Source organism: Nuphar pumila, chromosome 9, assembly GCF_984573655.1.
Source record: "Nuphar pumila chromosome 9, dmNupPumi1.hap1.1, whole genome shotgun sequence".
In the NCBI taxonomy this organism is placed as follows: Eukaryota; Viridiplantae; Streptophyta; class Magnoliopsida; order Nymphaeales; family Nymphaeaceae; genus Nuphar; species Nuphar pumila.
This window is the reverse complement of record NC_143257.1, coordinates 112,117,756-112,261,934: the sequence shown is the minus strand read 5'-3', so window position 1 is coordinate 112,261,934 and position 144,179 is coordinate 112,117,756. Positions and strand designations below refer to the sequence as shown.

The 144,179-nt window shown below is 37.4% G+C and overlaps 1 protein-coding gene across 1 annotated transcript; it reads right to left on the bottom strand.

The window, feature by feature from the left end:
* Positions 1–23,821: 23,821 nt before the first annotated feature.
* Positions 23,822–122,154, bottom strand: LOC149828897 (uncharacterized). Its single transcript, XM_090017790.1, has 12 exons — positions 121,992–122,154; positions 121,542–121,878; positions 119,448–119,637; positions 119,309–119,358; positions 91,225–91,317; positions 91,020–91,108; positions 39,240–39,318; positions 38,907–38,989; positions 35,994–36,072; positions 35,173–35,902; positions 25,273–25,879; positions 23,822–24,491 (listed from the first exon to the last, which is right to left on the bottom strand). The coding sequence occupies exons 1-12, from the start codon at positions 122,021–122,023 to the stop codon at positions 24,350–24,352; spliced, it is 2,511 nt and encodes an 836-aa protein (XP_089873916.1). The 5' UTR covers positions 122,024–122,154; the 3' UTR covers positions 23,822–24,349.
* Between the last annotated feature and the right edge of the window lie 22,025 nt (positions 122,155–144,179).

The window sequence follows — 144,179 nt, the reverse complement described above, 5'->3', positions numbered from 1 at the left end:
TATTTGGTACTGTTAAGAATGTTTAAAGTTTTGTGATAAGATGCTAGTATAGATAAGAGTAAATTCCTTTTAGTGTATAGCAGTAATGATAATAGGGTTATATTAATGTCATTTTATTTGATATCAATTCTAAGAGGGTAGGATCGATCAGGATATGACCCTCAATAACATTCTTTATGTTGTAGATGTATCAACGTACGAGAGCCTCGACTTCGGTCACTGCCACTCTTGCTGACTGGCAGGGACAAAGAGACTTCATGATGAATGCCCTCCACACGTTGATCGAGACTATAGTTAATCATGTGCAGGTGCAGGCGGTGCCAACACCCACTTGTGTCCATCCTGTCGAGGTTGTTCTGAACCCCGACCATGTCACATATGAAAAATTCTTGAAGTTGGATCCACCAACTTTTTTTAGGAAGGCTGATACAGAGGTCGCAGAGAGATGGGTCGATGAGACTGAGCGGGTGTTCGATATCCTGCATATTTTTGAAGATCGAAAGACTGCATTTGGCATATACCGTCTGAAGGGCGATGCCAAAAAGTGGTGGGATACCCTGTGAAGGGTGAAGTACAGTAGAGAAGAGGTGATTCCCTAGGAGGTTTTCAGGGAAGAATTATTGGATACTTATTTTTCCTCCTATGCATGGGAGCAGATGCAACAAAAAAAAATTGAGTTGACATAGGGGAACATGATCCTGGTGGACTACACCACCAAGTTCAGGAGCTTGGAGCATTATTCCCCAAGCATGTTCGCTGACGACAAGGCGAGGGTGACTAAATATGTTTGTGGACTGAAGGATAGACTTCGAGTTCGTGTGATAATGAGTCGACCCACTACACTCAGCTATAGTGTCTATAATAGTCCTGAATGAGGAATGGGAGAGGTACAAAGGCGGACTGTAGAAGAATGACAGCAATGGAGGTAGCACTTTTGGAGGAGCAAGAAAGAACCCACCTGCAGGCGGTAAGGTGCAAGGTGGCAAGATGCAGAAGACCCAGCAGGGTCGGCCCCAGTAGAGACAATAGCAGGGGAAGGCTCCATTCGTATGTCAAAGGTGCAACAAGAGTCATCTGCAGGGCTCTTGTCCACTATTCAAGGGAGTTTGCTACCAGTGTCAGCAGCTCGGGCATATCGCTGCTCACTGTCTAAACAAGTCAACAACTTAGGGAGGACAGTAGCAGCCACAGCAGTAGCAGAGGCCTCAACAGCAGCAGGCACAATAAAAGATGAACAGCAGCAACAGAGGTTGATCTGATCAATGGTATCTTCTTAGTTGTCAATCATTATGCTTGTGTAATGTTTAAATCGGGTGCTACCCACAGTTTCATATCCACTTTGTTTGCAAGTTTGCTTGATTTAGTCCCATCGAGTCTTGAGAAAGACTCTTGATGTGATGTCTCCAATGGGTACATCTTCTTGCAGGAAGTACTTTTTTATCGTATGCATGGTGATCGAGGGGCATGAGTTGTCTGCTGATCTGGTCATCCTATATATGACTTTTTATGATGCCATTCTAGGCATGGACTGATTGTCCAGACATAATGCCACCCTCCAATATCAGGGAAAGAAAGTTCAATTAGAGCACCTCGATTTGTCCGCTTTGGTGTCTCTGATGACTAGACCGATGGGTGAAGTGAAGATAGTTTTGACACTTAAGATCTTCAAGTACCACAAGCAGGGGTGTATGGTGTTCTTGGCTAGTGTGTCTACAAAAGACAGACAAGAGACACCCTTGGAGTAGATTGATGTTATTCATGAGTTTTTGGATGTTTTCTTTGAGGACTTGCCAGGTCTACCACCTCACAAAGAGATTGAGTTTTCGATCGAGTTAGTGCTTGACACGACACTAGTTTCTCGAGCACCATACCACATGGCACCTGTAGAGCTAGTAGAGCTGAAGAAACAACTGCAGAAGCTTCTTGACAAGGTCTTTATCAGACCAAGTGTGTTCTCTTGGTGTGCAGAGGTCCTCTTTGTCAAAAAAAATGATGGTTCAATGCGACTTTGTATTGATTACCGCATGTTGAACCAAGTTACAGTGAAGAACAAGTACCCCTTGCCTAGGATCAATGACTTGTTCGATCAGCTGAGGAAGGCAAAGGTGTTCTCAAAGATAGACCTTCGTTCTGAGTACCATCAGTTGCAAATCAGGGTGGAAAATATTTTGAAAACTGCATTCAAGTCTATATACGGGCATTACGAATTCATGGTGATGTCTTTTGGACTCACCAATGCTCCTGCAACATTTATGGACCTCATGAATCAGGTCTCCAGTTTGTGGTTGGACTCTTTTGTCATTGTATTCATTGATGACATCCTTATATACTCGAAGAGCGTGGAGGTGCACTGAGAGCATCTACAGATTGTATTGCAGACATTAAGAGAACATCAAGTTTATGCTAAGTTTTTAAAGTGTAAGTTTTGGCTTGATAGAGTGATGTTTCTCAGCCACGTGATCTCTATGAAAGGCGTTGAGGTCAATCCAGCCAAGGTGGAGGTGGTATTGTCATGGGACCAGTCGAAGATGGTGACAGACAACAAGAGTTTCATGGGATTGGCAGGTTACTATTGTCGATTCATCCAAGACTTCTCACGTATCGTTGCCTCGATGGGTGAAGTTTTATTTGTCACCTCGGTGCGAGGAGAGCTTTCAGGAGTTGAAGAGGAGGTTGACCACACCCCAATTTTGACATTGCTTTCTGGGACAGGTGGATTCGTAGTGTATAATGATGCTTCGGGAACCAGACTGAGTTGTATTCTTATGCAGCATGAAAAGGTTATCGCGTACGCTTCTTGGCAACTGAAGGTGCACGAGAAGAGTTACCTCACACATGACTTGGAATTAGCAATAGTGGTGTTCACGCTGAAGATCTAGCGCCATTACTTCTATGGAGAGCAGTTTAAGGTTCTATTTGATCACAAAAGCCTCAAGTATATATTCACTAAACGTGATTTAAATTTGAGGCAGCATAGTTGGTTGGAGTTCTTAAAGGACTATGACTTCTTCATCTCCTACCATCCTAGTAAGGCGTATATGGTGGTAGATGCGCTTAGCAGAAAGGCATTAGTTATAACAGTCAGTCTGATAGGATGCATATGGGATCTGGTCGAGGAGTTTGTCAGATGACAACCGTTTTGAATAACTCGTGACGCATCCTTTGTGCAAGGATGCAGGCGCGACCAGAGATCATAGACTGGATTGATGAGCTCCAGTCTGTTGATCTAGATTTTGAGAAGTTATGCATAAGTACCCAGAAGCTAGATGCACAATTTTGTCATGAGTAGGATAGGATCATCAGGTTCGGAGACAGATGGTGGGTCCCGAAGGTACTGCGGGAGGAGTTAATGATTGAAGCCCATAGGTCTCGATATTCAGTTCACCTTGGTTCCACCAAGATGTTCAAGGATCTTCAGAATACTTATTGGTGGAATGAGATAAAGTGGGACACCACTGAGTTCATGTCCCGGTGTCTCACCTGTCAGTAGGTGAAAATCGAGCCCCAAAAACCTGGAGGACTTCTACAACCACAAAAGTTGGATCCTCAGTCGAATTCGGCTGGGTCTGTGCCCTACTAAGGCTTACCCAGCCAACACAGTTGGATGGGTCCAACCACATGCATATGCCCAGCCGAAACCCAGGGTTCGGATGGGCCTTGAAAAAAAATTGTTTTCACCACATGAGCTTACATGATATATGCTTTGTCAACCCATGATATGCTCTTGTACAAAATGTAAATATGTAAAGAGTTGAACCATGGACCATATGACACATCTCAGTATATGTATTTTTTTTTTGTTTTGCAGATTTCACATTCTCTTTGCAATGAATATTAATTCTAGCATACTTTGTGCATTGGACACCAACCTCATCAATCCCAGATTTAACATTCATTAAGCATTGAATAACCACTTTATAAAACACAAATTCATTATGCATTGGATGATAATCCTATATATCACCGATTTAGCAATTAATATGCATTGAATATCAACTTTATAAGTCATATATTCACAAAATAAGAACTTTATAAATCACCTTATAGCAAATCGGCGTATGGCAGTCATGGCCGATCTGTTTCAAAATTGTACCACGTGTGTATGTCATACCAGTCCAGATCAGCCCACACTATATGTGGCTGATCTGTGCAAACCTATCTACTTATTAAAGTAGACAAATCTGTATACAAATTCATCTATCCAACTTTTTTTTAGATTTTACTTTCATGAAATGAGAATCAATAACAAAATATCAAAGGAGAATGAATGGGATTCATACTTCATAGAATCCAATTTACATCTTCTTTTTCCCATTTGAGAAGAGAGAAGAGCCCATACCTTTTTCTTTTAAGATGTGAAAAGAACTCCACGTGCTTCTTCTCTCTCTCTCTCTCTCTCTCTCTCTCTCTCTCTCTCTCTCTCTCTCTCTCTCTTTCTTTTTTTATTGAGGAAGCCCTAGAAGTGATGCCCCTCTAGGGTTTTCTCATATGGTGGGCTGGAGATAGAGTCCCATTCTATCCCCAAATCACACTTTCTCTATTTTTTCTCAACCTCTTTTTGTTAACTTTTTCAAACCCCCTTTTACTGCTTTCTTTTTTCACTAATTTCTCTTATTTACCCGTTTTACTTACCTTTTTCTCTCCTCGTTCCATGGTTGATGTAGGTTCCCTCAGGATTAACAATAAGGTAAGTTTTGAAATTTAAAATTAATACCTATTAAATAATAAACTATTATTTATGAATTCTTTATTACTAAATAACCATCCAGAAGCTTTCAGAGGGTAACTAATCCCTCTGAGAGCCTTTTTAACTTTAATTTAACTTTAAATTTAATATAAAAATGAATTTATAGCTATATCATTATTGGGTGTGGGTTTGGATCTGGATCCAGATTTAAGATCCAAATGCATATCCAAACCCCAATCAGATTCTGGGCTGGATCAAATCCTAAATAATATGGGTCTTGGGCAGAGTCCAGATCCCTGTTAATTTGGATCAAAAGTATTGGATCCAACCCGATCCAAATCCAGACCCGGCCCGTCGAGGTGATCTCATTTAAAAAAAATGATTTTCGGGCTAATCATAGCTCGGATTGGGAAAAGTAAAATATCGTTGGACTCGGGATTTCGAGACGCATCCAATGACATATACTTTGATTTTTGTTTTCAAAATTCACCCAAATTTAACCTGAGTTTTTTAACCTAAATTTTACTCAAAATTTGCTTGAATTTAAAGGTCAAAAATAAAAACTTTTTTGCACCTTTTAATTGGCTCATTTAGACCTTGTCGATGAGACCTCTGTCGAATCCAAACTCAAAGAACATATGCCTATAATCGAGGTTTACCAGATTTTTCTTCTATACTTAGCCAATTTTTTAAAAACTCAAATTCAACTAAGTATGGGAATACATGATATTCCATCCCTACCCCCTTAAAAGAATTTCGTCCATGAAATTAGAATGTTTTGAATAAGTGTGGGTAGTGTTGACGCATATCTGCTTTCGGCCCTAGATGCACTCGTCCAGCCCGTGATGTTGCCAAGGCACTTTTACGAACATGATCGTCCTATTGCGAAGTGCCCTCTCCTGGTGGTCTACAATCTCTATCGGCCTCTCCTCTGTCGTCAAGTCAGGCCATACCTCAATCGCTTCATATTGGATCACATGTAAGGGGTCAAGCACGTACTTTCTTAACATCGAGATGTGGAAGGCGTTGTGGATCTGCGAGAACTAAGGAGGAAGTCCTATTCGGTACGTGGTCTCCCCAACTCGCTCTAGGATCTTAAAGGGTCCCATATACCAAGGACTCAACTTATCGTTCTTCTCTAACTGGAAGACACTCTTCATAGGTGAAATCTGTATGAACACGTGATTACCAATATCAAAGCTGAGCTACCTACGTTGTTGGTCAACATAGCTCTTCTGTCTACTCTGCGCTGTGACCAACTTCTATCAGATTAAACGCACCTGATCAACATAGTGTTGGATGACCTCTGGAGATTCTACCACTCTTAGTCCAACCTCATCTTAGCACACCGGGGATTGGCATGGTTTGTCATGCAGAGCTTTGTATGGGGCCATACCGATACTGGCATGGTAACTATTATTATATGAAAACTCTATAAGCTTTACATTTTTGTCTCAGACTTCTGCCCAATCCGAAGCACACACTCTTAACATGTCCTCGAGTGTCTGTATCGTACGCTCTAATTGTTCGTCAGTCTGTGAATGGAACGTTGTGCTAAACTTCAATGTAGTACCAAGGGTTTTCTATAACTGGCACTAGAATCGAGATGTAAAGCGAGGGTCTTAATCTAAAACTATCGATCATGGCACCCCATGAAGTCTGACTATCTCATCCATGTAAAGCTTAACTAAGCTCTCTAGGCTCTGACTGATCCTGATTCGCAGGAAATAGGCACTCTTCGTTAGTTTGTCCACTATCACTCAGATGACATCGTGTTGTCTACGGGTCCTTGTCAACCCTACGATTAAATCCATGGAAATATCATCCCACTTTCACTCTGAGATATCTAGTGGTTGTAGAAGTCCTCCAGGTTTTGGGGCTCGATTTTCACCTGCTGATAGGTGAGACACCGGGACATGAACTAAGTGGTGTCCCACTTTATCTCATTCCACCAATAAGTATTCTGAAGACCCTTGAACATCTTGGTGGAACCAAGGTGAACAGAATATCGAGACCTATGGGCTTCAATCATTAACTCCTCCCGCAGTACCTTCATGACCCACCATCTGTCTCCGAACCTGATGATCCTATCCTACTCATGACAAAATTGTTAATTTGCATATGCATATTGGCATAGTGGTTCACATGTGGGCATAAATTGACTCATGAAAGAAAATAAGTATTTGGCATGATCATGAGAACACATGCATGAAAAAATTGTTGTGTACACACATCCTTGTTGAGCATGTGGAAATGTGCATTTAGAAGGCATGTGAAAAGAATGCATAAGTGACATTTTCATTATGATTTTTGCCTTAGATGCATCAGTGGTCATGATGAATCACCATAGACCGTGTGAGCCTTGAGCAGGTGTTGCTCTATGTTTAATCTATGCATCGCAAAAATCAACTTAGTATTTTTAAACAAAATGCATGGTTTCATGTAATAACGGGTCGTGGACCTGTGATAAGTTTTGCACGTTGAATTGTGAAATGAATGTTGGCTTTTGCATGCTGAATTGCAAAACAAAGAATTGAAATAAATCATTAATTTAAATAAAAAAATAAACGAGAAAACAATGTAATTAATGTTTTCCTAGATGTCCCTGCTTTTGTGTGGGAATCGTAGGCTACGGTTTTGGGAAACTGTGAGGATACAAAAACTCGGTATGCATTTGTGCCCCTAAACCCAACTAAGTGGTTTACCTTCTGGTCTTGGTTTTAGAGAGATTTTTCCACTTTGTCGGGGGCAGTATATAGATACAATTGTAGTCATTGGTATACCAAGAAAGTGGCATTAGTGGATGTTGATTTTCCTAATGTCCCGACATTAGATGCTGAATTCTAATATTTCGATGAATGGTGTTGAATCCTAAAGTTGGTTGAAGGCCAAGTAGGAAACTCAGTATTAAAATACCAATTTATAGATGCACAATTTTGTCATGAGTAGGATAGGATCATCAGGTTCGGAGACAGATGGTGGGTCCCGAAGGTACTGCGGGAGGAGTTAATGATTGAAGCTCATAGGTCTCGATATTCAGTTCACCTTGGTTCCACCAAGATGTTCAAGGATCTTCAGAATACTTATTGGTGGAATGAGATAAAGTGGGACACCACTGAGTTCATGTCCCGGTGTCTCACCTGTCAGCAGGTGAAAATCGAGCCCCAAAAACCTGGAGTACTTCTACAACCACTAGATATCTCAGAGTGAAAGTGGGATGATATTTCCATGGATTTAATCGTAGGGTTGCCAAGGACCCGTAGACAACACGATGTCATCTGAGTGATAGTGGACAGAATAACGAAGAGTGCCTACTTCCTGCGAATCAGGATCAGTCAGAGCCTAGAGAGCTTAGTTAAGCTTTACATGGATGAGATAGTCAGACTTCATGGGGTGCCATGATCGATAGTTTTAGATTAAGACCCTCGCTTTACATCTCGATTCTGGTGCCAGTTATAGAAAACCCTTGGTACTACATTGAAGTTTAGCACAGCGTTCCATTCACAGACTAACAAACAATTAGAGTGTACGATACAGACACTCGAGGACATGTTAAGAGTGTGTGCTTTGGATTGGGCAGAAGTCTGAGACAAGAACGTAAAGCTTATAGAGTTTTCGTATAATAATAGTTACCATGCCAGTATCGGTATGGCCCCATACAAAGCTCTGCATGACAAACCATGCCAATCCTCGGTGTGCTAAGATGAGGTTGGACTAAGAGTGGTAGAATCTCCAGAGGTCATCCAACACTATGTTGATCAGGTGCGTTTAATCTGATAGAAGTTGGTCACAGCGCAGAGTAGACAGAAGAGCTATGCTGACCAGCAACGTAGGTAGCTCAGCTTTGATATTGGTAATCACGTGTTCATACAGATTTCACCTATGAAGAGTGTCTTCCAGTTTGAGAAGAACGATAAGTTGAGTCCTTGGTATATGGGACCCTTTAAGATCCTAGAGCGAGTTGGGGAGACCACGTACCGAATAGGACTTCCTCCTTAGTTCTCGCAAATCCACAATGCCTTCCACATCTCGATGTTAAGAAAGTACGTGCTTGACCCTGTGATCATCGCAAAATTTTTCCTCTCGTAATGTTCTCTCTCTTCCTTCTCTTTTCCTTTCCAACCTCTTATTTTCCTCCTTTTTGAAGGGAGAAAAGATAAAAGAATGGAAAGAAAGAGAGAAGAGAAAAGAAAGAAGAGACGAGAAGAGGAACTTTTTTTTGCGGGTCTCACTTGACCTTAATTTTGAAAAATTTTGAAATAACTCGCCTCCGTTTTTGAAATATTTGCGGGAAAACTGGGAGACGGGATCCGCTCATCGGTACGAGGTTCGACCGTTCCTGGCGCCTTTACCAGGGGTAATCGAACCAAGGGTCGAATTTATGCCTTTTGCTTTAAGAAATTATCTAAGTATTTATCCTAAGTCTAAAATGCACAATGAATCATGCTTGTGCAAATGCAAAGATGTATGCTCTTTTTGAAAATGTTTTGAAGAAATCCCAAGTGAATCTGATAAAGTGAAGAAATGATTCCTAACTTAGAATTTGAAGTTCTAAGTTTTTGGAATAATCAGAGCTTAGGAAAATGAATTTGGATCTTTGAGAGAAATGATCTTGAAACTGAAAGAAAGAAAATCTCAAAGTCATAAATGGACTTTGAGTTTGGAAGTTTGAACTTGGATGAATATTTGAAATGGAATTGAATTCTAACTTTGAAGTTTTGAAGTTAGAAGGAAATGTGGGGGATCTAAAGGTATTGAGGAATGGGATTTGGAACAGTTGGAATTTCAAGATGAAATCCGAATCCAAATTCTGGATTCTGAATAGAGTTTTGAGTTGATTTTTGGATTTAGGATCTGAAATAGGAATTTTGGTTTGAAATGAAAAAAATAGGACTGGCTTTGAGAATTGGAATTTAAAGTGGAATTTGGATTTGAAATTTTGTATGGAATTGGATTCAAGATTTGGAATCCAAGATGGTATTTGGATCTGAAATCTGAGATCCGAGATAGGGTTGGACTCTGGATCCTAAAATGGAATTGGATCTGAAGTTTGAGATCCAAAGTAGAATTGGATTCTGGATCCTAAACTGGACTCGGATCTTATATCCAAGATCCGAGGTGAATGGGGTTCTAGATCCTAAAGAATGGATTTTGGATCTGAAGTCTGAGATCCAAAGTAGAGTTGGATTCTGGATCCTAAGAATTGGAATTTGGATCTGAATCTGAGATCCAATGGTAGAATGGGATCTGAGTCATAAATGGATTTTGGATCTGAAGTCTGAGATCCAAAGTAGAGTTGGATTCTGGACCCTAAGAGTTGGATCTGGGATCTGAATCTGAGATCTCATGATAAAATGAGGGTCTGGATCCTAAATGAAGTTTGGATCTGTGATTGGAGATCCAAAGTAGAATAAGGATTTGGATCCTAAATGGAATTTGGATCTGTGATTGGGGATCCAAAGTGAAATAAGGGTTTGGACCCTAAATGGAATTTGGATCTGTGACGGGAGATCCAAAGTGGAATGGAGTCCTATACTTGGAAATCTGGATCCAAGTTGAGACTAGGATTTGTTTTTGAATTTGGGTTTTGAGAAGTCCAAAATAGGACTTTTAAAGATGGATCTGGGTTTTGAAAACCCAGATTTAACTTAGGAAGGTTTGGATTTTGAGATTTCAAAGTCAATCTCAACTTTGGTTTAAAACTTGAAGAAAACTTGATTTTGAATCAGAGGATGAATCAGAAATTTCAAAGTTAAATTGAACTTTGGATTTTGAATTGAGTTGGAATTTTGGAATTTCAAAATTGATTTGAGAATTTGAATTTGTAAATGAACTTCAAAGTCAATTTGGACTTTGAATTTAGAGCTTGAATTTGGAATGAATCAAGAATATAAAGATTGAATTTTGAAATTTCAAAGTCAAATTGGACTTTGAACTTGAATTTTGAATCTTTGAAATGAGATAGAATTGGATTTGGATGAGATTTAAGAAGAAGAATCACTTGGATATTTGAAAAGGAAGTTTTGAAAATATGATGCAATTCTATCCTATATGATGAATGAATTTAAGTTTTGAAATTAGATTTTGAAAATTGTATTTTATTCTTTACATGAATTGAAATAAGATTGAAGATATAATACATCCTTGACTATGGTCATTGAATGTATTATATAATAATCTATATTTAAACTCAGGTGAAGAATGAAACATATTTTGTGCTTTTATAGAGTTTAAAATGGAATTAACTCTCAATATACCCTGACTATGGCCATTGGTATATATATTGAATTGATTCTAAGTTAAACTCTGATAAAAGGTGAAATATTTGAAGAATATGATGATTTTTGGAAAAAGGATCCAGTGTGGATCCAGTGTTATTTCATAAAAGATAAGAATACTAAGTCTTGTTTACACCCCGACTATGGCCGTTGGTGTAAATCATCAACTTAGAATTAACTTACCTTTTATGAAATGGTGCACGTGCCATTCGTGTTTCACCATTGTGAGAATTTGAGAAATAAAGGAAAAAAATGCATGAACAACAAGTAATTCAATGATATTTACAATGCTCATACTTTCTATCTAAACAGGAAACGTAGAGTTTTCCATTAAGGTCTATCTTATCACATCATTAATTGGAAATTGAAATCTCATTTCAAGAAGAAAGATAGCCTTTTTCATATATTTCCTGCAAAACGTAAGTTAATACAAGGCAATAGGAAAGAAATATCATATTGAAAACTAATCATACATATGTGTATTTCTAAGAGCTAAAAGGAAAATATATGCATCTCAGAATGTATCGATAGCATTCTAAGTTGATGGCAAATTAAATGAGATAAGGCACATATAGAATGTCACACTAATGGAAAAGCATTCATTGTAATTGGGAGTGAATGCATGCTAAACTCGTGGAAGCCCTACCTGCAGAAAAACATATATTAGTATGTATCAAATATTAAGCCCAAATACATGCAGTTCTAAAAAAAAATCAGATACATCAAGCATCTACATGTTCGCTGATGGATCAGAGTTTTACAATAAACTCTGTTTAATATCATAGCAGGATGCTATATGTAGGTGTTGTGAAAAAGATGACATGCTATGTGCAAGATAAAAGTGCAGAAATACATATATGGCAGGGTACAGGCATGGTGAAACAATGCAGGAGAACATGGGAAACAGAAACACTTATACACAGAAAATTATGTCATGCAATAGGTATATTTCATGCAGGACATGCATGTATCGGGTGGCAGATAGCAGTATATAATGCATTCTAAACTCCATTTAGACATATGCCATGCAACAGATGTAGATGGGGTGCTTCATATTTTGTGAGTGAGATGTACCTATGACCATAGGTTTTTACAGGGAATGACTTTATAAAATACAGGAGAATGATACTCCATAATGTAAAGGAAGAGGTAAAAACGATGCATATTACAGTGCATGTGGATTACTAAGTTTACTAAACACAGTTGAAAGAACACAGATTTACTTACCCTTGTGTCATGCCCTGTCACCTGCTGATAAAAACCAAATTGTATAGACAGAATAGCAAATGAGAATGGCATTTCCTATAGCAAATGTTATGATCAAGGCCATGAACAATGTACTTCCTCGGGTGCTCTGCTGTAACAGTGATGATTATGAGATGCAGAGGTGATTAGTAAGATAGTCTGCTGAGGAAGATGCTGGGATGTTGTATGGGCTTCACCTTTTGCCTTTACAGTCCCACAATATCCACTAAGGACAACAATCGTATGAAACTTTCCTGATTCTGAGGTGAACTCTCCAGACAAACATCGAATGTTGGTATAAAATGAATGCTTATTCTGCAGAAATATGGAACACACCACGACCTTGCAGACATTCTGGTTTCTCACGATGAGCCAGAATTTTTATATCTTGTGCATAGACGATATAGGAGATATGGAGTTCTCCCATAATCCTTCAGAAGGCCTTAGAAAACCATTGGGTCTACAAATGATTGCATCTGTTTATCAAATGAGATGACCAGATCGATGATATGGAGCCATAGGGTGCTCACCTCAACTGTCCCACCATTGACTTGATATCTGTCAGCAAGAAGGGGGCATCACATTCTTCTTCATGTAGTTTGAAAGCATATCTACCATAGACCGTGCTCATGCTTTCCTGGCACTGAAACTTAATAATCTTACTTTATCAGTGAGAGGCTACAAAGGATCATTGACGCCATCAAGATCATCCCAAGTGATCTTATAGACAAGAGCTAATATGAATTTTGATTCATTATTTCAAGAAATAATGTTCTACTCTTGAAGCAATAGGAGAAACTGATTCATCAATGGTCCAGAAGTGTTGATTAAGATGTATCTTGCATTCTTATTATTCACCAGAGATCACAAAGGAAGCAGCAGAGACTGCAGCCAGACTTCTTTGAAGTTCGATCTACTTGTGGAAGCTCCCAGGCTTTTCAGTTTTGCAAAGAATATGTTGATCCTGACGCTGTCAAAATATTCTGAAGATGATGATCAAACCATACTTTCAGAAAAAATGAAAATGTGTATTCCAATTGGCTCTCTTTTGACAAAATAAGGAAGAGCATCCTATTCCATCTCTGTGCCTTTGACTTCTACACGCTTGGGTCTTTCCAGTTCAACTCCATTGTCAAGTATAGGATATAGGATAGACAATCAATGGAACCAAACTGCACTGCTTCCAGTGAATTAAGACAGCTCGCCGACTGTGTGCTAGTCTCCCTATTACAAGAAGATTATTGATGCAGTCAAGAAACTTGTTCACCAAAGAATCCAAAATGATCCTTGTATATGCCTCTCCATCCATTGACATATCATTCATCATGAACATCTTCCAAGTGTAACTCCATAAAATTTCAACTACCGAACCAACCAGAGCATCTTCTGAATAAACACACAATACCACTACTGAAGTGATAGCTTTTACAGATATAATAATCTGAAGTAGGGTTATAGATGAAAAAGTTGCCAATCTCTGTTGACTAGAGCCTCCAGGCTTCCCCATTGCAGAACCAGGCAAGGGCTCATCTTGTAGCATATTGTAGGACCATAATATGATAGATTCCGATTTTGCTAAAGAAACAAACTCTACAGTTCCATTGCATACGTTGGTTCTGTTGGAATGCTGTGTGATAGGCCATCATGTTGCAGGAACTAAACCAGACATTCCAGAATTATGACAAAAATTGCAAGTCCACTTCGTTCCTCCAAAGAATGGCAACATACATCATGAGGGGAATTCCACTATGTTCCACAAGATTATTTGTCTTATTTCTTTTATTTTCCAGCACTATCTAATGCACGCAGGCAGTTTGATCATTTTCCATATGCCGAACACACAGATAATGAACAACGTATGCTATGATTGAAGCTTAAAAGTAGAGATAAAAGGGAAATAACATAAGAAAGGAGGAGAGATATAACCAAACCCAAAAAAAAAAAGGGGATGAATATAAATTATTCATGGCTGGGCAGAAGATCAAAACTATTGCAACTATCAGAATCAAACAGAAATTTCAAAGATCGATAGATAAACAGAGAATCGATCCTCGATACCTAAACTGATTGCTAAAAGATAATTGAAAATCAGATACGGAAGAGAAATCGTGAATCAAGGGACCTCAGAAATTAAAAAAAAATGTTGGAACATAACTGTTCCATTTCGATTTTGCTTATCTGTAACTCGATTTACTATATGTAAATCGCGTCCACAGATGATGCGTTGATGGAATTAAAATAAGGAAAATCACAAGAAAACTGGAAGAACAGGAGGAAGAGGGGTGTTTACCGTGTTCTAAAGGAGATCTTGAAGAAGAGGGAGAAACCTTCCCTCTGCTCGACGGTGGGGATTTACACCACTTACCTTGCAAAAACTCTGGAGGAGGGAAAAAAAAAGAGGGAAGAGCTCTCTATAACTCGTGGCGGATTCTTCAAGATCGCGACCCCTTATTTGCAGCAATTTTGGAGAAGAGAGGAAGTTGTGAAGAAGAGGATGGGGAAGAAATTTAATGAAGAAACGCGATGATGGACGTATGAAGAGGAAAAACGAAGATGCAGAAGCTTGATCAAGAAGGAGAAGAGGCTTATGTCGAGGTAAAGAAGTGATTGAGAGGAGAAGGATGCCGGGGTGAAGATGGATCGAGAAGAGGAAGAAGAGAGGTCATGGTGGGGTGATAACGGATTGATGCGTGAAGAAAAGAAGGGTGCGGGGGTGAGAGGCGATCCCTTACCCCTTTCTCGATACCTGCTTATATTGAAGGAGGAGAACCATCGAGAAGGGGGGTTCGTTCCGGATGGAAGGTGGAGATGAAGGATGAAGGTTGTTGGGGATCGGATGGCTGAAGAGGAGGGCTTCCAGCGTGAACGAGAGGGGGCGATTAGGGTTTACTTGTGAAAACTTTTTGGTTTTTCCAAAAAGAGGCTCCCTTAACAAAATTTTCATAAAAAAAAAGGTTAAAATGATTTTTTTAGCAAAATCGATTTTAAAGGGTTTAAACTCATTCATTTTTCTTTGAAGTTCTCCATTTTTTGGTTTTTGTTTTATTTTTCTATATTTTTTTTGTATTTTTTAGAATAAAATCCTAAAGTTTGTGAGAAAACAAAGGTTAAAACTAAATTTTTTGGTGTTTTTGCAAAAATATTTACAAAAGAGAATTTTTTCTGAGAATTTTAAAAAGCCATTTTGGGAAAACTTCTTCAGAAATGAGTTAGGATCCGGGTTTTGGGGAAATATGGATTTAAAGCACCGGATTTGAACCTGAAAACGATTTTGAATGGATCAATATGGTTTTTTAATCCAGAAAGTCTGAAGAATTTGCTTTGATTTCTCAGAAATATGGAGTTAGGGGCAAAAGAGTCATTTTTACAAAACTTTGAAAAATTTGGGGTGTTCACAGACCCCTTACATGTGATCCAATATGAAGCGATTGAGGTATGGCCTGACTTGACGACAGAGGAGAGGCCGATAGAGATTGTAGACCACCAGGAGAGGGCACTTCGCAATAGGACGATCATGTTCGTAAAAGTGCCTTGGCAACATCACGGGCTGGACGAGTGCATCTAGGGTCGAAAGCGGATATGCGTCAACACTACCCACACTTATTCAAAACATTCTAATTTCATGGACGAAATTCTTTTAAGGGGGTAGGGATGGAATATCATGTATTCCCATACTTAGTTGAATTTGAGTTTTTAAAAAATTGGCTAAGTATAGAAGAAAAATCTGGTAAACCTCGATTATAGGCATATGTTCTTTGAGTTTGGAATCGACAGAGGTCTCATCGACAAGGTCTAAATGAGCCAATTAAAAGGTGCAAAAAAGTTTTTATTTTTGACCTTTAAATTCAAGCAAATTTTGAGTAAAATTTAGGTTAAAAAACTCAGGTTAAATTTGGGTGAATTTTGAAAACAAAAATCAAAGTATATGTCATTGGATGCGTCTCAGAATCCCAAGTCCAACGATATTTTACTTTTCCCAATCCGAGCTACAATTAGCCCGAAATTCATTTTTTTTAAATGGGATCACCTCGACAGGCCGGGTCTGGATTTGGATCGGGCTGGATCCAATACTTTTGATCCAAATTAACAGGGATCTGGACTCTGCCCAAGACCCATATTATTTAGGAGTTGATCCAGCCCAGAATCTGATTGGGGTTTGGATATGCATTTGGATCTTAAATCTAGATCCAGATCCAAACCCACACCCAATAATGATATAGCTATAAATTCATTTTTATATTAAATTAAAGTTAAAAAGGCTCCCAGAGGGATAAGTTACCCTCTGAAAGCTTATGGATGGTTATTTAGTTATAAATAATTCATAAATAATAGTTTATTATTTAATAGGTATTAATTTTAAATTTCAAAACTTACCATATGGTTAATCTTGAGGGAACCTACATCAACCATGGAACGAGGAGAGAAAAAGGTAAGTAAAACGGGTAAATAAGAGAAATTAGTGAAAAAAGAAAGCAGTAAAAGGGGGTTTGAAAAAGTTAACAAAAAGAGGTTGAGAAAAAATAGGGAAAGTGTGATTTGGGGATAAATGGGACTCTATCTCCAGCCCACCATATGAGAAAACCCTAGAGGGGCATCACTTCTAGGGCTTCCTCAATAAAAAAAGAAAGAAAGAGAGAGAGAGAGAAAGAGAGAGAGAGAGAGAAGAAGCACGTGGAGTTCTTTTCACATCTTAAAAGAAAAAGGTATGGGCTCTTCTCTCTTCTCAAATGGGAAAAAGAAGATGTAAATTGGATTCTATGAAGTATGAATCCCATTCATTCTCCTTTGATATTTTGTTATTGATTCTCATTTCATGAAAGTAAAATCTAAAAAAAAGTTGGATAGATGAATTTGTATACAGATTTGTCTACTTTAATAAGTAGATAGGTTTGCATACACACGTGGTACAATTTTGAAACAGATCGGCCATAACTGCCATACGCAGATTTGCTATAAGGTGATTTATAAAGTTCTTATTTTGTGAATATATGACTTATAAAGTTGATATTCAATGCATATTAATTGCTAAATCGGTGATATATAGGATTATCATCCAATGCATAATGAATTTGTGTTTTATAAAGTGGTTATTCAATGCTTAATGAATGTTAAATCTGGGATTGATGAGGTTGGTGTCCAATGCACAAAGTATGCTAGAATTAATATTCATTGCAAAGAGAATGTGAAATCTGCAAAACAAAAAAAAAATACATATACTGAGATGTGTCATATGGTCCATGGTTCAACTCTTTACATATTTACATTTTGTACAAGAGCATATCATGGGTTGACAAAGCATATATTATGTAAGCTCATGTGGTGAAAACAATTTTTTTTCAAGGCCCAGCCGAACCCTGGGTTTCGGCTGGGCATATGCATGTGGTTGGACCCAGCCAACTGTGTTGGCTGGGTAAGCCTTAGTAGGGCACAGACCCAACCGAATTCGACTGAGCCAATAGCCTGCTAGCAATATATATATATATATATATATATATATATATATATATATATATATATATATATATATATATATATATATATATATATATATATATATATATATATATATGTGTGTGTGTGTGTGTGTGTGTGTGTGTGTGTGTGTGTGTGTTATATTTATTTATTTTGGCAAACAATGGCCCTATCAAACCCAGCCAAATTGAGGTTTGGCTGGAAAGATATGGGGGCCTATTAGGTCCAGCCAAACTGGGTTCGGCTGGGCTGAACATGGTCAGTCAGGTCGAGCCAACCGACCTAAGTAGGCTGGGTCGAGCCATTTTCAAAAACAAAACAAAAAAATTTGTTTTGTTGTGCTGGTTGGCAGCCAAACCGGGTTTGGTTGGTCGAGCCCTGCCAGGCCAGGCCGGCTCAACTGATCTGGGTTCAGTCAGACCGGCAGTCAGCCTAGAAAGTAAAATATAAAACATATTTTCCAAGAAAAAAAATGAAATAGAAATAAAAAAAATTGGGTCATTTGGATAGTTGGCAGGCAACCTAACAGAACTGAGTTCTGCCAGGTCTTGCTAGGCCCAGCAGGACCGAACTCAACTGGCCAAGTCTACCAGGCCTACTGGGATATATATATATATATATATATATATATATATATATATATATATATATATATATATATATATATATATATAAAAGAAGTAAATATAAAGGATTTTTCATGGTAGAGCATTTTGCAAGCCCAACTGAACTGGGTTCAGCGGAGCAACTCGAGAACTTGTCAGGCCTAGCAGAACCATGTTTTGTTGGAGAATTACAGGGTTTGTCAGGCCCAGCCGAACCAAGTTCAGCTAGATCGGGCATTGTTGGCTGGCTGGAGGATTGTACCCTGTCAAAGAAAAAAAAATAAGACAAAAACAAAATGGTTTATTGGACAGGCATTCAACTTATAAAGTAGAAAAAAAAACATATATATAAAACTAGAGATCTTTCACAAGTGTTAAACCTAACGGTGGTGTGGATTCATGGTTACTACATGTTAGAATTGACGCTCTAAATTTCCAGAATTTTTTCCTATTATGAATGATTAGGCTTTGCTCATGCTAAGTTGTTGTTCTACAGGCTTATGGTTGATTAAGTATACATGCTCATTGTTTCTAATGTGACTTTACTTACACATGCATTTTGTGGGTTTGTGCAACTCCTGAAATAGTGGTTAATTTGCATATGCATATTCTCATAGTGATTCGCATGTGGGCATAAATTGACTCATGAAAGAAAATATGTATTTGGCATGATCATGAGAACACATGCATGGAAAAAAAAATTTACACACATCCTTGTTGAGCATGTGCAAATGTGCATTTAGAAGGCATGTGAAAAGAATGCATAAATGGCATCTTCATTATGATTTTTACTTTAGATACATTGGTGGTCATAATAGATCATTGTAGGTCGTGTGGGCCTTGTGCATATGTTGCTACATGTTTAGTCTATGCATCGCAAAAATCAACTTAGTGTTTTTAAACAAATTGCATTGTTTCGTGTAATAACGGGTCGTGAACCCGTGATAAGTTTCGCATGTTGAATTGTGAAACGAATGTTGGCTTTTGCATGCTGAATTGCAAAACAAAGAATTAAAATAAATTATTAATTTAAATGAAAAAATAAACGAGAAAATAATGTAATTGATGTTTTCCTTGATGTCCCTGCTTTAGTGTGAGAATCCTAAACTATAGTTTTGAGGAACCGTGAGGATACTAAAACTTCATGTGCATTTGTGCCCCTAAACCTAATTAGGTAGTTTACCTTCCAACCATGATTTTAGGGAGATTCTGCTACTTTGCCTCGGGGTGGTGTGTAGACACAGTTGTGGTCATTGGTATACCAAGAAAGTGGCATTAGTGGATGTTGATTTTTCTAATGTCCCAACATTAGATGCTGAATTCTAATGTTTTGATGAATGGGGCTTAATCCTGAAGTCGGTTGTGGGCCAAGTAGGAAACCTAGTTATAAAATATCAATTTGTGTGTTAAGCTACAATTGGGGATCCAATTTGAACTCGGGAATTGCTTACCCGTTTTGAGTATTCGCGGGTTACGATAATAGAAAGAGAAACAAAATTGTGTGCCTTAAATAGGGACATGCATATAAAAAGAAAACTCTGATAATAAGTTAATAAGTTATTCATGCATGTGCATTGAATCCATGCATTTTATTGTTTTGCATTAGATCATGCAACTTTATTATTTTTCTGAAATATGATATTTCTGATTACATAATTATTATTCTTAGAATGCATAAATAATTCAATTGAAGCATGAGATAGTGGTTACATCTCTCTAATATATTGTGTGGATCCCATTTATATTTTTTTTCTTATTTGAGTTGATAAAGGGATTCGTATGCAGGATCTCACATTCTGACACCCTACTTCTTGTGTTTTTCACAGTTGTTGAGACTCAGTGATGGGGCTTGCTACTCCAGAGTGCTACGAGGGCTATATGACTACTAGACAATATTCAGTTTAGACAGAGGAGCTCTACTTTAGAAACTTGTTCTTATTATTGCTATTGTTATTATTATTCATTTTCATGTCTCTTGACATTTCATATTTTGTTGAATAAAATTAGATTATTTTTAGTAATGGTAATGTAAGATCCCTTGTGGTTGTGAATATGATTACGACTGTAAGGCTTCAGATCTCTCAGAATGTTTCCACAATTATTTTTAGAAAAAAAAATTGCTACTTTTTAATGGGTCAAACTTGGGGTCGTTACATATGTTCTTGAATAGGATCATCAGAGCTAGCAAGAGTCCATATTCTTCTTTGGTTCTATTGGTGAAGAATGATGGACCTTGACGGTTTTGTATAGATTATTGGGCCCTTAATTAGATCATGATTAAGGACAAGTACCTGACCTGATAATCGATGAGTTGCTGGATGAATTGCATGGGGTGCATTACTTCTCGAAGTTTGATCTTCGATCTGGCTACCACCAGATCTGCATGTCCCCAAACGATGTGCATAAAACCATGCTCTAGACTCACGACGGTCACTACAGGTTCTTGGTGATGTCTTTGTCTCACGAATGCACCAACAACCTTTCAGTGAATGATGTATTATGGTCCTACCTAGGATGGTTCATATTAGTCTTCTTTGACGACATCCTGATCTACAATACTTCATGGAAAGACCATATGTGCCACCTGCGGATTGCCCTGGAGACCCTCATTGAGCATCGGTTATATGATAAGCAGACCAAGTGCAGCTTTGGTCAAACCCATGTCTATTACTTGGGACATGTTATCGTGTGTCAGGGTGTAGAGATGGACCTCGAGAGAGTCAAGGTGATGCAGAGTTGGTCAGTGCCCCTGTCGATCAAGGGACTACGAAGATTTCTCGACCTTACCAGGTACTATCGAAAGTTTGTTCAAGAGTATGCTCAGATCACCCACCCCCTGATGGCCCTCTTAAAGAAGGGTGGCCTTTCACTGGAGCCAGAAAGCTGTTATGGCCTTCAAGTCTCTGAAGGAGGCCATGACACAGGCTCCTGTCTTAGCCCTACTGGACTTCACGCAAACTTTTGTGGTTGACACTGATGCATCTAGGCTCGGTATAAGGGTGGTCCTCATGCAGCAGGAACACCCCCTTGCTTATTTTAGCAAGGTCATCACAGCTGGGAAGCAGAGCTTATCCATGTACGAGAAGGAGTTCATGGTCGACATCTTAGCCATGGACAAGTAGTGACCATATATGATTGGTCGGTACTTTATAGTCTAGACAGACCATAGGAGTTTCAAGTACATTCTTAAGATATGAGTGAGCACTTCTACCTAGCAAAAGTGGACCTCGAAGTGCCTAGGGTATGACTTTGAGAGTCAGCACTGCAAGAGGGTCAACAATTAGGTGGTTGATGCCCTCTCGCGATGGGGACACGAGAACGTGTTGACATGTCTTAATATGACTGCAATCACCTTCCCCTTCCTGGATGACTTCTAATAGGTGTATATGGTGTGTCATTTTCTCTCTATCTAGAGGCGCATATCCAAAGAGGTGAGGCTCCTAGACTCGAGATTCAGGAGAATTTGGTGATGCATCATAGGTGGATAGTAGCTCCTTCTGAGTCTGATTTGACCACTCTTCTCATAGAAAAATACCATGTGACTCCTATAGTGGGCCATGAGGGAGCCCAATAGACCTATCAGTGTTTGAGTAGGCAGTTTTTGTGGAGGGGTATAAAGAAGCAAGTTCAACAGTTTATGGGGCTGTGTGATGTGTGCCAGAGGGTCAAGTATGAGACTGCCTCCTCTGCCGGATTATTGCAGCCTCTTCAAGTGTCGAACCATGTTTGGGAGGATATATCCGTGGACTTCATCAATGGGCTCTCGTTTGTGTAAGAAAAGTACATAGTCATGGTTGTGGTGGATCGTCTATCCAAGTACGTGCACTCCCTAGTCATATCTCACTCGTACACTGCCCATCCATTGGAGAGTTGTTTGTATGTGAGGTATTCCGCCTGCACTGGATGCCCCATATGATTGTCAATGATAAAGACCTGGTATTCATCAATACCTTCTGGATGGAGTTTTTTTTATTGTAGCGTACCAAGTTGGCCATAAGCACTGCTTATCATCCCCAGACAGATGGACAGGTTGAGGTAATGAATCGGTGCTTGGAGGACTACCTCCGCGTCTTCGTATGTGAGAGACCTAAGTCATGGGTGAAGCTCCTCTTATGGGCAGAGTGGTCCTACAACACAACCTACTACTCATTCATTCAGGCGACCTCGTTCCAGGCTATGTACGGGCGACCCTCTCTGACTACGTGGGTAGAGTTGTGTGAGGGAACACAGTTGAGTCAACCTTGCTAGAGAGAAACCACCTCTTACTCTTGTTACGTAAGAATATGGTTGTCGCACAGAAGCGGATGAAGAGGACATATAACCAGAGGCAAAGACCGCGATATTTCCAGGTGGGTGACCTTGTGCTCCTTAAGTTGCCACCTCACTAGCAAGGGACAGTACGACAGGTACAACAACACAAGTTGGCACTCCGCTTCTTTGGGTCTTTCCCTGTCTTGGAGAGGATTGGGATAGTAAACTATCGCTTGGACATCCCGACAAGAGCTCAAGTTCATCATGTGTTCCATATCTCTCACTTTAAGTCGTACAAGAGGGAGCCGCCTGACGAGAGTCTAGTTCTACCGGACCTAGGTGACACCTCGCCTCAACCGTTAAGAGTTCTTAGGAAGAGAAAGCAAAGAAAGAATGATTGCTTAGTCACTAAGGTCTTAGTTCAGTGGACCGAGAGTGGCATTGACAAAGCAACCTGAGAAGAAGAACGAATAGTCGCTCAGTATTTGGAGTTTTTGCCTTAAAGACAAGGTGTGTTTGAGAGGGGTGGATTGTTACAGACCAGCACACACCTCAAGTCCGTCGAGTCAAATCCAGATCCACCTCAGATTTTCCCATCTGGAGTTTAGTCCAGTTGTGGATTGCGCAAAAGAGAAAGTCTCCCAGGACTCTTTCAGAGTGGGATGCCCCCTAGAGAATCTCACTTCCACCCGGACTCTCACTTACATTAGGACTCTGGTGGGATGCCCCCTAAAATCCCACCCAGGGAGGGGCTCTGAATTCACAGCATACTAATTTCTCATTCTTTTGTTCTATAAAAAGAAATGTATAACCATTCTATTTTTTAATAAAATTTATCGAGTTGTTCCTCTAAATTTCATTCATGGTTCATATGTGTGATTGTTCTGCAAGACAAAGATGTTCTCTCACCCGATCACCGCCAGCCAGTCCATAACGTATTTCTCCATTCCAACCATGCCATCATCATCCGTCTCGTTTTTCGAACCCACAAGGTGAGACTTTTTCCTCTCTCCTTGTGTTTTCTCCCCTGGTCATGTCCCAGCCGATTCTAGAGCGTGACAGCTGTTATCCTTTTTTGTCTACCACGTATTGTGATGAAAATGACAATGAAACCCCTTTTACTGTAATCGCATTTGAAGACGTGAAAATGAATGTTTTCATGTTGGCAAAAAAAGCCCAAGCCCATGGCATTGTTGATCTTGCAGTGATCAGAAACAGCATGGATTTTGCGTGAATCAATAATTCTTCACATCATGGTTCAAATGAGGAATGAAGCAAAGTAATTTAAGCAAATGGAATTAATTCATAATCATTCTTTGTCAACATGGGGCCAGTTTAAGAAGTACTGGTTATTCATCTGTCTGCATTTACAGATCAAGAAAGGTGGAGGCAACTCAGATCGCCATTTGATCCTGTTTTCCATGAAAATGTCAGCCGTGTTTTGGAACCATAGCATGTTAAGCCTGAATTTCCACATCAAATAACTAACAGAGTTGGTATTCCTTTCTTTTTGTCCTTTATTAATTTCCTTGGCTTTAAGATCAGTGACCTGGACATATTGCAAGCTAGGAGAGCTAAGATGAATGGAAAAATATATTGAAACAACAGAAGCCCAGCCATGCGCAGGCCTATCTTTAGATGACCCACTTAATATACAAACAAGAGGCAGCTATGAATCATTCAGCCAGCATCTGAGACCTTGAACAGCACCCACTGCTAAGAAACTGCATTTCGTTGCTCAAGTTCACAAGTGCAATTGCCCCTTTCAATATCATTTGAGATGGCCTTTCTCAATCTGAAGACATCATCAGTCACTTTTTTGCTAGCTTCTGTTTCTGAGGAATGAACCGGACCCTTTGCTTGCCAAATTCGAAAGTCACATTCCTTCCATCATCCAGAGATACTGAAAGAGCCGATGTTCCATGAACAGTGTCAATCACCACTCCTCTGTGCCTGCATGTGCAAGCATGAATTATCAGAGAGCATGTTGGTCGGAGAAAAAATGTACATCCACAGTTGAATGGGTTAGGTTGGAGTGTTCTCCTTGACTCAAAAGATATGTTGGAAAGAACTTGATCAGACTTGGCCTCGTTGGTTGGTTACCCATTCCCAGCTCCAATTTTTTTTTATTTAAATGGTATCATGATGATCTAGCAAAATTAACACGCAGTGTGTAGAGCAGACAAATTATATGATTCCAAGAAGATGCTTTCGTTCAAATGTCCATGTGCATGTGCCAAATCTGCTAGCACAAGCCATGATACATAAAAAGCAATACATAATCTATGATGAAATTGAACAATTTGAAATATATGAAAAACCATAGCTAAAGGTTGAAAAAAATATAGTAGAAAAAGTTGTCATCCAGAAAAGTATGATACAGCAGCATTGGTAATGGTATTCTGATAGAAAAAAGACAAAAATGTAATGGAAAATGTACAGGAAGCAGGAATCTGCTAACATTGAGCACGAGAAAAGCATAAAGATATGGAGATCCTAATGACAGTTTCCAGTAGTTTCTAAAAAATTTTAGAACCATATATTAAAAAAAGAGGGGGCATCCGTTGAATAAATGTTCAATGGTAGCCCACAATATCTGAAGGAAACAAAAGATTAGATGATGTCAATTGTTACAGTAAAATTTTGCCAGGAAGTCTATAGGTAGCATGCGCAACATTCAAGTGCATGACTAATGAAAGACAAGAAACCAAGCAGGGGCTCCAAGTAATCTTACCAGGAATTCTCCAATGCTTGATGAACTTCAACTCTTTTTCCTATTGCACCCTTGCCCAACTTCATAAGTATCCTGGCATCCATTTCTTGGTCCACTGGATTATCTTGACATGAGAATACATTACTATTCTGTTCCTCTGTTGCCACTCCTTTCTCCACCATAGGCGATGGTCTTTTCCTCTTTGATCTCTGGCCTTTAATGAAGTTCTTTGCATCTTCTTCGCCCTGAGAAACCCAAGAATTACGGTTTTCAAGAGAAAGGGTTTTGAATTTCACCTTCAGCAAAGGTTTTGTTGAAGTCACAAGAGCAGGAGATGACACATTCTCATTGTTTCCGCCAGTACCTGTACTTGTGTGTTTCCTCAATAAAACTGTCTCATTCCTTGAGGTAGTGCCAGATTCAACTGCCATTGAGCTTTCCACAGTATTCCTTTCCTCGTATTTGATTTTATCCATTAGCTTGGATTCAGACTCTTCTATAGCTGTTTCTCGATCCACTTTGTGGTTAGATGGGTCAAAATCAGATTCGGCCTTACATTTGAACAAGCTGCTTTCTTTGTTTCTCTGTATCAACCTTTTTGACGGAGATGTAGCATCAAACCTAGAACCTGCTCAAGTTAAAGCATTGACAGATTTCAATGTCTTTTCTAGAACTACATATAGATAATGTACAAGAACCTCCTTCATAATCAGTAAAGACCTCAAGCAACCAGAAAATAGAAATTTTTGAGGCAGGCATTAGCAGTAAGATTGTATGGATAAATTTAATTTTGTAATTTAAGAATCAAATACATTATGTCAAATCCTGAGGCAATCATCTAGAGATGAGTACCCTGCTTATCTTCAAGCCTGACCACTGGACCATGTAATTCAGATGGATAGGTGACCCATGAATTAGGTATTTGCTGGCTAGTACCTTCACTTCCTGGCCATGGACAGTTAGGATCATATTCAGCTATACAGCTCATCGCACCCCAGTACATAGCACGACAACCTCAATCCCAAATTTTTTGACATGTGCCTAATCTAGCATAGACTACAACTCTGCAACATATCCAACAAACTGAAAAGATGAAAAACACCCGCAGGCACAAAAAGGTAGCATCCAAGATAAAGTGAAACACCAATTGAGATATTAGGCATGCATGGAAAAAAAGGAAAGTGTGTGTGTGTGTGCGCGCACGTGCGCGCTAACAGATTTAGGCATGAACAATGATGGAAAAGGGTTCTTTTGGAGTTCTCTTTATGAAATCTGACTGTACAGATGTTATCTACGTGCATTCTTTTATAGGAATCAACTCTTGGATTGTCCGATTATGACACGCAGAAAGGTTTTTATAAGGACTGAAAATCAACAACCAAAATTTTATAAATATTCAAGGGTCAAAAAGTCATATTTTTTTGTCAGAAAAACACGATCCCAGTGTTGATTCCTAGCAAATGGACCATGTCAAACACATTTGCAGTCAGATTTGCGAAAAAATAGACTGGACGTTCCCTGTCCAGTGATTATTAGCACCTTTGCCCTAGTCTATGTGTGTGTGTGTCTTCTTAAATGCAAATCCTTGAATGACAATTCTAATCCATTATAACGAGTACATGGTTCGCAAACTCCATGACTCGACTGAGTCATATCATATTGGCCTCTAACCAAGTCAAAAAATAGGATGACTCGGTTAAGGACCAAATTTCGGCCAAGTCAGCCAAGTCTCATCTCCCCTTTTTGAATTTGAGAGAGAGAGAGAGAGAGAGAGAGAGATTATAATATTTATAGATAATTATGAGATTGAGAGGTTAAATATTAAATACAAATCGAAGAAATTACACTTGACTGGGCATGAGAGACGGTGCCTAGATTTTCCATTTGAAATTGGCTTAGTTAGTCCTAATTAGAAATTAAAGTCTTCGGGAAAGCATGAACCACATGCAGCCCAATAATTAAGTCAACAAATTCATACTAATATTATGGTGTATCATTAAAAAAGTAATTAAAATATAATATACTAATTGAGTGTGAGAGACCATAATACATTTAACTATATGTATATTTATATATAATATATACATACATATAAGAAATCTAAATTTCCAATAAATTAAAATCATTTTTTATATATAATATATATATATTTTTTTATTATTATTAATAAATTAAATTAAAATTTGTGAACCCTCCAGAGTCACCGAGTCAAGCATGGCCGATCCTACACCAAGTCCCCATAATGCCAACCATTATTTAGTAAATACTAAATAATACTTCCAAGTTAAGAATTCAAATTAAATATAATCAATGACAATTTTTAAAAGAAAATTCACAAGAGAAACTACAAGATGAAGGATCAAGATCATCAAAAGAATGGATGATGATAGGGAGACAATGTTGGTCATGTCCAACACAGGTTTGACCTATGTCACATAGGTGCAGGTGCGGATGCGACACTTTAAAAAAAACTTGGGTGTGGGGGTGCGGGGAGGGTATATACATAAGATTTAACAGTTTTAAGTTAACACTAATGAAATAAAAACAATTATCATATCATCAATTCATCATGCATAAATTCATGTAATAAATCAAATTAATAATATACAATTGTTATTCCTTATCAATAAAAAATAACACCACATCGGTGCGGATATATATATATATATATATATGTGTGTGTGTGTGTGTGTGTGTGTGTACATTTATGTATTTATATGTATAATATAGATAAAACTAGACTTGGTTAGGGTTAACTGAATCTACTTTTGGACAAAAATGGACATCAGTGTGGTTGACATCACCTAACACAAAGGAAGTAGTGTTCAAGTATTGCACCCGCATGGGTGCGGGTGCAACGCAGGTACAGTGCCCTGTTAGAAAAGCCCGTGTTACATAGGGTTTGACTATGTCCATAAAGATTATCATGTCTCTAGTATCATCATGACTGGGGATGCACATGCTAAGCGTCTATGTGACACACACACACACACACACACACATATATATATATATATATATATAGAGAGAGAGAGAGAGAGAGATATAGATAGATAGATAGATATATATATATATATATATATATATATATATATATATATATATATATAAAAGCAGCACCTGAACAGTTTATGTCCTCACCATCCTAAATGCTTCTGTGTTATTTGCTTAATCCTAACCTGTAGATGTGTCCATCATTGCTTATTCACTAAAAACATGCTTTGGACCGGCTCTATTTGATGAGAAACCTTGATTTCTATTTCGCCAATTGGTGCAATATGAGCCATCAATTTTCAATCGCTTTAAATCCGCCTCTAAACATAAACGATGCCTAATCTCATACATGTTTTCTACCAAGCTATAGAGAAATACATCTACGAGTTTGGATTAAGCAAGCCATTGAAAAACTTTGTGCCTTTGAAGCTGTTTAGGATAGTTTAGCATACATCTCTCTCTGTGTATATATAGGGTAAATATTGGCTACTAATGAAGGTGAGGAACTAATGAGTAGAAATCACTTTTTTCTTCAAAAATTTTCAATTTTTTGTAGATCAAATGTTACGGATGTGATCTACATGGTTTGTTTAGTAGGAAACTGTAATGAAAAGAGGCGGAAGCACCAATAGAGCAAATGTCACTCTTAAAGAGTGACCACTAAAGCCAAGAACACAAACACCAAATGTGCACACACAAAAACTCTCAAATATGGAAATGACTTAAAGTCATAAGTTGGATATTATTGAAGAAGAGAAGAGAGAGGGGTATAAACCCATACATTTAAGAGGGGAAGACCTCCTCTATTTATAGAGGAGGGAAGCACTAAAGGAACCACAAAGGGGGGGCTCCCTTGTAGTCGTTGGGAGCCCCAACGGTCAGAAATCTGACCGTTGGGGCCCCAACGACTACAAGTGTGGGGCCCCCTTGTGGTCATTTCAAAAAGGAAAAATAAAGGAAAAAGGGAAAAAGAGAAAAAATAAAAAAGAGAAAAATACATAAGAGGTTTTACAAGAATACCCCTATCGGGTATTTATCTAAATGAGAAATAATATATATATACATATATGTATATACATATACTTATATATATATACATATATATATATATATATATTTTAACACGCCCCCTCAAACTTTACGGGGAGAAGACCGAAAGTTTGCTAAGGAGGAACATAAATCGTGGAGTTGGAAGCGCTTTGGTGAAGAAGTCAGCCAGCTGATATTCTGAAGTAACATATGGTAACGAAATAGTCCCTCTGAGATATTCGTCTCGAACATAATGGCAATCCATCTCGATATGCTTTGTCCGTTCATGAAAGGTGTGATTGCTGGCAATGTATATCGCACTTTTGTTGTCACAGCAGAGCTTGGTAGGAGTGGAAATGAGAACGCCCATGTCGGCAAGGAGACTTCTGAGCCATACGATTTTCATAGTTGTCATTGTCATAGCCCGATACTCAGCTTCAGTAGATAATAAGGAGACTTTCTGCTGCTTCTTACATCTCCACGAGATGAGAGATTCTCCTAAAAAAATACAAAGACCCGTAATTGAGATACGATCATTGGGATTGCCTCCCCAGTCAGCATCAGTAAAAGCAGTCAATTCAAGAGATGAGGAAGAGGATAAGAAGAGTCCCTTTAAGATGGTATTTTTTATATATCGCACAATTCTCATTAAGGCCGCCATATGAACTGTGGTAGGTGCGTGCTGAAACTGGCTTGCTGCATGAACCGCATGAGCTATGTCAGGACGGGTGATGGATAGATAAGTGAGGGATCCAATTAATTGACGGTAGGGAGTTGGATCTTCAAGAAGAACACCATCTTCAAGTCTAAGTTTTGCATTGATAACTTCTGGAGTCTCAACTTTCTTTTCGTCAGATATTCCTGATTTGATACAAATTTCAGCAGCTAACTTCATCTGAGATAAGATGTATCCACGTTCGGAATAAGCCACTTCAATACCTAAGAAATATCGTAAATAACCAAGGTCAGACATATCAAAGGTATCTTTTAGCATAGACTTAACATCATTTACTCCCTTTTTGTCATTCCCAGTGATGATCATATCATCAACATACAACAGAAGCATAATAATGGAGTCACCTGTTCTCTTCACAAAAAGAGCAGTGTCAGTATAACAAGAAGAAAAGCCTAAATTTATTAATACGTTACTAAACCTATCATACCAAGCTTTAGGTGCTTGCTTAAGACCATATAAAGCCTTTTTTAATTTCAAAATTTTTCCATTTAAATCCATACCTGGAGGTGGTTCCATATACACTTCTTCATTTAAATTACCATTCAAAAAGGCATTTTTAACATCAAGTTGAAAAATTGGCCATTTTTTAACTGCGGCTATAGCAATAAGAGCTCGAACACTAGTCATTCGAGCAACGGGGGCAAAGGTTTCATCATAATCTACCCCATACTCTTGGGCATATCCTTTGGCTACCAACCTAGCCTTATATCTTTCCAATGAACCATCACTCTTAGTTTTCACTTTAAAAACCCATCTACATCCAATGGGTTTCTTGCCATTGGGAGGATCAATGATTTCCCAAGTTTGTGCCTTTTTGAGGGCATTAAGTTTAAGTTGCATAGCATCATTCCAATGAGCATATTGCTTAGCATCATTGTAATGAGATGGTTCATGAAAAGAGTGAAGAGCAAGAAGACATGCTCGAAAATTAGGCGAAAAAGAATCATAAGAAACAAACCTATTTGGTATTTTAGAAATTCGATTTGACCTTCTTTGAGAAGTCTCTTCGATAGACTCATTTTGGGAAAATCTTTCAAGGGCACAAGGAGGATTCCTTTCATTCCTTCTAGAGTAGACTTGTATTTGTCTTGAACCATTTTCTTCTAAGTTTTGATCATCGCTTGGATGTTCAACAAGATCTTCACCAAGGAATTCATTAGGATCAATATGATCATCTTTAGGCAATAAGTCAAATAAGAATGAATAATCGATATTTTCATTTGGTTGGGGCGAAAAACCACTTTCCTCTTCAAGGAATGTGACATCTTTAGAAATATAAAGCTTGTTTTTAAGTATGTCAAAACATCGATATCCTTTTTGTTTTTCGTCATATCCCAAAAAAATGCATTCAATAGCCCTAGGGGAGAGTTTATCATTCTTGTGGGTTAAAACAAAGCATTTGCATCCAAAAATTCTTAGTCTTTTATAATCGGGAGACATGTTGTAAAGTTTTTCAAAAGGAGAAAGATTTTCAAGGAGGACGAAGGAGTTCTATTGATAAGATACGCAGAGGTTAGAACCGCCTCGGCCCAGAAAGATTTTGGAATGTTTCTTGAGATCAATAACGTTCTTGTAATCTCTATTATGTGCCTATGCTTTCTTTCCGCAAGGTCATTTTGTTGTGGAGTGTTGGGGCAAGAACGTTGGTGAAGAATTCCATTTTCTTTCAAATAGGTTTGAAAATCATTGGACATATATTCGCCTCCCGAATCGGATCTAAGAATAGATAGATTTCTCAAAAAATGGTTTTTGACCATTGCATGAAATTCTTTAAAGAAGGAAAAAACTTCGGATTTACGACTTAGGAAGTAAATCCATGTGAATCGAGTAAAATCATCAATAAATACCACGTAATACGAAAAACCACCTTTAGACAAAATAGGGGAAGGTCCCCACACATCGGAATGAATAAGTTCAAATGGCCGAGTGGTAAAGTAACTTCTTTGAGGAAATGGAATAGCTTTAGATTTCCCAAAAATGCAATCTTTACAAGTCATGTGATTGTCTTTACAAGTATTGTTCAAAAACGGAAAAAGAGACATTTTTACAAAATTTGGATGGCCAAGTCTCTCATGCCATATTCCAATACTTTTGTCCTTTACAAGATTACATGATGGCTTAGATGGAAGAGTCAAAAAATCCATAAAATAGAGGTCACCCCTTTTATGGCCTTGCCCAATCAGCTTCCCTGACTGGAGATCCTGCACGGTGCAATCCTTGGGTGAGAAAGAGACTTGGCATCCATGATCGGTAATTTGAGATACGGAAAAAAGGTTTAAATTTATTTTAGGAACGATTCTTACTTTAGGAACAAAAAAGTTTTTAAAATTAAGAGATCCAATACTTTCAATTTTTAATGATGTACCATCGGCGGTTGAAACACAAGAAGATATAGGTTCGGAAAAAACGTTTGAAAGAGAATTTTTATGAGATGTCATATGAAAAGAAGCACCGGAATCTAGAATCCACATACCTGGAGGAGATGAAGAGTAGGCAATGGCGGCCCCGGATGTTGAAGGAGAAGCCTTGAGTAGATGTTGGAGAGATTCGGAGATGTGATTTAGAGTTTCTTTGATATCTCCTTCTTTTGTGCAATCTTCCTTCTTTGGAGAATCTTCTCCAACGGCGGCAACTTTTCCTTTAAGCTTTGGGCAAACCGGTCTTATGTGCCCCGGTTCATTACAATAATGGCATATAATCCCCTTTCTAGGTCCATAGTTATTTTTGTTAAAGTGGGGAGGTCTATATGCTTTAACATTAGATCCGGGCCTAGTAACGGCCAAAACATCATCACTCTTAATGCTCAAACCAAGCCGAGTTTCTTCTTGACATATCTCGACAAGGGCGTCTTCAATAGGTAGGGCTTTGCTTCTATGGAGAAGAGATGCCCTTGTTCAAATTTCGGGCGAAGACCATGAAGGAATTGAAAAAAGTGCTCCTTTTCAATTTGTTCCCTTCTTAGCTCAATATCTTGAGGAGCAACCCACTTAGGCTCAAGAAGAGCAAGCTCATCCCAAAGGGGGGTTAGAGAGCTAAAATAGTCCCGGGCACTCATGTCCATTTGTTTGGTAGAACGGATTTTCTCTTGACAAAAAAATTGCCGAGCAAGATCCTTTTGGGTATACATACCCTTAAGGAAAAACCAAGCCTCATTGGCCCTTCTAAATTTGGCAATATTAGCACAATTTTTAAGATCTACATTGTTCATGAACCATGCCAAAATTTTGGCATGGTTACTTTCCCAATCCTCAATTTTGGATTGATGTTCATTAATGGCTTTGATGCGCTCATCGCCATCTAAAGCCTTCTCAATCTCGTTTTCCATTTTGGTGAGAACAAGAGAGGGTTCGGGAGTAGTTCCCATAACAAAACCCCAAAGTTTCTTACCTCTTAGGTGATTTTCCATCGCGGAGGCCCACATGAGGTAGTTGGACCCATTTAGCTTAAAAGAAAGCTCCACTTTAGAGTCACGTTCCATCGGCACCAACTATTCTTCTCTTCTTCAAAAAACTTTGAGAGGCACGCGTTCCAAGATGATAAAAGAGAAGCCCAATCACCAACCGAGCTTTGATACCATGTAATGAAAAGAGGCGGAAGCACCAATAGAGCAAATGTCACTCTTAAGAGTGACCACTAAAGCCAAGAACACAAACACCAAATGTGCACACACAAAAACTCTCAAATATGGAAATGACTTAAAGTCATAAGTTGGATATTATTGAAGAAGAGAAGAGAGAGGGGTATAAACCCATACATTTAAGAGGGGAAGACCTCCTCTATTTATAGAGGAGGGAAGCACTAAAGGAACCACAAGGGGGGGGCTCCCTTGTAGTCGTTGGGAGCCCCAACGGTCAGAAATCTGACCGTTGGGGCCCCAACGACTACAAGTGTGGGGCCCCCTTGTGGTCATTTCAAAAAGGAAAAATAAAGGAAAAAAGAAAAGGAAAAAGGGAAAAAGAGAAAAAATAAAAAAGAGAAAAATACATAAGAGGTTTTACAAGAATACCCCTATCGGGTATTTATCTAAATGAGAAATAATATATATATATACATATATGTATATACATATACTTATATATATATATACGGATGTATATATATATAAGTATATATATATATATATATTTTAACAGAAACATGTTTTGAATCATGTGATTATGACAAGTAATTAGGTTTTTAAAGGGGTCCAAAAATCAATGGTCCACAATGTGCCAAAATTTCATAACTCAAAAGATCATATTTTTACATCAAAAAAACATGATCCAAGGCTTGATCCTTAGCAAACAAACCATGTTGAACACATCAATGTGGTTAGATTGAGTCGATACAACTTGCACCTATGATCTCTAGCTCATTAGTTCTTTACCTTCATTAGTAGCAAATATTTTCTCATACACACACACATATATATATAACATAATATATATACATAGAGTTGCAAAAATTGACTATACCTATAATTCAGTTGGGATCTCACAATCCAAGATGTTTTGACTTATATATATATATATATATATATATATATATATATATATATATATATATATATATATATATATAGTTGCTACAATCGACTACACCTACAAGTTAGTTGGGATCTCAACATTCAAGGTATTTTGACTCAACTTAACCTCGCATACATACATACATATGTGTGTGTGCATGCATGTGTGTGTGCGCGCATGTGTGTGTCAGGTTAGGTTGCCCAAGATGACAACCAGGGACAAAATTACAGAAGCACAAACGAAGGCCGAAAGACCCACAAGTTTGTTTTGGTCATCTCTACTATGTTTATGTCAGAACATTCATCTTGGCATGCATATGAAGTATAAAAATATGCCCATGTTTTCTCTTTCATAGTTGATGTTCACAGTTAACAACAAATAAGCTTGTTGGATTATCATATCATTAAACAAAATAAAGAGGAAGAAGCACCCTTTGAAAGTTTAAGACTATGAGAACTAGAATTTTGATGCACTTGTTTATGTCACAAAATTATCATAAAACCTCCTATTTACAGCAATAGCAAAATAAAAATAAAAAGTCAAGGTCTAAGTTGAGAAAACAAAACAAAATAAGAAAAGGATAAAAAAGAGAAGTTAAAGCAATTATCTCGAAGTTAGAGAAAGTACTAGTGAAATAATACAGAATAGCATATATACCAAGGGAAGCTGTAGAATCTTCTCCTCTGTGACAACTTGAGGTCTCCAATTTTGGAACTTCAACTAAATTTTTGTTTCTTGAACCGAGATGTATGACCAATTTTTTTCCTTTTCCAGTTTCTGTCTTGCCAACAAGCTTTTGGTTAACTTCTTCGTAAGCCAAACCATTTGATCTAGCATGCCTAATTTTGATGGCTTTGGGGCCCTTGTCATCACAATTTACTATATTTTCTTGAATAAAAGTTTTGTTTGTGACCAGTTGATTAGTAGGATAGTTTCCTGCATTAAAGGCAGGACTAGTACCAGGAGGTAGAAAAACTTCTGTCCCTTCTGTTCTCTCAGAACTCATATCCTCGGCCTTTTCATACATCATGCCATTCTCCAGTGATTGTCCTCCAGATAACAGTTCAGAGTTTTCATTCATATAAGCTGTTCCGTTGGACTGCAACTGTGTATCTTTCTTCTTTGTATACTTCTTGTATGTTTTAAAGTTCTTTGTGCCTTTCTTTCCTTGCTCCTTCAAATTAGATAACCCCTTAAAAGAAAACGTCAATGGTTTCCCATCATTCTTTGGCATAGTTATATGGCATTCTTCATCATCAGAATACGGTGAAACTGAAACCATGTCCTGGGTCAGTCCTGTTGCTGCCCTCAGACTAGAAATTTGAGCATGATCGACCATATCTCTCCTCAACCAAAGCTCTTGAACAGCATCATCGAGGTCTTTGACCTGATGATCATAAAGAATTATCTCCTATAAGCACAACTGAAGTTGCAAAAGAGACATGCAATGCAACAACAAGAGATTTGGCTCCACATACTCGGTAACAGCTCCCCCGGCATGCTGCACATTTATAATATAGGTTACTATCTGCTTGGAACTGCTGGTACTTCTCATCACTGCAGGACTTTGCATTAGTGAGATGTCAAGAAATTAACCAGCAAATCAAATTCCAGGAAAGAAAGGGTGAACAACTCCATACAAAAGAAGTTCTGCAAGTTGAACTCCTCTGCAGGAAACAAATAGCAAAACACAACCAATACACCTATTTAGGTGATTATTCTATAAAACATACACCAGTCCAGAGTTTCAGAAATTACCATAATTAATGATAAATGGCAAAGATCACCAATGATACACATCACATATTTTATAATTTTAACCACCAAAAATATCTCAACAAAACCAACTAAAACATCACTAAAGCACCAGTCAGAAACACATGGAAAGATGTATGGTAGGCAAGTTTCAGTAGGAAGTGCTCTTCACATAATATGTGTCGTAGTAAGCCAAAATAATGGTTTTCCATCAAAAGCATGAGATTCAGTCTACTTGAATAGAAAAACAATACAAGCTGGATATTTTTTGTATAGGCTATCACTAGGCACTTGAGTTGGTAGGCCCTAGCAGTTTGCATTCGAAAATCAGTTGGACTGTCTGGGGGTTTTCAAAACTAAATCCTCCAGTAAGGCATGGAAAGATTGGGAATTCAGGCTCGTCTGGAAATCCCAGTCAGTCAGAGTTGCAAACCGATAATCCCCAATCCCATTAGGCTGGATTCAGCTACGCTAGGCATAAACCAAGTCCACCACAGGCCCCTACATCTGCCTGGCATTTCTAATGATGCATCCAACTATCATCAGAGTGCACTTGATGTGGAGCAGTTTATCTCCAGAAGCCCACTACTCCAACCTAGGACAAGGCATCATTTTAACAGAATCTGAGTACAGCATTATAGTTCCACACAAACAGATTCGGACAAATGCCCATTTAGCCGATGACGACATCCAAATGTGATAAAGAAGTCACCTTGGTTTAATTAAAATACTGGGAAAAGAATGACAAAAATTCTTTGATGTTAACTTGTTAAGATTCCAGCTAGCAAATGGGAGCATGTGTTGTGTACATAAATTTGGTGCAAACTTAACAAAAATGTGAGGTTTTCCAGTTATATATTTGTCAAAATATGAATACATAATCCAATAACAAATTATAAAAACGAGTAGAGGAGACATGCTAACCCGGCTTATTAAATGCCCTTTTGGAATTACTAGTGTCTGCATGTTTTACAATTATTTCCCTTTCTATAATGCCATAAAATCTCTGATATATATATATATATATTTAAAATTTTTAATAAATCTCATCTATTATAATTTAACCTAATCTAAATGTAATCTATATAATTGTAAATATAACATAAAATCTATGTACTTAATCTATCTAATATGTTTGTATATTCCATCTACTCTAAAGCTGCCACATGCATTATATTCTTAGCATATTTTCTTCTCTTTCCCTCCCCTCTAACCTTTCATTGAACTTTGAAAGAGAGAGGTGTCATGTGGACTTATCATTTTTGTTCCCCAGTCAGGTTCAAACCTGAGATCCCTCGACTAGGAGGGTTAATTAAAACAATATTTTTGTGTGGTGCGTGTGCACATAGAGAGAAAGAGAGGGAGGGAGAGGGTCCATTAAGGCACATGGCTTTTCACGGTCATTAACAAGTTTGCCAACTTTTTTGCCTTTGAAAAAATTAGAAATACCATTCAGTTATGATTAACTGACAAACCAAGGGCGTTTTGTTAACTTAATGCAATAAAAGATTCCTTTCACTCCTGAGATACAAATAATAAATGGCTTAACTCTTTACAAACTTAAACAAATGTCGCATATGTAACTAGCATGGTGATTTCAAATTTGCCAGAGCAAAAATTGTGGTGAATTAGCAACACCTATTACATGCATTCATGTGTGCACTCACGTAGTTATGAACATAAGTAAATCAAGCAATTAAAGTTTGATAAGTGTTAGCATCCATGGCATCTAATACATGCAATGATGTGTTAGCATCTAAACCATCTAATAGATGTGATAAAATCATAATACATTTAGTCATAAATGCCTATAACACATTTCAAATTGCACCCATGTGTCCCTCTATGCTGTTCTTAATATTAAACTACACAAGAATGGCATGTCCTTGTGACAAATATTCCGGGAAAAGCTTCACCAACAACTCATAAGTTACCTAGAAAAAGTACTTGAGGCAAGAGAGGAGAGTGGGAATTAAGATATTTAAATAGTTTTATAGAAGTCAAGACAAACAATGTTAGACAGATCAAATGACAGCATACATGATGAAATAATCTCTTCTACAAGTAATAAATGCAGACAACCTGTTTGAGAGCTTCAGATGATTTAATTAAAATATGCAGTTTAAAGAAACACAAGTTTTGATGGACAAGCCTCCCATTTCAATCATATGGTCATCAAAATCATGGTAAATACAAACAGAGAGGCTCTACAACAAATAAACTGTACTAAATTTTGCAATATCTAAAGCACAATCACCAATATCAAAGTTTTTGCAATTTCGAAATGAGGCGATTTATTAGAAGAATTTCAAAATATTCATTTTCTTGGCAAAGACTCGGAATATCTTGGAAATTATAAAAGGAAAAACGGAAAAAGAAAAAGAAAAAAGGGCATAATCATGTTTTTTTGTAATAGTATAAATAAGTAGAAGATCCTCAACTTGGAAAACATAAAGATTTTGGATAATAACAATACACTGAAATTCATTACCATGTTCATAAACCGGAACAAAGTACCTTTAGTATTGCTTCATGAAAATCTCATAGGAGATATTTGTCAATATGATCTAAATCTAAAATAATGCAACCGCGAGAATTTCTTAATTGGGTGAACGTATAACAGGATATTCACAAACCTGATGTCATCACACCGGCAATGCACCCAACGCTGACAAACATCACAACATACCATGGGCGTTGATTCAGAATCTCTGTAAACCTGCAAAATAAGTCCAACCAATTTTTCAGGAAAACACAACCATGGAAAAAACAAATATATGCATTCGTGCATGTAAATGTGTATCAGAAGCTGGCAATTGTAAGATCTTAATGAAACTCCATATGGAAATCTAGGTTTGAATAGCTGAAGAAATTTCCACCCCGAAATTGCATTGGAAAAACTATTAAGGTACCACATATCATGTAAAAAGATTCTACCAAAACAAAGTGCTTAAGAAATAAAAGGATACCTTCAAACAAACTGGGCAATAGTTTCCCTTCACAAATAGCCTCCCGCATGCATCACAGCAAGTATAGCTCAAAAACCATCTGCCAATGTTATAAGCAGGATAGAAGTCAGGAAACTTGTATCACTATAAAAGGAAAGAGATCCAGAAAACCAACATAACATTGAGTTGGAGAATATAACACAACTTCCTCATTGCACTTTAAACACCCAATTGCTAAGAAACCTGATACATCAAGTAGTTCAATTTGAAGAGCAGGCCTCCAGCAGATTACTGGGATCTCAGAACTACTCATTGCACTAGATACATCCAAAAAGCACATTGGGATCTCAGAAGTTGGTCATGGATCGGCCAAGCTTGACTGGATGTTTGCATCCTTATTTTCATATGCATGTGTTCTTCGTTTTTTAGGTTCTAGTTATGCACAGTAACTCCCATTGTTTGCATATACATGCCTTCTTATTTTTTTCAGGTTTTGATTATGCATGGTTAACATTTTGTATAGCAATTATGATGATAAAGGTGGAGTTATATTGTACATGAATCTATTCTCACTCATTGCTCTTCTAAATGTTAATGTTTGCTGTTTTAAATTCATTATATTGTTTTCACATCGAAAATCTTTATCATGTTATTAAAATCACCATTTTACACTATGTTCTAATCTCGTCATGCTTGATTCTGGAATTGGATAGTTTATGCATAGTAGTTATTAGTTGATTGTAGATGTTTGATAATACTAGCCCAACTGTTTATGGATATGATGAAAGTTGAAACTATATTTTCACTGATGCATCTTTTATACTTATTTATCAGCTATATAACTTAATGTAACTTAAGTTTTACTTAAATCAATGTTAACTTTTTTAAATTGTCATATTTTTATAACTGTAAACAAAATTTTATATTTCTATTATTTTTATATATAAAATAAAAGCTAAGAAAATCCAACCAAGCCATTCACCGAGTCAAGCCACTAGGTTCTTAAACAATGGTTGAACTGACACCCATAATGAGATGAGAAGCCATGTTCCCACATATTATCTACTTGAAAGACACATTTTTGTATTATATATAACATAAAAAAAAAGTTAACTCAACAAAAATCAAGATTACACTTACACTTAAGCCAAGAGTTTGATGTGAAAACTCAAAACAACCTTAAGTGAAAGATTTTATAATATTTTGCATCATATAGCAGCCAAGAGGCCCAAGACAGATAAATGAAAAGTGATGTGCAGACATATAATCAAATAATAATTTATACATAATCTCCCTTAAGTGCATTAACTTTGGACTTATAGATGCATACGTACATCCCACAAATATACAAAGATTTTGAATTATACGTTATAAACTAACTAACAAAAAAGGATATAAAAATGATGTAATAATGTGTAGTAATAATATAATAATACTTAATCTTCTTTAAGTACATTAGTTTTGGCATATATAGAAAAATTGGTAAACCTGCAACAGGTTTTGGTGTCACCTGTGCACCTACCCTGAACCATACAATCAAATGATTGGATGGTCCGAAAACCCTACAAATGTGATCTACAATACTATATGGTTTGTTTAGTAATAAATATTGTAACGTGATTGGATTTAGATCCAGATCCAATGTGTTTAAGTCGTTATACTCATGTGTATTTAATTAGTCTTGTATGTTTATTTTATTACCCCATCAGTTATGTTTTCTTTTCTATAATCATGGGGTAATGTTGTAATGTCACAAAAGGGAAGGAGATCCACACGTTCCCACATTGGGAAACATAAATACAGAAAAATTTGTCCAGAATTTTATTCTCTTCTTCCTCTTCTCTGCAGCATCTCTGAATCAACAAGGTATCAAAGTCTATTATGGTACGAGAGCCAGGGTTCCACTGATGAGAGTTATCCAAGGTAAGTTCTTATCTATGAAAAATAGACACAGCTATTGAGCAGCCGAAGCCGTGTGGACATGGTCCGACACGGGTACGGGTATTGGATGCAGCACAGGTACGTGCTGGTACAGATCGGGTTGGGTCCAACCCTGATCCAAATCTTTTTTTTATGTCGATGAAAGGGGAAAGAAGGAGGAAGAAGAAGAAGAAGAGGAAGAGGAGGAGGAGGAGGAAGAAGAAGAAGAAGAAGAAAGAGGAAGAGGAGGAGGAGGAAGAAAACAAGAAAGAGGAGAAGGTAGAAGAAGAAGAAAAAAATTAACGAGGAGGAGAAGGAAGAAGAAGACGAAAGAGGAATAGGAAGAGGAGGAGAAGAAGAAAGAAGAAGAAAGAAGAGAGAACCCGAGAAAAGAGTGAGAGAGAGAATGTACTTTGCACCACCGAGAGAGGCAGAGCTTTGTCTTCTTCTTCTTCAAATCTGCCAGAGAGAGAGAGAGACCTACCTTTTTATTAAAAACAATATTTCATTCACCTCCCCTTATTTTCAAAAATTACAGTCACCCCCTCCCCCTTTACAGATTTTTTTTAATTTCTGATATGGACCTTACCTTCCCCCCCTTCTTTTCAAAAATTACAGTCACACCCTTTACAGACTTTTTTTTAATTTTTGATATAGATCAACACTTAATCCATACCCAAACTCTCTCTCTCTTGATATATATATATATATAGTCATGTCCCTCTACCCTCATTTTTTAAAATTGTCGTGTCGGACTCGTACCTGCACACATACTCATGTGACAGGTTCTTATAGATCTTGTTTCTTTTCTAGATTTTTTCTTCAATCATGTTTCACTATTTGGTGTCATGTGAAACGAAGCACCTGAGTCAAGAAGCTAAAGAGATTTACCGACACTAGAAAAAGATGAAACAACGGCTCCAATTAATGAAGATGCTCCTTTAAGGAGACGTTGAAGAGCCTCTACTAGTTAAGTCAAGAACATTGTTCCCAGTAGAGGAATCTTGTGTAGTTCTTCTAACATCATTTGACTCTTGTGGAAGGCCAACCAAGGCAACCTTCTTCTCATATGTCCTTTTTAACTTAGGACTATATTTTGATGTGACCCGGTTCATGGCAATAGTAACAAATAATTTGTTTCTTCTCATTGTCTTGTTTTTCATAAAACTCGTTGCTTTGCTTTCCATAGTAAGCTGGTTTGTAGGTATGAACATAGTTTTTCAGCCTAGATACAGCTAGTACTGAGTCATCATCACTCTTTGTAACCCGCCTTTTAAGCCTATTTTCATTCATGCTTAACTCCTCAATTGTGTCCTCAATAGAAGGATTATTCCCTCAATAAAGGGCTGATTTTGTGAACTCAAATTTCGGTCTTAGACCATTCACAAATCGATAGAAATACTTTGCATCCATTTGTTTTTTACGGAGTTTTATATCCACGGGAAAATGTCATCATGGCTCAAGAAGAGCCAACTCTTTTCAAAGATCGAATAATTCACTATAAAATTATCTAATGCTTCTATCCCCTTAAGTCATAATCTGATTTTAAGTTGTACACATGTGCAATATCCTTAAGGAAATACATTTTCTTAAGGTATTCCCAAGATTTATTTGCATGCTCAAACTTTGCAAGACTTGAACATTTCTCAATATCAACACTACTAATGAACCAAGACATGATCTTGGCATGTCCCATCCTACAATCTTTTTAGTTTTTCTCATAAGTAGTGTTAAGACTAAGAGGTTTTTAGTTAAAAGTTTTCTAAACTAGAGGTCATTTGAATTTTAATCTTTAATGAGGGACCTAGGTGTAATTTCGTTCTTTTGACTATCTCTATTTAATATAGAGATGAGCCCTAATCCAGGTAACGAGTTCTATTTTTCATACAGCTCTCTCTCTCTCTCTCTCTCTCTCTCTCTCTCTCTCTCTCTCTCTCTCTCTCTCTCTCTCTCTCTCTCTCTCTGCCTCGGTTTCTGCATTTGCTTTCAGGTCGTCAACATGGTATCAGAGCCGTAGATCTCGGGAGCGTGATCGATCTACACACACAGAAAAAAAATCAAATAAATCTGAAAGAGGTGGAAACAGGTGACGCTCTTTTTTTTCTCTCTGATGACATATCTTTGACACGATGAGTGTGTGTCACTAAGATCTGGATATGAAAAGTTTTTTTTGGTTGCTGGAAAAAAACACCAACCGAAAGTTTCTGGATGTCGTGATTTCTATGCTTCTGCGTGCGCCTGTTATCGTGGGTCGTGAATCTGGTTGTCGAGTTCCCTGCTGAGTCATGAAATTTTTTTCCAACGATAACATGTTGTCATTGGTTGTGAATCTGGGTACCGAGTTATTCTTGGATCTTATTTGGCTGTTCATTTTCAGAACATGAATATCAGCATGCGTGATTCCTGTTGTGTCGTGATTTTTCCGGTCGTAGCATGAGTGTTGTGAAAAACAGAATGTTAATAGCATTTTTTGTTCGTGGAAGCAGCAGGCTGTGTCGTGAATTTTTTTTTCAGTCGTAGCAGGAGTGCTGTGAAAAACAGATGTTAATAGCAAAATTTTTTTTTGGAAGCAGCAGGCTGTGTCGTAGTATTGGCTTGTGAAATTTTTTTTAATTAGTACTGCTGCTGTGTGGAAACATATGTTGCGTGATTCTATTGTTTGGGCCATATCGTAGTATTGGCTTGTGGAAAGTTTTTTTAATAAGTACTGTTGCTGTGTGGAAACATTTGTCACCTGTCAAGAATTTATTTCTGGTGTGACAGCTTGTGTAGTGGTGGACTTGCCTGACGTGGGGTTATAACACCCGTTGTTCACGTGAGTAAGTCAGATATTTTTTTTGGGGCTGAAATAGGATTCCATATTCAGTATGGGTGAATCTTCGAAATGTGACTCCAAAATTGAACATATTGGGGAATATAAGGCTTTTGCAAATCCCTTCTCATATGGTTCCTCTGTAAGGTTGAATGAAACTAACTATGCCAGGTGGTCCAGAACTTTTATGATGTCGGTATCTGGACATCATAGAAAACATATTTTGTTGGAAGATGAACCTAATGAAAAGATTGGAAAATACGTTACTTGGGATGAAGATAATGACATAGTTATGTCATGGATCATGAATAGTGTCGAACCCCATATTGCAGATGGTTTAATTTACTATCATACAGCCAAACAGATGTTGGATAATCTTCGAGATACGTACTCACAAGAGACTAATGTGAGTCGTATCCTGCAAGTCAAACAGGAGATATATAATTTGCAGCAGGGAGATCAAACCTTGACCCAGTACTATGCCTTTGTCAAAGCTGCGTTTGAAAGACTCAATGCTCACAGGCCTCTTTGTTGCTCGAAGCAAAAAGATCATCAACAACAAACTATGGTTGCTCGATTTCTTACAGGTCTCTCTTCAGAATTTTCTGTTGCAAAAGTCCAAATGTTGACTGGATCAGATATACCTACTCTTGCTGATGCATACAATCGTCTGAGTAGACTTGTGATCTCTCTTCCACAATCTCAGTCTGTGACTCAGTCATCTGCTCTTGTTGTCTCATCTGGTTTTGGGCGTGGAAATATTCAGAATATCAGAGGACGAGGTCGTGGACGAGGTATGGGAGGCAGAGGAAAACTTCAATGTACATTTTGTGGAAAATATAGGCATTTAGAAGATCGTTGCTGGGATAAGCATGGTCGACCAACCTCTTCTTCATCAAAGTCTTTTGCTCCTAAAGCAAATGTTACTACTCTCGAGGCAACACATGTACAGGATAATATCCCTGCAAGTGACAGTAGTATCACCCTCAATCGTGCTGAATATGATGAACTGATAGTTCTTCGCCCCTTGAGTTCAACTCCTCCAGTAGCTGGTGTTGCCTACTCAACAGGAAATCATCTTCATGCGACTGACAGTAAGTGGATTATTGACTCTGGTGCATCCAGACACTTGTGTGGAAATTCACTTGTTTTTTCAGATCTAAAGGATATTACTGTTCATCGAGGAGTCTCATTAGCTGATGGGAGTTCCTCCCCGGTTGTTGGTCAGGGAAATATTTTTATATCCTCTTCCTTACAGTTGAAAAATGTTCTTCATGCTCCAAACTTTCCTCAAAGTCTACTCTCTATTAGTTGTCTTACAAAAGAATAAAATTGTAAAGTAATATTTGATCCGATGGGTTGTCATTTTCAGGATTTGTTGACGGGGAAGAAGATTGGTGGAGGCTATGAAGAGAATGGAGTCTACTACCTACATCATCCAGTGGGTAATGTTCATGCTGCAGTGGAACACTGATTCAGTCCTGTTCAGTGGCATCGTCGTCTTGGTCATCTTTCATTGTCAAAGCTTTGGTCTGTCTTTCCTCAAATTCCTTCCACTACATCCTTTCAGTGTGAAGCATGTCAGCTGGGCAAGCATCATCGAAGTTCGTTTCCTTCGAGTTAGAGTCAATCTAGTAATAAATTTTTTGAACTTCTTCATGCAGATGTATGGGGTCCTAGTAAGATTCCTACTAGGACTCAGTGTCGATATTATCTTGTTATTGTTGATGATTTCTCTAAGTTGTCATGAGTGTTTTTAATAAAAGAACGATCTGAAGTTCCAAGTATTATAAAATCCTTAATTCTTGAAATAAAAACTCAGTTTGAATCTATTGTCAAGATTGTTCGCACTGATAATGCTCTTGAGTTTAAATCAAAAGTTCTGTTACAATTTTACCAAGATCATGGCATCGCCCAAACTTCCTGTGCCTATTCATCTCAACAAAATGATTCAATCCAATGTTCCTGTGTTATACTGGGGCGATGCGATTACCACTGCCTGTTATCTGATCAACCGCATGCCTTCATCATCTGTGGGTGATCAAATTCCATTACATATCCTAAAACCTAATGCCCCACTCTTCTCTTTCACCCCAAAAATATTTGGATGTGTTTGTTTTGTACACAAACTTGGACCTGACCGTGATAAATTAGTTGCTCAAGCTACAAAATGCATATTTATAGGTTATCCCAAAAATCAAAAGGGATATCGATGTTATGATCCCATTTCTCGTCGAGAGTATGTCAGTGCAGATGTATCTTTCTTGGAATCCACTCCATATTACTCTAGTACCGGTTCTCCGCTGCAGGTTGATCCAGCTGAGTCTTTTCCATTACCTATACCTCCTTTTCCTTTAGAGTTTGTGCCCGCATTACCGAACCAAACTTCATCCTCTTCAAGATTTAATGATCCTCCATTGGTATATGTGCGTAGAGCTCCACCTCAGCAAGTGCCTTCATCTTCTTCTTTCCCTGAGGTAAGTTTTACTGACAATAGTGATCTTCATGATGATGATAACAGGCCTATTGCTCTACGCAAGGGGACACGACAATGTACCTTATATCCCATATCTCATTTTGTCTCCGATGCCAGAATTGGAAATCAGATGAAAACGTTTATTTTAGCCTTATCTGCTGAAACTATTCCTCTGAACTATCAACAGCCAGAGCTTGATAACCGCTGGAAGCTGGCTATGCAACAAGAAATGGATGCTTTAGTATCTCAGCATACATGGGATCTAGTTGATTCCCCAGCAGATGCTGACATTGTTGGATGTAAATGGTATATACAATAAAGTACAAATCTGATGGTTCTATTGAAAGGTACAAGGTCAGATTAGTAGCAAAAGGGTATACTCAGACATATGGTATTGATTTCTTTGAAACCTTTTCTCCTGTAGCACGGATGAGTACCATTCGTCTTGTTCTCTCAGTAGTTGTTCAGCATGGTTGGAGCTTGTGCCAATTAGATGTGAAAAATGCATTTCTCTATGGAGATCTATCTCAGACCGTTTACATGCAACAACCTCCAGGATTCGAGGTTGAGGGGGAGTGTCAGAAGGTGTGTAAATTGAGGAAGGCGATTTATGGTTTGAAAGAAAGTCCTCGTGCATGGTTTCAGAAGTTGTTTGAAGTGATGTCACGCTTTGGCTTTAATAGGTCAGCGGCAGATCATACACTGTTTATCAAGAAAACTAATTCAGGCATAGTTGTTATGGTGGTATATGTGGATGACATCATTCTTACAGGAGACAATGTGAAAGATATTGAAACCACAAAGGCTCATCTTCAAAAACACTTTGTTACAAAAGACCTTGGTTCACTTAGATATTTCCTGGGTATAGAAGTTGCCAGGAGTCGTGAAGGGATGGCTTTGTCTCAACGGAAGTATGTTCATGACTTATTAAAGGAAACGGGAATGTTAGGAGCTAAACCAGCAAATATTCCCATGGACCAGAAAGTTCAGTTGTTTGAAGAAGGTTCAAAACCGGTTGATAGCAAAAGCTATCGCTCCCTAGTAGGGAAGCTATTGTATGTAACTGTGATCAGGCCGGATATTGCTTTAGCAGTAAGCAAAGTTAGCCAGTTTATGGACAAACCAAATGAGGTACACTGGAATGTAGCTATAAAGATTCTCAGATACCTAAAATCTTCTCCTGGAAAGGGATTATTGTTCAAGAAAAGTGGAACTCTGGAGATAGTGGCCAATTCTGATGCTGACTATGCAGGATCTATAGTGGATAAAAAATCTACCACAGGATTCCTTGTGTTTCTGGGAGACAACCATGATTTCATGCAGAAGTAAGAAGCAAAATGTGGTTTCTAGATCGAGTGCAGAATCAGAATATAGGGCTATGACCCAAACAACTGCTGAATTGATGTGGGTTCGTACTGTTCTTCATGATCTTCAGGTGAAGGTTTTCTCTCCTATGACCATGATGTGTGATAACAAGGCTGCCACATATATAGCGAACAATCCTGTCTTTCATGAGAGAACAAAGCACATTGAAGTTGATTGCCACTATGTAAGAGATATGGTGCAAGCTGGTCATATCACTACCAAATATTTGAAGTCAGAAGATCAAGTTGCAGATATGTTTACAAAGCCTCTTGCTAGACCAAATTTCTCAAAATGTTGTGACAAGTTGAGCATGATTGATATTTATGCTCCAGCTTGAGGGGGAGTGTTGAGACTAAGAGGTTTTTAGTTAAAAGTTTTCTAAACTAGAGGTCATTTGAATTTTAATCTTTAATGAGGGACCTAGGTGTAATTTCGTTCTTTTGACTATCTCTATTTAATATAGAGATTAGCCCTAATCCAGGTAACGAGTTCTGTTTTTCATACAGCCGTCTCTCTCTCTCTCTCTCTCTCTCTCTCTCTCTCTCTCTCTCTCTCTCTCTCTCTCTCTCTCTCTCTCTCTCTGCCTCGGTTTCTGCATTTGCTTTCAGGTCGTCAACAAGTAGCAAGGGCTTTAGTTTTTTCACCCTTTGTAAGAGGAACTTTCATGTCGTTCTCTACCTTATTGAAAACTAATTTAGGCTCTGGATCGAATCCATCCACTAGTCCCCACAACCCTTTTGCCCAAATATGGTGTTTCACGATTGAAGACCATATCACATAGTTAGAATCATTAAGTTTCACGGGCATAATGGTGACATTTTCTTTGTCATCCATTTTACAAGGGTGAGAGAGAGAAAGATAAAAAGAAAGAGTGAGAAAAGATAGAAGAAGGACAAAAAGAAATAAGCATGATCACACCTCCAAAAAAATTTAAAGTAGATGCAACATCGATCTAGCACCACCAATGGATCACACGAACGCTTGGATTTGAATCTTGAATTGTGCAACCACGATCCCACGAACATCAACAAGAAGCTTAGAATCACCAGGCTCTTATACCATGAAAAGAAATGAAGGCCTCCAACAAAGTCCACCAAATCACCAAACTGGACACACAATGGCTATAAAACTAGTCAATAATATGTTGACCAGTTCAAATGGAACTAGAATAAAAAGAGAAAAAATAATAAAAGAAAGAAAAATATTTACACCAAAAGTAAATATATACACATATGTATATATGTATATAATACATATACAAACATTCATATGTACACATATAAATACAGATATATATATCTATATAATTATATATATACACCATATATATATATATATATACAATTTAACAGATACTACTTTGTGACAATCGAAGTGATATTAGAATATCATTAAATCCAGTTCAACATGGTAGAACCAAGCATATTGAGATTGATTAGCACTTCATCAGGCAAAGGATTGATGATGGAGACTTAGAAGCAAAATTTGTGAGAACGGAGAATCAAATAGTTGATTTATTCACGAAAGGCCTTACAACGCAAAGATTTTAGTACCTCAAGAACAAGTTGTCCACAGTCAAAACCACATACAACTTGAGGGAGGGTATTGTAATGTGATTGGATCTGGATCCAAATCCAGATCCAATGTGCTTAAGCCTGTATACCCACGTGTATTTAATTAGTCTTGTAATGTTTACTTTATTACCCCATCAGTTATGTTTTACTTTCTATAATCATGGGATAATATTGTAATGTCACAAAAGGGAAAGTTAATATAAAATAAAAGGAGACACACACAGTTACCACATTAGGAAACATGTATACACAAAAATCTGTCCAGAATTCTATTCTCTTCTTCCTCTTCTCTGCAGCACATCTGAATCAACAGCAAGGATCAAAGTCTATTAATAAACAGGTTTGGAACATGTGACTGCGATTATAAGGATTTTCAAGGATCTAAAAAAGCAGTGGCCCACAAGGTACCAAAATTTTGTGAAAAAACAATTATAACTTTGAAAAACATGATCCAAGGCATGATCCTAAGTAAACAAACCATCTTGGGTCAGATTGAGCGAAAGAAAGGTTGTTGACTTGGTAAAAAATGAGTTCACAAGAGAGAGAGGTGCACCAATTAAGGTGTACACTCTTTATCTTTACAGGGTGCACATCTTAACTCTCTCTCTCTCTCTATCTATCTATCTATCTATCTATTTATCTATCTATCTATATATATATATGAGCAACTAGAATATGAGAACTACTGCGTGAATTGGGCATTTCCAACAATTTTTTTGCAAATCCAACCATGCATGTGTTCGGCATGGTGAATTTGCTAGGGAATCAATTGTTGGATCATGTATTTTCAATGAAGTACAAATTTTGGATGCTTGAATATTTATGAAGATTATAAGCTGTTGATTTTAAAGCCTTAAAAGATCTTGTTTATGCATTATAATCGGATGGTTCAAGAGTTGGTCCTTATAAAAACCGAGCACGTAGATCACATCTGTACGGTTAGATTTAAGAGGAAAGAACAAAAAATCCATGAAAATCACGGTTCACACAGTAGTTCTCATATTCTAGTGACTCATATATATATATATAGAGAGAGAGAGAGAGAGCTATGAAATTATTGAGTAGAAATCACCTTTTTATATTTTCATCTTTTTTTGTAGATCAAATCCTGCAGTTTTGAGCTGCATGTTTTGTTTAGTAGGAAATGGGTTTTAAACATGTGATTGCAACATGTAAGGAGGTTTTTCAAGGACTTCAAAAATCAATGGTCCACAATGTACCAAAACTTCATAGCTCGAAATGCTCGTGTTATTACACCACAAAAAAAAACATGATCCAAAGTCTGATCCTTAGCAAACAAATCATGCTGAACACATCTATGTGGTCAGATTGAGTCAATACAACTTGCAACATTGTCAATAGTTGTATACCTCCATTTATATACTTATAATTATATATATATAGAGAGAGAGAGAGATCTATTAATTCACTTATTTATTTATATATGTATGTTTGCCAATAAAAGAAGACATTAAGTATCACCTAAGATGGTATAGGCATGTCAACAAAAGACCTACAACAACATCAATATGAAAGGCTGAAGGTGACTGAGTTGAAAGAGTTGAAAAAAGAGCAAGATCAATGAAGACTTTGAGGGAGGCTATGAGTGGGGGCATAAAGGATTTTAGAGCGACACATTTTACTACAGCTAAATTTCCTACATTTGAGTTAAGTGATCCTGGCCTTCACTTAGGGCATGGAAGCAAGGAAAGCCCAAGATGCCATGATAGCCAGAATCAAGAAGGGAGTGCTTCAAGTACATCTTGCAAAATAACTTTGCTGATACCCTGATACCAATATCAACTAAGAAATGAGTACCACTGCCACAAACTCCTTCACAACAAAGGCATGATGAAGGGTGTATTCAACATATGATGTTGACAGTTCATAATATTCATTCCATATATCCTTATTGTAAAGTACTAGCACTGTACACATCTTACCAAAAATCAAGCATTTTTATAAGTTTTCCAACTTTTTTGTCTGTCCATCTCTTTTTGCAGACTAGAAGCTTTTCACCTAAATTAACCTAGGGAATCTCATTCCACTACAAAATGTGGGGAAACCCAAAGACATGTTGACAATGTATACTGTGTAATCCAGGTCTAAACAGTATTATCACAATATTTTGAAAATAACAGAATATTATGGCCATTTTAAACTGTGCCAGAAACATCATATTTTTTCACAATATTGTAAAAATATTTGACGCAATACGGATAATAAGTGACAGGGAAAACTGTTTTTTCTGGAAGTGTTAACAATCATTAGGGTTGCATGTAATAGGTGACATGGAAAACTCCTTTATACTGGAAGTGTTAGCAGCCATTAGGGTCACAGTAGCAATGTTTTTTTTTCACATTGTCTTTTTCTCTGTTAACAATCTGAAATGAAACCTTTAAGCAACAATGACATATATCATCAAATATCGACAACTTTCTCTTCTCGTCACTTTCTTGTACACATGTTTATGTGATTGCTTTACCATCAACTTTCATTAGCACAATCCTTTTAGGCACAGATATTGCTCCCTCTGAAACTTACCAACATATGCTGCTCCTGCAGACTACCAAGCTAATAGTTCTGGGAAATAGCCATAGTTTTAGGATGAAATTTTTTTCATTTTTGTTTTAATAACTGAAGCTGATTCTGGTCTCCCTTTGTCTTCACAATCCATTTAATCTTGCCCAGACCTGATTCCTCATTCTTGCCTAAACAAAATCCAATACACAGAGATGAGTCTGTCTATTTCCTTTTGCAAAACCTAATCCAGTTAATTCATACAATCCACAGGTCCAAACGTCAAATCAAATGTATACGACAAACTTCTCTGAATGGGCAAGAGAAGCTTAAGCTGCTTAACCCTTTATACAAAGAAAGAACATATGGTTTGGGGTGGTAAATGAGCCAAACAAGTCGAACCCAGCTTTTGTTCAAGCTCAGCTCGTTTACCATTTATACTCGAGCTCGGCTCATGCTCGTAACTAGACAAGCTGAGCCCGAGCCATCTGAGCCGAGCCACAAGCTGGCTTGTGTAAAAAAATATTATATGAAATTTGATGCTGTCAACCATGGGATTTGAACTACAAACCTTCTTCTAACATGCCATGTACTCTAGCCAGCTGTATAAAACTACCTTTTATGATAAATGTTGCACTTAAATTTTATATATTATATAATTTATATTCTTATGAGTTTACATGGACTGAACCAAGCTGAGCACCCTTTGTTCGTGCTCGACTCATTTTTGGTTAATGAGCTGTTCACGGCTCGGCTAGCCAGCTACATGAACTGAACACAAGCTGCTCAGCTTGTTTCCCAGCCCTACATATGGAGACTCCCCGATGCCATTTATGTAACAGCTTTACCATTAAAGCACAGAGAAACTGAGTTATTTTTAACTGGCAATGCAAGAACTGAGTCCTTGACTTCAAAATGCTATTTGTTTTAAGCATTCAAATTTGTGATAACTACAATTGTTGAGAGTGCATGCCTAAGGTACCATTTGGATGACACCCAAAACCTAGTGTTAACTGGGTTTTCATCCCAAAACTCAGGTTTTGGTGTGTTTGAGTGACACACAAAAACCTGGTTGAAAATCTAGGGAGGGCCCAAACCTGGTTAAGTGAAAAAAGGAGACCCCAACCCCCCTCACACCCTCAACTCCCTCTCTTTCTCTCTCCGCTCCCATCACCTCCCTACACACCAGTGTGAGTCCGGCCATTTTCGGGCCAGAAAATGACCAGAAAACTCTCTTTTTTTGTTTTTTCAGCAATGGTGGTGGCTGGCCAGTCACCCTTCTTTTAACTTTATTTTTTTTTGAAATAGGCCTGGCCAGCCATTTTCTGTCCAGCCATCGGCCGGGAAATAGCTGGCCTGGGGTCGCCCGTGAAAACCTGGGCTTTGGCCCCTGTCATCCAAATGGCCCCTAAATGTCCCTTACAGGTAGCTATGCATGGTATTATTTAGAGTTGTCTGCATAAAAGGCTTGCTAGGAAATTATAAAAGCAGAGGTATCATGGGTCCTGGGTCATGACCAAGAGTAGAGAACAAAGTAGCCACAACCAAAAATATTTAAGAAGTCGCCAAATCTGGTGCAAATATAAAGACATTTAATACAGCAAAATCTTTAGCCAGAATTTTAGTTTCCACAGAATGCTTATGAAAACCACAAACAATCTGTTGCCAAGAATCAGATATCACTAAGATGTGCCGCAGATCTAGTTAAGCATATAACACAATGGCCACCTATGGTGCCACAGCTCTCAGAAAAATTACCACCTATGGTACCACAGCTCAGAAAAATTAAGGAAAGATGGAACAATAATGAATGTCTGTATGTATAACATTCTCATCAGTAATCATGATATCTCCGACATCAAAATTATATTATTCACTAATCGTACATGTTGCAGAAAATAACTATCATGGTGTAAGCGGTTATCACTAGTTTTAATTTAGGGATAAGGGCTTCTTTGGACCTTTTTGTATAGAAGGGACTTAGATTTCACCATTTTGCAGGAAAGGTTATTCGACTTTCCATTTGATGTAAGAGTGGTTATCTGCAACCACTATTAGTGTAAAAGGACCAAAATACCGATTTAAAGTGAAGATAATAGCAAATAAGAGTCCATAACAAATCCCTAAAGGAGCATCCACATTAGGGAAGGGATCTCTACAATTTACCTCCTTGTAGCTTTCACCATCTTCACTGATTCAGTGTTGTCCATTAAAAGTATCTCACTGATTCAGTGTTATCCATTAAAGGTCCCCCTCTCTCATATGGCTTGCCCAAGCGTTGGGGTTTTTCTTTCCAATTATAATGCAAGTGGTTTCAGTATTGATCTTATGGATATCTATAGTGATCTTTTGTCAAATAAAAGATTATAGGATTTATTTAACTAGAAAGGAGTAGGTCATCTTCCCAATTACAATGCAAGTGGTTTGAGTATGGCTTCTCTTATAGTGGACTGATTAAACTCAGGTCCGGACCCGATACCATACCCAAAAATCAGATCCAAGTATGGTTACACCTGGGTCCAAACCAAACCCGACCCGTTGACCCCTATGGGTATCTATGTCTTTTTATACTAATAATGGTGTCAGAAGATTACTTTTACCTCTTCTGCAAAATGGTGAAACTTGGGGTCCATCTATGCAAAAGGTTGAAGGAATCCTTTCTTTGTGAAACCTACATATTATAGGTCCTCTGCAGCCAATGGTTACAAAACATGAGGTGAAAAGTATGAGGCATGTTCAAGGATGTAATGAGATATGCGAAAATATAAAGAGTGCTATAAGCACTTGCAATGTCCTACAATGGACAAACAAAAGAAACAATAGCCAAGTCCACTAAGGGACAATACGTACACAAGCCTTGAGAAAGGCAAAAATATAAAAGCCTCTTTATTGAGAGAGAGAGAGAGTTCTCAAGCATGAAGAAAATACAAAGGGGTTCACCCCTATTTATACAAAAAGAAATGAGAAGAGGGGAGGCCACATGGCCTCAAAAGGAGAGCCAAAAAGGGGGCTCCCACGGAGTTGTTGGGAGCCCCCAACGATCACATTTGTGACCGTTGGGAGCCCAACGACTCTATGGTGGGGCCCCTTTTTGGTTATTGCAAAAAGGAAAAAATGAAAAAATAAAAAAACTAAATGTATTTAAAAAAGTTAAATTAAAAAATAGTTGTTTTCTAAAACAACTATATGAAAAGACAAAAATACCCCTATCAGGTATTATACATACATATATATATAATACCTGATATATATATATATATATTTTAACACCCCCCCCCCCTCAAACTTTACGGGGATATGACGGAAAGTTTGCCAAGAAGAAACATGAAGCGGAGAGCAGGAAGGGATTTAGTAAAGAAGTCTGCCAAGTGATATTCTGAAGTGACATGTGGAAGAGTAATTGTTCCTTGTAAAAATTCATCATAAACATAATGACAGTCCATCTCGATATGTTTAGTGCGCTCATGAAAGGTGTGCTTGCTTGCAATATATATGGCACTCTTGTTGTCACAGCATAACTTTGAAGCTCCAGCAATATCAACCCCCGTGTCTTTGAGAAGACTGTGAAGTCAAACTAGTTTCATTGTTGTGATTGTCATAGCCCGGTATTCAGCTTCAGTAAAAGATAGCGAGACTTTTGGTTGCTTCTTGCATCTCTAGGCAATTAAGGAATCTCCTAAAAAGACACAAAAAACGGTAGTTGATATTCTATCATTAGGGTTACCTTCCCAATCAACATCAGTATAAGCAAGAAGGTTTAATGAAGAAGATGAGGATAGAAATAGCTTTTTATTTATACTGTTTTTTATGTATCGGATGACCCGGAGCACGGCGCTCATATGCATAATTGTAGGAGCATGCTGAAATTGGCTTGCAGAGTGAACCGCATGAGCGATGTCTGGTCTGGTGATGGTTAGGTAAGTGAGAGATCCAATGAGTTGTCTGTAGGGTCTGGGATCTTCCAGAAGAACCCTGTCTTCCAACCTTAATTTGGCATTAATGACCTCTGGAGTCTGTACCTTTTTATCATCTGAAATGCCAGACTTGGTACATATATCTACAGCAAGCTTCATCTGTAACAAAATATATCCTTTAGGAGAATATGTGACTTTAATACCAAGAAAATATCTAAGGAAGCCTAGATCAGACATGTCAAAATTATTTTTTAACATGGTTTTAACATCAACAATACTATTTTGATCATTCCCAGTGATAATCATGTCATCAACATAAAGTAATAAGATAACAATGCTAGTACCTGCACTTTTAACAAAGATAGCAGTGTCAGTATAACAGGAGTGAAATCCTAATTTAACTATGATATCACTAAAACGATTATACCAAGCCTTGGGGCTTGTTTAAGTCCATATAAGGCTTTTAAGAGTTTAAGGGTTTGACCATGTCCAATATTAATTCCGGGTGGTAGATCCATATATACTTCATTTAAATTCTCATTTAGAAAAGCATTTTTCACATCGAGTTGATATATAAACCATTTTTTGGTTGATGCGATAGCTATTAGAGTTCTGACACTAGTCATTCAGGCTAAAGGAGTGAATGTTTCCTCATAGTCGATTCTATATTCTTGAGAATATCCCTTTGCTACTAACTTTGCTTTATATCTTTCTAAGGATCCATCGCTTTTAGTTTTAACTTTAAAGACCTAGCGACATCCAATAGGTTTTTTATGCGGAGAGAGTTTGACTATTTCTCAAGTATTAGCCTTTTTTAGCACATCTAATTCCATTTTCATTGCTTCAACCCAATGTGGTAGAGTTTTAACTTGATTATAATGAGCGGGTTCATAATATGAATGTAAGGTTTGTAATGAAAAGAGTCGGAAGCTCCAATGGAGTAAAAAGCACTCTTTAAGACTGACCTCAAGAGCCAAGAACACAAACACTAAAAGTGCACACACAAAACTCTCAAAAGTAGAAAATGACTTAAAGTCATAAGTTGGATTGATTGAAGAAAGCAAGAGAAGGGTGAAAACCCAATGCTTACAAGAGGAGAATACCTCCTCTATTTATAGAGGAAGGAGGCTCAAAGAAGGGACCACAAGGGGCTCCCTTGTAGTCGTTGGGAGCCCCAACAGTCATAAATCTGACCGTTGGGGCCCCAACGACTACAAGTGTGGGGCCCTTGTGGTCTTACAAAAAGGGGAAAAAAGAAAAGGAGAAAAAGTAAAAAAGAAAAAATACATTGTGGTTTTACAAGAATACCCCTATCGAGTATTTCACTAAAAAGGAACAACAACAACAAAACAACAACTACGCCTTCATCCCAAAACAATTGAGGTTAGCGATATGAACCAAAAAAGAAATTCATTTTGGGTCTTCCACATGAATCCTTTTCCTCCAATCATTTCTATCCAATGCCACGTCCTCGGTGAGGTTCAAAGCATTCATATCCTTTCCTATCATCTCCATCCAAGTCTTCCTAGGCCTACCCCGACCTCTTTTAACTAATATATTTTCCCATTTCTCCAACCTTCTGACTGGAGCATCATTAGGCCTTCGCCGAATATGTCCAAACCACCGTAAACGATTCTCTCGCATCTTATTTTCAATGGGTGCAACACCTACCTTCTTACGTATCTCCTCGTTCCGAATCTTATCTTTTATTGTATTTCCACACATCCATCTAAGCATCTGCATCTCAGCTACATTCATTTTTTGAATATGATGTCTCTTGGCAGCCCAACATTCCGTACCATATAGTAAAGCGGGTCTAATAATCGTCCTATAAAACTTTCCCTTCAACCGCAATGGCATTCTACGATCGCACAGCACTCCAGTTGTACTTTTCCATTTCATCCACCCAACCTTTATCCTATGATTTACATCTCCATCAATTTCTCCATACTTTTGAATGATGGATCCCAAATATTTGAAATAATCATTCACTGGTATTTCTTGCTCACCAAGCTTCACTACACTCCCATCACTACTTCGTTGCTTACTAAACTGACATTCCATATATTCAGTCTTACTCTTACTCAACTTAAAACCTCTAGCTTCCAATGTCTGTCTCCATAATTCTAACTTAGCATTAACCCCAGCTCTAGACTCATCAATCAAAACAATATCATCAGCAAACAACATACACCACGGTACATTTTCTTGAATTGATCTCGTAAGCTCATCCATCACTATCGCAAATAGGAAAGGGCTTAAAGCAGATCCTTGATGTAACCCAACCGTTATCGGAAAATTGGTTGTCACCCCTCTACAAGTGCGGACATTGGTTACTACTCCTTCATACATATCTTTAATTATACTAATGTACTTGAGAGAAACACATTTCTTCATCATTGTCCACCAGAGAACGTCCCTAGGTACTCTATCGTATGCCTTCTCTAAATCAATAAAAACCATATGCAAATCTTTGCTCCTCTCTCTATATCTTTCAATAAGTTGTCTAATAAGATGTATAGCTTCCATAGTTGATCTTCCAGGCATAAAACCAAATTGATTCTCCGATATCATGACAACCTTCCTCAACCTAGACTCAATCACCCTCTCCCAAAGTTTCATAGTACGACTCATGAGTTTTATACCACGATAGTTTGTGCAATCTTGTATATCACCCTTATTCTTATATAAAGGCACCAAAGTACTCTTCCTCCACTCATTAGGCATCTTATTTGTTCGCCAAATCAAGTTAAAAAGATTTGTCAACCATTCTAAACCTTTCTCTCCCAAGCCTCGATAGGTATACCATCTGGGCCAACTGCCCTTCTTGATTTCAATTTCTTCAAAGCCTCTGCAATTTCTTTCTTTTGAATCTTGCGCATGAAGTCACGATTAATCTCATGAAAAGGAATGGAGAAGTCTCCAAGATCTTGAGCATGACTATCATTAAATAGCTTATCACAAGATATTTCACTAAAAAAGAAACTGTATATATATACATATATGTATATATACTTATATATATACGAATGTATATATATATATAAGTATATGTATATATATACATATTTTAACACGCCCCTCAAACTTTACGGGGAGAAGAAGTAACATATGGTAATGAGATAGTCCTTCTGAGATATTCGTCTCGAACATAATGGCAATCAATTTCGATATGCTTGGTTCGCTCATGAAAGGTGTGATTGCTGGCAATGTATATCACACTTTTGTTATCACAGCAGAGCTTGGTAGGACTGGAAATGTGGACGCCCATGTCACCAAGGAGACTCCTGAGCCATACGATTTCCATAGTTGTCATTGTCATGGCCCGATATTCAGCTTTAGTGGATGACAGTGAAACCTTCTACTGCTTCTTGCATCTCCACGAAATGAGGGATTCACCTAAAAAAATACAAAGACCCGTTATTGAGATACGATCATTGGGATTTCCTCCCCAATCAGCATCAGTAAAAGCAATTAAGTCAAGAGATGAGGAAGAGGATAAGAAGAGTCCCTTGGATATAGTATTTTTGATATATCGCACAATTCTCATTACGGCCGCCATATGAACCGAAGTAGGTGCATGCTGAAACTGGTTTGCTGCATGAACCGCATGAGCTATATCTGGACGTGTGATGGATAGATAGGTGAGAGATCCGATTAATTGACGGTAGGGGGATGGATCCTCAAGAAGAACACCATCTCCAAGTCTCAGTTTCGCATTAATAACTTCGGGAGTCTCAACTTTATTTTAATCACATATTCCTGATTTGGTACAAATTTCTGCAGCTAATTTCATTTGAGATAGGATGTATCCTTGCGGAGAATAAGCCACTTCAATCCCTAAAAAATATCTCAAATATCCAAGATCAGACATATCAAAAGTTTCTTTTAGCATAGACTTTACATCATTTACTCCCTTTTTGTCATTCCCAGTGATGATCATATCATCGACATACAGTAGAAGCATAATAATGGAGTCACTTGTCCTTTTAACAAAAAGTGCAGTGTCAGTATAGCAAGAAGAAAATCCTAAATTGATTAATACATTATTAAACCTATCATACCAAGTTTTAGGAGCTTGCTTAAGTCCATATAAAGCATTTTTTAATTTCAAAATTTTTCCATTTAAATTCATACCTGGAGGTGGTTCCATATAAACTTCTTCATTTAAATTACCATTCAAAAAGGCATTTTTGACATCAAGTTGAAAGATTGGCCATTTTTTAACAGAGGCTATAGCAATAAGAGCTCGAACACTAGTCATTCGAGCAACTGGGGCAAAAGTTTCATCATAATCTACCCCATACTCTTGGGCATATCCTTTGGCTACCAACCTAGCCTTATATCTTTCCAATGAACCATCACTCTTAGTTTTTACTTTAAAAACCCATCTACATCCAATGGGTTTCTTGTCATTGGGAGGATCAATGATTTCCCAAGTTTGCGCCCTTTTAAGAGCATTAAGTTCTAGTTTCATAGCTTCATTTCAATGAGCATATTGTTTAGCATCATTGTAATGAGATGGTTCATGAAAGGAGTGAAGAGCAAGTAGGCATGCTCGATAGTTAGGAGAAAAAGAATCATAAGAAACAAATCTATTCGGTATTTTGGAAATCCGATTTGATTTTCTTTGAGAGGTCTCTTCGATTGACTCACTTTGAGAAAAATTTTCAAGGGCACAAGGAGGATTTCTTTCGTTCCTTCTAGAGTAGACTTGTATTTGTCTTGAAACATTTTCTTCTAAGTTTTGATCATCATTTGGATGTTCAAAATGATTTTCACCAAGGGGTTCACTAGGATCAATTAGGGGTGGCAATCGTGTCGGGTTGGCGGGTTGACCCGACAGGTTGGCGGGTCAGCATACCTCAACCCGAACCCGACCCGTTTATTAAACGGGTCGGCTGTGGCAAACACGAACCCGGCCCGTTTAATAAACGGGTAACCCGACACGACCCGCCAACCCATTTAATAAATGGGTTGGGTCGGGTAAACGGGTTCTCAGGTTCGCGGGTCAGGTTGGCGGGTCGGGTTGGCGGGTTGACGAGTCGGGTTGGCAGGTCAGGTTGACCCGCCCGCCTAACCCGTTTATTAAACGGGTCAGCCGGGTTGGCGGGTTGGCATACCCCCAACCCGAACCCGACCCGTTTAATAAACGGGTTAGGCGGGTCGACCCGTTTATTAAACGGGTTGGCTTAAGCCCAACCCGAACCCGCCTAAGAGGCGGGTTGGCGGGTCGTGTCAGAAATTGCCACCCCTAGGATCAATATGATCATCTATGATGTTTTATTGAGACAATAAGTCAAATAAAAAAGAATAATCAATATTTTCATTTGGTTGGTGCGAAAAACCAATTTCTTCTTCTAGGAATGTGACATCTTTTAATATATAAAGTTTGTTTTTGAGTATGTCAAAACATCTATAACCTTTTTGTTTTTCGCCATATCCCAAGAAAATACATTCAATAGCCCTAGGAGAAAGTTTATCATTTTTGTGAGTTAGAACAAAGCATTTAAATCCAAAAATCCTTAGTCTTTTATAATCGGGAGACATATTGTAAAGTTTTTCAAATGGAGAAAGATTTTTCAAAGAGGATGAAGGGGTTCTATTGATAAGATACGTTGAGGTTAGAACCGTTTCGGCCCAAAAGGATTTTGGGATATTTTTTGAAATTAATAACGTTCTTGTCGTTTCTATTATGTATCTATGCTTTCTTTCCGCAAGACCATTTTGTTGCAGTGTGTTGGGACAAGAACGTTGATGACAAATTCCATTTTCTTTTAAATAGCTTTGAAAATCATTGGACATATATTCACCTCCCGAATCGGACCTAAGAATAGATAGATTTCCCAAAAATTGATTTTTAACCATTGCATTGCGACTTAGGAAGTAAATCCACGTGAATCGAGTGAAGTCATCAATAAAGACCACATAATATGAAAATCCTCCTTTAGACAAAATAGGGGAAGGTCCCCACACATCGGAATGAACAAGTTCAAATGGCCGAGTGGTAAAGTAACTTCTTTGAGGAAATGGAGTAGCTTTAGATTTCCCAAAAATGCAATCTTTACAAGTCATGTGATTGTCTTTACAAGTATTGTTCAAAAACAGAAAAAGAGACATTTTTACAAAATTTGGATGACCAAGTCTCTCATGCCAAATTCCAATACTTTTGTCTTTTACAAGATTGCAAGATGATTTAGATGGAAGAGTCAAAAAGTCCATAAAATAGAGATCACCCCTTCTATGGCCTTGCCCAATCAGCTTCCCTGACTGGAGATCCTGCACGGTGCAATCTTTAGGTGAGAAAGAGACTTGACATCCATGATCGGTGATTTGAGAAACGGAAAAAAGATTTAAATTAATTTTTGGAACGATTCTTACTTTAGGAAAGAAAAAAATTTGAGAATTTCTAAAATCAAGCGTTCCAATACTTTCAATTTTCAATGATGTTCCATCGGCCGTTGAAACATAAGAGGATATGGGTTCGAAAAAAACATTTGAAAGAGAGTTTCTATGAGATGTCATATGAAAAGAAGCACCGGAGTCTAGTATCCACATACCTAGAGGTGATGAAGAATAAGCGATGGCGGTTCCGGATGTTGAGGAAGAAGTCTTGAGAAGATGTTGGAGAACTTCGGAGATATGATTAGGAGTCTCTTTGATATCTCCCTCTTTGGCATTTTCTTCTTCCTTCTTTGGAGAATTTTCTCCAACCGCGGCTACTTTTCCTTTAAGTTTGGGACAAACCGGTCTAATGTGTCCCGGTTCATTACAATAATGACATATTATTCCCTTTCTAGGCCCATTACTATTTTTGTTAAAGTGAGAAGGTCTATAGACTTTAACATTTGATCCGGGCCTAGTAACGGCCAAAACTTCATCATTCTTAATGCTTAAGCCAAGTCGAGTTTCCTCTTGGCATATTTCGGGAGGGCATCTTCAATAGGTAGGGCTTTGCTTCTATGGAGAAGAGATGCCCTAACTTGTTCAAATTCCGGGCGAAGACCATGAAGAAATTGAAAGAAGTGCTCCTTTTTCAATCTGTTCCCTTCTTAATTCAATATCTTCCGGAGCCACCCATTTAGGCTGAAGAAGAGCAAGTTCATCCCAAAGAGGGGTTAGAGAGCTAAAATAGTCTCGGACACTCATATCCATTTGTTTGGTGGAACTGATTTTTTCTTGACAAAAAAATTGTCGAGCAAGATCCTTTTGGGTATACATACCCTTAAGGAAAAACCATGCCTCATTGGCCCTTTTAAATTTGGCAATATTAGCACAATTTTTAAGGTCAACATTGTTCATAAACCATGCCAAAATTTTGGCATGGTTACTTTCACAATCCTCAACTTTGGATTGATGGTCATTGATAGCTTTGATGCGCTCATCGCCATCTAAAGCTTTTTCAATCTCATTTTCGATTTTAGTGAGAACAAGAGAGGGTTCGGGAGTAGTTCCCATAACAAAACCCCAAAGTTTCTTACCTCTTAGATGATTTTCCATCGCGGAGGCCCACATGAGATAGTTGGACCCATTTAGCTTAAAAGAAAGCTCTACTTTAGAATCACGTTCCATCGGCACCAAATCCTTCCTTTCTTCTTAAAATTTGAGAGGCACACGTTCCAAGATAATAAAGAGAAGCCCAATCACCAACCGAGCTCTGATACCATGTAATGAAAAGAGGCGGAAGCTCCAATGGAGTAAAAAGCACTCTTTAAGAGTGACCTCAAGAGCCAAGAACACAAACACTAAAAGTGCACACACAAAACTCTCAAAAGTAGAAAATGACTTAAAGTCATAAGTTGGATTGATTGAAGAAAGGAAGAGAAGGGTGAAAACCCAATGCCTACAAGAGGAGAATACCTCCTCTATTTATAAAGGAAGGAGGCTCAAAGAAGGGACCACAAGGGGCTCCCTTGTAGTCGTTGGGAGCCCCAACGGTCATAAATCTGACCGTTGGGGCCCCAACGACTACAAGTGTGGGGCCCTTGTGGTCTTACAAAAAGGGGAAAAAAGAAAAAGAAAAAAAGTAAAAAAGTAAAAATACATTGTGGTTTTACAAGAATACCCCTATCGGGTATTTCACTAAAAAGGAAACTGTATATATATACATATATATATATATACATATATATATATACTTATATATATACGAATGTATATATATGTATATATATACATATTTTAACAAGGTTATCAAACATGCCCGATAATTGGGTGCTAAAGACTCATAGGATACAAACCTATTAGGTGGTATTGATTCTCTAGAAGAGTGCCGAATGGGGGGCTCTTCTGAAGATTCGGAAATTTGAGAGTATTTCTCTAAGGCACTAATAGGCCTTTCTTGATCTCTTCGGGTGTAAACATTAATATTTTCATTACTAGAACCATTACTTGGTGGTGACATCAAAATTGGACACATCACAAGTGTCTTCTATACTTTCAAGATGATTCATAGAATCATCATTTATGTCATCAATAAGATCGTGTAAAAACATATAATCGCTTTCATTTGATTTTTCCATTTTTTCAAAATCATTCTCATCTCCTAAGAAGGTTACATCTTTTGAAACATACTTGTCATTTTTTAAATCAAACACCTATACCCTTTTTATTTTTGCCATAACCTAGAAAAACACATTCAATTGCCTTTGGAAACAACTTATCTCTCTTACGTAAGAGAACAAAGCATTTATAACCAAAAATGCGAAGGCGATTGAAATTCAAAGAGAATTTAAAAAGTTTTTCATAAGGAGAGGCATTCTTTAATTTTGAGGAAGGCTATGTCACATGGGTGCGGGTGCGGGTGCGGCACTTTCAAAAAACTTGGGTGCGGCAAAAATATAAAAAATTATATATATATATATATATAAAGTCCAAAAGTTGAACATAAATGACCCTGGGTGCGTTGACTGCACCTAGGGTCAGGTTAACCGCATCGGGTGCAGCACTTAGTTGGGGAATCCCTGTGACATATAAGGCAAAAAAAAATTCTTGGCAATTTTTTTTAAGTCCGAAAATTGGACCAAAATGACCCTGAGTGCGTTGACCGCACCCGCATCGCGTCGATGCGGGTGTAGCACCCTGCTAGCCGAATCCCTATGACATAGGAGGAAGGCATTCTATTGATTAGGTATGTTGAGGTTAAGACGACTTCGACCCAAAAAAAATCAGAATATTTCTAGAGACAAGCAATGTTCTAGCGGTTTCTATAATATGCATATGCTTTCTTTCCGCTACTCCATTTTGTTGTGGAGTTCTAGGGCATGATTTTTGGTGACAAATTCTATTTTGAGTTAAATAATTTTGGAATTCATTAGATAAGTATTCACCACCGGAATTGGTTCTCAAAGTGGATATATTACTTTGAAATTGATTTTGAATTTTTATATGAAATTCTTTAAAGAAGGAAAACACTTCTGATTTGTACCTAAGAAAATAAATCCAAACATATCGAGTAAAGTCATCGATGAAAGTGACATAGTAAAAGTAACCCCCTTTAGACATGATCGGAGATGGACCCCAAACATCCGAGTGCACCAATTCAAAGGGTCTTAAAGAAAGAAAAGTTCTAGTTACACAAGGAATAGACTTCATTTTTCCAAAAATACAATCTTTGCAATTAATGTCTTTTTCCTTACAAAATTTGCTTCCAAACGAAAAAGATACATTTTTGAATAGCTTGGATGACCAAGCCTTTTTTTGCCAAGTTTTAATACTTTTTTCTTGGACATAAGAACAAAAATAGTTTGTAGGACAGTTTAGATGATCCATATAGTAGAGGTCACCCTTTCTATGGCCTTGTCCAATTCGATCCCCGGACAGAAGATCCTGCACAAAGCAATCATTAGACGAGAAAGATATTTCACATCTATGGTCGACAATTTGGGAGACTGAAAAAAAGTTTAATTTTAGTTTTGGAACAACTCTAACTTTTGGAACAAAAAGATTTTGTAAATTTTTTTGAGTTTAAAGTTCCAATACTAGAAATTTTCAAAAAGATTCCATCGGCCGTAGAAACACAAGAGCCTTTTGAATTGGTGCAAATATCGACTAAGGCATTTTCATGAGAGGTCATATGAAAAGATGCTCCGGAGTCTAAGATCCAAGCATACGTACCGGGTTATGATGTAGACGCAATGGCCGCACCCGATGTGGAGGAAGTAGCTTTAAGGATTTGTTGAGGAGTCATGGATATTTGACCAAGGGTCTCTTTGAGGTCACCATTCTTGCCTTCATCTTCTTTGGTGGAAGATTCTTCAAAAGAGGCCACCTTAGGTTTGAAAGTCATATTGAGCTTTGGGCATACGAGTTTAATGTGACCCGGCTCATAGCAATGATGGCAAACAATTATTTTTCTTCCTCCATTATAGTTTCCTTGTTTACCAAAGTGGGGGGGGGTTATAGGTTTTTACATTGTTGTCGGGTTTGGATACGACAAGCACTTCATCAACATTCTTACTCATGTCAAGTCTTGTTTCTTCTTGAGTGATTTCGGCAATGACATCCTCTATTGGAAAAAAGATAGATCTATGGAGAAGTGATGACCTCACTGTAAAAATGCCTACTAAGAGGCTACCAGCATACAAGCACAAATACTTGACAAACAAATGTGCACAAATGCACTTACACCACACTTGCACAAATGCATTTACACCACACTTGCACAAATACGTAAAATATACAAAAGAGAGCAAGCATGCACTTAAGGCATGCACTTCATTAAAAGAGAAATGCTTGAGGCACTCAAGCTAAAACAAACAAAAGGGGGAACAACACCCCTATTTATATGTTGAAGAATATATGAGATGCACCGAACCCTAGGTAGAGAGAGAGAGAGGAAGAGAGAGAGAGAGAGACGGCTATTTAGAAAAGGAGAACTCGTTAATCTAATATTAGGGCTACTCTCTATGTTAAATAGAGAGATGCCAAAAAGGAGAAATTACATATAAGTCCCTCATTAACTTAAAATTTCAAATAACCTTTAATCTAAGAAAACTTAAACTTGAAACCTCTTACTCTCAACACTCCCCCTCAAGCTGGAGCATAAATATCAATCATGCTCAGCTTGTCACAACATTTTGAGAAATTTGGTCCTCCGACTTTATATGTTTGGTAGAGATATAACCAGCTTGAACCATATCTCTTACATAGTGACAATCAACCTCAATGTGCTTTGTTCTCTCATGAAAGACAGGATTGTTCGCTATATATGTGGCAGCCTTGTTATCACACATCATGGTCATAAAAGAGGAAACCTTCACTTGAAGGTCATGAAGAAAAGTACGAACCCACATCAATTCAGCAGTTGTTTGGGTCATAGCCCTATATTCTGATTCTGCACTCGATCTAGAAACCACATTTTGCTTCTTACTTCTGCATGAAATCATGGTTGTCTCCCAGAAACACAAGGAATCCTGTGGTAGATTTTTTATCCACTATAGATCCTGCATAGTCAGCATCAGAATAGGCCACTATCTCCAGATTACCACCTTTCCTGAACAATAACCCTTTCCAGGAGAAGATTTTAAATACCTGAGAATCATTATAGCTGCATTCCAGTGTACCTCAGTTGGTTTGTCTATAAACTGGCTAACTTTGCTTACTGCTAAAGCAATATCCGGCCTGGTAACAGTTACATACAGTAGCTTCCCTACTAGTGAGCGATAGCTTTTGCTATCAACCGGTTTTTACCCTTCTTCAAACAACTGAACTTTATGGTCCATGGGAATATTTGCTGGTTTAGCTCCCAACATTCCCGTTTGCTTTAATAAGTCAAGAACATACTTCCGTTGAGACAAAATCATCCCTTCACGGTTCCTGGCAGCTTCTATACCCAGAAAGTATCTGAGTGAACCAAGTTCTTTTGTAACAAAGTGTTTTTGAAGATGAGCCTTAGTGGCTTCAATATTTTCCACATCGTCTCCTGTAAGAATGATGTCATCCGCATATACCACCATAACAACTATGCCTGAGTTAGTTTTCTTGATAAATAGTGTATGATCTGCCGCTGACCTGTTGAAGCCAAAGCGTGACATCACTTCAAACAGCTTTTGAAACCATGCACGAGGGCTTTGTTTCAAGCCATAAATTGCCTTTTTCAATCTACACACCTTCTGACACTCCCCCTCAACCTCGAAACCTGGAGGTTGTTGCATGAAAACAGTCACAGATAGATCTGTAATGAGATATTGCGGAAATATAAAGAGTGCTTATAAGCAAGGTTTTAAAACACAGTGACTCGGGACTCGACTCGTTCTTTATTGACTCGTGACTCGGCGGGTCAACTCGGTGACTCGGACCGGGTTTTGTTAACTTTTGATTTTAAAAGAAAAACAATATATAATTTGTCTCAAACCATGTTTTTCAGTAAACAAGAGATGTTTTTTGGCTCCATGCAGAATCTTGGGTTGAACTGAAATAAGGAGATCATAGCATGTGGATAAATTGTTCATTAATGAGCAATAAGTTGGAAATGTGGAATGAAAGAGCACAATTTATTTCAGTTACATAGATGCCTTTATGCATTAAAAATGCACATGCCTATAAAGAAAAGAGAAATTTTTGTTGGATGTGATAAGGCAAGGTGAGGACAATTGGTTCTGATTAAAGGGGTATAGCCTATATGAGATACAAAGAAAATATGAAGTCTGAAAGGACAAGAAAGAAGCACCAAGTGGATGTTGGAACTCTATGGATGTTAAGGCCAAAGTTATGTATGACTTTGTTCCAGTTTCTTGTCTATTATGCCTTCATAAAGATAGGGCAAAGAGGAAAGGTGTGAGGAGAAAACCAAATTCTTCCTTGTTATATAGTCATGTTAGTAAAGTTTAAAGTAAAATATTAAATGCATTTATTCAAAGAAACTGCAAAAAATATAATTGTGTAGAACATAATAAAAGCAGCAATCTACTTTATCATAAAATATTAATTAGCTGTTGTTGAATCTGAAGATTGTCCTGCCTGATGCTTCTAGAAATAGATTCATATCCAATAACATTTACCTTAGATCATAGTCACATATTGTCTTCTTTACATATTGAAGACATTAAGAAAGTAACAACAATATTCTCAATAATATTACAATTTTTTTTATTCTGAAATACTCAAAAAATCAAAATTTAAACATTCCAGAACTCGCCCGAGTCAAGCCGAGTCACAGCCGAGTCTTCGCAAACCGAGTTTAGCTTGCCGGGTTGACTCGCTGGAGGGCCGAGCCGAGTCAGCCGAGTCACCGAGTTGACTCGGCGAGTTTTAAAACCATGCTTATAAGCACTTACAACAATGAATAAAAGAGACAATATCACAAGTGCACTAAGGGACAATACAATCACAAGCCTTTAAAAGAAGGCAACAATATAAAAAGCCTCTTATTGAGAAGAGAGAGAGCTTTCAAGAATGAAAAATATACAAGGGGTTCACCCTTATTTATACAAGAGGGAGAGGAGAGAAAGGAAGGCCAAGGGCCTCAAAAGGAGAGCCCAAAAGGGGGCTCCCATAGAGTCGTTGGGAGCCCCCAACGGTCACATTTGTGACCGTTGGGGGCTCCAACGCCTCTATGGTTGGAGCCCCTTTTGGTCCTCAAAAAATACAAAAAATAAATATAAAAAATAAAAAAGAAAATTACATTTTATCAAAACTTGAAAATAGTTGTTTTCTAAAACAACTATGTGAAATTACAAAAATACCCCTATCGGGTATTGATGTAATATATATATATATATAAGAGGTACATTTTAACATCCCCCTCAAACTTTACAGGGAAATGACGGAAAGTTTGCCAAGAAGAAACATGAAGCGAGGAGCCAGAAGAGCTTTAGTGAAGAAGTCTGTCAACTGATATTCTGAAGTGACATACGGTAGAGCAATGGTTCCTCGTAAGAATTCGTCACGAATATAGTGGCAATCCATTTCGATATGTTTTGTACGCTCATGGAAGGTATGATTGCTCGCAATATAGATGACACTCTTGTTGTCGCAACATAATTTTGAGGCTTCGATAATATCAACCCCTATGTATTTAAGCAAACTGCGAAGCCATACAAGTTCCATTGTCGTGGTTGTCATAGCCCGATACTCAGCTTCAGTGGATGATAGTGAAACTTTCTGCTGCTTCTTGCATCGCCAGGCAATCAATGAGTCTCCTAAAAAGACACAAAAACCAGTAGTTGAGACTCGATCATTGGGATTACCTCCCCAATTTGCATCAGTATAAGCAAGAAGATTCAAGGAAAAAGAGGAGGATAGAAATAGCCCTTTATTGATGGTATTCCGAATGTAGCGGATGATTCGGAAAACAACACTCATATGCACAGTAGTAGGAGCATGCTGAAATTGGCTAATTGAATGAACCGCATGGACGATATCTGGTCTGGTGATGGTTAAATAGGTAAGAGACCCAATGAGTTGTCTGTAGGGTGTGGGGTCTTCTAGAAGAACCCCATCCTCCAACCGTAATTTGGCATTAATAACCTCGGGAGTCTCTACTTTCTTGTCATCAGAAATCCCAGACTTAGAGCAGATATCAGCAGCAAGCTTCATCTGTGACAAAATATATCCTCGAGAAGAATATACAACTTTAATGCCAAGAAAATATCTAAGAAAACCTAAATCAGACATATCAAAATTATTTTTTAACATATTTTTAATATCAATAATACTATTTTGATCATTCTCAGTGATAATCATATCATCAACATAAAGCAACAATATTACGATACTAGTACCTGCATTTTTGACAAAAAGAGCAATGTCAGTATAACAAGAGTGAAATCCTAACTTTATCATGATATCACTGAAACGATCATACCAAGCCTTAGGAGCTTGTTTAAGGCCATGCAATGCCTTCAAAAGCTGAAGTGTTTGACCTTGCTTAATATTAATTTCGAGTGGCGGATCCATGTAAACTTCTTCATTTAAACTTCCATTTAAAAAAGCATTTTTTACGTCAAGTTGATAAATAGGCCATTTTTGGGTTGATGCGACAGCTATTAGGGTCGTGACACTGGTCATTCGAGCTACGGGAGCAAATGTTTCTTCATAATCAATGCCATATTCTTGGAAGTATCCCTTAGCGACTAATCTAGCTTTATATCGTTCCAAAGAGCCATCGCTTTTAGTTTTAACTTTGAAGACCCAACGACACCCAATAGGTTTTTTGTGTGAGGGTAGATTAACTATTTCCCAAGTATTAGCATTTTTTAATGCATTTAGTTCAACTTGCATTGCTTCAACCCAATGTGGTATAGATTTAGCTTGATTATAGTGAGCGGGTTCAAAATAAGAATGTAGGGTTATTAAACACGCCCGATAGTTGGGGGTTAAGGAATCATTGGATACAAACATATTTGGGGGTATTGATATTCTAGAAGAATGTCTAACTTGTGGTTCCTCAGAAGATTCAGAAATTTGAGAGTATTTTTCGAGGGCACTAATAGGATTTTCTTGATTTCTTCTTGAGTAAACATTTATATTTGTATCCCTATCATTTAAAGGTGTTATATCAAGATGGGACACCTCACGTGTATCTTCTATGTTTTCAAGAAAATCTTCTTGTATGTCATCGATAAGATCATGTAAGAATATGTAATCAATTTCATTTGTTTCTTCTATTTTATCAATACCGTTCTCTTCTTCTAGAAATGTTACATCTTTTGAAACATATAGTTTATCATTCTTAAAATCATAACATCTATACCCTTTTTTATTTTCACTCTATCCTAAAAAGACACATTCAATTGCTTTTGGAGACAACTTATGCCTTTTATGTAATAGGACAAAACATTTGCAACCAAAAATACGAAGATGATTGAAATCGGGTGAAATTTTAAAGAGTTTTTCATAGGGAGAAGCATTTTTTAATTTAGAAGAAGGCATTCTATTGATTAGATAAGTGGAAGTTAGAACGGCTTCGGCCCAAAACTTCTTTGGAATATTCCTAGAAACAAGTAATGTTCTAACGGTTTCTATAATGTGCCTATGTTTCCTTTCCGCTAGGCCGTTTTGTTGAGGAGTCCTAGGACATGACTTTTGATGGCAAATTTTATTTTGGGTTAGATAGTTTTGAAATTCATGAGATAAGTATTCGCCACCGGAATCGGATCTTAAAATAGATATATCATTTTGGAATTGATTTTGAATCTTTTTATGAAAATCTTTAAAGAAAGTAAATACTTCTGATTTATGACTAAGAAAGTAAATCCAAACATACCGAGTAAAGTCATCAATAAAAGTAACATAATACGAATAGCCCCCTTTAGACATAACCGGAGAAGGCCCCCAAACATCCGAATGCACCAATTCAAAAGGTCTTGATGAAAGAAAAGTTCTAGTTGGAAATGGAATAGACTTCATTTTTTCAAAAATGCAATCTTTGCAATTAATTTCTTTTTCCATACAAAATTTGTTTCCAAAAGAAAAGAGATACATTTTGGAATAACTTGGATGACCAAGTCTTTTATGCCAAGTTTCCATGTTTTTTTCTTGGACATAAGAACAAAAATGATTTGTAGGGAGATCGAGATGGTCCATATAATAGAGGCTTCCCTTTCTATGGCCTTGCCCAATCCGCTTCCCGGATCGGAGATCCTGCACAAAGCAACCATTAGATGAGAAAGATATTTCACATCCATGGTCGGCAATTTGAGAGACCGAAAAAAGGTTTAAATTTAGTTTGGGAACAACTCTTACTTTTGGAACACAAAAAATTTGGGAATCTTTAAAAGAGCCAATACTTGAAATTTTTAAAAAGGTTCCATCGGCCGTAGAGACACAAGAGTCCTTTGAATTGGTGCAAACACCAATAAGTGCATTTTCATGGGGGGTCATGTGAAAAGAGGGTCCGGAGTCAAGGATCCAAGAATACGTACCGGGTGATGATGTCGAAGCAATAGCCGCATCCGATGTGGAGGAAGAAACTTTTAGAATTTGTTGGAGAGCCATAGATATTTGTCCAAGAGTTTCTTTGAGATCATTGTTCTTGCCTTCATCTTCTTTGGTGGTTGTTTCTTCAAGAGAGGCCACCTTAGGCTTGAAAGTTCCATTAAGCTTTGGGCAAGCGGGTTTAATGTGACCCGGCTCATAGCAATGATGACAAACAATCATTTTTCTTCCTCCATTGTAGTTTCCTTGTTTCCCAAAATAAGGAGGTTTATAGGTTCTAACATTATTACCCAGTTTTGATACGGCAAGTACTTCATCAACATGTTTACTCATGCCAAGCCTTGTCTCCTCTTGAGTAATTTCGGCAATAGCATCCTCAATAGGAGGAAAAATAGATCTATGGAGAAGTGAGGATCTCACTTGCTCAAATTTGGGACGTAGCCCAAAAAGGAATTGAAACAATCGTTTTTGTTCCATTTGTTTTTGTCTTAAATCAATATCTTTCATATAAACCCATTTTGGCTCCAAAAGAGCCAATGGGTTTAGGGCACTATAATAATCTTGAATGCTAGAATCACCTTGATTGGTGGTTCTAATCTTTTCTTACAAGAAATATGCTCTTACAAGATCCTTTTGGGTATACATACCATTCATAAAGGACCAAGCCTCATTGGCGCTACAAAATTTAGCTATGTTAACACATACCTTAAGCTCAACATTGTTCATAAACCACGCAAGGATTTTTGCGTGATTGCTTTCCCAATCTTCCACTTCTTTTTTTATGATTTTCAATGGCCTTGAGGCGAGCATCTCCTTCAAGAGCCTTTTTTTGACCTTCTTCGTCCTTTGTGAGCATAAGCTTAGGTTCCGGAACGGTACCCATGACAAAACCCCAAACTTTCTTTCTTTTGAGATTATTTTCCATTGCCGATGTCCACATCATATAATTCTTTCCATTGAGCTTGAAGGATAAGTCAATCTTTGCCTCCATGATGTTGCCAAGAAGTGAGAAGAGATCCACCAAATATGAAATACACGAACCACACCTTTCCTTCAAGAATCGAGTGGCTCTGATACCATGTAATGAGATATTGCGGAAATATAAAGAGTGCTTATAAGCACTTACAACAATGAATAAAAGAGACAATATCACAAGTCCACTAAGGGACAATACAAGCACAAGCCTTTAAGAAGGCAACAATATAAAAAGCCTCTTATTGAGAAGAGAGAGTGCTCTCAAGAATGAAAAATATACAAGGGGTTCACCCCTATTTATACAAGAGGGAGAGGAGAGAAAGGAAGGCCAAGGGCCTCAAAAGGAGAGCCCAAAAGGGGGCTCCCATAGAGTCGTTGGGAGCCCCCAACAGTCACATTTGTGACTGTTGGGGACTCCAACGCCTCTATGGTTGGAGCCCCTTTTGGTCCTCAAAAAATACAAAAAATAAATATAAAAAAGAAAAAAGAAAATTACATTTTATCAAAACTTGAAAATAGTTGTTTTCTAAAACAACTATGTGAAATTACAAAAATACCCCTATCGGGTATTGATGTAATATATATATATATATATATATATATTATATATATATATGAGAGGTACATTTTAACAAGATCCCCATATAGAAACGCATTCTTCACATCTAATTGACATAAGCTCCAACCATGATGAACAACTACGGGGAGAACAAGACGAATGGTGCACATTCGTGCAACAGGAGAAAAGGTTTCAAAGAAATCAATACCATATGTCTGAGTATATCCCTTTGCTACTAATCTGACCTTGTACCTTTCAATAGATCCATCTGATTTATACTTTATTGTATATACCATGGTTGCCAGTTGAGGAAGCGGGAGCGGGAAGCGATACGGGAAGCGGGAGCGGGAAGCGAGGCACTTTCAAAATTTTAGGAAGCGGGGAAGCGTGGGACCACTTAGGAGCGATTCGGGAAGTGTCTCGGAAGCGACCTAGGAAGCGTCTCGGAAGCGAGGGGGAAGCGAAAAAAATAAAAATAAAAAATACAAAAAATTTAAAAAAAAACAGGGGAAGCGAGGGGGAAGCGTGGGGGAAGCGTGATGGGAAGCGCGCTTCCCATTAAAGGGAAGCGCGTCCCCCATTAAAGGGAAACGCGTCCCCCATTAAAGGGAAACGCGCTTCCCAAAAAAGGGGGACGCTTCCCCCCACGCTTCGGAAGCGCGACGTTCCGCACTTCCGAAGCGCGCTTCGGGGAAGCGCGCTTCCCCTTTTAGCTAGGCGCTTCCGGTAACCCTGGTATATACCCATTTGCATCCAACAATGTCAGCATCTACTGAGGATCAACTAAATCCCATGTATGTTGAGACACTAAAGCATCTATTTCTTCTTGCATAGCCAGCTTCCAGCGGTTATCTAGCTCTGCCTGGTGATAGTTCAGAGGAATCGTTTCAGCAAATAGGGTTCAAATAAAAAATTTCATCTGATTTCCAATTCTGACATCGGAGACAAAATCAGATATGGGATATAAGGTACATTGTCGTGTCCCCTTGCGTAGAGCAATTGGCCTGTTATCATCATCACGAAGATCATTGTTGTCAGTAGTACTTACCTCAGGAGAAGAAGATGATTCCCTGTTGAGTAGGCAACACCGGCTGCAGGAGGGGCGGAGCTCAAGGGGCGAAGAGCTATCAGCTCATCATATTCAGCTCGACTGAGGGTGATACTGTCACTTGCAGAGATATTATCATGTACATTTGTTGCCTCTGTTAAAATGTAAAACTGTACATATATGTATATATAATAATATTATATTATTATATATATATATAAATACATTTTTAATTTCTTTCTTTTCTGTATTTTTTTCCTTTATTTTTATTTTTTGTCTTTATGTCATCTAGTTCAGTTTGAACTAGAATGACTGTTGCTAGTCAAGTCCTGTCCAGACTTGACTAGCAATAGAGCTGTTGGACTGTGCCCAACAGCTCTATTGAGTCCTCTTTCAGCTGTGTATATAAAGGGGTGCAGCCCCTCTTGTATTTTACTCCAATGCTTCTTAAGCAATTGGTTTTTCATATCAATAAAGAATACATTTTTATTTTTATTTTGTTTCCAGTTATACCCTTTTTAAGGGTTATGCTTTAGTGTCATTCTTGACACTTGCTCTTGTTAATCAAAGCTCGTGTTTCGAAGATCCCCATTTCATTTCATGGTATCAGAGCCGCGGAAGTACTAAATCTTGAGGAAAAGCTGCCTTGGTTTCCGTGCCCGTTTGCAAAAGTGTTCGCCACTTGAAGAGAAGTGTTTTATCACTTCATTGGAGAAGATTTCACATCTTGTTGTATTGTTTTTTTTTTCTTTTTTTTTCATTTTCCTTCTTGTTTCTCTTCTATCCCTATTCTTTCTCTCCTTGTAATCGATGGATGACAATGATAAAGTCACCATCATGCCTATGAAACTAAGCGATACGAACTATGTAACATAGGCTTCAATCATGAAGCACCATATATTGGGAAAAGGCTTATGGGGGATTGTGGATGGTTCCGATTCGGAACCTAAGCTATCTCTTACTAAAAAGGAGGGAGATAAAGAGATCCCTCTATCAGAAGAAGAGAAAATCAAGGCTATTGCCTCATACGAGAAGAAATGGAAAGAATGGAGAATATCTCATGCGAAGATAATGTCATGGCTTATCAATAGCGTTGACATTAAAAAATGCTCAAGTCTTGCCAAATTTGATCATGCCGATAAGGCATGGGAATACCTTAAGAATATGTATTCCCTTAAAGATATTGCACACGTGTGCAACCTCCAAGAAAAAGTTCGAATGATGACACAAGGAGACAAAACTATTCGTGAATATTACAATGGGTTGTCCGAACTTTGGGAAGAACTTTCCCTTTTAGAACCAAAGTGGCATTGTGCCGAAGACATCGAGCTTCGTCAGAAACAACTCGATGTTGAACATTTTTACCAGTTTATCACTGGATTAAGGCCGGAATTTGAAACCACTAAATCGGCCCTACTTCACCGGGGAAAAATTCCTTCTATTGTTGAAACTATTGAAGAGTTAACAATGGAAGAAAATCGTCTCCGGAAAGATTCTTTAAAAATTGAAGATGATTCCGTTTTAGCCGTGTCTAGACCAGGGAATCATGTTCGATCATATAGGCCTCCTCACTTTAACCGACAAAATGGTGACTATGATAAGAAGAAAGTTATTTGTCATCACTGTCATGAACCGGGACACTACAGGCCACAATGTCCCAAACTTAAGGAGCTGAGAGAAAAAAGAGTTGCAATTGCTGGATCGGAGCCTAAAGATCAGGATGCACCAGTTTCCCTGGCCCAACTAATGGAGATCCTTCAGTCTCTCATCAAAGGTGCCTCTTCCTCATCTGAAGCTTCAACCGGCGCAGCAGCCTCATCTTTTTCTGATTTAGGTAAAATTTCTTGGCTTCTTGACTCTGGTGCATCTTTTCATATGACCCCAAATAATCAAAGTCTATCCAAATGTGTTAAAAATAAAACAAGTGTGTCAAAGGTCTTTACTGCTGATGGGACTTCTCTTGAAATAGAAGGAATAGGAGATTTTGAAAAAATTTATAAAACAAAAAATTTTTTTATTCCAGAAATTAGACATGTTCCCCAATTAAATTTAAATCTTTTATCTGTATCTCAAATTTCTGATTATGGGTGTAATATTTCTTTTTCTTCTCATGGTTGTTGGGTACAGGATCGCCAGTCAGGCAAGCTGATTGGGGAAGGCCATAGAGAAGGAGGACTGTATTACATGGATTTTTTGGAAATGCCGAAGAAAGTTTTTTGTTATAATATTCAAAAAATAGAGTTGGAACTGTGGCATAAGAGACTTGGTCACCCACATATAGCCAAAATCCAACATTTTCCAAATCTAGGGAAATTTTGTAACTCTGAATCATTTGATTGTAAAGATTGTATTCTCGGCAAAATGAAAAGATTACCATTTCAGAACAGAACCTTTTTCTCTTCAAGACCACTTGAATTAATACACTCGGATGTTTGGGGTCCTGCACCAGTAATTTCTAAAGGAGGATTTGTTTACTATGTTATTTTTGTCGATGATTTCTCCCGACATACGTGGATGTACTTTCTCAAACATAAGTCTGAAGTATTTTCATACTTTCAAACTTTTCATAATATGGTTAAAAACAAATTTCAAAATGATATTACTATTTTTCGCACAGATTCAGGGGGAGAGTTTTTATCCACAGATTTTCAAAATTATCTTAAATTGCATGGCATAACACATCAAAGATCTTGTCCTTATACACCTCCACAAAATGGACTGGCAGAACGAAAACATCGCCATATTATAGAAACCACTAGAACTTTATTAATAGCAAATCAAGTCCCTAAAGACTTTTGGGCAGAAGCTGCCTTAACTGCCACCTATCTCATTAATAGGATGTCATCTTCTTCGTTACAAAATATCACTCCCATTGAAAAACTTATGAACATTTCTCCAGACTACTCTAGATTAAGAATATTTGGGTGCAAATGTTTCATATTTACTGACAAAAATGATAAACTTTCCCCTCGTGCGATTCCCTGTGCCTTTTTAGGATATGCTGAAAACCAGAAAGGTTATAGATGTTTTGACTTCAAAAATAATAAACTATGTGTCTAGAAATGTTTCCTTTCTTGAAAAGGAGAGCTTCTTTGATTTTAGAAAATTAAAAGACGTCACTGAGTACTCCTTTTTGCAAGATCTAACATCAACATCTGATGAATATGACCTTGATTGTAACTTTGATGATGATCCAAGAATTATTGATCTTAATGTTGAAAATGAAGAAGTTCATAGAGATACTAATATTCAATATTCCAGGCAACAAGAGTCTAATACTCCATGTGCACTTGAGAAATATTCTAACATTCCAACTAGACAATCATCCCGAATCTCGAGGCCTCCAGAAAAGTTTGTATCATACGAGTCTTTCTCACCCACATATAGGGCAGTTATTGCATTAATTCACACATATGAAGAACAATCCACATATTTTCAAGCAAAAAATGATATCAAATGGATAGAAGCCATGAAAGTTGAATTAGATGCACTTGAAAAGGCTTCTACATGGAATATTCAAGATCTTCCTCCAGGGAAGAAAACTATAGGATGTCGATGGGTTTATAAAATTAAAACCAAGAGTGATGGTACTCTTGAAAGATATAAAGCCCGTTTAGTAGCCAAAGGTTATGCCCAAGAATATGGGATTGATTATGAAGAAACCTTTGCTCCGGTGGCTCGTATGACTACTGTCCGAACCTTAATTGCCTTAGCTTCTATCAAAAAATGGTCTATTTTTCAAATGGATGTCAAAAATGCTTTTTTAAATGGAAAGCTAGTTGAAGAAGTATATATGGAACCCCCTCCTGGTCTAAGTATTCCTAAGGGTAAAGTCCTTCGCTTAGAAAAAGCTCTTTATGGACTTAAACAAGCACCAAAAGCTTGGTATGATAGGTTTAGTCGTGTTATGATTGATATTGGTTTTCAATTCTGTTTAACTGACACTGCTTTGTTTATTAAGAATTTTGATGCAGGGATCATTGTGCTTCTTCTCTATGTGGATGATATGATCATCACCGGAAGCGATAAACAGGGAGTTGAAACAATCAAAACACTTCTTAAATCTTATTTTGAAATGACTGATTTGGGCTTGTTGAGATATTTTTTAGGCATTGAAGTTGCTTATTCTCCTAGAGGATATTTATTATCTCAGACTAAATTTGCTTTTGATATTGTTTTCAGGTCTGGTATTACTGATGATAAGAAAGTTGACACTCCAGAAGTTGTTAATGTTAAAATGAAGATTGATGATGGAGAACTTCTTGCAGACCCTACTCCTTACAGACAGCTTGTCGGGGCACTTTCCTATCTATCCATTACCAGACCAGATATAGCACATGCTGTTCATACAGCAAGTCAATTTCAACATGCTCCTACTTCTGTTCATATGGGAGCAGTCATGTGTATTATCAGATACATCAAGTCCTCTCTTTCACGAGGACTTTTCTTATCTTCCTCCTCTTCTCTTGATTTAATTGCATATACTGATGCTGATTGGGGAGGTGATCCCAATAACAGACACTCAACCACTGGCTTTTGTGTCTTTTTAGGGGAATCATTAATCTCGTGGAGGTGTAAAAAGCAGCAGAAGGTATCTCTCTCATCCACCGAAGCTGAATACAGAGCCATGGCAACCACGACCATGGAAGTAGTTTGGCTCCGACGACTGCTTGCTGACATGGGAGTTGAAGCAACAAAGGCTTCACAAATGTGTTGTGACAACAAAAGTGCGATCTACATTGCCAGTAACAGAACATTCCACGAACGCACCAAACACATCGAAATGGATTGTCACTACGTCAGAGAGGAATATCTACACGGGATAATTGATCTGCCATATGTCACTTCAGAATATCAGTTAGCAGACCTCTTTACAAAGCCTCTCGCTGCTCCCCGATTTCACTTTCTCTTAGACAAACTTTCGCTCATTGTACCGTAAGTTTGAGGGGGAGTGTTAAAATGTAAAACTGTACATATATGTATATATAATAATATTATATTATTATATATATATATAAATACATTTTTAATTTCTTTCTTTTCTGTATTTTTTTCCTTTATTTTTATTTTTTGTCTTTATGTCATCTAGTTCAGTTTGAACTAGAATGACTGTTGCTAGTCAAGTCCTGTCCAGACTTGACTAGCAATAGAGCTGTTGGACTGACACAGTCCAACAGCTCTTAATAGAGTTGTTGGACTGACACATTCCAACAGCTCTAAATAGAGTTGTTGGACTGTGCCCAACAGCTCTATTGAGTCCTCTTTCAGCTGTGTATATAAAGGGGTGCAGCCCCTCTTGTATTTTACTCCAATGCTTCTTAAGCAATTAGTTTTTCATATCAATAAAGAATACATTTTTATTTTTATTTTGTTTCCAGTTATACCCTTTTTAAGGGTTATGCTTTAGTGTCATTCTTGACACTTGCTCTTGTTAATCAAAGCTCGTGTTTCGAAGATCCCCATTTCATTTCAGCCTCTAGTGTAGTTACATTTGCTTTAGGAGCATATGGCTTTGATGAAGAAGTGGTTGGCCGACCATGCTTATCCCAGCAACAATCTTCTAGATGTCCAGATTTTTCACAGAATGTACATTGAAGCTTTTCTCTGCCTCCCATACCTCGTCCACGACCTCGTCCCCTGATATTCTGAAGATTTCCACGCCCATAACCAGAGGAGACAACTAGAGCAGATGACTGAGTCACAGGCTGAGATTGTGGAAGAGAGATCGCAAGTCTACTCAGACGATTATATGCATCAGCAAGAGAAGGTACATCTGATCCAGTCAACATTTGAACTTTTGCAACAGAGAATTCTGAGGATAGACCTGTAAGAAACCAAGCAACCATAGTCTGTTCTTGATGATCCTTTTGCTTCGAGCAACAAAGAGGCCTGTGAGCATTGAGTCTTTCAAACACAGCCTTGATGGAGGCATAATACTGGGCTAAGGTCTGATCTCCCTGCTGTAAATTATATATCTCATGTTCAACTTGCAGGATACGACTCACATTAGTCTCTTGTGAGTACATATCTCGAAGATTGTCCCACATCTGTTTGGTTGTATTATAGTAAATTAAACCATCTGCAATATGGGGTTCGACACTGTTCATGATCCATGACATAACTATGTCATTATCTTCATCCCAAGTAACATATTTTCCCACTTTTTCAGTGGGTTCGTCTTCCAACAAAATATGTTTTCTACGATGTCCAGATACCAACATCATAAAAGTTCTGGACCACCTGGCATAGTTAGTTTCATTCAACCTTACAGACTTACAGAAGAGCCGTACGAGAAGGGATTGGCAAAAGCCTTATACTCCCCAATATGTTCAATTTTGGAATCACATTTCGAAGTTTCAGCCATACTGAAGATTTAATACTATTTCAGCTGCAAAAAAAAAATCACACTTGAATAGCAAATTTTAGAATCACGCGTCAGCCAATAGGACAACCAGCAGCTGTACCCAACACAGAATGCCACGACAGTAATGAATAGCAGCCCATAAACAGGGATATTTTCCAACACAGCAGGGAATCACGCCTGCTGCCCAACACAGAATCCCACGACAGCATAAAAACTTTCACATAAACAGGGATATTTTCCAACACAGCAGGGAATCACGCCTGCTGCCCAACACAGAATCCCACGACAGCAGAAAAAACTTTCACATAAACAGGGATATTTTCCAACACAGCAGGGAATCACGCCTGCTGCCCAACACAGAATCCCACGACAGCAAAATAACTCACATAAACAGGATATTTTTCAACACAGCAAAGACTCACGCCTGCTGCTTCCACGACATGAACACAACTGATAGTAACATGCTTCTTTCACAGCAAAAAAAAATCACGACACAGCAGGGAATCACGACTGCTGAAACCGTATTGACAGGTGTTGTAAATCACGACAGTTGCTGCTCCCAGACAAATAAAACACGACAGCCAAAAAGAGGAATCTCATTTCTTCAGGGGACACGATAAAAAAAAATCACGGCAGCAGCACACCTCGAGCTCGATCACAAATAGCAGCATATGAAAAGAGATTTTCGTTGCTCCCAAACCCAAAAATCATGACAGTTGTTTCAAGGAAGAATGGTGGAACTCAAGGGCTCAAGGGTTACGGCTGTCAGACCTGAAGACACACACCCACGATGTCTCTTAGATCTGATGACAGATCTGGGTCATGACCATAATCAGACACCAGATCTGTTATCAGATCTTACGAAAAAAAATATAATACACACCTGGTTCCAATATTTTTCTTGTTGGTGTAGATCGATTGCAGATTGATCACGATCGATCACGCTCCCGAGATCAGTGCTCTGATACCATGTTGAAGAATATATCAGATGCATCGAACCCTAGGTAGAGAGAGAGAGACGGCTGTTTAGAAAAGGAGAACTCGTTAATCTAATATTAGGGCTACTCTCTATGTTAAATAGAGAGATGCCAAAAAGGAGAAATTACATATAAGTCCCTCATTAACTTAAAATTTCAAATAACCTCTAATCTAAGAAAACTTAAACTTGAAACCTCTTACTCTCAACATTATACAAATGCAAAAGGCCACATGGGGGGGCTCCCAAAGGAGTCGTTGGGGAGCCCCCAACGACTCTATTGGGGGGACCCCCAATGTGACCCATTATAAAAAAGAATAAAAAATAAAAATAAAGGGAAAAGAAAGAAAAAAAAATTACAACATATTCCAAGTGGAATATGTGCAAGATGTGAAATTACAATAATACCCTTTTGGGGTAAAATAATAAAAAGATATATATAGAGAGAGAGAGATACATATACATATATGATATATATGTATATGTATCTCTATGTATATAAGTATATATATCTAAGTCACAGGGATTCGGCTAGCAGGGTGCCGCACTCGCGTTGATGCGGGTGCGGCACCGGGTGTGGTCAACCCGACACCGGGTGCGTTGACCGCACCCAGGGTCATTTCGGTCCATTTTTTGGATTGTTTTTTTAAATTGCCCTATGAAATGGGCTGCGGAATTTAAAAAAAATCTTGGGGGGGGGGGAGGCGCTGCCCCCCTATAACCCCCCGCAAAGGCCGGCCCCCCGCCCGCTGACCGCGTAGCGGGACCCGTGTCGGGGGGAGCCCCCGGACCTCCCTTCCTGCAAAGGCAAAAACTATGAATCAAGCTCCACAACTCATCATGGACATGATCTTCTCTTTGAGAAAGAAATCTTTGACTGCCTCAGAAATGTCTTTAGATACAATAGACCAGAATGAAGTAAAGAAGCTATCTGGGTACCCATCTAATCTTGGGGGGCTATCTCCATCAAGAATAAACCTTAACCACCTCCTCTTCCAACCCCATGGATCTGGACAACCTTTAAAAGGGTTACGATTGATGTAGCCCCTAACAAATAACTTGAAGAAATAATTTGAGGCCTCTCAAAAAATACTCTCTTCCCACCACATAGGATTTGTCCTCCCTCTGAAGTCAGTTCATCTGTTTACGCTATGTATTGCGGTTTGTCATAAGGTGGAAGAGTTGGGATGATCTGAACATCCAATGGTCATTAACGAAGCAGCAATCGATCCTACTGGCGCGATAGTTAGGACCAACTTGCTTGTTATGCCAAGTAAAGCAGGAAGACCCATAATCAATCTCTATCAGTCCTGCTAAGTCTATGAAATCATTGAATTCATTGGCACCCATATGATAGGTAGTCAAATCTCAACATTTAGAAATATGTTTGGTAACCTTCTGATCACTAATGAGCAATCATGGATGCGGGACCCGCGCCGGGGGGAACCATATATATATAGATATAGATATAGATATATATATTACATTTTTGCCCCTACCGCACCCCCGTACCCAAGGTTTTTGAAAGTGCCGCACCCCCGCACCCGCACCCATGTGACATAGATATAGATATATATATACTTACAACATTGGTTTTGGAGATATATTTTAACACCCCCCCCCCTCAAACTTACGGTGCGATAACCGCAAGTTTGTCAAAAAGGAAATGAAATCTGGGTGAGCAAAGAGCCTTAGTGAAGAAGTCCGCTAGTTGATACTCAGACGTCACGTACGGGAGATCAATGACCTTCTTCAAGTATTTTTCCTTGACATAATGGCAGTCCATCTCTATATGCTTTGTTCGCTCATGAAAGGTGTGATTCTTGGCAATATAAATTGCACTTTTGTTGTCGCAGCATAGCTTTGTTGGTTCTCTAATAAACACTCCCATATCTTCCAGAAGACGCTGAATCCATACAATTTCCATGGTAGTGGATGTCATGGCTCTAAATTCTGCTTCGGTGGATGACAAAGAGACCTTCTGTTGCTTTTTACATTGCCATGAAATTAGAGACTCACATAAAAAAACACAAAAACCAGTGCTGGAGTGACGGTTATTAGGGTCACCTCCCCAATGAGAGTCAGTATAAGCAATTAACTTTAATTCAGAAGAAGAAGATAAAAATACTCTCTTATTTACAATTCCCTTTAGATATCTAATGATGCGAAGAACAACACTCATATGAACGGTTGTGGGAGCATGTTGGAACTGACTAACTATGTGAATAGCATGAGACAAATCAGGCTGAGTGATGCTAAGATACATCAACGAGCCTACCAATTGCCTGTAAGGAGTAGGGTCAATCAGAGGGATTCCATCATCAATCTTCATTTTTTATCCCACGACTTCAGGAGTTTCGCAGACTTTGTCATCAGAAATTCCTGACCTGCCAATAATCTCAAAAGCAAGTTTAGACTGAGATAAAAAATAACCACGTCGAGAATAAGCAACTTCAATTCCAAGAAAGTATGTCAGAAAACCTAAATCTGACATCTCAAATTTCGAAGTCAAGACGGACTTAATATCCTTGACTCCTTAAACATCATCACTTGTAATTAACATATCATCAACATAGAGTAATAATATCACAATCCCTGCATCAGATTTTCTAGTAAACAAAGCAGTATCAGTATAACAAGAGGAAAATCCATTTTCCAGCATTACATTGGTAAATTTATCATACCAGGCTTTGGGAGTCTGTTTCAAACCATAGAGAGCTTTTTGGAGGCGAAAAACTTTATCTTTAGGAATCTTCATGCTTGGTGGGGCATCCATATAAACTTCTTCGTTAAGATCACCATTTAAAAAAACATTTTTCACATCCATTTAAAAAATGTTCCAATTTTTAATAGACGCAATAGTAATAAGACATCTAACTGTAACCATTTGGGCTACAGGAGCAAAAGTTTTTTTATAATCAATATCATATTCTTGTTCATACCTTTTTTGCGACTAAGCGAGCTTTGTATCTCTCCAGAGATCCATTGCTCTTAGTCTTAACCTTAAAAACCCAACGACAACCTATAGTTTTTTTTCTTATAGGTAGAATTTGGAATTCTCATGTCTCAGCTTTCCTAAGAGCATTGAGTTTATTTTGCATAGCTTTTTGCCATTCTATACATTTTTTAGCTTCTTCGAAATTTCTTGGTTCAAAGCAAGAATAAATAGCGCTAAGACAAGACCTATATCTGGGTGAAAACGAATCAAAAGAGACGAAACGAGTTGGAGGTCTCTTATTCCTTTCAGATCTTCTGTGGTCAAGAGTGGGAACAGACTCACTATATTGATCAATAGCACTTCTGAAAGTATCTCTATTTCTATGAGAATAGGTTATAGGATCACTTGAAATTCTACCTTCTTGGATATTAGGTGAGTTATATTCACCAACATCAATCTCATTTTCCCCATCATGGTTTGATGATACATCATCATCACTAGATATATCATCATTACTAGATAATAAGTCAAATAAGAAAGAGTAATCAACATTTTCTTGTTGAGAAACGTTCTTTTTAAAGCCGCTTTCGTTTACTAAGAATGTCACATTTCTTGACATATAACTTATCATTTCTAAGGTCATAACAATTGAGTTTCGGAATATCCAAGAAAGGCGCAAGGAATAGCCTTGGGAGAAAGCTTGTCATTCTTATCTGTAAGTATAAAATACATACAACCAAAGACCCGTAACTTATTATAATCAGGTTCTATCTTATGTAATACTTCAAAAGGAGATATCTTTCCCAAATTCCTAGATGGTAAGCAATTTATAAAATACACAGAAGGAAGAGTTGCTTCGGTGCAAAAGTTTTTAAGAATATTTTGGGATATAAGAAGGGTCCTAGTAGTCTCAATGATATGCCTATGTTTTCTTTCGGCCAACCCATTTTGTTGAGGGGTTTTAGGACAAGACCTTTAGTGAACAATACCACTATTCTCAAGGTATTCCTTAAATTGATTGGAGAGATATTCTCCTCCAGAATCACTTCTAAATATTTTTTATGTTACTGTTGAATTGATTCTTGATCATTATATGAAAAGTTTTAAAATACGAAAATACTTCATGCTTATTATACTTAAGAAAATAAATCCAAGAATATTTGAAAAAATCATTCACAAAAATTACATAATAAGAAAAGCCTCCTTTTGAAACAATTGGTGCGGGTCCCCAAACATCTGAATGAACAATTTCGAAAGGTTTAGAAGAGAACATAGTCCTTTGCTCAAAAGGCAAACTTCGCATTTTTTCGAGAATACACTCTTTACAAGAAAATGAACATTTACAGAGGTCTTTTGCAAAATGTAAGTAAGACAACTTGGTGATATTAGGATGACCAAGTCTTTTGTGTCACATATTTACATCTGTGTCGAGCAACATTACAAAAAAAAAAATTGAAACTTGAAGAGAGTCCATATAGTATAAATCTCTCTTTCTAAAGCCTTCCCCAATCAATTTTTCGGACCGGCGAACCTGTATTAAACATTTATCAAAAAAGAATTTAATATCGCAACCATGATCCGAGAGTTGAGAAACAGAGAGAAGGTTTAAGTTTAGCTTAGGTATAAATCTAATTTTTGGAATAAAAAAATCTTGAGTTTCAAAATTACCTATGCATTTAATTTCAAGAGAGGTTCCATCCGCAGTGAAAACAAAAGATGGAGAAATATTTTTTGAATAATCGGAAAGAGAATATATATTGGGGGACATATGAAAGGATGCACCAGAGTCCAAAAGCCAAGAGACTTTACCTAGAAGAGAAGAGGTAGACACGGTGGCACCGGAGGTAGCTCCCTTGAGGAGAGGTTGAAGAGCTTCCACTATTTGACTTAGAGAGAGAGGTCCACTTGAACATGACTACTCCTTTTGCGGTATACCGGTGGTGGCCATGGCTAGAAGCCTCTTCCATTTGGGACATATGGGTTTGGGTTTGATATGCCCGGGTTCTTTATAGAAATGACAAAATTTGCTATAGTCCTTTTTCCCTCTTTGCCCACTATTTTCACCTTAATTTTGTAGTTTAAAGTGAGGAGGACGATAGGCTTTTACATTGTTTTCAGGTCTTGATATGGCATTGACCCCATCTTTTTCTTCACAATTACAAGGGAAAGAACATTCAATCCTTGTTTACTTATACTCATACGAGTATCTTCACCACTTAATTTGGTGAGAACATCTTAAAGAGAGAGAGGAGTAAAAGATGATAAAAAAGATAACCTTATTTGCTCAAATTCGGGTCTTAGCCCATTCAAGAAGTTGAAGAACCGATCTTCTTCAAGTTGCTTGTAACGGAGTTCTATTGCTTCTCCACTCCATTTAGGCTCTAGCATAGCAAGCTCTTCCCAAATAGAAGAAAGGTCGGCGAAATATTCTCTAATAGTCATGTCGCCTTGTTGAAGAGTAAGAGCTTTCTTTTGGAGGTAGTATTTATGAGATAGGTCTCTTGAGGTATACATTTTTTCAAGATAATGTCAAGCTTCCGAAGCTTTCTTGAACTTGATAATATTAGCATTAATCTTGGTTTCAACCGACGAGAAAATCCAAGAAAGAATCTTAAAAAATTTCATTTCACATTCGTCATGTTTCTTGGAGTAATCCTCAAGCGCTTTGGTTCTTTCATCCCCTTCAAGAATCTTGATTTCTCCATCTTTAACAATAGCAATTTTTGGTTTGGGTTCCGGGATTGTGCCTTGCACATAACCCCACAAACCCTTCCCTTTTATGTGAGCCTCCATGTTCCCGGCCCAAACATGATAATTGGATCCTTTAAAGTTGAGAGCAAAGGAGGACTCTTTTTCGCCCATTAGAGAGTAAAGATGGAAGAAGAAATACGTACCAAGAGGAAATCTTTAGGTATTCTTCTAAAATATTGGAGAAGCAAGATCCATCACTTCAACTTCAAAACACCAAAGGCACGCTTTTTGAGGAACTCGAAAAATGAAGAATCCCACAATCCTCTATCACCAACCTTGCTCTGATACCATGTAAAAATGCCTACTAAGAGGCTACAAGCACAAATACTTGACAAACAAATGTGCACGAATGCACTTACACCACACTTGCACAAATACGTAAAATACACAAAAGAGAGCAAGCATGCACTTCATTAAAAGAGAAATGCTTGAGGCACTCAAGCTAAAACAAACAAAAGGGGGAACACCCCTATTTATACAAATGCAAAAGGCCACATGGGGGGCTCCCAAAGGAGTCGTTAGGGAGCCCCCAACGGTCACATTTGTGACCGTTGGGGGTCCCCAACGACTCTATTGGGGGGACCCCCAATGTGACCCATTATAAAAAAGAATAAAAAATAAAAATAAAGGGAAAAGAAAAAAAAAAGATTACAACATATTCCAAGTGGAATATGTGCAAGATGTGAAATTACAATAATACCCTTTTCGGGTAAAATAATAAAAAGATATATATAGAGAGAGAGAGAGATACATATACATATATGATATATATGTATATGTATCTCTATGTATATAAGTGTGTATATATATACTTACAACATTGGTTTTGGAGATATATTTTAACACTCACTTGCTCAAATTTGCGACGTAACCCAAATAAGAATTGGAACAATCGATCTTGTTCCATTTGCTTTTGTCTTAATTCAACATCTTTCATAGCAACCCATTTTGGCTCTAAAAGAGCCAACTCATCCCATAGTGGATTTAAAACACTATAGTAATCTTGAATACTTGAATCACCTTGTTTGGTGGTTCTAATTTTTTCTTGCAAAAAATATGCTCTTACAAGATCCTTTTGGGTATACATACCCTTCATAAAAAAACAAGTCTCACTGGCCCGGCGAAATTTAGCTATATTAGCACATACCTTGAATTCGACATTGTTCATGAACCAAGCAAGGATTTTTGAGTGATTGTTTTCCCAGTCTTCAACTTTTTTTTTATGATTTTCAATGGTTTTGAGGAGAGCATCTCCTTCAAGAGCCTTTTTTTGACCACCTTCGATCTTTATGAGCTTCAATCTAGGTTCCGGAATGGAACCCATAACATACCCCCAAAGTTTTTTACCTTTGAGATTGTTCTCCATGGCCGATGCCTACATCATGTAGTTCTTTCCATTGAGTTTGAAGGATAGGTCAATTTTTGCTTTCATAATGCCACCAAGAAGTGAGAAGAGGGGAGACAATAGATAGAAATATACATACCACGCTTTTTCCTCTAAGAACCGAGTGGCTCTGATACCATGTAATGAGATATGCGGAAACATAAAGAGTGCTATAAGCACTTGCAATGTCCTACAATGGACAAACAAAAGAGACAATAGCCAAGTCCACTAAGGGACAATACATACAGAAGCCTTGAGAAAGGCAAAAATATAAAAGCCTCTTTATTGAGAGAGAGAGTTCTCAAGCATGAAGAAAATACAAAGGGGTTCACCCCTATTTATACAAAAAGAAATGAGAAGGGAGGCCACATGGCCTCAAAAGGGGAGCCAAAAAGGGGGCTCCCATGGAGTCATTGGGAGCCCCCAACAGTCACATTTGTGACTGTTGGGGGCCCCAACGACTCTATGGTGGGGCTCCTTTTTGGTTATTGCAAAAAGGAAAAAATAAAAAAATAAAAAAACTAAATGTATTTAAAAAAGCTAAATTAAAAAATAGCTGTTTTCTAAAACAACTATGTGAAAAGACAAAAATACCCCTATCGGGTATTTTATATATATACGAATACATATTTTAACAAAGGACTGGTCTGAAACCTACCCAACAACGTATTATAGCTGTCACCACTTGAGTAAAGGAGTCCTTTCATATGATGAAAACGTACTCTCATTTAGATTCTGTTCAACAATGCTTTCCATGTAACTGATGCTTTGGCAATTAAGTATAAGATGCTCCTTGGTGGTTCAGAAAGATGACATAATTCAGAGAAAATAAATAGAAATATGTCACATAGGTGCAGGTGCAGGTGCAGATGCAGATGCGGATGCGGCACTTCAAAAAAAAATGGGTGCGGGGTGCGGGGAGGGTATATATATAATTTTTAACAATTTTAAGTTAACAATGCGTGTATGTGTGCATTTATGTATTTATATATATAATATAAATAAAACTGGACTTGGTTAGGGTTAACTGAATTTACTTTTAGACAGAAATGGACCTCAGTGTGGTTGACTTCACCTGACACAAAGGAAGCCGTGTCCAAGTGTCGCACCCGCATGGGTGCGGGTGCGACGTGGGTGTGGTGCCTGATAGAAGAGTCCGTGTTACATAGATAGAAATATAGACAGTTTATAGGAAATTAGAATTCTACTATGTGAAAGTTTGCTAATGTTAGTCTTCTTTTCTTTCTGTTTCACTGTTAACAAGAGGCACACAAATAGGTAGATCAGGTTGAACAGAAGGCAAAATATAGGAAACACAAACATTAACATGGAATATAATAAGCTTACCTTGTACTGGGACCATTTCCAGGTACAGTAGATCCACAGCTATGACACCTAGTGTGATTTGGGCACAAATACGGACCAGAAGTAACATTCTGTAGGAAAAAGAAAATTATAAAAAGAGGCACTATTTTCATAATGTACAGCATAGAATACATAAATGTGCAATCAGTATAGAGCTCTAGTTGAAAGGTATTCAAAGACGGCTTACTTTATGTGGGGGATGCTGACAGTACGAATGGTAAGCACCATCACACCTCTTACAGAACATAAACTTTGTGGGATCTCCAGTTTTTCTACAAGCCTGATGAAAAACTGACACAACTGTTACTTTATTTGGTAAAATTACAGGTAAACAAGTATAATGAAAAGTTGAAGATGCACCAAATCTCAATATCAATAACTTGCTGGAATCTTCACGAGTACTAACAACAAATGCAGATCTTAACAACATATTGTCATGAAATGTATGCATGCAGTAATCTCTGATGATCACTTATGCAGAACACCCATGCAATGCTGAAAATTACATATCATAACTTGTAATTTAATTTCCAAAGAATGGCATTGCATTGAAACGTATCAGAAAAATCATAAATTTATGCAGCATAAACTTAAAAAGTAAAAAAAATCACATAATGGTTTATTATAAGTAAAGCTAAATAATGCAGTAAATAAACAACATATTAGAGTCAACAAACAAAAATACAACAATGAAAATTATTCGTGGACTCAAGGATGAGGGTTTCGGATTCGATTCGAAAGTTCAAAAAAAATTTAAAATGGGCCACGAGGACATGGAATTTTTTAATCAATAAAAAATAACATTAAAATTTGCCTTTTTATTAAAATAAAATTAAAATGTAATAAAATATTATTTTAAAATATTAAAATAATGTGTGTATGTGTTAGCTCATCTGTTCGTGTCACCATGGACACTCGGCCAAAATCGTGTGACTTGTTACATAGCTTGTATCTTTTGCTTCTTCATATGCATGAGAACTTTCTCCAACTTCTGAACTTAGTGGTGGATGTGGTGATGATGACTCGTGTTCATCAAACGTTCTCCCTTCAAAATCTGGTATAACTGCTGACAGTGGTTGACCATTGTGTTACGATCTTTGTAGATCATTGCCTAAGAATAAGTAAAAATTCCTATAAGGGTTTGATATATATATATATATATATATATATATATATATAAAGTGGGCATCACAGCTACTCGTACATCATTGCCTAAGAACAAGTAAAAGTTCCCACGAGAGTTTGCTATATATATAAATAGGTCCTATTTCTCGTTCTGCCCTATAGTTTTGAAGTGTTTTATGATAGATCTGAACCGTTAGATGTGTTTAGCATGCTCGATTTAGTGGGAATCGACTCTTGGATCATGTTTTTTCAACGAAAAAACATGTTTTTATGAGCCGGAAAAAATTGGCACCTTCATAGCCATCGATTTTGGATCACCGGAAAAACCTGTATACAGGACATATTCCAGTGATCCAAAAGCATGTTCCCACTAAACAAAACCTATAAATCAGGTCTATGGTGTTAGATGTGAAAAAAAAATGCCAAAAATGATGACTTTTGAGGGGGTAGAATGAGAAGGTGGGAAGGAGCGCACCTATAGATCACATCTATAATTTAATTATTTATTTATATTTATATATAAAGTGGGCATCACAGCTACACACTAGTGCCAAACCATTTTGTGTCCAGTCATAGCGCCACACTGAGAATTATAGTTCACCAATCATTTGGCTGATTGATAGTTTATATAGCTGGGGTTGATGTATCCAGCAGGCATACCCTGTGAGATCCCTCGCCCAAGAGAGATGGAGGAAAGAAAGAGAGAGAAAGAGAAATGCAAGAGAGGAGATCGAGAAAGAGAGATAGATAGCTCACCACACATAGACACTATTCTTCACTTTGAGGGAGAAGAGCCTCTTCAAATATGGAATTACTTTAGCCAAAATAATTTTCATTGCACGAATAAAATTCCCTCTCTTTTTTTAGAAGAATGTATGAATAAAATTCTCATTACAATAGTACTCATAAACTTTAATTAGACTCGAGCAAACCTGCCCTAACTTGAGCATCAAGCAACCCTGATTCTCCTAACAAGACAGCCTCTACCGGATTCAAACCCAGAGAACTAAGACCCAACTCATTATTGAAATCCAACCGAAAATCTATAAGGGTCATAAGACTCCAACTTAACTCAGATCCATAAACCATGCTAGATGGACTGTAACACGTTGACCTGTTCATTTGTTCATTTCTTGTAAGGTTATCATTTATATACGAACATTGGCTGGAATATTAGGATATTTTCACCGCTTTACAAAGTTGTCATAACCTATAAGATGAAATTTGAACCTACATGTTTTGGATATTAGTATTGGGATATGACGTGAACTGGACCTGAATCTGGATATATCCGATCCATATATATTTTGTGCTTTTATGGTTTCTTTTCTTATTCTCTTATTTACCCCTTTATGTAAAATCGTGTGTTTGTATCAGCAGGGGTATTCTCGTCATGTAACATACTTGTGTTCAATACATGAAGGAAAGATATAGAGCACGACCCATATTGGGATCATGCATTCATACAGCCTTAACTCTCTATCGTCTCTCTTTGTTCAGTTGAATAGTTCTGGAACATGAAATCTCACATGGTATCAGATCAGGTGAGATTATAGGATTGGTTGTCATTGATTTGAATAATCATTGAGATCACCAAGTGATGCCTTCTTCTAAAGGTATTTCCCTCTTTTCTTTCTTCAAATCTCTATCTCCTTATTCCTCTTCTTAATTGTTCTCTTCTTCTTGGTGTTTTCCTTTGATTTCTATTCTCCTTGATTATTGCTATTAAAGGTTCCCAATCATTGCTTTTCTTCCCTCTTAAAGTCGTCCTCAATATTTTGGGTATTTTGTCTTCAATATTTTGGGTATTTTGTCTTCGGTTTTCTCCTAGATCTCTCTCCATATCTTATCTAACACTCACTGTTAACAACTGATTCCATTGGGCTATTTTGTGTCACCGATTGACTAAGAATATTGTTCACGGGTATATCCTTGTTCATCGAGTGTCAGATTGATTTTGATCATCTGATCGAAGAATGGGTTATTGCGGCTTCTTTGCTGAAGATTGTGTGATTGTGAAGGATCTGCAAAAAAAATGCAGATCCAGTTGTTAAATAATGTGTCATAACCTAGGCTAACTAGGAATTTTTGTTCTTTTCTTTTTAGTTTAGTTAGTATAGGATTTTTCTTTTTTATTTTATAGCTTCTTTTACTAGCCAACATTTGACTTAGTCAAAAAGCTCACACTAAGCTCTTTCATTGTATATAAATATGGGGCATTGCCCCCTCACTATGTATCATTTTCTCTAGTGTGATTCTCAATCTATAATACATATTTTTTTCTCTCCTGTTGTTGCGTACCCTTTTTTGGGGTATTTTGTACGAACCTTTGTGGTTATTGTGAGTGTTCTTTTTCGACACTTTGGTTGGAGCTCTTTGAAGTATTGATTGGTGGTGATCTAAGAGCTCATCTTCTTACAAGGTATCAGAGCATGGTGATCAAGCTAAGTTTGTTTTCGGGGCATCATAAAACGGGTCATTCAAAGTTTGAAAAAGAAGTGAAGCTCTTTTGAAATTTCTAATCAAGTGTGCGTGAAATCGTGATCGCGTAAAAGCTTGGAGGAACACTCGTACTCGTTATCGGTGGTGGAGTACTCATTATCCTCACTTTCATCTCTTCTCTTCTTCTCCATTATTCTTCTTTTTTTCTTCTTTTTTTCTTGTAAAATGGATGACAATGATACGGTCACCATTAAACCCATTAAGCTCAATGATTCTAACTATGTTACATGGGCTTCAATTATGAAACACCTTATATGGGGAAAGGAGTTGTGGATATTAGTAGATGGGACCATTCGGAACTCAAACTAATCCTTAAAAAGGTAGAAGGTGAGAAAGAGACACCTCTTACAAAGTTTGAGAAAAATAAAGTCATTACCATTTACGAAAAAAAGTGGAAGGAATGGAGAATGGGACATCCCAAAGTTATGTCTTGACTCATTAGTAGTGTCGATATCAAAAAAATGTTCAAGTCTTGCAAAATTTGAACATGCAAATGATGTATGGAACTATCTTAAGAGAATGTATTCTCTTAAAGATATTGCACATGTGTGCAATTTATAAGATAAAGTACCAAATATAGTTCAAGGAGACAAGAGAACTAGAGAATACTATAATAGTTTGTTCGAATTATGGAAAGAGTAAGCGCTTCTTGAACCAAAGTGGCATTGTTCGAAAGACATAGAACTCCGTCAAAATCAAATAAATACGGAGCATTTTTTCCAATTTATTAATGGATTAAGATCGGAGTTTGAATCAACCAAATTTGTTCTCCTTCATCGAAGGAAAGTTCCTTCAATAGAAGACACGATATAAGAATTAAGCATGGAAGAAAATAGGCTTAAGAGGAGAATCTCCAAGTGTGATGATGACTTAGTCCTAGCCGTATCTAGACCAAAAAACTTGTAAAAATATCTTCAAGAATATCAAGTTCAAAGATGACTTGAATAATCCACACGATTCACAAAGAGAATAAGGGAACAAAGGCACAAGCAAAACAATCACAAAAGAACAAAGGCATAAAAAAAGTAAACTTTTATTAAGTGAGAGAGCATTACAAAGCTATATCATACAATGGGGAAACACCTTTTATTTATATACTACAAGGGACCCAAGGAAGGGCTCCCATATAGACGTTGGAGGGGTCCAACGTCTATAATGTGGACCCCTCCAAGATATGAAAAAAGAAAAAAAGGAAAATAAAAATAAAAAAGGAAAAGACGCATATTCAAGTGAATATGTGTGTTACATGTGAAAAGACAATTTTACCCCTAGAGGGTATTACAAAGAATATACATATATATGAGATACAATTTAACACCCCTCCTCAAACTTACGGTGTAATGACCGAAAGTTTGCCAAAGACAAAATTGAATCTAGGAGAGCATAGCGTCTTCATAAAAAAAATCAGCCAGTTGATATTCTGATATTACATAAGGTAGATCTATAACTTTCTTTAAATATTCTTCTTTAACATAGTGGCAGTCCATCTCGATATGCTTCGTGCGCTCATGAAAAGTATGATTTTTGGCAATATAGATTACACTCTTATTATCACAACACAATTTCGTGGGCTTTTGAACATGAATCCCCATGTCTTTCAACAGCTGGTGAATCTAAACAATCTCCATGGTTGTAATTGTCATGGTTCGGTATTCGGCTTCAGTAAATGATAAGGATACTTTTTGTCGCTTCTTGCATCAACAAGAGATTAATGATTCACCTAAGAACACGCAAAAACTAGTGGTGAAATGACGGTTATTTGGATCACCACCCCAATCAGAATCAGTATAAGCAATTAAATTTAACTCAGAAGATGAAGATAGAAATACTACCTTATTCAAGGATCCCTTTATATATCTGATGATTCGGAGAATTGCACTCATATGAACTGATGTAGGAGCATGCTGAAATTGACTTGTAACATGAACAGCATGTGAAATATCAGGTCTAGTGATGTTAAGATACATCAAAGACCCAACAAGTTACCTGTAAGGAGTGGAATCTTTTAGGAGAACCCCATCATCGATTTGTAACTTTATTCCTACCACTTCAGGGGTTTCACAAACTTTATCATCTAAAATTCCTAACCTATCAATAATCCCAAATGCAAGTTTAGTTTGAGATAAGAAATAACTCCTGCGAGTGCCTTTTGTAAAACTACGCATTTTTTGAATGTTGGATTCTCGCAAGAAAACCTTTTTCTTTAAAGTTTTTGCGCTCGTGTAAATCCGTGTCTTTTGTAAAAACGCAAGCTCACTACGAGGTAGGAAAAAGTACGCAACTGTATACCTTACGAGGTTGGATATATGTACTAATAATACATATATTACATCATACAGACCTGTGCATATTTCAGTGCGACGGCAAAGTATAAAGCAAGGCTCGATGTGTGAAACCGCATATCGAGCCAAATAAATGTGTAAGCAATGCACGAGGTATGAAACCGTACCCCGGCTAAATAAATGCGTAAGCAGTGCATGAAATATGAAACCGTACCCCGACTAAATAAATGTGTAAGCAATAGCATGTGCACATGATAGCGCGGCGGCAAAGTAAATGACATAAAACAATACTCGATATGTGAAACTACATATCGAGCTAAATAAATGCGTAAGCAAAAGCCTATGCACGTAAAAGCACAATGGCAAAGTAAATGACACAAAGCAATGCTCAATAAGTGAAACCGCATATCGAGCTAAATAAATGCATAAGCATAAGCCAATGTACGTAAAAGAGCAACGACAAAGTAAATGACATAAAGGAAAGAGGATAAGAATTGCAAAATTGCATCCTTGAATTAAATGTATATATATATATATATATCACAAGTTTTAAGATTTGTCCGTCTAAAGTAGAATTGCTCAAAAGTTTGTTAAAACAGAGCATCATCTGGCAAATCTCTTTACAAAAGGATTGACCAAACAGAGGTTTTGGTTTTTGAAAGGCAAGTTGTCCATGGTAAAAGACCATGTACAACTTGAGGGAGGATATTGGGATGTGACGTGATCTAGACTTGACTCTGGATATATCTGATCCATATATATTTTGTGTTTGTATGGTTTTGTTTCTTACTCTTATTTACCCCTTTATGTAAAATCTTGTGTTTGTATCAGCGGAGGTATTCTCATCATGTAACATACTTGTGTTCAATATATAAAGGAAAGATATAGAGCACAACCCATATTGGGATTGTGCATTCATACAGCCCTAACTCTCTATCGTTTCTCTCTGTTCTGCTGAATAGTTCTGGAACACAAGATCTCACCATTAGATCTCTTGCTCTTGATGTCATTGATAGATCTAACTCAAAAAAACAAAAACAAAATGAATGATTTGTAAGAGCATGCCAAAAACTAGAGTTTACCAAAGTATAATTCAATGGAGCCCTAGCCCATCCTGTGGTCCTAAACAAAGTTTCATCTAAAAAGAGAGTTCAAAAGCCTGAACCTCTCAGTAGAAAACTATCAACATGAGAGAGATCTCAAAATTTCCAAAGAAATGAAAATTGAGAAATTAGAGAAACTAATGGTGTTATCTTATTAACCATCTTCTAATGAAAGAAACTATCTATTAAAAGATTATCTTATTTATTATAAAGAAACTGTTTGATTGTTAACTATAATTATTTATTCTAACTATCAAAAATAACTATGGAATTCAAATAAATTGGAGGAACTTGATGAAGCCAACCACTTGAACCATGGGTCATGGAAAACAAACCAAAGAATCTCACCCACGAGAAATGTACCTTTTCTGACTGATCTGCCTACAAGAGTGGGACTCCATAGCCTACCCCTACTACTGATCTTCATTGCTATACCATTTGCTTTGTTATACTCCATGGATGAGGTAGTAGTAGATCCAACCATTATTATCAAAGCTATTAGACATTAATGTTAAAAGAGTGCGTCCCTTCAAGAGGATTGTGGAAGTTAAACAAAATTCACCAGTGGCTCTTTTTTTCTGTAGTCCCAAGTTCATCTATTTCTTGTCAAAAAGTTTAGTCTTCATCTTGAAAGGTCATATAATGCACAATGTTTCAAAATTTTTGGGATAAAAGTCATTTCTATTGTTTGAACAAGACCCTATAACTAAAGACCGCTAGGCCCATGGCGGAGGGTGTTGGGTGGATGCTTTTTTCATCCAACTGAGGAAAATCGCTAAGCATTCCATTGATTTTTTCTTTTTTTTACACATTGACACATCCTTCTGAAAAATAAAATATTGGTGATTAGTGGGGTAGCCTTTTCAATTACGATGTAAGATAGATGGTTGGCTCTCGATCAACAATTGCTACAGTCAGAAGAGAATTACTCGGAGTTAGAACTAGCATAATGAACAGTAATGGCTTGCGTGTATCAAAATGCTTATCCTTATCTTCAAATTTTTCAAACCCCTGCACGTTAGTCTTAGCCATGTTGCAAAATTATTGGTTACTATTCACATCATTCCTATTTTGATAATTGAAACGGCTTATAATTCTCAATTCTCTATGATGGCTAGGAGGTAAAATTTTCAAGCACAAGGAAATCATAATTATTATCATTCCCATTCATCCGTACTCCGCGTCATGCAATCAAAGAGCAAAGCAGCAATAGGTGGATCTTTTACCTATCAAACAAAAACCTTATGTTGTAAATGAGTCATCGTGGACAAAAACCTCCAATGGATGATAAAAACTGTTTATCACAATTCTTTATATAAAAAGTCATGATCCACCATAATCTTTCCCTGAACTACTTAGATTATAGATGATAGAGATCGTTGGGATTTCTCTACACTCAAATAAAAGTTGTAGAAATCATAATTTAATAATTATTATTGTTCCCATTCATATGCACTCTTTCATGTCGTGGACAAAACCCTTGGATGGCACCAATGGATGATAACAACTATTTATTGCAATTCTTCATATAAAAAGTCATGATCCACCATAATCTTTCCCTAAACTACTTAGATTATAGACGATAGAGATGGTTGGGTTTCCTATACCCTCAAATAAAAGTTGTACAGATAGATTGGTTGGGAGCAGGTCATCACCCCTAACCTTAACTAAAGAGTTTCAAGGGCACCAGCACTGATGCAAGGGCAAAGAACTGATTTTTGCGTTGATATCTGGCCATCAAGAAGAACTTTCTCCTGGCGAGCTCTTACTCTTCTTTGCAAAAGCCCTCCATCATTGTTGCACCATAAAAGTACTTTTTCCCAAGCAATGCAACCCTCATATATTCTATTTAGCAGTCTACAAGGGAATGTTTTCTTCCCAAGAGAGGCAAAGAAGTCACTAGAACTACAACATGACAATCCATGAATAGGTCCGGCAAGCACCTTTAGATGATCAGCCCATTATTGCAAATTGGTCAAAAGCAAGAATTGATAATTCTCCTCTATATTCCCACGCAATATCCTTCATCCAAAAACCGGGTTACATGTTGCACCAATGTCTTTTAGGGGCCATATTAGCTAATAATATATGCGATCTAATAAAAAAACAAGAATTTCTTACCTCAAATGCATAATGATAAAAGCAAAGGTAGAGACCACCTTCCTTGGCCACAATGAACACAAATGGACCTAATTTCTATGTTGATTCAGGCTCTAGAGATAATAGAAAGGAATAACCCCAAAAAATCTCAAGTCTCTAATCCTAGACAGCCATAGAAGGCACACCCAAAATGTGAAAAATGAATGTGACAGCCCTAAGGTCAAAATCAACTGCTAGTATATCACACACACACACACACACACATATCATCTAGTCAAAAGTGGCCACCTTCTAGAAAATCTCAAAAAAATATTGCCAAAAAATCGCATTTTTGGCAATATCCAAATTGTACAATGGCGCTTGGTGAATTTTTTTCTTACGAGTTTCAACTCAAGGGTGCAGGAGTTTTATCTTGAGGTGGCCCACTTACTGGATTTTTCTTATTCCACCCAATTTGGGGTCTTCGCTTTCCAGATGAAGCCAATGGGCCTCACTTTCAGGTCTTCACTTTCCAAAGTAAGCCACTTTCAGGTATTCACTTTTCAGAAGAAGCCTAAGCCCCACTTTCGGTTCTTCACTTTCCGAAAGAAGTCGAAGCCCCACTTTCAGGTCTTCACTTTTCGGATGAAGCCAATGGACGCTACTTTCAGGTGTTCACTTTTCAGAAGAAGCCTAACACCCACTCTCAAGTCTTCGGAAGAAGCTAGTGGGCCCCACTTTAGGTGTTCACTTTCCTAAGAAAGCAAATGTAAGTTGCAAACCTCAAACCCACGTTTTCTACCAGTCTTAACTCCACTTTTTATTAGAATATGGAACGGATATGGATCCAGTAGAGGATCCATATCCGATACAGCACATACATGTTTTATATTTTAATGTAATATGTATTACTAATACAGGGCAGTTTCGTCCATGTAAAATATTGTAATCCTATTAAGCTTAATGATGTATTAGTGCAGTCTCTTAAGAAAAGAGAGTGGCTACCGATTCCTCAAGAAGAGTCTGTTCTCTCTCACTCCTTTATCGATTTCTTCACAAAATACGTCAGCCCAAAGGCAGTTTTCACATGGTATCAGAGCAGTAGCATCACCGGGCGTAAAAAGGATTTTCATCAGGGGCGTGACAAGCTGAGTCCTTCTCCTCTTCATCAGGTCACTTTCATTAATTTTGTCTTTTTGTTTTTCTCCTTGAAAAGTCGAGTTCTTCTCCTCTCCTCTTCTCTTCTTATTTCACGCGAAAAGCTGATCTATCATTTTTTCTCTTCCTGTTTCACGCAAAATCTGAGTTCTACTTATTTCACGTGACTTCTCCTAGTCACGTGAATTTGGTCTGACAATTGCTTGTCACGCCTTCTCCTTCCTCATTCATTTTGCATGCACGAGCTTCACTATTTGTCTCACAGATCTGAATATATTCAGATCTGCTCTGCTGTGTGTCGCCTCCTCCTTCTTTCTTCCTGTTTCACGCGATCTCTCCTAGAAGATCACCAAGAAGATCACGCTTCCTCCTTCCTCATTCATTCACAGATCTGAATATCTGAAATAATATCTAAGATCAGTTGTTCACGTCTTCCTTTCATTTCTGTCGAGTTCTCATTTTTTTTTTAATCTTGTCGTGACATTGTCTGTTCTTTTTTTTTTTGCCGATTTCTGTCATAAATCATAAAGTTGTGTCATTTTATGATAACAGTCCAGTTTCAGCCACTATTTTCTTTCTGTCATAAAGCTGATTTTCTGTCATAAGTCTACAAATGGATACTTCAGTCAATTCTGGTCTTTCTTCCAATTTCCTGAGGCAGCTAGTTTCGGAAAAGCTAAATACAAACAACTATTTGACTTGGAAAAGGCAAATTACCCATTTTATTTGAAGTCAAGATCTTTCAAGTCACTTAGATGGCTCCACTCCAATGCCTCTGGAATTTATCACAACCGAAGCAAAAGAAGGCGGAGGATTGACAAACATCATTCGCAACCCTGCATTTGTTGCTTGGATGAAGCGCGATCAGGCCTTCGTCGCGTACATCACTTCCACATTGTCGCAAGAAATATTGGTTTTTATTCCTGATGATTGCACATCTAAAGTATTGTGGGAGACTCTAGCTCAGACCTACTCTCAGATATCAGAGGCTAAGGTGTTGTTTCTCAAGCGTGAATTTCAGCTTTTAAAAAAGGAGGCAATGACCATTATTGAATTTTTAAACCAAGTCAAAAGCATCACAGATCAATTAGCCATTGTTGGATATCTAGTGTCAGATAAAGAAAATGTGCAGTAGACACTGAATGCCCTGGGATCAGAGTATCATGTTCTTTTCACTTCTTTATTATGCTTGCCTATGTTGCCTAATTTTGAGAAATTACGTGCTAAACTCTTGCAGTACGAGATGTCTTTGAAAAGCATGTCTGATACAGGGCAATCATCTACGCATAAGGTTCTTGTCACAGGGATGTTTGTTGATCGTGCACGAGGAAAACGTGGCAGAGGCAAGGGAGCGCAAATCCAGGGTGGGCGTGGATTGCTACCTACACCAAATTTCACTGCCAACTTTTCAAAGAATGTTCCCACATGCTACCAGTGTAACAAACGAGGTCACATCAAAGCCAACTGTTGGTTCAACCCACAAAATCGTAATAGAACACAAAACAATAGAAATGTTGCTATATCAGGAACTCCAGGTACATTTTGGGTCGGTGATGATGCTAAAGATCTTCTCTTATCTGCTATGGCCAACTTGAATCTGAAACAGAATGATGATGGAATGTGGTATGTAGACTCTGAGCTCATTTCACTAGCAATGTAGGTAAGTTCTGAAATGAAATAGGGATCTTCGAAACACGAGCTTAGATTCACAAGGGAAAATGTCAAGAATGACACTAAAGCATAACCATTAAAAAGGGTATAACTAGAAATAAAATAAAAATAAAAAAGTATTCTTTATTGATATGAAAAACCAATTGCTTAAGAAGCATTGGAATTGAATACAAGAGGGGTTACACCCCTTTATATACACAGCTGAAAGAGGAGGACTCAATAGAGCTCTTGGACACAGTCCAACGACTCTAAATAGAGTCGTTGGATTGTGTCCAACAGCTCTATTGCTAGTCAAGTCTGGACAGGACTTGACTAGCAACTGTCATTTTAGTTCAAACTGAACTAGATGACATAAAGACAAAAAATAAAAATAAAGGAAAAAAGGTTATAAAAAAGAAAAAATGAAAAATATATTTATATATATATATATTATTATATATATGTACAGTTTTACATTTGAACACTCCCCTTCAAACTTACGGTACAATGAGCGAAAGTTTGTCTAAGAGAAAGTGAAATCGGGGAGCAGCGAGAGGCTTTGTAAAGAAGTCTGTTAACTGATATTCTGAAGTGACATATGGCAGATCAATTATCCCGTGTAAATATTCCTCTTTGACGTAGTGACAATCCATTTCGATGTGTTTGGTGCGTTCATGGAATGTTCTGTTACTGGCAATGTAGATCGCACTTTTGTTGTCACAGCACATTTGTGAAGCCTTTGTTGCTTCAACTCCCATGTCACTAAGCAATCATCGGAGCCAAACTACTTCCATGGTCGTGGTTGCCATGGCTTTGTCTTCAGCTTCGGTGGATGAGATAGATACATTCTGCTGCTTTTTAAACTTCCACGAGATCAATGATTCTCCTAAAAAAACACAAAAACCCGTGGTTGAATGTATGTTATTGGGATCACCTCCTCAATCAGCTTTAGTATATGAAATTAAATCAAGAGAAGAGGAGGAAGATAAGAAAAGTCCTCATGAAAGAGAGGACTGATGTATTTGATAATACGCATGATTGCTCTCATATGAACAGAAGTAGGAACATGTTGAAATTGACTTGCTGTGTGAACAGCATGTGCTATATCTGGTCTGGTAATGGATAGATAGGAAAGTGCCCCGACAAGTTGTTTGTAAGGAGTAGGGTCTGCAAGAAGTTCTTCATCATCAATCTTCATTTTAACATTAACAACTTCTGGAGTGTCGATTTTCTTATCATCAGTAATACCAGACCTGGAAACAATATCAAAAGCAAATTTAGTCTGCGATAATAAATATCCTGTAGGAGAATATGCAACTTCAATGCCTAAAAAATATCTCACCAAGCCTAAATCAGTCATTTCAAAATGAGATTTAAGAAGTGTTTTGATCGTTTCAACTCCATGTTTATCGCTTCCGGTGATGATCATATCATCCACATAGAGAAGAAGCACAATGATCCCTGCATCAGAATTCTTAATAAACAAAGCAGTGTCAGTTAAACAGAATTGAAAACCAATATCAATCATAACACGACTAAACCTATCATACCAAGCTTTTGGTGCTTGTTTAAGTCCATAAAGAGCTTTTTTTAAGCGAAGGACTTTACCCTTAGGAATACTTAGACCAGGAGGGGGTTCCATGTATATTTCTTCAACTAGCTTTCCATTTAAAAAATCATTTTTGACATTCATTTGAAAAATAGACAATTTTTTGATAGAAGCTAAGGCAATTAAGGTTCAGACAGTTGTCATTACGAGCCACCGGAGCAAAGGTTTCTTCGACATAATGCCACTTTGGTTGTAAAAGAAAAAGTTCTTCCCAAAGTTTGGACAACCTATTGTAATATTCACGAATAGTTTTGTCTCCTTGTGTCATCATTCGAACTTTTTCTTGGAGGTTGCACACGTGTGCAATATCTTTAAGGGAATACATATTCTTAAGGTATTCCCATGCCTTATCGGCATGATCAAATTTGGCAAGACTTGAGCATTTTTTAATGTCAACGCTATTGATAAGCCATGACATTATCTTCACATGAGATATTCTCCATTCTTTCTATTTCTTCTCGTATGAAGCAAGAGCCTTGATTTTCTTTTCTTCCGATAGAGGGACCTCTTTATCTCCCTCCTTTTTAGTGAGATAGCTTAGGTTTCGAATCAGAACCATCCACAATCCCCCATAGGCCTTTTCCCCATATATGGTGCTTCATGATTGAATCCCATGTTACATAGTTCGTATCGCTTAGTTTCATAGGCATGATGGTGACTTTATCATTGTCATCCATTGATTACATGGAGAGAAGGAATAGGGATACAAGAGAAACAATAAGTGAAATGAAAAAGAAAGAAGAAAATACAATACAACAAGATGTGAAATCTTCCCCAATAAAGTGATAAAACACTTCTCTTCAAGTGGCGAACACTTTTGCAAATGGGCACGAAAAATGAGGCAACTTTTCTTCAAATCTAATACTTCTGCAGCTCTGATACCATGAAATGAAATAGGGATCTTCGAAACACGAGCTTAGATTCACAAGGGAAAGTGTCAAGAATGACACTTAAGCATAACCCTTAAAAAGGGTATAACTGGAAACAAAATAAAAATAAAAAGGTATTCTTTATTGATATGAAAAACCAATTGCTTAAGAAGCATTGAAATTGAATACAAGAGGGGTTGCACCCCTTTATATACACAGCTGAAAGAGGAGGACTCAATAGAGCTGTAACGGCTCTAAATAGAGTCGTTGGACTGTGTCCAACAACTCTATTGCTAATCAAGTCTGGACAGGACTTGACTAGCAACTGTCATTCTAGTTCAAACTGAACTAGATGACATAAAGACAACAACAACAACAACTACGCCTTCATCCCAAAACAATTAGGGTCGGCGATATGAACCAACAAAGAAAATCATTCTGGGTCTTCCACATGAATCCTTCTCCTCCATTCATTTCTATCCAATGCCATGTCCTCGGTGAGGTTCAAAGCATTCATATCCTTGAACCTCACCGATGACATAAAGACAAAAAATAAAAATAAAAGAAAAAAGGTTACAGAAAAAAAAGAAATGAAAAATATATTTATATATATAATAATATTATATATATATATGCAGTTTTACATTTTAACAAGTTCTCTACTTTGACTCCCTATTTTGGTAAATCTAATATTGTAACTAGAGATGGGACTCACCACCCTATTTCAAACGTAGGCAACGTCCTCATCCCTTTGTCCAAGTCTTCATCCATTCCTTTATCTAATGTTCATGCACCAAACATTAAGAAAAATATTGTCTTTGTTTCTAAGCTTGTTGACTCTACCAATTCATCCGTGGAATTTACTCTTACTTCTGTCTTTGTCAAAGATCTTCAAACGAAGGAAATGTTCGTTAAAGTATGGAGAAGACTATGACGAGACTTTTAGTCCAGTTGTAAAAATGGGAACCATACGACTTGTGTTATCCTTAACGGTTCAGCATGGATGGCCTCTAAGTCAACTTGATGTTAAAATGCATTCTTAAATGGTGATCTAAAAGAAGAAGTCTACATGAAGCAGCCTCTTGGTTATGCAGAAAACAATCCTGAGACACATGTTTGTAGGTTGTGACGAGTCATCTATGGACTGAAGCAAGCATCATGTTCATGGTTTGACAGTTTCTCCATTGAAGTACAGCGATATGGATTCATTCGATCTCAACTTGATTATGTAAATTTTTCTCTCGGTTCCTGTATTGAGAAAGAGAAGAGAAATAGAGAGGGAGAGAGCGACTTCGACTGTCACGATTTCTATATGAAATCGTGACCTAAACTTAGGTATTTAAGTTACATTAAGGTATGGGTCTGGGTCTGGTGTATCCAGACCCGATAAATGAAAAACAAAAAAATACATTACATGTTACATAGATTGGGTACATGGATCGGATCCTATGCACCTTTTTCACCCCCCTCAAGTTGATCATGGTTTTGGACCATGAACAACTTGCTTTTAAGCATCCAAAAGCGATCCTTGGTTAGCCCTTTTGTAAATATGTCTGCAACCTGTCTTTCAGTACTGACAAACTCAGGTTCAATCTCTTTTTCTTCAACCTTCTGTCTCACAAAGTGTTGGTCGATCTCAATGTGTTTGGCACGACTGTGATGTACTGGATTGAAAGACATACTGATAGCACTTTGATTGTCGCAGAACAAGGCAGTGTGGGAGATCTTTTCTCCTACTTCAGTTAGAAGATGCCTGATCCATGTGACTTCGGCAGTGGCAGCAGCCATGGATCTATATTCAATCTCAGTGCTTGATCTAGCGATAGCTTTTTGTTTTCTACTGCTCCAAGAGACTAAATTTCTTCCAATGAAGGCACAATATCCTGATGTAGATCTTCTTTCGTCGGGATCTCCTGCCCAGGCTGCATCACAATATACAGCAATTTCGTGCTCGTTTTGGCCATGGGACTGTGGTAAATATATCAATCCATCCCCAATAGTCCCTTTTAGATATCTAAGGATCCTCTTGACCGCTTCCATATGTCCAGTACGTGGCGCATGCATAAATTGAGACACTTGATTGACTGAATAAACAATATCAGGTCTAGTGAATGTGAGGTATTGTAACATTCCTATTATGCTGCGATACCTAGTGGGGTCATCACACAGATCTCCATCATGAGCGCTAAGTTTTTGATGAAGTACACTCGGAGTTCCTAGAGGTTTGCAGTCTTTCATGCCTGTCTTGCTGAGAACATCTACGGTGTACTTGTGTTGAGTGAGTATCAATCCATGAGCCTGGTTGTCAACTTCTACACCAAGGAAATAGCGTAGAACTCCAAGGTCTTTCATTTTGAACCTTTGACCTAATAAGTCTTTTATTTCTTGAATGTGGTCCGCAGAGTTTCCTGTGATGATAATATCATCGACATAAATTAATAATAGAATGGTCACAGACTGGCTTTTAAAAATAAATAATGAGTGGTTCAGCATGGAACGTGAAAATCCATGTTTCTGAATTTCAGATGAGAAGCTATCAAACCAAGAGCGAGAGGCTTGCTTCAGGCCGTAGATGGCTCTTTTTAACCTGCATACATGGGTTTTACAATTTTGTTCTTGATATCCAGGGGGTTGTTCCATGTATACCTCCTCCTTCAAATCCCCATGTAAGAATGCATTTTTTACATCAAGCTGGCTCAACTTCCATCCATGTTCAACAGCCAGGGAAATGATAATTCGAATCGTTCCCATTCTTACAACCGGACTAAAGGTCTCATCATAGTCTTGCCCTGCTTCTTGAGTGAATCCTTTTGCTACAAGCCTTGCTTTATATCGTTCAATAGTTTCATCTGGCTTGTACTTGATTTTGTAGACCCATTTGCATCTGACAACATTTTTGTCGGGTGGTCTGGGAACAACTTCCCATGTTCCACATTCATGCAAGGCTTGCATTTCATCATTCATGGCTTCTACCCATTTCATAGAAGTTGTTGCCTGATAATACATGATGGGCTCTTCATCCTTATTGATGGCAGTTAAAAACAATTGAAGGTCCAAGGAGAAGTTGTTATAGCTAACCCACCTGTCAATAGGATGCCGTATGCGGTTTGATTTTCTGACTGCGAGGGTATGAGAAGGAGTAGGATTGGCGGCTGAGACCTGATCTAAAAGACTTGATGTTGTCGGTCTTTGTCTGGAATAGACAATGCCTTTGTATCTGCCCGGTACTTCCTCTGCATTCTGTGACCCCGACGTCCCAGTGTTCTCAAAAACCTCTTCTTCTTGTCGCACGCAATCTGAGGAACATGTTTCATTGGAGCCAGCAAAAAGTTCTGAGCTTAGCCAAGGATGGTAAATTTCAGTTGGCATACTCGTTGTGTTAGCTCCGTGATCAAAATTGTGTTCATCAAAGACAACATTTCTTGAGGTTCTGATACGTTTGTTGTTGGGATCATAACACCTATACCCTTTATAGTCATCTGCATATCCTACAAATCTGCACTTTTGGGCTTTGTCTTGAAACTTGTTTCTTAGGGACTGATCGATATGCACATAGCAAACACATCCAAAAACACGCAGATCATAATAACTGGGATAAGTTCCAAAAAGACAGTGATAAGGAGACTTATTTTCCAGAATAACCATAGGCAGTCTGTTTATCACAGTCTGTTTATCACATGCACAGCAGAATGGAAGGCTTTTGTCCATAAGTTGATGGGAAGATTGTTGTCATGAAGCATACTCATGGCACTTTCAACGATATGCCTGTGTTTTCGTTCAGCAATTCCATTTTGTTGAGGGGTGTGAGGACAGGACACCCTTCTTCCTATTCCATTACTTTGAAGAAAAGAGATAAAATCACGGGATGAGAATTCCCCACCTCCATCACATTGGAAAAATTGAATGGACTCAGAAAATTGATTTTTGACAAGTGAAAGAAAATTTTGAAACAAAGAGAAGACTTCCGACTTATTTTTTATGAAATATATCCAAGTGTATTGAGTATAGCTATCAACAAAGATTAGACAGTATTTGCTCCCAGATCCAGAAACAACTGGGGCTGGTCCCCATACATCAGAACAGATGATCTCAAAAGGTTTTGAAGCTCTCTTATTAATGGAATGAAAAGGCAATACATGACTCTTGCAGGAAAGACAACTGGAACATTTGTGACTGTTCTCATCCCTATTCAGACTTTCTTTTGGAATGAGATTATTAGATACAAGTTTCTCAATGAAATGACCCCCACAATGTCCTAATCGACTATGCCATAAGAATGGCTTATTACATTCAGAAATACTAAAAACATTAGCAGAAGAAGATTAACACGACTCTAATGAAGGCTCTGAATTCAGGTGGACAGGGCGGACAGCATGACAAGGAGCTTCTTCAAAGACATACATATTGCCTCGTCTCTTTCCTTCAGCGAATGTTTCCCTCGTGCGAAGGTCCTTGACCTGCACAGAGAAGGGAGTGAATTCAACTGAAGCATTATTATCATCAATAAGTTTGGAGACAGAGACAATATTTTTCTTAATGTCAGGAGCATGAAGAACGTCACAAAGAGTAAGAGTGCAATGTGACATGGGAATGACAGTTTTTCCAACATGAGAAACAGGATGGTGGGACCCATCTCCAGTGACAATCTTACTTTTTCCAAAATAAGGAATGGGATTAGAAATCTTACCTGCATCACCTGTTACATGAGTCGCTGCCCCTGAGTCGACAAACCAGGTGCCTTCATCGCTCTGCTTCAATTTCAACTCTGACAAGGCAGATATCAACAAATCTTTAATCTCTCCACTGCTTGAGAACTTCCTCTTGTTTTCTGTCTGTGGACCCTTTCCTTTATTCTCTGGATTATGCCAACAATTTGCCTTGATATGTCCCTTTTTATTACAAAGGAAGCAGGTAGGAATGGATCTTGGCCCCTGCGCATGAGCTAACATATTTGGAGTGGGAAGTAAACCACGCCCTCCGTGTCCACTTCGCCCTTGTCCTCCTCGTCCGCGTCCTCTACCATAAGACATCCCTGTGGCAAAAACTTCTTGAGAATTTGTGTGAACGTGAGATTCCTCAGAGAACCCTTTCAGAGTCATCTCATACTGAATTAATTTTGCTCGCAACTCATCAAAGGTAGGTAGAGCAGGGAGACATAATAAGGAAGTGACAATCATGTTGTAGTCGGATCCCAATCCACTCAGAGTCTGTTGTACCATATCGCTGTCATTCACCGCGCATCCTATAACTGCAAGTTGATCTGTGATAGTCTTCATCTCGTTCAGATATTCCATGATGGTCATGAAATCTTTTCTCAACATCTGGAATTCCCTCTTGAGAAAAACCATTCTCGCTTGCGAAACTTGTGAATATGTTTGAACCAATTTTTCCCAAAGTTGCAGAGCAGTACAATTGTCGGGGATGGCAACAAGGACCTCTTGGGACAAGGTGGAAGTGATGTAAGCAACCACTGATTGATCTTTCCTTTCCCAGTTGAGGTACTCAACATTCTTGACATACACAATTGAACTTACTCCTTTGTCGTCTTTTTCTTCTCTCGTAACAAATTCGAGTGGGACGGGAGTGGTTCCATCAAGGTGACCTAAGAGACCTTGACTCCTTATAAAAGGAATAATTTGCCTCTTCCAAATCAAGAAGTTTGAGGTAGTTAACTTTTCATAAACGAGTTGAGTGAGAAAACTTGAGGAAAGGTTGGATGAAGAGGAATGAAGATCCATGAAAAGGGTTTTAACAAGAAAGAGAACCGCCTTTTGAGTTTTTGAGTATTGACAGATTGCTCAGTCTGCAGTCAGAGTGGTTTGCTGATGGCCTTTTTTTTTCCGGCTGTAGTAACTCAAGAATAGACCGATCAGAAACTGTCAGAAGAAAGCACTGAGTTTTCAATGTGAATCCCACTTGTAACAGTCAAAACAAGAATGATACGAAAAAAAATTAAGGCAAAGGAATGAAACAGATTTTCTGTCCCACAGCAGGCTGAACAACAAAAATTTTGTTGGATCCTGCGTGAACAGATTAGGGATTCACGTGAGATGTGAATCCACTAAATGAAGTAATCGCAGAAATGAAGTACACGTGAAATTAGGGATTCACGTGTGATTCACTGCATGAAAAAATTGGGAAAACAAAAAAGGGGAAAACGAGAGGTTGATATTGAAATCGTGATAAAAAAAACAAGATTCACGTGAGATGTGAAACGATTAGGGATTCACTGCGTGAAAAAATGAGAAAACAGAAAGGATAAAAAAAAACCAAGATTCACGTGAGATGTGAACTGATTAGAGATTCACGTGAATCCTGTGTGGCGTGAACTAATTAGGGATTCACGTGGGATGTGAATCCACTAAAGGAAGAGATCGTGGAAATGAAATCCACGTGATATTAGGGATTCACAGCGAGGAAAAGGTGGGAAAACAGAAAGAGAAAGGAGAAGTGGAGATTGGAATCGTGGTAAAAGAAAAAACTGAAGGAGATGAAGAAAAGAGTAGGCAAAACCTCAAACCTTGATTTTCGGCACCTTCGGAATCCACTTCCACCCTTAGTTGGATCTTGGCTCTGATACCATGTAAATTTTTCTCTCGGTTCCTGTATTGAGAAAGAGAAGAGAAATAGAGAGGGAGAGAAAAGGGAGAGAGCGACTTCGGCTGTCACGATTTCTATATGAAATCGTGACCTAAACTTAGGTATTTAAGTTACATTAAGGTATGGGTTCGGGTCTGGTGTATCCAGACCCGATAAATGAAAAACAAAAAAATACATTACATGTTACATAGATTGGGTACATGGATCGGATCATATGCATTATTCATTGTTTATCCTTAGAGAACACCAAGTCAGCATCTTACTCCTCATATATGTAGATGATATTATTATTACAAGAAATTCTTGTAAGCATATAGAGACCACAAAGGTCCTATTGAGTCAAAAGTTTAAAATGAAGGATCTGGGTGTTCTATGATATTTCTTGGGGGTTGAAGTGGATCGACAAAATACTAGTCTCTTGTTGACCCAACACAAGTATGCTCTGGATTTTTTGGAGAAATCGGGAATGAAGAATTGGAAACCATTGAATACTCCTAGCGTGTTAAACCATAAACTCAGTGCTCAGGATGGGGAGGCATATAAAGATCCAAAGTATTATCGTCGATTAGTTGGGATGCTTCAATATCTTACTTTTACAAGGCCGGATATTGTGTATGCAGTGAATCAAGTATCTCAGTTTATGCATGATCCATATACAGAACACATGAATGTTGTTAAAAGAATTCTTAGGTACTTGAAGGGTACTCTTGGAGATTGACTTGTTTATCATCAATCAAAGACAAAAGGAGAACATAGACAGCTTGAAGTGTATGTAGATGCAGACTGGGCAGGAGATCCAGACGATAGAAAATCAGTTTCCGGGTATTGTGTTTATGTTGATGGAAACTTAATAACATGGAGTAGTCGGAAGCAACGTGTTGTTGCACGTTCCAGTACAGAAGCTGAGTACTGGTCCATGGCATCGGCTACTGCTGAAGTTACATGGTTAAGACATTTATTAACCGAAATAGGAGAGAGGGTGAACACTGCAAATCTGTTTTGCGAAAACCAGTGTTATTAAAAACGCGCCTCAAGGCGCAAAAAGCGCGCCTCACCTCAAGGTGAGGGGCTTTGTGCCTTAAAGTGCAGGCATAAGGCGCAAAAGCCCTGAGGCACACGCCTCATACGCCTTGAGGCATACGCCTCAGGGCGAGGCGCGCCTCAAGGTGAAGCGTACGCGCCTCACCTTGTTTTGGTGAGGCCGCGTTCTGCACGAACCCTCGAACGTCCCTCGAACGTCCCTCGCGAGCAACGACCGAGCAAAGACTTTCCAGACACAACAATTTTACGCAAAAACCCACCTTCAAAGTGAGAAACTGACTAAAACTCACTATTTCAACTAAATCAAGAGAATCCCCTCTGTCGCAAATCTGAAAGAAAATGGGAGGAGAGGGAGAGAGCAATGAGGGCAAGGAAAAACTAACAAGAGTGAGTCTGTTGTACGCATTCCGGAGCTCCGTCGCCGAGCAATCTTTCTTCAGCCCCATCACAGCGTAAAAATCGCCGAGCAATCCCCCCCCTTGGTCTTCCATCTAGGGCACGTCGCTGAGAAGGGAGAAGGTGAGCTCTCGGCCGGAAGCTTCCAAAAGAGGGGGGATGATTTAAGAGTGAGAGATCCTAATCGGGGCGCAACCGTTAGATCGGGAGTTATGGACAGCTTAAATCTCCCTTAAGGGCAGATATTTTTGGTGGCGGGGGATCTCTATAACGTTCTTACATCTGTTTTTTTTTTTACGTAATTTCTTTCCACGTCCTTCACCACTCGCGGATTTAATAAAACGCCCCGAAATTGAATGAGAAACAAAGTAGCCGTCGTTTTCAAAAACAAAATTACTGAAAACTATGACTATTGTTTTGTTTTACAGATTTAGTGAATTTGTTGAATATTCAAGGTAGTGTTAGAATCTTTTTGGGTCAGACATCCGAGGATTCGGATCTGGGGTCGGGTGAGCAACATTTTGTGTGTCACGGAAACTGGATTTGGATGTTAGTTGGATTGAATTCCAGATTTAGATGGAAAACTTTTGCTTTTCCTTTTTTCTATTGAATCCGATTAAATTGATAAAAATTCAATTGGATATCTAACCCAAATCCAAATTGTTAGCATCCCTATCTAATGCTAATTAAAACTAACCAAACCCACTTGGCAAGGGTTCTTTAGGCCCTTTTGTATCCAATTGAAAAATTGGTGAAGTTTGGGATTGGGTATCCAAATTCAGGTAAAGAAATCAGACCCATTTGGGTCAATTTACTAATAGTGGTAGGTTATTAATGGAAGAGAATTTTGGTTTCTAATGTTTGAAAAACAACATAAATAAGATCTCATGCTGTGAGAGAATTTTGGTTTCTTAGATACTTATGTAGATCAAGTTGTTCCATTAATGTTACTTTTACATGTTAATCTCATATTTTTTCAATATTTATTTGAGATTTTTTATTTATTGTTGGTTGTTGCTTCATTATTAAAGTATTTTTTATTTATTTATAATTTTAGATATTTTTTATAGTTTTTCTTAAGTTTTCAAAAAAAAAAATTGAAGCTTACGCTTTACGCCTCGCCTCAGATTTTGGTGGAGCGCCTCGCTACGGCTCAACGCTTTTCACAACACTGGTGATAATCAAAGTGCCATACAAATTGCCTTCAATCCTATCTATCATGGTCGAACAAAACACATAGAGATTGATCAACATTTTGTTCGACAGAAAGTTGAGGACAAAGAAATTATCCCAACTTATGTACCAACAAGAGATCAGGTTGTTGACCTTCTTACCAAAGGACTTACGAGTGCGCGGTTTTGGTATCTCAAAGGCAAGTTGTTCATGGTACTGGACCATGCACAACTTGAGGGAGGGTATTAAGGCTGTATCATAAAACTGAAGTTGGGTCTCTAATATGGATCGGGTTTTCTGTTTCTGATGTAATATGTAATTTTAACATATTCGGGTATGGATCCAAATCATAATTGATCCAACCCACTTTTTGTTTTTTGTATATAAATACACACATGGAATAGGGCACGACTTCTAAGTGAAGTAGTCCCCTTTGCTGCTGCAACCCTCTTCTTCATTCTGCCTTCTTACTTTCTGCACCGCATGTATTCGGTGGTCCATTCTAATAGCCAGTGAGACAACAATTCATCGTACTCTGCACGACTGAGGATAACTGAATCGCTGGAGGAGGTAGTGGGAGTCTCTACCTTGAATTTAGCAACTTGAGCCTTGGACACATTTGATTTAGGTGATGGGATAGGAGGTCGACCAGTCTTATCCCAGCACCTATCTTCAAGATGTCCAAGTTTACCACAATATGTACATTGAAGCCTTCCTCTTCCTCCGATACTGCGACCGCGACCTCTTTCTCGAAAATTCAAGAAAGTACCTCTTCCATGACCTGAGGTGATTGTTAAGGCTGATGCCAGTAATTCAAATTGGGTTTGAGGAAGAATGATGGCAAGCCTACTCAGACGATTGTAGGCTTCTGCAACAGTAGGAACATCAGAACCAGTTAGCATTTAAACTTTGGCAACTGAAAAATCAGATGATAATCCTGTAAGGAACCGGGCAACCATAGTCTGCTCCTGATGGGTCTTCTGTTTGGTGAAGCATAAGGGTCCGTGTGCATTTAGCCCCTCAAAGGCAGATTTAACAGAGGCATAGTATTGGGCCAAAGTCTGTTCTCCTTACTGCAACTGGTAAATTTCTTGCTCAACTTGTAGAATACGACTCACATTGGTTTCATGAGAATACGTATCACGAAGATTGTCCCACATTTGTTTAGCTGAGGTATAATAAATCAGTCCATCAGCTATATGAGGTTGTACATTGTTCATTATCCATGACATCACAATGTTATTGTTTTCATCCCAGGTGACATATTTTCTGGTTCTTTCAGTGGGCGCCAATTCCAACGGGACATGCTTTTTCTGATGACCAGAAACCGACATCATAAAAGTGCGAGACCACCGTGCATAATTAGTATCATCTAGCTTAACTGAAGATCCATACGAAAATGGATTCGCAAAGGCTTTAAATTCACCAATGACCTCTGCATTTTGGTCGTTATCTTGAGCATGTGACTCAGCCATAAAAAAAATATTTGTTCACCAAGGACAGCAACTAGACACGACCAAAAAAAATTGCAACAACCCAGCTATTTTTGCGCAACAAAGAGTCTCCTGCGCAATTTGCTTCCAGATCTGAATAGCGATCAGATCATCACCACAACCACAGAATATATAATTTTTTTGAGAAAAGACTATCGATTTCAAGACTGGAATTTTCAGCAAGACTACCAACTTCAAGACTCAAACCCTTACCATTTAATCTCCACGGTAATGATCTGATCGGAGACATTCAACAATGATCTATTTTTTTCAGATCACTATTTTCCGGTCAGATCGCTGACTGCAACATAGTTTAACATCCTCCATTAAAAAATTTAACCCAAGATGACACCACTCATATCTAAACCGAGATCTCTTTATTTCAGATCCAATCGTAGTCTTCAGATCAACGTGCTTCTCCTTATGTGTCACAATGATCAGACACGATCTGATTTTTTAAGGTCCACGAGCAGATCACGATCCACGACACCCACTTCTTCTTCACCCTTCACGATCAGCGGCAGCCTCATCACCACGATCAGCAACAACAGCGTCAATCACGAGCAGATCACGATCCATGACACCCAATTCTTCTTCACCCTTCACGATCAGCAACAGCCTCATCACCACGATCAGCAGCAACGTCATCCCAAAAGGGAGACCCGCTTTGATACCATGTTGAAACTACTATACTTTTATCTATTTTAGAGAGACAAGAGAGAGAGAGAGAGCATGACTTTCATTAACCCTAATCACCTATTTAAATAGGGATTAGTAAAGAGAAGATTTACAAGTAAGCATACTTAATTGTTCTAAATTACGTATGATCACCCCAGATTTATGAATATTGCTTTTAACAGAATCATTTGAGAAAAAATAAGAAATGATATTTTTTATATATAAATGATTTAATCACTGTCATATCACATCTAATCATGAAAGTTTATCATAAAAATATCAAACCCTAAAAGCAAATTAACTATAAAGAATCAAATTATCAAATCCTATTAAATCATAAATGCTTAAAATGCAATAATATAAATCATAAATAAACCAAAAAACCCTAAACTATAAGAGAAAACCATAAAATTAAATAAAAAATCCTAATTCAAACCCTAACCAAAGAAAATAAAAAAAATCTAATCAAATTATAAAACCTTATAATACAATAAAATAAATCATAAATAAACCAAAAAACCCTGAACTATAAGGGAAAAACCATAAAATTAAATAAAAATCCCTAATTCAAACCCTAACCAAAGAAAATAAAAAAAATCCCTAATGAATTACAACAAAAGCCCTAATCAAATTAACTAATCTTAAAATGCATAAATAAACCAAAAACCTTAAATTATAAGAAAAAACTATAAAATTAAATTAAAAATCGTAATTCAAAAGCTAACCAAAGAAAATAAAATAAATCATAAATAAACAAAAAACCCTAAACTATAAGAAAAAAACCATAAAACTAAATAAAACCCTTAATTCAAACCCTAACCAAAGAAAATAAAAAAAATCCCTAATCAAATACAAGAAAAGCCTTAATCAAATTAACTATAAAAAACCCTAATTTAAAAAATTTGATTCAAAAAACCTAATCAATGAAAAAAAAACCTAAATAATAGAAATCAATACAAAGAAGAAGAACGAAGAAAAAGATAAATGAAGAAGGGGGAGAGGCAGAGAGAGAGAACCATAGGCAAATCTCCGGTGCCATGGCTGGTTGCTGGTGATGTCACCGGCCGTTGGTAGGGGTGATTATATATATATATATATATATAGAGAGAGAGAGAGAGAGAGAGAAAGATAGATAGATAGATAGATAGATATAGAGAGAGAGAGAGAATGAGATAGGGGAGGGGTACACCCCCCCACCCGTGTTTTTTAAAGACTGCCCCTCACATACCTATTCTCACCGTAACAGGGGGTGGAGCGAAAATTACACATAAAATAGGATGCGGCGAACGTGTTCCTTGCATCCGCCTCGTCCAAGGTTTGATGGCAGCAGCATCCCACGCACCATCAAACATACCCTAATGGATCAAGGGTCACTCTAAAGTCAGGAGTTCTTAAATAAAGTTCAACTTTTCTCTTCTACTCTCCTTCTTTTAAGTGTTGCAGAGACAAAAATAAAAATAAAAACCAAACAAATGGAGTGTATCATACGTTACATATTTGTATGATATATACAGTACATCACAATAAACCCCTCAAAATAGTATACATATTGTTTCTTTTTAAGCATTTCATCTTAATGTATCATACAACACGTTATGCCTTTGCCAAAATTGTGCCAAAGTTAGGAGAAATAGCCAAACACAAACAAATCTTTTTTTTCTTTTTTGGCATTTGGAGATTAAGCAATGAAAACATCAGCAAACTGCAAGCTCAAAAAAAGAAATACATCTTGTCACCCATACAAAAATAAGCAACTATTATATTGTCAGAAAGGAACAAAAAAGATTATCCTCCAAATATGGAAGTTTGTATCAAGCACCAACCGTTGGGACATATAGGTACCTAAGTTTGTTCTTAGGTCAAAATTAACTATGCACGCAATCAAGTGAGCTTATTAAAACTAGTATCTAAACTGCTTCAACTCAATAAATTGACATTTATCTCAATATTGTTAAAATCCATTTATGAACCAAATTGATTTTCAAAAAGATTCAGAGGATTGGCCGAATCAGTCGTGAATACAATCGAGCTGAACCGGTTGATTTGATTTGGTTAATTCAAAACATCAGTAAAAGTTGAAAAATAAAAATAAAATTTACAAAAAAAAAAATTTAAAAGGTCAATTCAACTAGAACTGATATCAAATCGGGCCGATTCAGACCAATTTGGCCACTTCAGGATTGAATCTGCTGACCTTTGAATGTGGGCAGATTTGGCTCTAAAGTAAATAGATTTGGAGCCAAGTTGATTTTATTCTGACAACATTGGTATAGATATTAAAGAAAAAAGCATATATCTTAATCATTCATGCCAAAAGCGAGGATCCAGCAGTTATATAGGCACAGAAAAGTATTCATCATTTTATGTTAATAGGAAGTAGAAGTTATCAAGCATCAACATCTCATAGCTACCAATTATTACCAAAAAAGACAGCAAATGCATTTTCAGAAGAATGCGCTAAATGACAAGCGTTAAAATACCACAAAGAAATCCTTTGTGACTACAAGCCTAACCTCACAAATGCGGCAGGATGGACAAATCCAAGAGTTCCAGTCAAACAAATCTGCAAGCATAAATCAAAAAACTATAATTAACATAAAAGTTTGCAAACTAAATCTCCATTTTACTATATATGTTGCAAACTGAGTCAACCTCTATGTTGTGCCCAGCTTTTCAAGCAGTTTCTGTGGTACTTCTTATTGCAACTTTTGCATGAAAGCATCCTTGCAGCCTTATCACTTCCTTCATTTTCACCAGAGAAGCATAATCTACATATTACTTTGATGGTGTTTAGACACTGACTATCTCCTATTGGATCCCTCACAACTTCTCCAGAAATTTCCTGCAATCACCAAGATAAATTTAAATGAGCAAATTAAGAACCAGCAAGACTGAATGCAAAATTATGCATCAATATCATAGAGTAGAGACTAAATAGCTTCAATGACTCCAGCCTCTAGGGAACTGGAAGCAATTAGAATTTCGTTCTTCCAATTGATATAATGTGGAACAGTCAAAGATGTCTAAATGTGTATTAATCTTACACAAAGATGTCACGAACAAAGATTAAGAATAAGGATTCATAAAATGAGATAAAAGTGGAAAATACCATAATCACAAGTTTGAAGAGAATCTAAGGTAAAACAGAAAAGAAATATCCAAGACAGAACATGGATAACTCAGACTTACTGTCAGAGGTAGATGGTTACAGTATTCCGAGGCACCTATGTCACACGGATACTCCATTTTGGTCCCCATATCATGTCCCCTAATATACTAGTTATACTGAAATTATCATAAAATGGCTGTATCCCCATATCCACAATCGTATCTTTGTGACATAGTGAGGCACCATTACAAAGAGAATCCAGAACACAATAGCAAGCTAATTCTTAATCCAACTTGATCTCCATATTTCCATGATGCATTAATAGAGGATTTTTCCCGTGAAAGGGTATAAATATTTGATGATGGTGTTCACACTAAATTATTCAGAAGTTTCCCCTTAGACGTATTCATCAAGAGAAGAGAAGTCCCACACAAGTCAAAAGTTTAGATATCCAACTGCAAACCCATGATATTACTAAATCCACTAGGACAGCTAGCTTTTGGAAGCAAAATGAGAAAGATTAGCCCAAGTATAGCAGGATTGATCAGGAATGTTCACAAGCATACACAGTTTTTATCAAATGTTAGGCAAGGTCTTAAGTTTGCACTTCAGCAAAGCTCAACACTGCACATTAAGATTTACGGAACAAGGAAGCTTGGAGAGTCCACTGATATTTACAGCCATTCTTAGCTTCTACTGAAATATCTTCTAAAATGCTCACAAAACTTAGAAAGGATAAGGTGATCAAAAATCAATAAAAACTCACACTGGTCCACATGGACAAGCCATCCATCTCCATGCCAATGGAAACTTCCGCTGCATAATTATAACTACATCGATTTTGACATAAGAAGAAATGCAGACACTTACATTAAGCACCAACCAGGACGCAGCAGTCACAACAATCTAAAATCTTAAACTGGCCCTCATTCTTTCATTTGAACATTTTTCCTATTATAGGGATAAGCATGACCAGTACTTCACCCTCCAACAGTACTAGGCATAATTTTAAAAGATGAAACGAAACAGAATAAAATCACCCCACTGAATGTGTGCTGAACACCGGAAACCAAAGTGTCAATGGGAAGATTCGACACCTATTTTCTGACAACTAGCCCCATCAATTTAGAGTGAAGAGGAATATGCATCGTAGTAAATTGATAGTTTAAAGTTGATGAATACATATGAACCAAATGTTAAGGATACACCCACAGGCCAATAAAATCCTTTTTCTCTTGCTAGTAATGAAGTACCAATGGCAATAGAAGCATGCAAGGAATACCACCAAACTAATCCATAGTATTAATCAATGAATTGTAGTATTCATGTATGCAATACATGAACAAATCCAGTGAAACCCAGCACAATGAAATATAAAAGAAATTAAAAAAAATATTGACAATAATTATCCACAAAACATATCAAATAGAAATTCACAAGAAATTTGACAAATAATTAAAATATATATGCGGAGAATTTGCTAGTGACCCTCCAATTCATCAATCCCAAAGAAAACTGAACAACAGATCAAAAGAAACAAGGAATCTCATCTCAAAATAGAACAAACCCATCAAATAATCGCAAAAGAAAGACAATACCAACCAAAAGGATCCCACCAAAAACTCAAAACCACTTACGGAAAGTTCCCCAGCCTCGAGCCGACGGGCATAATCCTCGGCAGCCAACGAGTCCGCAATAGCCTTCCTCTGCATCGCCGCTCGCTTCATCTGAATCGAAAGTGCCTCCTCCCCGGAGGCGGCATGATCGGCGATCCCAGTGTCGGCCAGCCGCCCGGCGCCACCAAACCGGATCCTGGGGACAGGTATCTGGATGGTCCGGCGGCCTCCGGCGCGGAGGAACCAGGGATCCAGGAGCAACTCCTCGAGCCTCCGGACGTCATCGAGGAAACCCCTCCTCCCATCTTCGCTCCGTAGAGCCTCGGGAAACCCTAGCGTGCAGAAACAGATGCGCTGGCTGCAATACCACCACCAACGCAGAGAAAGAGGAGGTGGGGAGCCGATCAATTATCAATTCACGCAATAAGAAACCACACACACACACACACAGAGAGAGAGAGAGAGAGAGACCATGTAATGGGGCAAGCAACATGAAATGCCATCGGAGACGTTGGCGTTTAAAAGGGGTGGATTTTGATGCGAGTTTTAGCGGTAACACCCCGCTACTGGTAATCCGTTTCAAAATTTATTTGAGTTTGGGGAGAGAGAGGGAGAGAGAAGGGGGTGTAGAGAGAGAAGGGGTAGTGACTAGTGAGAGAGGGAGGGGAAAGGGAAAGAAGGGGGCGTGTGTGTGTTCGGGAGGGGGAGTATAACAAAATCGAAACAAACAAAGCAAATACGAATAAACGACTCGGAGAAAAGAGTATAGTGTCATATATGTTAGAAGTATGGGCTTGGTATTTATAGCCTTATACATATATGTATTTGCTTTATATTTATGTTTTTATTTATTTAGAGGGAAAATGTTCGTTACCCTCGTTGGTTCCAACCCTCTAGTGAAAACTTTTTTTCACATCTGACCTTATAAATGTATTCTACATATTTGATTTAGTAGAAATAAACCCTTGATCATGTTTTTCTTATATTATATTTGCATACATACAGATACATATATATAGATATATTAGATTTTTTGAGAGTTGAAAAATCAATGGCGTATGATGTTCTAAATTTTTAAAAAATTCATACTGCTATGTACAAAAAATAGGATCCAAGGGTCGGTTCCTATTTTGGCCATGTTGAACACTTGGAATCAGATTTGGTTAATATTAACTTTAAACTGCGAGCTTCGACTGGGGGATTTGAAACCCAAAGGGTTGCCAATACTTTTCCAACATATATATAGGGATAACATTGAATACACTAGTGGGCAAGGAGCCTCCTAATAAAAAACTGTAATATTTTTTATTTTTTAATGTTTTTCACACATCTAACCCCCATATGTGATTTACATGTTTGGGTTAGTAGAAATCAGTGTTTGGATCATGTCATTCTACTAGGATTTTGCAGTGGGTGAAAAATCAAAGGCCCACAATGTACTAAATTTTCAATACTCATAAAATTGTGTTTTTATTTCAAAAAATATGATTCAGGAGTGGTTTCTACTATTTTCATCATGTTGTGCACATCTATGGGGTTAATTTTGGTCAAAACAACCTCTTATTATGAGTTCCAGCTAGAGGACTCCTTACCCACGAGTGTAGCCAATTTCTCCTCATGAGTGATTGGTAGTTGCTCACAAGTTAGGTGCTAAATGACCATGCTAAATGGGTTTTTCGGACCTTTTTCATTTCATTTATAATTCTTTATCTATGTACTTGATTTTATAGGGATCAACTCTTGAAGCATTCTATTACGACACATGGGTGAGTTTTTATAAGGTTCAAAAAATCAATGGTTTAAAATCTTTGTAAATTTTTGAGGCTCCAAATATCATTTTTTCATTGTAAACACATGATCCAGGTCTGGATTTCCCGTAAATCGACCATGCCCAACACATTTATGGGGTCAAAACTGTGAAAAAAAACACCGAAAGGGCAAAAAAAAACCATTTAGCATGAATCATTTAGCACCTAACATGTGTGAAGCTACCAATTTCTCCTCATATATATATATAAAGAGTTAGATACGTGCTAAATGAGTTTTTCTGCACTTTCGATGTTTTTTTGCAGTTTTGACCCCATAAATGTGTTGAGCATGGTCGATTTACGAAAAAATCACACTTAGATCATGTGTTTTTTATGAAAAAAATGATATTTGGAGCTTCAAAATTTTACAAAGATTTTGAATCGTTGATTTTTTAATGTTATAAAAACCCACTCATGTGTCAAAATCGAACACTTAAAGAGGTGATCCCTATAAAATAAAGTACATAGATCACATTTGTATCATCATAATTTAAAAATAAAATAAAATATACCTAAAATACTCATTTAGCACGCACCCTATACTCTCTCTGTAAGACCCACAATTTTTCAGTAATTTTTTGAATAAATTCATGAGGCATTTCCAGGTGAAAATAGCATTTATACTCGAAATATGAAACGAATCGATTTCTATGAACCAGTTATACTTAGGATATTTGTATTTTCACGAATATATGCTCAAACAGTTAGGGAGTCATAACTTCCTTCCTGAATAAAATCAAAAGATTTGTATGAGCCAACTTTCTTATTTACGTCAATACAAAGAGAATGGCGTACTCAGAATTTTTTAGAAAAAAATGGTAAAAAACCAAAAATTTTTATGGGACCCACGAGAATGTTGTTAGGACCCACAAAAATATTCCTCAAAAAATATCTAGTAGGACCCACAAAATATCCCATGGAAATATCTAGTGGGCCCCAACTGAAAGGAACCTCTTGAAAATTTTGAAAAGCCAATGGCAAGAAAGGGAAAAAAGCGCTTTGGATTTTTCTCGAAAAATCCAAAGAGGAGGTGGGATTACTTGGGGGTCAAGTAATCTTTGCTATAAATAGCCTTAACACCCCTCCTTGAAAAATCGTCAACCCCTTCTTCTCTCTCCTCTTCTCTTTCTCTCTCCTAAACCTCCCCTACCTAGCTTAGCCTTTCTGAACCCACCTGACCTGGTCCAATCCTACCTGACCTGGTCTAAGCCTATCTAATTGGTCTAAACCCACTTGACTTAGCTTGACCCCAGTTGGGTCTAGTCAAAGTCAAAGTCCCTTTTGGTTCCAAATCCATGTTTGATTCACTTAGCCAAGACCCAACCTACTTGGGTTAAGTCTGAACCTGCCTGACCCAGTTGACTTAGACCAAACCGAGTTTGGTTCAAACCACTTGGGTTTAGCAGCTTGACATGCTCTTTCTTTTTCTCAACTAGGTCAACCTCATCTGACCTAGTCTGACTTGTCAAAAGAATGTGTGAACCCAGTTCGAAGCAGAAAAAGTGTTCTGGAACCGATCAAAAGTAAGTTCGCTTCATCAATCCATCTCTCTCAAGTATTTGTTTGTTTGTATATACTGTATATCTTCTGAAGTAGTATTTGACCATCGTTCTTGGTTGAGCTCTTTAGAACACTTCGGTGTTCACGCGCTCTCCTTGTGACTATCGTCGGGTATATATGTTTGAATGCACAGTATATGCGTTCTTAAAAATGGTATCTCGCCCTTGTCTTTGGTTGAGCCCTCTAGGACACTTTGGTGTTCACGCATTCACCTTGTGACTATCGTTGGATATTGATTCTCATGTATATTGTATTTTGTCTTGCCATCGCGTTATATAATGACAAGGCTCCTGCTTTCTGTAATTTACATTATGTACTTACATTACACATTTTTTCTTATTGTCGCGTCGAACGATGCTCAAACTCCTTGTTCCTCATGAACTCCTCTACCACTTCCCAAAAGTCTAAGATTTTAGGAATTCGGATTCCTAGTTTTCCATATTTTATAGTCATTAGCTAAATCCCTGTTAGGTCAATGTCATCAAAATTAGAGGTTTGATAAACCTCTGTGTCCGTCCAATCTGTAGGTCCAGTGCAGAAACAGTCAAAAAAAGAATTGTTCCTTTGTGTGTCAGGGTCTTTCTCCTAAAATTTCAAAGGTTTTGGCATTTGTTTACCATTTTTTTATGATTTTTTGTGAAAACCTGTTAGTCTGCCCTAAATTCCAGAGTCACTGGATTCTGATCCAACTTGTCGGACCTGTCAAGCTCCGACCATAAGTCAAATCCAAAATCTGTAAAAGAAAAAAAACTTTGCCTAACTGTCCTTTGTCACCCCATAAAATATGGAAAATTTCTATGGTAGGTTAGTACCCGAAATTCAGTTTTCATTAGGTTAGATTTAGAATTTTAGGCAAAAATCTTGATTTTTCAGGATTTTTAATTAATTTCCATATTAAAAAATATCAAAAAAATAGATTTTAGAGTTCCATTCTGTTTTTACGGTTATTATAGGTGTTCATACCAATTTTGAGATAATTTCAAGCTCATTTGCTTTTTGTGTTAGTTAATTTTTTAAATTAAAGGCGAAATTCAGAGTCTTTAGGGTATTTTTGCATTTCTAAAGTTTTAATATGCATATCATCATCCCACATCATAGTATAGTTGATTTCCATATCATTTGCATTCATTTGAATTTCAAAGTTTACATTTTTACAAAAACTATTTCAGAAACGCTGATTTCAAGGCCATAGTCTTGCTATCAGGGGCATTTTGGTCATTTGACCTCAATTTCGAATTTCCAAACTTTGATTTTCATATTTTCAATCATATCATATCATATTGTGTTTGATTTATTTTTATTTGAACTTTAAAATCTCATTTTTACAAAATATCTTTCTGAAAAACCCTGATTTCAAGGCCATAGTCTTGTCATCAGGGGCATTTTGGTTATTTTGACCCCAATTTCGAATTTCCAAATATCTTTTTCATATTTTCAATTTAATTTTATCATTTTTGTTTATATCAGGGAGGTATGAATTGGGTTTATATATGAATAATATCCGATAATTTCTAATATTTTTTGATAAATCCAGATAAACCTACATTTTTGTGCTAACATGTTTTCTAGTTTTGTAGGAATATTCAAGAAGTAAACTTTTATTTATTTTCTTTTATTCAATTCAATGTAATATCAAGTTGTAATAATTTGGAATAAGAGTTACATTTTCTGCTTAGAATAGGATGCATTGCATATAGTTTAATTCTACAAATTTCAATATCTAATGTATCATTCATGCATATTTTTCCAAATCCACTATGGTTGACACGAATGGCATGTGCACAAGCTCTTAGGGAGTTGACAAACTTGGTGAAATTAGTATTTATGGTCATATTAAGAATACGAATGAAACCCATATTTGTGATTTTCGTATTAGCCACATTTAGCCTACACTCTTAGGCTAACTTCAAAAATGCACTACATGTGTCAAAATTTCAAAAGGATTTTTCCAATTTCTCAAAGAATTATCTTTCAAATTCATATTCATTCATTCAATTTGCATCATTTTCAAACTCATTTCCCAAATTCAATTCAGAGAGATTGATTTTCTCAGAATTTTCTAAGTCTTTCTCAGGATTTGATTTTCTCAGAACTCTGAGTTTTCAAATGACATTTTAAAGTATTTCCCAAGTTCAAATCATGATTTTCCAATGTTTTAATATTCTCAATATTATTTTCAGAGTTAAAAAAAATGATTTTCTCAAAGATCTGATTTTACTCAGAATCCATTTTCCATTTCAAAAGTCATTTTCCAACGAACTTTCTGATTTTCCCAGAATTCTCAAATCCATTTTAGAAATCGATTTCCTCAGAAAAGCAATCCAAATCTCAAAATCGATTTTCTCAAAGTCCAAGTTTTTCTGAGAATCAATCTTCCCTCCAAAAGTTGTTTTCCAATGCAAATTCCTAATTTCCAATGAAATTCAATGATTTTCCTAGAATCATCACTTTTTCCAAGTAGTTTGTTAAGCATTTTTTCAAGTCTATTTCCAATATTTCAAGCAAACATCATATTTCTCAAAATGTGCATTTCTTCAAAACTCCACAGCACATGCCTGATTCTCTATGCATTTTAGGAAAATAGAGCATGATTTAGATAATTAAACTTAGTTAAAGCACACATTTGATCATTGGTTCAATTACCCTTGGTAAAGACGTCAAGAATGGTTGAACCTCGTATCAACAGGCAGATCCCATTCTACGAAATTTTCCCACAAATTTTCAAAATAGAGACAAGTAATTTTCAAAACCATTTTCAAAACTTTGGTCGAGTTTGACTCGCGGAATCGTTTCTCTCTCTCTCTCTCGCAGAGGGAGGGGAAAAATTTTGTGATGATAACAGGTTTGGCGACTGTGATGGGATCTATCTTCGTCTGATCAACTGTGTGTTTTGACTTAGCTTAACTATCAAAATCATGTTCTATGGAATGTCAGCTTTTACTTTCTGATATCATGTGAACCTAGGAACCTAGACTTGAACCCAACTGACATGGATTGCATATAGACTAGGCACGGTTTGGTAGGACCATATTGATGAGACTTATTCATGCTCACATAGACTTAGGTCTGAAATACAACACTCCTCAATCTAGGATTTGCTTGAGAACAATGTTTGCTTCTTTAAAATTTTAAAAAATCTCTAGGTCTTAGAGCCCTCTGTTTGCTTGCATGTGATCAGTTTTTAAAATACCACCCCACCTATGTCTACTCAGTCTTCACGTTGCTGGGATTTCTTCCAGAACCATAGTTTGGGATAAAGCCTCACAACTGAGCCACTTATTTGGGCTTACGCCCCCTACAACGTACCAAGGGCCGTAGTGCAATGTATATCGGCAGGCGCTCAGGGATGTTGGAAAAACACAAGCCTAGAACCAGAGATAAATCTTTTAGGTCACGTACTTCGGGTTTCGATTTGAGTATATCGACATAGCATGATTGAACACAACTGATCTGAGCCTAGAGTTAGGATTAGGGTCATACAACCATTTCAAAATTGATGCATTTAGAGTCAGCTTCTTAGGGAATGTTGTATGTGCATAATTGTTTGTGCAGAATATGATTGAATTCATTTTTCTCTTTATTTTTCCATATTTTCCCATTTTTTTCAAAATATTAGACAATTTTCCAAAATACCTCATTTTTTATCTTTTATGAAATATGTCCTCTTTCTCAAAAACCTGGACGATTTTCTCAAATTATCTACTTTTTCTTCAAAACTCCAAGTGATTTTCCAATCTTTCGTTCCTCTGGATCTCAGACTTCCAGCTTTATTTTTAATCGTGCCTGTAATTTTCTAAAAAATTTTGTATTTTCCCAAGTCTCATTCCAATTTTCCCTATTTTCCAATCTGATGACATCCAGTCAGCTCGATTCTGTCTTTCCTGAGGGCCATATCTCCTACGAGGAGCGACAAAGTCTTCCCGAGCATAGAACTCTCAGCATTGGATCCTTTATTCTCCGATGGTACTATTCCTGGCTCAAGAACTTCTCCCGTATGTTTTCGAACCATCTGAGCGATTGCGAATTAGAACTGGCATTCACAGTGGGAAAGTTGACAGTCAACGGCAATTTGATCCATTCACTGGCAGAGCGGTGGAATCCACGCACTTGCACATTCTGGTTCCCATGGGGCGAGATGACCCTGCTGATGGACGAGTTTTCAGAGATTGTGGGATTGCTCGAGCCAATCGGCCAGCCTGGAGATCCATTGGAGCAACAATTCTTGATCAATGTCAAGAGATTGGATCCCAAAGATGCTTTAGCTCGCATGACAAGGTGTAAGTCTTGACCACTGATTGAGGAAAATGAAAATGAATATATGAACCTGATCGAGATCTACCGACAGTATAGGGCATTCGCAGAAGTCAGCTCGTTATCCAGAACAGCTCGAGAGAGAATTCAGCATGCGATGATTCTATGCACTGTAGGACTTGCTTTCTTCCCGGATGGACAAAATTATATGGATGTCAGAATAGTTCAGCTCCTACGAAGGTAGGAAAGTCGACAGACCAACCGCCTCTCTATAGCCATGGCTGCACTCGCTTTTCTGTACCGAGGGTTGACCCGCTTCACACTTGGAGAGTCAATTCTAGTCAAAGGGTGCATTTATGCCTTACAGTCTTGGTTCCTTCGACATATGTCAATCAAAGCAAGTTCGTTCAAGTACAATAACAAATAGCTTCTTCCAATCACACGATACAAATTCTTGATCGACAACCTTCAAGAGGAAGAAGTCATATGGGACAACTTTGATCATCAGGAATCACCTCCTAGATACACCTATGCATATGGCAAGTTGTTCAAGCTACTTGGCCCATTCTTCTGCACCTACTGTAAACACCTCAAAATTTTCAAAATTTTGTAAAAATTCCCTTTTTGCTCGTGACCCCATTTTTTGAGTAATTGAGTTAGTTTTAAATCTAAATTCTAGTTTATTTCTCAGGTTTTACTAAAATTAAATTCATTTTACATATCTGACTCGATTTCAGATCCATATCCGGTGTTAAAATCCAAATCTGAGCTCCGTTGTCCAATTTTTTTAAATTAAATTCTGAAAATTACCAAAATAACCTTTTGAAAAGGCTCAGACAGTTCGTCCGGTATCCGTTTGGATCCATTGCATTGTATTCCTCGATTCGAGGTTCAAAACTCAAACATTTTCTCAAAACCTGGATCAAAACCCATTTTTCTAAAGAAATTTCCTTAAAATAACCGTGATTTTTCAGAAAAAAACCTTCTTTTGTAAATATTTTGAAATTTTGTAAAATTAGTTTAAATTCCTTAGTTTTAGAGTTTTGTTTTAAAAAAAATACAAAAAAAAATAGAAAATTTCGAGAAATAAACAAAAAATAAGAAAATCGAAAAAGAAAGAAAACACAAAAATAGCTTCTTAAAAAGCACCCTTTTGAAAATCGAGTTTTATGAAAAGCACTTTTTTAGCAAAATTTTGTTAAAAACCCTCTCTTTGTAAAATCTTGAAAATAAAGGGGGCATGTTGCAAATCTTCTTTTTAGGGTTTTGAACGAGGAGGACAGCGCCTCTCTCCATCCTCTCCCCATTCTCTCTCCATTTTGCCCATCCACCTCGGTTTTCATATTGAACCCTCCATCTCTGAACCCCCTTCCTCCGCCATCGATGCCCAACGGCCCCTCTTCCCGAACATTCTTCCCCCTCCTTAAAACGGCACGCAGGAAACCACTTTTTCTGACCGCGTTTCACCCCACCATTATCCCTCTTTTCTTTTCTTCCTGATCGCTTCTTCACCATCGCACCCCTCTTCTACAGCAGGAATCTGTCTTCTGCCCTACCACACCTTCCTTCTTCTTCACTTTTCCCGGAAGCTCCTCCTTTGGTGGATCAAAGGATTTTTAATCCCACCAACGCAAGCCAACCAGCTGAAGAAGGTCGGCCACCCTTGCAAGAATCTCCAACAATCGTAACACTCTGAAAAGATTCCCTCCGGTTGGACGAAGGAGATCAAGACCTCCGGTGACAGCCACGGTGAGTTCCCATTTTATTTGCCATCCCTTTCTCGTTCTTCTTCTGACATCCAAAGGAATCGATCCACATAGCAGCTAGAGGTAAATGACTTATCTCCTTCCATTTTTTTGTTTCCATATTGCATACCTCCCTTCTTATTGTTTTATTGTATCCTTTTCATATTTTCCATAGCTTTCCTTCCCTTTTTTTTAGAAATCCTATTTTATCGTTTTAACTTCACAGTTTCTCATTTTTTTTTTTTTAAAAGGAAGCATCAATGGTGGGTTCGATCTGCATACGGCAAGATCGACCCACCTATTGCTACAGTGAGGGATCTCTGATTCCAACATCCGATTTCCTGTTGCATATGGATTTCCTCTCATTATTTTGAATTCCTATTGATATCAAATTTCTTGTTCCATTTTATAGTCGATTTGTATTTTCGATTTTCGACTCGATTCTATTTTCTTATTGATCACGATTACCTATTGGCATTCGATTCCTTGTTTTGATAAACGGTACGATATTACGCCCATTCTGATTACAGTATGCTTCATTGTTGGTTGTATCTCTATTAGTATCGTCCACCATCTGTTATCCATCTGCCCTGTATTTTCTTTGAATTTCATTACCCGTAATCAAATTTTTTTATCCATTATGTTAGTCTATTTTCAACAGTTGATTTTGCTTATTTCGTGTGTTATAGCTTTCTCTTTAGATGTAATCGATTCATTTCGTTCTGTTGGATTCGTTTATTATAATGGGTTGTCGCAAAGAATACTCAGAATCGATTCGATTTTGCTTGTATTTTCACCATGTATTGGTCATGAGTTGCTTCTTGCTCTGGTTTTCACTCATTTTCATTTATTGCAAAACCTTCTGTAATGAAAATAAGTTGATGTTTACCGTAGATATCATTTGCTAACTCTGTTATGCTTGACATTGAACAAATTACTCCATACAGAAGAAAATGCTTATAACGGTCATCTTCCATATTGACCTCCCCACCCTTTAAACATATCAAGTGTGTCCATAAGGCTACAGTGTCCTGATATTTAGTATGGGTGAGCATCAATGTTGATGTTGATCTCAGATGGCATTTAATGGTCGACCTTTATTCTTTTGCCCCAATGTTGGTGGTGTATGATACCTACGGCTGGGTCACATCACTATAAAGGAGTCATTAAGTCCAGATTGCATGGATGTCTTTGCTAGCCTTCAATGTAACACTAAATGCTTGGAATGATCCCATCAAATGTAGTTCAAGTCTGGCCCATTCTCTGATTTTTCATAAGGGCTCTTCCCAGAGGTATTATCGTGGGACTCTTAATCCCAGATGGGCGTTCGGATATGAAAATTTGCCTCTCATTTCTGGTATGATGAGTTCAAATGCTAGGACCCCCCCCCCCCCTCCCACTCCACAACTTTGGCAGCGTGATGCCCATTAACACTCAGGCGAAATTGCTGAGAAACACTGTTTATGGGTTGTTTCAGTATGCAACTCAAAGGCTTTGGGGGTGGGTCTATCTTTTCATGACCTTGTGATGTGTATCTCTATTGAATTTTTGTCTTGTACCATTTTTTTTCTTTCTTTTTTTCTTATTTTTATTATTCTGCTGATTTTATACTCTCAACTAGATCATATGTTGCAGTAGCAATGCATTTTATGCTCATTACCTTCTAGCTTGCATTCTTATCGCCCAACTCACTTCCTTCTGGGAATCCTTGCAAACCCACCAGGTGACTGCTAACTTAGTTACTGGCTGTGATGAATTACCTAACATTTCTTGTCATAAGATAATCAATACTTAGGTTAGGGCCTAAATACATTCTAGTATCAAGTGTGAATTCACATTTTTTTCTCTCTCAAGCTATCAACGTGGGTTTGTTCACTGCTGGATCAATTTCTGGTTAAACAAGAAATGTTCATTTTTCTTACTGCTAAAATAGATTTCCAGTTTTGTTGTAATGTACATTAAGCCATTTTACATTATCTTGTGTATTGTATAATATCCAACATTTTATAGCATCTCGGTCTTATCAAGGCTCGTTATAACATTGTTGAACTTGCAGCCGTGGCTCCAGGTCAATCTGCCATAATGCATGTTATGAGAGCAGAATAATTCATTTTGACAAAATCTCTGATCAGCTGCCATCTGATATGAAATAACTTGATAGACTTTGTGTAACAGAGAAATGCAGATGTTGGAATCAGACTCAGGTTGCAACCACCTCTCTCGTCACTTGATTCACCTGAATTCTCGTTATTTATCACAGGATATGCTCACAACACCCATTTCACTCTCATAATATCATTCATAACATCTGTTTTGCATATCACTCCACATTCACAAAGTCGGACTGAACTCTGGCTGAAAGGATTTGTTCACTTACTGCTAAATGAGCAATTAAATGCGTAACTCAGGACAATTATAATTTGTATGATTGCTGCTAACTGAGTAACCACAGGTTTATACAGAGGATGTATATATATATACATATATATATATGTATATATTTCATTTCACCACCTTACATATTATACTTCCAGATAAGATGATACCATATCAATGGAGCAGTTGTCTGCATAAAAAAAACTGTTATTTCCCTTCAGACAAGGACATACTGGAGGTATTCAATTTAGTTCATTGAGGCAATCTCATTTCGTTTTCTTCATTTTAATGTTTGTCCAACAAAGCTGTGAGGAATTTCTATCCCTCTGCAAATCAAGAAACTGGAGGTAAATCTCTTAATAAACTTGTTACTCTGCTTTTACTGTATCAAGTGCTCATCCAGCAACACCTTATTTCTTGTATATTGTATGTCACACCACTGCTGCACATGTATATTCTGCAACACTCACCACCTGCTAATGACACAGCTGCACCATCCTTCCATTTCATTACACCCTTTTTCAGCACTTAGAACTCCAGCTATCACATAATACCATCTCTGCATCACCATCACATTTGTTGTTCAAACATGAGAACACCATACAGTAGGGATTAGGAAGTTAGACCCCCATGCATGTAAAAATCAAGTGTGACCCCATATAAACTATTAGATAATATGTCTTCTGGAGTTAGGAAAATAGGCATCATTCGTTGGTGAATTCATTTTAAAAAGTTTTTCCCTTATGATTATCATAATGCACTATTCATTAACATTAGTCTTGCCCATGCATTTGATATGATTTTGCTCTTACTTAGATATTCCATCTAGTTGTATATCCATATGATACTCCATATATATCTAAGATAAGTACTCTACCTAATTATAAGCATTTGGACACCTTACATGATATTTTCTGTATATTACACTTTCTTTTGCTTTATTGCTAATTGAATGTCTCACAGGAAATGCATAGAAAATATTGATCATCCTTCATAAACAAGAACTTTGTAAATTCGACTTTAGGGTTGCAATAATTAGATATCAACGAGAAGTTCACCTTTCTAGTATTAGAATAGAATGTAAATATAGATCCCATAAATGTTTGTTTCATATCATTTCTTCTTTCATTTTCAAAATTCACGAATGGGAACACAAATGGCACGTGCACCATTTTATAAGAGGTGACTAATTCCTAAGTTGATGATTTACATCAATGGCCATAGTCAGAATGTGAATAAAACTTAGGATTTTCATCTTTTATGGAATAACACTGGATCCACACCGGATCCCTCTTTCAAAAATCATCATATTGTCTTAAATATTTTCCTCTTTTATTAGAGTCTAGTTTAAAATTAATTCAATATATATATATCAATGGCCATAGTCAGGATATATTGAGAGTTAATTTCATTTTAAACTCTATAAAAGCACCAAAATATGTTTTATTCTTCATTTGAATTGAAATATGAATGTTATATAATATATTCAACGACCATAGTGAGGGATATATTATATCTTCCATCTTGTTTTAATTCATTTAAAGAATGAAATGTACTTTTCAAATATCTAATTTCAAATTCTTTAAATTCATTCATCATTTAGAATAGAACTGCATCATATTTTCAAAATTCCTTTTTTAAAACTCCAAGTGATGTTAATATCTTTTTCAATCAATCTTCAATTCTTGTAAAATCCAATTCATCTTTTCATTCTCAATTCTATTTCATTTTCAATCTCAAAGTCCAATTTAACTTTGAGATTTCAAATTCATTCTATATTCAAAAATTCCAATTCAAATCAGATTTCAAAGTTCAATTTAACTTTGAAATTCCAAACTCATTTACAACATTCAATTTCAAATTCAATTCAGCAATCTCAAAAATTCAAATTCAAAGTTTAGTTTAATTTTGAAAATATTGGTTCATCTTTTGATCCCAAATTCAAACTTCAAATTCAAAGTCCAATTTGACTTTGAAATTCATTTGTATATTCAATTTCTAAATTCTAAATCAAATCCAAAAGTTCAAATCAACTTTGAAATTCCAAGTTCATTTTTCAAGATTCAAATTCAAATTCAAATTCGATTCAATATCTTAAATTCAATTTCAAAGTTCAATTTAACTTTGAAGTTTCTTATTCTTCTAATTTCAAATTCAAAAATCAAGTTTATTTTCTTATCTTCAAATTCAAAACCCAAGTTTGAGATTGATTCTGAATCTCAAAATTTGACTCTTCCTAAAATTTTAAAATTCAATCTGGGTTTCTAAAACCCAGACCCATCTTTAAAAGTCCCATTTGGACTTTCAAAATCCAAATCCAAAGTTAGAATCCAATTCCCAATCAGAATTCTACTTCCAGGATTCAACTTCATTTTGGATCTCAGACTTCAGATCCAAATTTCATTCCAAATTTCGAATCCCATTTCATCTTGGATCTCAAAATTGCGATTCAAATTCCATTTTAGGATTTAGACTGTGGATTCAAATTTTATCTTGATTTCCAAATCTTATTTAATTTTCATATCCCATCTAGATCTCTCAAATCCAGTTCTATTTTCAAACTCAATTTGGATTTCTCAAGTCCCATCCTGATTTCAAAATTAGAAATTGGAATTCAATTCCATCTCCTCTCCTAAATCCAGATTCAAAAGTCCAAATTCTGACTTTGAAACTTCATTTCCTTTTCTTTCATTCTTTTCAAAGTCCAGATTTATTTTCCCAAAACTCTGATTATTTCAAAACTTAGAACTTTAAATCTCAAGTTCTAAGTTAGAAACCATTTCTTCACTCTATTATCAGATTCATCTCAGAGACACTTGGGGATTTCCAAATCATTTTTCAAAAAGAGCATACATCCTTGCATTGCACAAACATGATTCTTTGTGCATTTATCTAGACTTAGAATAAATTCTTAGATAATATTAAGGCAAAGCAAAAGGCATAAATTCGATCATTGGTTCGATTACCCCTGGTAAAGGCGCCAGGAACGGTCGAACATCGTACCGACAAGCAAGCCCCGTCTCTCGATTTTTCCCGCAAACATTTCAAAACGGAGGCAAGTAATCTTTTAAATCTTTTCAAAATTAAGGTCAAGTGAGACCTTCGCAAAAGAGTTCTTCTCTCACTCTTCTTCTCTTTTCTCTTCTCTCTTCTTTTCTGTCTTTTATTTTCTCTCTTCAAAAAGGAGGAAATAAAAGCTAGAAAGAAAAAGGAGAAGGAAGAGAGAGAAATACCAAGAGAGAAATTTTTTTGCGATGATCAGAGTTTTGGCGACCGTGATGGGACTCGTCTTCGTCCGGTTGAATCTATGCCTTTGCTTTGCTTTGATATTATCTAAGTCTTTATTCTAACATATGCCAGCTTCATTTCCATGCAAACCTTAGGAGCCTAGATTTTGTCCTAAGCTGACATCATTGCATATAGGATCTAAGTATGATTTGGTAGGACCATATTGAGGAGATTATTCCATGTTCACATTAGACTTAGGTCTGAAATACAACTCTCCTCAATTTTAGGGATTGAATGCAAAACAATGTATGCAAGTGTATGCTTCTATTTCATTTAAATTCTATCTTCTTTAGGACTTGCATTAGAGCTTTCTGGTTTTATTTGCATGTTGAGCATATTTTTGAAAAAATCCCTACCTATATTGTCCCGGTCTTCACGTTGTTGGGCTGTCTCACTGAACCATAGTTCGGAAGAGAGCCTCACAACTGGATCACTTATTTGGGTTCGCGCCCCCCTACCACGTACCTAAGGGCCACAGTCTAAGGTATATCGGTAGGTGCTCAAGGATGTTGGGAATCCATTACCTTAGAACCAGAGAAATATTCTTATGCCACGTACTTCAAGCTTCGGCTTGAGTATATCGGTATACCTTGATTGGAATCAGATGATCTGAACCATAGAGTTAGGATTAAGGTCCTACAATCCATTTCAAATATTATATTTAGAGTCAGCCTCTAGGGAGTGCTGTTTGTGCATCCTTATTTGTATATCTGTGATTGTGTGATATTTTATACTTTCCTTATATTTTCCAAAACTTTAAATCAATTTACAACAATGCTACCTGTGAGAATTCTTTTACAAAATAAATCAATTTCCTCAAATTTTCTCCATTTTTTCTATCTCCTTCTATCTTCTCTAATTTTATTCTTTCTTTTTCCCTGTTCAGGATAAGGGGTTAATCCTGAAAATTGGACCGCAAACAGCTAATTGTGCTAGTCCATCTAAATCATAGCTCATAAATCTTGTCATATCCCTTCTAAATTCAAGTCTCAAGTTATCTATTCAAAATATTCTTTTCCCTTTCAGGTGAAGGGACAAACCTGAACCTCGGCCTTCGAGGTATTCTTTCTTCTTTTCAGGTTAAGGGATAAACCTGAATCATTTATTTCCTAAATTTTCATCAAATGTCTATTATATTTCCCCTTCAGGTTAAGGGATAAACCTGAATCATTTTTTCTAAATTCTCATCAAATGTCTATTCTACTGCTCATTCAGGATAAGGGGATAATCCTGAAAGCAGACCACATACAATTAGTTAGGATGGTCTATTAAATTCTAAATCTTTGTCAAGAATCTTCATTATTCTAAATTTGATTTGCAAGTTGAATCCTTTGAAAAAAACCCAGTCCTCGCACGAGTTAGTTCTCAAATCTTCAAATCTAAAGATCAAGCTCATTTGCAAGACTCAGTCCTCGTATTTGTTGTCTCTCAAAAAGTCTCAAATCTTAAATCAGGTCGTTAAATAAAAGGTTCCAGCTCCTTCGCTGGTCGTTAAATGAAATGTCCCAGTTTTCACTGGTCATTAAATAAAAAGTCCCAGCTACTTCGCTGGTCGTTAAATAAAAAGTCCTAGCTACTTCGCTGGTTGTTAAATAAAATGTCCCAGTTTTCATTGGTGATTAAATGAAAAGTCCCAGCTACTTCGTTGGTCGTTAAATAAAATGTCCCAGTTTTCACTGGTCATTAAATGAAAAGTCCCAACTACTTCGCTGGTCGTTAAATGAAAAGTCCCAGTTTCACTGGTCTTTAAATGAAAAGTCCCAGCTACTTCGTTGGTCGTTAAATGAAAAGTTCCAGCTACTTCGTTGGTCGTTAAATAAAAAGTCTCAGTTTCACTGGTCATTAAATGAAAAGTCTCAGTTACTTCGCTGGTCGTTAAATAAAAAGTCCCAGTTTCACTGGTTATTAAATGAAAGGTTCCAGCTCCCTCGCTGGTCGTTAAATGAAATGTCTCAGTTTTCACTGGTCGTTAAATGAAAGGTTTCAGCTCCTTCGCTGGTCGTTAAATGAAATGTCTCAGTTTTCACTGGTCGTTAAACGAAAGGTTTCAACTCCTTCGCTGGTCGTTAAATGAAAAGTCCCAGTTTCTACTGGTCGTTAAATGAAAGGTCCCAGCTACTTTGCTGGTCGTTAAATGAAATGTCTCAGTTTTCACTGGTCGTTAAATGAAAGGTTCCAGCTCCTTCGCTGGTCGTTAAACGAAAGGTCCCAGTTTTCACTGGTCATTAAATAAAAAATCCCAGCTCCTTCGCTGGCCGTTAAATAAAAGGTCCCAGTTTTATTGGTCAAAATTTCCAAAATCAAAGATTCAACTCAAGGTCTTGTCAAAATCTATATTGAGTGATTATTTCACAAAGAATTCATGAAAACTTTGCCAATTTGCTAAAAGCATTTGTTGATTCCAAACATTTTACTGCACAAAAGAATCACCTCAAATTACCTCTAGTATTCTTTCCAAAAAGGTGAAACTTTTTGCGAAAAAGAGATAAAATTCAAATCTTTTTTCCTGTTGATCAACCAAAAGGATGTAAGAAATATCCTCGGTATGGTTAGCGGAAGAAGTATTCAATGATGTTGAAAAGCCAGAAGCGAATTGATATTGATCATGGCTATGACGCATGTTTAAAGGGGACTTTCTGGCAATCAGGCAGTGGAAATATCCTGAGCGATAAAAAGAATCCACTCAATCCATGTCTCCTCATTTCATTTAAAGTTGCAATCAAATATCTGCAAAAGGGATCTCTCAACTGTCGTCAAGATGAAGACGAATATGTGAGCTATACCCCCGGGGCCAAAGAAGATTTGGATAATCTTCGAGATGAAGGAGTTTGTGACAAATTCTTCCAAGGAAAGTTCATATCATCGTCGAGATGAAGGCGAATGTGATGAACCTATCGACAAACCCTAAAGGATATTTGATTTCTGCTATCATCTAAATACCTTTTGAGCCCATATCATCAATATAATTCTTGAGATAAAAGAAGGATCAAAACATCTCCAAGATGAAGGAGTTTGTGACGTACCCTTCCCCCAAAAAGAGAGAAAAGTCAGGACATCTCCAAAATAAAGAACGATGTAAATGCTTGAAAAAGTTCAATGACTCAAAAAGAGTGCAAAAAGATCATCATGGGAAAACACCCAGATATCAAACTACCAAAATTGCCAGAAGTCATCTTTTCTTATGCGAAATTATTTTATCAATATCTTTTCATTACTTGCTTTTATGAAATTAAGAATATTTCTTCTCTTCTCATATCAAGGAAATGGATAGCTTCCTTGAAGAAAATCATCAACGCTAAAATTTTGAATTTAACTCTTAAAGACCGAGGAGTTAACCTCGTTGGAGAAAATACTCTAGGTAAAAGATGAAATGTCTTTTTGCACATACGTGCACATTTTTAAGCGTTTGAGTCAACTATAATTTTATCTTATTGGCAAAATTTTCTAGATATTTCAAGAATAAAATAAATATTCAATATCCATTTTGATGCAACCTAGCATTGTTTTATATCTTCCAGAAGAGTTGACTCATTCAATTGAAGTATCTCTCCTGTCCCATCACAGTTTCTTCATTCGAGAAATCTGTATGGTTGTTCCCACTCAGGTTAAGGGTCAAATTTGTACCTTCTATGAGAGGTCATCGATTTCAAAAGCTGATTTAGTCTCAGCCATGAGACGCCCAAGATCATCTCTTTTTCAAAGCTTTAGGGAACCCCATTTTCTCCTTTCGTAAAACCCCTTTCGGATTTGTTTGTCCAAACTTCGAATGTCCCATCATGGTTTCTTCACTCGAGGATTCCATTTGGTCATCCCTTTCAGGTTAAGGGTTAATCCTGAACCTCGCCCCTTGAGGTATCTTCCTTTTTTAGGTTTGGGTTAAATCTGAGTCTTGTTCCTACAAAATTCCTCATTTTGACAAGGTGTTTTCTTCCAGTCCCAGCATGATTCATCCCATCGAGAAATCCATGCTTTATATTTTCATCTAGGATAGGATCCTACTCGAGCTTCATCTCACGAGGCATTTTCCAAAAATGTCCCATCGAGGTCCACTCATATTCCTTTCCCCATTCAGGTTATCTTGAGATATATTAGTCCCATCTAGATTAAGGGTTAAACCTGAGTCATTCCAAAAGGTTGATCTTGTCTCACCCACGAGACTTGATCAAAATTCTTATCTTTCATTATTTCGGGATCTTCAAAGTCCCATCACGATTTCCTCATTTTTATTATCCAGTTATATCATTGTTCGAGGATTTCGTCTCTCCAAAGTCATTCAGGATAAGATATTAAGCCTGAAAAGTCATGTTTTCAAAACAATTCTTCCACACCCAGTTCAGATCTGCTGACTGGGAATTTTCAAAATTTGGAGTATTTTCTTTGCCACTAAGCTCGGTTTTCAACCGGCTTAGTAGCAAAGAGGGGCATATGTAAACACCTCAAATTTTTCAAAATTTTGTAAAAAATCTCTTTTTGCCCCTGACCCCATTTTCTGAGTAATTGAGTCAGTTTTAAATCTAAATTCTAGTTTATTTCTTAGGTTTTACTGAAATTAAATTCATTTTACATATCTGACTCGATCTCGGATCCAGATCCGGTGTTAAAATCCAAATCTGAGCTCCATTGTCTAATTTTTTAAATTAAAATTTCAAAATTACCAAAATAACCTTTTGAAAAGGCTCAGACGGTTCGTCCGGTATCCGTTTGGATCCATTGCATTGTATTCCTCGATTCGAGGTTCAAAACTCAAACATTTTCTCAAAACCTAGATCAAAACCCATTTTTCTAAAGAAATTTCCTTAAAATAACCCTGATTTTTCAAAAAAATCCTTCTTTTGTAAATATTTTGAAATTTTGTAAAATTAGTTTAAATTCCTTAGTTTTAGAGTTTTGTTTAAAAAAAAATTAGGAAAAAATAGAAAATTTCGAGAAAAGAACAAAAAATAAGAAAATCAAAAAAGAAAGAAAACACAAAAATAGCTTCTTAAAAAGCACCCTTTTGAAAATCGAGTTTTATGAAAAGCACTTTTTTAGCAAAATTTTGTTAAAAACCCTCTCTTTGTAAAATCTTGAAAATAAAGGGGGCACGTTGCAAATCTTCTTTTTAGGGTTTTTAACGAGGAGGACTGCGCCTCTCTCCATCCTCTCCCCGTTCTCTCTCCATTTCGCCCATCCACCTCGGTTTTCAGCTTGAACCCTCCATCTCTGAACCCCCTTCCTCCGCCATCGATGCCCAACGACCCTTCTTCTCGAACTTTCTACCCCCTCCTTAAAAGGGCACGCAGGGAACCCCTTTTTATGATCGCGTTTCACCCCACCATTATCCCTCTTTTCTTTTCTTCCCGATCGCTTCTTCACCACCACACCCCTCTTCTACAACAGGAATTCGTTTTCTAACCTACCACACCTTCCTTCTTCTTCACTTTTCCCGGAAGCTCCTCCTTTGGTCGATCAAAGGATTTTTAATCCCACCAACGCAAGCCCACCAGCTGAAGGTCGGCTACCCTTGCAAGAATCTCCAGCAATCGTAACACTCTGAAAAGATTCCCTCCGGTTGGACGAAGGAGATCAAGACCTCCGGTGACAGCCACGGTGAGCTCCCATCTTATTTGCCATCCCTTCCTCGTTCCTCTTCTGACATCCAAAGGAATCGATCCTCATAGCAGCTAGAGGTAAGTGACTCATATCCTTCCAGTTTTTTTCTTGTTTGTATTGCATACCTCTCTTCTTATTGTTTTATCGCATCCTTTCATATTTTCCATAGGTTTCCTACCCCCTTTTTTTTTAGAAATCCTATCTTATCGTTTAAACTTCACGGTTTCTCATTTTTTTTTTTTAAAAAGGAAGCATCAATGGTGGGTTCGATCTGCATGCGGCAAGATCGACCCACCTATTGATACAGTGAGGGAATCTCTGATTGCCTCTCATTTATTGTCGATTTGTATTTTCGATTTTCGACTCGGTTCTATTTTCTTATTGATCACGATTACCTATTGACATTCGATTCCTTGTTTTGATAAACGGTACAATATTACACCCATTCTGATTACAGTATGCTTCATTGTTGGTTGTATCTCTATTAGTATCGTCCACCATCTATTATCCATCTGCCCTGTATTTTCCTTGAATTTCATTACCCGTAATCAAATTTTTTTATCCATTATGTTAGTCTATTTTCAGCAGTTGATTTTGCTTATTTCGTGTGTTATAGCTTTCTCTTTAGATGTAATCGATTCAATTCGTTCTGTTGGATTCGTTTATTATAATGGGTTGTCACAAAGAATACTCAGAATCGATTCGATTTTGCTTGTATTTTCACCATGTATTGGTCATGAGTTGCTTCTTGCTCTGGTTTTCACTCATTTTCATTTATTGCAAAACCTTTTGTAATGAAAATAAGTTGATGTTTACCGTAGATATCGTTTGCTAACTCTGTTATGCTTGACATTAAACAAATTACTCCATACAGGAGAACATGCTTATAACGGTCATCTTCCATATTGACCTCCCCACCCTTTAAACATATCAAGTGTGTCCGTAAGGCTACAATGTCCTGATATTTAGTATGGGTGAACATCACTGTTGATGCTGATCTCAGATGGCATTTAATGGTCGACCTTTATTCTTTTGCCCCAATGTTGGTGGTGTATGATACCTACGGCTGGGTCACAACACTATAAAGGAGTCATTAAGTCCAAATTGCATGGATGTCTTTGCTAGCCTTCAATGTAACACTAAATGCTTGGAATGATCCCATCAAATGTAGTTCAAGTCTGACCCATTCTCCGATTTTTCATAAGGGCTCTTCTCAGAGGTCTTATCGTGGAACTCTTAATCCCAGATGGGCGTTCGGATATGAAAATCTGCCTCTCATTTCTGGTATGATGAGTTCAAATGCTAGGACCCACCCCCCCCCCCTCCACAACTTTGGCAGCGTGATGCCCATCAACACTCAGGCGATATTGCTGAGAAACACTGTTTATGGGTTGTTTCAGTATGCAACTCAAAGGCTTTGGAGGTGAGTCTATCTTTTCATGACCTTGTGATGTGTATCTCTATTGAATTTCTGTCTTGTACCATTTTTTTCTTTCTTTTTTTCTTATTTTTATTATTCTGCTGATTTTATACTCTCAACTGGATCATATGTTGCAGTAGCAATGCATTTTATGCTCATTACCTTCTAGCTTGCATTCTTATCGCCCAGCTCACTTCCTTCTGGGAATCCTTGCAAACCCACCAGGGGACTGCTAACTTAGTTATTGGCTGTGATGAATTACCTAACATTTCTTGTCATAAGATAATCAATACTTAGGTTAGGGCCTAAATACATTCTAGTATCAAGTGTGAATTCACATTTTTTTCTCTCTCAAGCTATCAACGTGGGTTTGTTCACTGCTGGATCAATTTCTGGTTAAACAAGAAATGTTTATTTTTCTTACTGCTAAAATAGATTTCCAGTTTTGTTGTAATGTACATTAAGCCATTTTACATTATCTTGTGTATTGTATAATATCCAACATTTTATAGCATCTCGGTCTCATCAAGGCCCGTTATAACATTGTTGAACTTGCAGCCGTGGCTCCTGGTCAATCTGCCACAATGCATGTTATGAGAGCAGAATAATTCATTTTGAC

Coding starts and splice junctions, on each gene's coding strand:
- LOC149828897 (XM_090017790.1), bottom strand. CDS start 122,023: ATGGCATTTCATGTTGCTTGCCCCATTACATG. Junction 38,990..39,239: donor ATTGCCCAGTTTGTTTGAAG/GTATCCTTTTAT, acceptor CTTATTTTGCAG/GTTTACAGAGATTCTGAATC. Junction 36,073..38,906: donor TGCCGGTGTGATGACATCAG/GTTTGTGAATAT, acceptor AAAGTCCTGCAG/TGATGAGAAGTACCAGCAGT.